General features: G+C 48.0%; 1 protein-coding gene across 1 annotated transcript; it reads right to left on the bottom strand.

Annotated features, from left to right (window-relative positions):
• Positions 1-15,649: 15,649 nt before the first annotated feature.
• Glct (ceramide glucosyltransferase) lies at positions 15,650-104,713 on the bottom strand. Its single transcript, XM_077692739.1, has 8 exons — positions 103,901-104,713; positions 43,101-43,245; positions 34,809-34,911; positions 31,223-31,324; positions 30,334-30,446; positions 26,875-27,053; positions 24,359-24,635; positions 15,650-20,730 (listed from the first exon to the last, which is right to left on the bottom strand). The coding sequence occupies exons 1-8, from the start codon at positions 104,434-104,436 to the stop codon at positions 20,557-20,559; spliced, it is 1,629 nt and encodes a 542-aa protein (XP_077548865.1). The 5' UTR covers positions 104,437-104,713; the 3' UTR covers positions 15,650-20,556.
• Positions 104,714-133,320: the final 28,607 nt, after the last annotated feature.

Here is a 133,320-nt window from a genome sequence, read left to right on the forward strand (position 1 = left end):
AAGTGTGAGCCCCATACGTTGTACGAATAATTTGCAAACAATTTTCGAAGATAGCCTTTCTCAGCCGATGAGCGTGACGCCGAAGCGAGCCGATCGCTGCTGACGCAACGGCGAGCCGCCCCCTAATTCGCCCAATCGCCGGCAACGTCACTGCCATTGGCTTCCGGCAGCTCTTCCTCCTTCCTGCGCGATCCCGAGGCCAAGGCGGGTCCGCAGTGATTGACGCGTGCCTAGGCGCAGGAATGTCGCTAGCGCAGAACGGAAGTCGAGCGTCGGGATGTCACATCCCAGCTGCTTTGAAAGAAGCAGAGAGGGAGGAGGAATCGATCGGCAAGGGGGGAGAGGTGCAGTTAATTGCTTCTGGCGCAGCTAATACTGAATGTAGATCAATAATTCCAACGGCATTGCATCGCTATATTGGTGCTACGCGACAATACAGGCCTTTTGTAACTTTGACAAAAGGCTTTTCTGGGTCCCTTTAAGATTTCTGCAACATTACGATTACGTTGACAATTGTGAACGCCCGGCATCACACACTGTGCGCATCGCCGTCCATGGCTTCCGTAGGTGAGCACAGAAATGTTCAGTTTACATAATCGATGCTGCTGAACAGTGTATATACAGTCGAGTCCACTTGTAACGAGACCGTTTATAACAATATATCGGATATAACGATGAACAGCTAAGGCACCGTCAACTTTTTTATTCTTTCTAACAATGCTGCAGTGCCACGATATCGGATATAACGATTGAATCCGGTTATATTGTGCACCAAAAGTGCAGCAGTGATCACTCTAATGACGCTGTTGCTCAGCCTATTCATGTAGTGTCTTCGTAGGAGGCCCAATGCGAGACACAGCCCTTCGGGCACTTTGTTTCCGCCAAGGGCACTTACCTCAGCTAGGTTAAGCACCTACAGATGCTCTTGGAAAGATTTGCGCTAGCTTCACACGCGGCAAACAAAGGTAACCGACTGTGGTTTCTTTTCCGCAAATTAGTAGTAGCACGACCTTGCTGGCATGCGAATAAAATGTTTTGAGCTCTGTTCCGTCCTTTTATTTGGCAACCCGCTTATAACAATTATCGGTTATAACGATAGGATTTCCTTGGCACTTGGATATTGTTATAAGTGGACTAGACTGCAGTACATTGTGACCCATTATATCGTGCATAGGCGATAACCACTGCTACATGTCCCGGTTTCGTTTTCGTTTGTAGCTAATCGAAATTTACTCCAGTGTGCTCAATGTAAGCAACAGTATGGTCTGCCTGAGAGAAAGCCGTCCCGATTTTTCGCTGTATCCTCGGAAATGTATTCAACGAATTGTGCGTGCGGGTGTGCTTGCAAGATGGAACAATAATGCCGTTCATTTCGCTATTTGTAACGGAATTCTCGTGTGTCCTGAAGTTTACCAACAACATAATTGCGAACATTCAGGCGCTTGCAGACATTTGTCACGAACCACGAGAACCACGAACCAAAACAATACCGCTATTCATATCGCAAATCTTTTAAATAAAAAAATGCCCGCGTATCCGAGTATGCGCCCTGCCAAGTAAATGCGTCCATTCTTTACCGCTCAGCCCTCATGCTGCCTTTCTTGTCTGGCTCCTCCCAAGATAACACGCTACGTGTTATCTTGGGAGGAGCGGCAAATATCTGAACCATCGCGGCAAATATCTGAACGCCGCTTTTAAATTCAGCGCTGATAACAACCCCTAGCACAAATTTCCAACACATTAACATCCACTTTCTCGCATGTGGAACTTCTTTTTCGCGATCAGATTGATTAGAAGAGTGGCGACAAGCTGTTGTCTGCGCCGGTTCGAGTAGCAGTGATAATAAAAACCGACGACGGCGAAGACATCGTCGGCCTAATCGCCTGGCCAAATAAAGTTGTTCTGTCTGTCGGGTGGCAGCGACTCATCCGAGTCTGACGATTCATATCCGAGTCTGACGATTCATTCTGACGACTGCGCGGGCGAGGGCGGACCATGTGCAATCGTAGCAGACGATGCGGCGAACGTCCCTGACGTCACGGGTAAGACCGTGACGTAAAACTGGCCCGCTTGCAGGCTGGCCTTCGAACGGCCATTTTCCCGCGCGGCGACCAAATTTGAAATTGGTTGCAATAAACGTGCAATAATTAATTCTGTATTGGCGGCTGACGGCTTTCGGTTCGATTTTCGTAATTACTGGGCCAATACGTATTCTTAACAGCATAAAAACTGAAAGCGAGAAATTTCGTGTCAGTACTCCTTTAAACCCGGTCCTTGATGTCGCTAAGCTGACACCGAAGAGAGATCACACACAGGACGAAGAACCTCTCACTACCCACGATTTTCATGGCAAAAACATGAGATACCTTATCAAACGCGAGGGGTCAACATTAACGGTACCAAGAGAGACGCCGCTGTATTCAGAGAAGATAAAATATTCGCCGTGTCTCGAGTTCCGTCCGACGGTATTATAAGCACTCCACTATATCGACGTCCACCGGCGTTTTGTAACAAAATTGCCGCGTCTGGCACTACATCCCTCTAGACAACGTGAAGCTAGGCAACCTAACCTAAACATAACATAACAACACGGCCTAACGCACACGAAGAAATCGTTTAAAACGCCAAAACTAACCTGAGCCATAAAAATTATAGCTCAATTTAGAGATGAAAAAATGGCAGCATCTACACTCCGTGGATGATGGCGAGGGTGCGGAGTACGGGGACTCGAAATGATATCCACGTTGCGCCTCGAGTGACATCCGATTTGCTCCCCGATCGTCATTCGACTTGAGCCGTGATTTGTACCTTAATTATTCCCTAAAGGAAACTGCAACTCACGGCTCAAATCGAATTTCGCTTGATGGTGGTGTGCGCACGGATGGACGCGGACGTACATTGGGAGGTCCTAAGGTACTCCGCACCGTTACAGCGAGGGAGTAAGCCAAATGGGTAAGACGACCGACACTAACTCTGTCTAGTCTACCAGACACAGGCTCAAATCCTGCCGGTGCCTGTGTGATTTTTTGCGCCTGTAAATGCTATTCGCACGGACGCGGACGGACATTGTGCGGTCCTAAGGTGCTCCGCACCTAAAAAACGAGTGGAGAGCTGGTCTCGAACCACTTTCCTTGGGATCAAGGCGGATCCTCTACACTACAACGACAGACGCTTCGACCGGTGCTAGCCTTAAATATTCGAATGTCGTCGGATGCGGCGCAGGCGCCAAGTTTGTTACCACAGCGCCAACCTGCACCCCGCCTGAGGGGAAGCGAGACTTAACCCTATAGCCCTTAAGTAAGCTATCAGAATACTACTACTTGGCTACGCAAGTCAGCAACGGCGCAAATTTGGGTGCTTATCAGTGTTGGAAAATTGCCGCTTCTGCGGACTCGCAGCTAACTTTGACCGGGTCGTTAAAAACACTGCCGAAGACGCAGCAAAACGACATGTTCGCACACACTTCCTCTGCTGAAATTCGGCTACACTCGTTATCTTTGATTAGCGTTCGGAATGACGTCAACGAAACAACGAAATGACGGCCCCCATGAACCGGCGCGCAGCGTAAACGATTGTCACGTGATGCGAACTGACCAATGATCATGGCGGTGCACGCACGGAACAATATAGAAGAAAAGAGTGCCGATACTCCGAAATCTTACCCTTGTATGTTCCACGTGACAGGTGAGCGTGACGGCACACGAGTAGAACAGGTGCAAGTGAAGGAGAGCTCTCACTGCGGACAGCTGGCGCGGGAATTGCGGATGTCGGTCGCAGTGAGTCGCGCCAAAATACGAAGAAACGAAAGCGCAGAAATTCACGCTAACGCGTTATAGCAGCAAAGAAGTCAACAGCTCTAGGCCTTCGCCTTCAAAGCACGCAAGCAGGTATGAGTCGAGGAATTTTAGATGCGACGCATCTCTTGCTCTCGGGCTTGTCCCTCCTGCGTCGTCTTCGCGGCGTCCGTCCCCATCCCTCCTCCGTTCTTCTGTCCCACAGCTGTGTGCAACACTCTCACTCCGGCTCATTAGCATACCACAGCTGGCGCGCTTGTTTGGCGCGCGCTTCGCTGCGTTAACTTCTGCTCCCGTGTGCGCAAGTGCGCGCGTGCGCTACTAATCGCTGTGAATATAAAGCGGGTATTGCGCCGCGGCGGTTCAGCCAAGCGCTCGCTCTTGCACTGACGTGACCTCGCTTTGACTACTTCGTTGAACCCCCCGATGCGTCGCATCACACCAGGGTTCCCTCGCGTGAAGATGGGCGTAATTTTTTATATTAACGACAGAGCAGGTGTAAACTCTCTTAAAACGAGCATTCGGTGCGATATGTCAGGGGCTCTAGCCCTGTAGGGGGCATCAGCCCAGGTCGTGGGCGGCCGCCTGGGGCGAAAGAGCTTATCATTGAAAAACACGTCTGAACGGTAAGCATTTGGCTAAGCAATATTCTTCGTTAAGAAATATTCTTCGTTGCTTATACAAAACCCACGTGCTATTTAACGGCGTCACCTCAGTCGTTGACAATGCAACTGATGCAAAGCTCTGCTTTAGCAAAGACTTTTAGCAAATACTTTAGCAAATCTCTGCTGAGCACCCGCATCTTGCGCCTAGGCACTGAATGAATCTGCTTGAAATCTGCTTGCACAGGTTGCTGCGCTGTTTAAGCCTTTCTTTCAGACGACGTCGTGATTGGCCTGTGTAGGCTCTCCCACATGTCAGAGATGTACTTCTGCGCATGCTTGATGGGGCACCCATGTGGCCCATCATTTCCTATTTTTTTTTCCTTCACAGCAAGGCAGGTCAACTTTTTAGGTTCCGTCATTGGTATTCTATTTCGTCGTCGTATCTCTCACCTTTTTTTACGAGTGTCAACTTCCACCAACTTACCCATTCGTCCCTTGTTACTCAGAACTATTCAGGTCGTCAACGATAATCACTGATATGCCATCTTGTTCGATTCATGCAAAAGTGCCTTTGCATAAAGTTCTAAATGTCTGCTTTGAGGTGCTTCCATCGCGCTAACCTAACCTGCAGATGGCTTAATTCTGCATTGTCTCTGCCGTGCATTCCATACAAGAACCTGCCTATATATGTTGACGCGTCTTTCCCGGGTTTTCGATCACCTTTGTTTTATTAGAATTTTTTTTTTCGTTTTTTTGCGTCTTAACTGATTGCGCTCAAGCATGTCGTGTCCCCCTTGTTTATATTAAAGAACTTGCCGCTATAGCAGCAACCCTAACCCCATGCGCAATTAGACGTGTATCGGTGTATTTAAGTTGGTGTTGCCAAATATATCCCTTGCGCCATGGTTCATCATTACGTGTGCCAAAGTCTTGTCCTCCCCTAATTTTTCTGGCCACGTGGTTTGCACGCGACTCCTACTCGGACCATGTGGTCACATGTTTGCATCTGGAGAGATATTGTGCCAAGGACTATGTAAAACTAGTGCTATATGAATGGAACAGGGGGTGGATCCGACAGTGAAAGTAAGGCCCTAACAGAGGTGGTGGGGTCTAGAACTCGTCACAAGGGAACCCTTCACAGCAAACTCCTCATAGGTGAACACGTCAATTGAGTAGAAGTCGTCATAGGTCATCTCGCACTAGGGAAACTCGTAACCCAGGACAACTGGACAGTTGTCCATGCCGTAACAATTTACGTTTTTCGTTAATCATGCTCAAATAAAATATACAGGATTTCGTATAATTCTCTACTTATGTGTCAACAATCTTACGCCCCACCTTCGATTCAACGACCCCACGTTTCCTTGGTGGTCTTGGAGGAACACGCCAGACCAGGCAGTGCACTTTGTTGGTTTTTGTGTGCTTTGTTCAGCTAATTGAACATATGGTGTTTTGTTTGCTCGTTCTCAATTTTTTTTCAATTTATATGCTATTTTTATTTCCAGGTAATTGGGTTACGGCGCTGTATTGAGTAGACCTTCACGATTTCTCTATTTTTTGGTGTTTACTATTTTGATCTTACAGTTTTGTTGTGCCTTATGATAAAAAGGTAAAAGAGTATGGGCTAAAAAACTCAGGCATGCTGGGATGCAACTAGAAGGGGGAGAGATGAAAACGAACCAACCTGTAGTATGGTAACTAATCTTGTAAGTAATTCTAAGCAAGGCATCGAGAGCAGTAGGACAAGGCTTGGTAACCTCTTCGCAACCGAATTCAGTGCACATTAAGAATTACGAAGGCAGGAATCGGGAGAGACTTTTGCTAGCGTTCCAGTTAGGTTTTTGACATTGGACCCACAAGCGCCAAGAAGTGCCTTACTGATGCAGAACATAGGCGGAGAAATATTTAGATTGCGTCGACACAAAATCGGTTTATACAAAAAAGTACGATGCATATGGAGGCATTATAGTCTATAGGCCACAATGCCGTGATACATATGCTTCGGACCAGAGGGGGGACTGGAGACATACGGAGATTCGTTATGGCAATACCACCTGCACGATGAACAGAACAAAAAAGAAATTGTGGAGGCAAATTTCGCGCATCACACACACAAAAAAAGCTCCAGGAAATAAAATACAACTAGTACAAAAACTGGAAATTCTGTTAGGTAGCTCGCTGTGGAGACAAGATTTGCAAATTACATAGCGAGGAGAGAACTAAAAAACGTACTGCAAGTTTTGTTGCAAGAAAAAAACGGGAAAAACACTTTCGATAAAACGGCTTCGGTAAAGCGTCCATCGATAAAGCGGCGTTCGATAAAACGGCGTTCGATAAAACGGCTTCGATAAGACGGCGTTCGATAAAACGGCGTTCGATAAACTGTGCGGACCCCAGAACAAACACGTGCTGGCACACAACACATAACGCACGCACGCTACCGAAAAAAAAACTGATCAGTTATTTGCGCGTGTCAAAACAATTGGGGATGTTTCGCAACAAACAGACTCCAAATTTCCTGGAGCTCTCATTATTTTGTGCATATGCAGTGCGATAGACGGCCCCGTTTTTTTTTTTTTTTTTTGCTCCGGATACAACTAACGTTCTTCCCCCAGAAGTTTTCTCTTCCCACTCAGCGAGATCCGGCCTTGGTTCCAGGAAAGCGGACCTGTTGCGAGAGACCGCGAGTTAGAGATTGGTGACAGGCAGTGTTTCCAGACATTCGGACGCCTGATCTACCCCTCCCTCCTGTTTTAATGTTTGCTTTTTATGAGCTCACCTGCTGCCCTTAGTACGAGTTCACGCTCCCGCAACACTACGGCGAAATGAACAAAGCGTGTTCGCCACCAGTCTTCTAAACCTTGCAGCAAAAGAAGACGCGTGATAATAGCTAACCATTGTCTGTTTTCGGCGAAAAGCAACAATTTTTAAGCTGCAAGGTGCAAAAAACACGAGGTCCAAAATCTCGAGTAGTGCTAATCAACATCAAACGATATCAAACTGCACCGGAAAAAGAAACTTGAGACAAAATAGTGTTCACGTAGGCGCCAATATTGAAATAGGCATTACAAATAGGCATTCATGGCCATTTACAGCGCGCAACCTCCACCGGGGACGAAGCGAAAAAAAAAAAAAAAGACTAACCCGGTCCACAGCCCCTGCCGCGGTGCTTTGCCGTTACGGGACCCAATACGTTTGTAGTACCTCCCCTGGGGACGAAGAGAAAAAAAAATTCCCCGCATTTCCCCGAGGGAAAGAATGTGAAAGTGCGAATGCACGAGTTGAATTTGCGCGGTTCGGTAATGTTCGCGAAAGAGAGATCACACACACACACACAACTACAAAGAAAGAAAGATGCATTTATTCACAGACACCTATTTGTGTTGTCGTTGTACTTGATTGCTAGAGCGGATCTCAGCTTTGAAATTTCGTGTCAGTACTCCTTTAAGCGGGTGCATTAGCCCTTCTCACGCCCGATTCTTGGCCAATCCCCCGCGTGGGTATGTGCCATGTCAGCGGCCAGGCAGCGCGCGCCCATCTCCCCCCGTTGCCAAGGAAGACGAGGAGATTCCTGGCCAATCCCCCACGTGGGTATGTGCCATGTCAGCGGCCAGGCAGCGCGCGCCCATCTCCTCCCGTTGCTAGGGAAGACGAGGAAGACGAGGAGCGCGCGCACCCGCAGCTGTTGCTATGCGGACGGCGGCGGACGATTCAGGCTCGCTTAAGAAGTGCATTCGCACTTAGAAAACTAACCCGGACCCGAGCCCGAGCTCGATGCACAATAAACACAGCCAATGCCGCGCGCGCGCAGTCCTCAAACGCCCGCGCGTCCCTCGCGGCGAGTCGGGCGGAGGGGAATCGGCAGCGACGGGACGACAGAAAGAAAGGGAGAGGGAGGGAGGGATGGAAGAAGAAAGGAGGAAGCGAACGAAGAGAAGAAAAAAAAAGAAAAAAAAAAGCCCTTATACATTAAGCGAAGGTGTCACCTAAACTGGCGACCAGAGTTACTGGTGACCACGTGCCGCCGCTTTTTTGGCGGGGAGAACATTCCTGGTCTGGCAACCATGGCAGCCCCACGAAAAATGGCGGAAAAATTTGCGGGTACGTCAGCCGATCGAATGCTGCGCGATGTCCCCCCTTTTGTTGGGGAGATGAGTGGCCGTGGCCAGATCGCCTTTCACTCCTCTTTCCACCTAAGGGGAAGAACTAGCTGTAACCGGGGGCAAACTCTGGGCATATTTTTTGTCGCCCCTACTCCACGTGTCCAACGGCGGCATTGTTGAGTTGGCACGGTTAGGGTGTAGCACGGTGGCGTTTCAGTCTCGTAAGCGTGCTCAATTAATTAGCTCCAACCCTCGGTGGTTCCTCGCAGCGTGCATGAATGCATGCCTTGTGCAATGCATGGGTTGTGCATATTGTGAGGTCGAGACCTCAAATTTTACAGGAGGCGCATGCGAAGCTTTTAAGAACAAAATTGTTCAGCGATTTCACTTCAGCTTCCGGCGTGAAAGTTTTGTATACAGGGTGTCCCAGCTATCATGCACCAAGATTTAAAAAAAGAGAAGTCGCGTAACTCGAAGAAAACCTAGTGCATAATGTTTGCAGTACTGTGAAGAAGCGGAGAGTAATTTTTTCGTTAATGAGACCTAATTAATTAATTGTAATTAAATATATAACTCGAAAAATACTGTCCTAATCACTAAAGTGTCAATGAGGCACTTGTAGGTAACCATGAGGGGCATCTAACAGCGCTATTTTCAGCGACGAACTAATTGCGTACTCATTTATTCTGACTGATAAAGGAAACCCGCGAAATATGAAAAATACCACGTGACGACGCTTACGCGCGCATTGTGAAGCAGCGTCCCCAAACAAAGCTGATTGAAAGCAACTGCTTTGCGTGTTACCCGCCCGAAGAGACAGCGCATCACCTTGATAATAGCATGCATGGAAGGAGCAGCAGCAGCAAGATTCGCGGGACGCGTGTGCAGATAAGGAACAAACTCGGTCGCGATTTCTTCTTTCTTTCTTTTGTCTATTTCATTCTGGCTAACTCAGAGGCAGCCTGTTTGAGGGCGTTGCTTTACGGTGCGCGCGGAGGCGCTGTCACGTGGTATTTTTCATATTTCGCGGGTTTTCTTTATCAGTCAGAATAAATGTGTACGCAATTAGTTCATCGCTGAAAATACCGCAGTTCGATGGCCCTCGTGGTTACCTACAAGTGCCTCATTGACACTTTAGTGATTAGGACAGTATTTCTCGAGTTAGATAATTAATTACAATTAGTTAATTAAGTCTCGTTAACGAAAAAATTACTCTCCGCTTCTTCACAGTACTGCGAACATTATGCACTAGGTTTTCTTCGAGTTACGCCTTTACTCTTTTTTTAAATCTTGGTGCATGATAGCTGGGACACCCTGTATATTAAGCTATAGAAACCAAGAAAATGAGGGGCACCTGTTACTTCTTGCATCCCCTACAAACTTTATTTAGCCTTACTAGTCAGACTTCCTCCAGAGTTAAGTTTGGTGCACGGTGCAAGTGATTTGTTGCAACACCACCTCCTTACCAAAGCTCTCGTGTCGGCCAACCAGGTTCATGCTTGAACAGTGGTCACCTAAAGGGGCCATGAAGACAAAATGGAAGCTTGATTCATTCAAAAGATTGTCTCGCTAGAATCATAGTGACACCACTTTTAACGTAAACTTGGCTCAAATAAGCTATATAATTAGGAAAAAAGGGAATGGCCATGCGACCCAGTAGCTCATTTCCCGCAACAGAACCTATGATGTCATACCAGCGAGCTCTGCAATTGGTGGAGGGCGGCAAAAGCAAACTCAAATTAGGCAAAGATTGCCGAACGAGCCATTTGCGCTTACATTCAGGGCACATTCTTTTTATATCAGTAAGAAAGGTGGGACGAACAGTGGAAGTTACGAAAGCAGACGTAAACATAGAAGTAGCGATGCGTACTGCTGTTGGTACTGCGCGCACTATGGTTCGTTTAGATGCGCAGCACAGCGGAGCTTTGGGGTTGTCTCAGACGACACTGGCCGATTAACGCAAGCGACAGTGTCTTGCGCGACCGTATTTGTCGAGCGAGCACCATGTTTCACGAAACGATTATTTTCTCCATGAACAAAAGCAAGCCAGGTTTAAATACGGCCACAAACAAACCAAAGGCAGAAAATGGCTTGCCGCGGTGTGGTGGCGCCATGTAGGTTGACTAACAGTAAGCAAGTCTCCACTCCATATCAAGTTCAGCTGAAAGACCTGTTCTTATGATGTCACTGCAAACATAATTCAAACACGTTTTGGCGCAAGAATCAAAATTTTAGCTTAAATTGATTAATTTCGCAAGTGAATACAGCATCATTTGCTTCCTGACAAGTAAGTGCTGGGGGCACTATAGAACACGAAATCTTTCGAACAAAACAAACTTGCATTTTGTCTTCATGGCCCCTTTAAAGGAACACTAAATAAAAATGCCTGTTGAGCACGTACTTATCCATTTGGCATCTGCAGTTTGCCATAGGCAGTTAACAAAGTAATGCTACTGCTGTAGCAAGTTTTGGTTGAATCTCGCTTCAGGCATGTGATCATATTTGCATGCTTTTTGGGTGTGTACTTGTAAAGTTGTTCTGTCAGTGCAGTTTCAAGACAAAACAGCAAAACCTAATTAATGCTAAAGCATAGCAACGGATCTTCACGTCTCATAACTTCAGGGGTAATTATGCCTTAAACACTCTGATCTGGCACTGTATAAAGTGTATACTTTATAGTCCTGGCATGCTTTATTCTCGAAAGTTTTAAAGTTCGTTCAAGAGAACTTGTAGGCTTTCTTGTGTTCTAACACCTGGTCGCTACTGCATTTCACTGCCAAAGCTTATGGGAATTAATCATCGCCGACAGGAGTGCTATTGTGCAATGCGTCAACTCCATACCTCTGATGTTTTTGAACCCTTTTGGCTCATTTGCTATTGCAGTATAGAATAGCGCTCAGTCAGTGCAACTTTGACACTATGGTCTGAAGCTTGCAAGCTGTGAGGCTGGGATACGTTTGAGCATGCGAAATTGAGCGCCACGTAAGACTGTAGAATGCTGAGAGTTGTCAGTACCCTCTTCTTGTTTGTTACTGTGCATTTGATAAACACCCTAGAGTTTAGGCATGAAAGGAGAGAAAGATCATGTGACTATGACTATTTTTGTGGTCAATAAGTGGCTAAAATGTGGATTAACTGACAGGCCCCTCATGCTCTGTTGTTGAAAGGTGGTGTTTCTGTAATAAGACTAAGGTGTTTTGTCTTTCGCAAGACTGAGCCCTACATGATGCAGGCTCGTCAAAAATACTGTACAACTGACGCATGCTCTGTTAATAGTACCTGTAAATAAATTGTAAATGTTGGAGTAGACCACAATTTATGTGCCGTCGGTCAATAAGCCACTCATCGAGTCCATCAATCAGTCCAATCGGCACATCTCAGCTACACCTTTGCAGATATGCATAGCTCAAGCATTCGCCAATATACCTTCACAGGCATGGGCTAAGCACTGCATAGCATGGGAAGTTTAAGAGCTGTTTTACAGCTACAGACACTAGACGCCAGCACACCCGGTTAATGGGCCCTGCAATGCTATTGCATTATTACAGACCCGTTTTTGCAGTTCTCAGCGTCTCCGGTGATGCTTGATCGCATCACTGACAAAAAGAAAGCAGTGTTCTGTTTGAAGATAGGCACAAGCCAGGCACTTCCCGTGCGCCGCAGAACGTTACACGTAGTGATATGCTGCGCCCCACTCCTAACCGACCTAAAAGATACCAAACCAACCTTAGTTACGCGAAGAATGCGAAGAATTGAGCCAAAAGAGCATTTGACAGTAAAAAATATTGTCACTGTTCTTGCAAAAATTTTTGAACTGCCGGGGCTCAAACCCAGGTCATTCAGTGCAGGGAGCAGTGCAGGGAGATATGGGCTGGGCATTGTTTGAAGTTCGAGAAGCGCAGCGTAAAATACGTTTTGAGAGGAGGTTGAGAGCAGTGGACCAATGTAGGTGAACAGCTAAGGTTTTTAGGTACCTATACATGAAAAGTGTGGATACGCAGTGGCTGAGGAAGACTAGAAGGCTAGCGATGAAATACGGAAAGAACAGTGGAGAATCCCAGACAGCCAAGGTAACCAAAAAAGAGGCAAGGCAGATTGTAACGAATAAATGGAGGGAAAAAATGGAAGCTTAAACTTTCTTAGAGATGTACAGGGCTGAGAAATTGGACATTAGACAGCAAAATTTCTACGATAATTCGAAAGGCAGTGCTTTGCTTTTTGAGGGTATAGCAGGTTGCTTACGAACTAAGAGCTTTGTGGGGAAGTATACACAAACTGATGGGGTATGCATGGTCTCCGGAAAAGAAACAAACTATGCGGCACATAGTGTTTGAATGCGAGGGTATCCATCCAAATCTACACGAGGGAAATATTCGGCTTCCAGAAGCCCTACGATTTAAGGGTAGCACTGAGGGAGTTAACTTCACGGCTGTCGAGGCGATGAAGAGAAGATTAGAATGCTGGTGGACGAAAAGCAGAGAGGGGAGTGTTGCCTAGGACAGCTACCACCTGTAACAGAAAAAGTATTTTGTGCCTAATAAGTTTTTTGTGCCTGCCCTAAGAGCAGCTTTAGTACTAAACGAACAGAATAAAACATAGGTATACAGTCGAACACGGATATATCGAACTCCAAGGGGATCGCGAAATAGTTCGATATATGAAAAATTAGATATAAAAAATATGGGCTCTGAGACCTCACCTAAGGCGGACGATCACTTACTGATTGTCGCATTCAAGAATGACAACTATTTCCGCACTCACGACGCAACAGGACACTTTATTTCCGTGAAAAAAAAAATCGCTTATCTTGGCCTGCTTATTCGTCCTGGATATGAAATTAAAGACGCTGGTCTCGATCTTCTCGAGGCTGCACAACTAGAAAATTCCAGCAGCACGCTGCGCCTTCGCATACCATGCACAACACGCACGCAAAAGAGAACAGCGTGCACGTACCACAAGAACTTTGAAGGTAACAATTCCAAGACTCTCTGAACGGACTCCAACAAAGCGCTCGCGATGGTCATCTCCGAGAGAAACAGTGATCTCCGAAAGGTGCGCGACAACTCGCCAAACAGCAGCAACAGCAGCAAAATGCAAAAGAAGGAGGATGCCGTCAGCGCCTTCATTCCCTCTTCCTTTTCCCGAGACGACATCGGGGGAAGAAAGACCCAGAGAGAGAGAAAAAAAAAACTTTTTCGGCAAGCCGGGGAACGTACGCAGCCGAACAAAAAAAAAGGACGTGCGCAGTCGGCGCATCCGTACCTCGCACTGTCACATTTTCCGAGCGTTCGGGCTTGTGTGCCTAGAGAGATTTAGCATACCGGGCTCTGTCCGCTAACGCTAGGGCGGCCGGTAGCGGGGCCCGACTGGGCAAGCGCAAATTCGTTCCGGTAGGGGGGATTAGTTCCGCGAGCCAGTCTTCGCCATGCCCTCAATCGGGGGTGCAGCGACCGCCGAAGAGCACCTTCCAGCTCGCGCGGCGTTCGATATACCCAATGTCGGGAAAAATACGGTTCGATATAAACGTACGAATTCCTATACTTTTACACAGAATTTTCAAGGGGATAATTTATGAGTTCGATATAGACAATAATTCGATATACCCGTGTTCGATATATCCGTGTTCGACTGTATTAGTTTTTTTTGCACGATAACGAGTCATTACCCCGCTACAAAGGGGATACCACTATCGATCATCATCATCATCCACACCAAAACCAGTTGTTCTAAACCAATTAGGCTACCGAGGCCAAACAGTGAACTCCGTTAGCAGTTGCCTCGGTTTTTGGTGTTGGAAGTGAACCAATAGGCGGCACTGGGTACGCACAGGAATGGGCCGGCTTGTATCCACAAGAAAGCGGAACCTAGCAAGAGTAATACCCATGCCACACGTACATGAAAAAATTTCCCCGCATTTCCCCGACGGGAAGAATGTGAAAGTGCGAATGCACGAGTTGAATTTGCGCGGTTCGGTAATGTGCGCGAAAGAGAGATCACACACACACACACAACTACAAAGAAAGAAAGATGCATTTATCCACAGACACCTATTTGTGTTGTCGTTGTACTTGATTGCTAGAGCGGATCTCAGCTTTGAAATTTCGTGTCAGTACTCCTTTAAGCGGGTGCATTAGCCCTTCTCACGCCCGATTCCTGGCCAATCCCCCACGTGGGTATGTGCCATGCACAGATACCTATTTGTGTTGTCGTTGTACTTGATTGCTAGAGCGGATCTCAGCTTTGAAATTTCGTGTCAGTACTCCTTTAAGCGGGTGCATTAGCCCTTCTCACGCCCGATTCCTGGCCAATCCCCCACGTGGGTATGTGCCATGTCAGCGGCCAGGCAGCGCGCGCCCATCTCCCCTTGTTGCCAAGGAAGACGAGGAGCGCGCGCACCCGCAGCTGTTGCTATGTGGACAGACGCCGGTCACCGGAATTCAGGGTCGCTTATAAAGTGCATTCGCACTTAAAAATGACACAAGTGTTTAAGGCCCTAAGATACCGAATGACATTTGGGCAGGCTGTACTACACGCGAAAACACAAAGGCATTAAATGTGTTGGGCATGATGGTGATCATGACGAAGAGAAATTCACTCATATTTTACAAGTTTTTAACATAGATAAAACATCTTACAAGGGTTAAAATGCTTTTTTTGTGCGTGAAATAAGACGAGAAATGAGAAATATTTTTTTCTAAAAAATATTGCTAGCCATTTTTAAAAGTGGCTTCAGCCGCTGCCATCACCTGCCAGTGGTAGCTAAATCCGAAAAATCCAAAACAGCGATTAACACAATGTTTTTGCCTTTTCCCGCTGTTTTAGAGCACTTTGCCACCAAGAGGGCACAAAAAATCGTCTTATTTCGAAGTTCAGCTATGTTTCCACGTCAGCACTCTGGTGCTCTAGTGCTAAATCTGCCTACATTTGGGGCTGATCGCATTTGAGAGTACGCAGATTTAAGGCGTTCGTGAAGGCGCATGAGTCGTGCAGAACTCCTGACACCCAAAATCACGGAGCGATTGGCATTAGATTTTTGTGTGTAGCAGCGAATTAATGGCATTAAATCTCAAGGCATTAGGCACTTCATGTCATTTTTCGTGTACTGTGGCACGGGTATAAGAAAGCAACAACCACTCGAGTCACGGGGTCATCATTTTCATACTTTGTTTTATTTGTCACCTTCGTTCGCTGGCCGCAATAACAAAAAGCGCTTTGGGCTTAGTCTTGTAAAAAGAAAACTGCTTCAAACCGAGAACAATTACGCAACGTAGGTAGTAGTGGTAGTGGTGGTCAGTCAGAAAACGCACCCCCTCCCCCCCTCCCAAGCTTTTATCCCATTTTCATTGTCTTTCTTGCTGAAGCAGCAACAGCTGCCACATTAAGAAAAAAGCTAAAGTCTGCAACAACGTAGGAGAAAATGAAGCTAGACACAACACTGACTAAGGAAAGGAGATCACGGACACAAACTACACTGCACATGAAACAGACAAAAGCTTTCGAGAACAGGATGGCTCTGGGAGCAACAAAAGAACAGTACATGGGCTAGAATTCCGGAACTCTGACTGTTTGCTATAAGGAAGGAGCAGGCTGTAAGCTCCCTTCCACACCCAATGAGCAACAGCATCTGTCGGTTCTTTCTTGCTTAGAGTTTAAGAACTTAGAGAGTTTAAGAACCCAGAGAGGGGGGAAAAATGGCAACTAACAAAAGTTGATCAGTGTAGACTCGCTTGATTGAGCTATACCCCTTAATAACAGTGCCTGTACGCTGTGATTAAACAATACAGTTTCCTCACCAACCAATTTCAGGCTGGAAGTAGTTATGTTTGAAATGAAATGTCACGAAAGCTAGTTTCCATCACAGCGGGTGTGTAACCTTCGGCAATGCAAATTGGTGCAAGCATTTCGTTGTACTAGCAAGTTTCAAAGAGTGCTGTGAGCGCAATCAATATCAATAGCACTATCAATAGCCAACCTCCAAGCACACAGACACAACCCATATGAGAAAGCAGACCATGAAGTTGTCAGTAAAAACTGCAATTCACAGCAAGGGTGACATGATTGGTCAAACGAAAAATGATAAAAATACGTGGCATCATTTCAGACAATGGGCACGTAACTCAAAACACTCCGCCGAATTTTAGTGCAGATTCCGCAGGAGTGTAAACCCAATGTTAAAACACGCTTTGCATATTAAGCTGCTTGCTGCAGTAAACAGAAGGCTTTTTGTACTACCGACGCCTCGTACATATTTGCTCTGAGATTCCTGCAAGTAACACCTTTTTTTTTAGTTATTTTTCCACACAATTTTAGTTTTGTAGTCCCGTTCATTCTCACAAGTTTTACACCACAGTAAAAAAACAAAAGGACTATTTGGATAACATGAATGCTCAATGTGTTTTAACAAGCAAAACCACAGGGTACCCTGTGTAAGGAAACATTAACAAACCCTTAAGGCATAATCCAGTTTTCAAACACAATCGTGGGGGGCAAACATTGCGAACTTACGACAAAACTCCTGTCGTGCGACACGATTCCTGTCGTAAACAACGGGACTCACTGCCGTAAATTCGCAAACTTTGCCATTCCTTTCCTGCCTGAACAGCAATTCACCCTAGCATCACAGTTCTGAATTGTACTAGAACTGCAGTTCCGGAAATACACTAGAATTGCGGGAACTAGAATTCTAGTGCCATTCTAATGCAACAAACTTCCATCACTCTTTTTTTGCCCAAAGTTCTATTCTCCCAAGAATCGCAGCTCTGAATTGTACTAGAATTGCAGTTCTAGAATTGCACTAGAATCGCAGTTCCCACATTTCCAATTACAGCACAAAATAGATAAACACAGTGAAGCCCAGGCAGCTGCACACCGACAAGACAACAGCAATGCTTCGACGCCAGACAGGCCGGCACATCCGATAGGCCGCAGCAATGTGGCAGTCACGATTGCAACAGAAAAACGAGGCGCTAGACGCGAGTGTTCTGGTACTGGTATACTAGGCAGTGACAAGAGGTGCTTTCTAGGGGTCACGTGACCCAAATCGCGTGCCCATCGGTGAGACAGCCTGCCTGGAGTTTTCTGCACACTTTTTACAATGGTTGGCATTCCGCACAGGCAAGCAAAGATATCTCATCAATTAAAAAAGAAAGATCCCCCTCTCTTTCAAAGCAAACAGGTTGCGAAGAGAGCTTTGTCGACAAAAATCAGACACTTAGGACAAGAGAGGTTATGACGTTTTCGTCGGCTGTTTACGCACGATTGGAAAGACTGGAGTGTAGTCCTGGCACGGCAGTTGTTGCGGCAAACTTCTCTTCCCAGTTACGGCCTGCATTTTAATGACCTGGGAAAGACTATTTGCAAACTTGTTGATTAAGAGAGAACCAATTGCCAGCTTGCACACCTTTTTGAGCAAGTGCAAGTGATGCTGGATATGTTGTGGCCAGGCCTAATTTCGAAGGAAAAAAAAAAAAGCGCTCCTTGAGGTGGAATCGATTTCCAAACGGACAAAGTTAGGGCTCGTCCTTTTCCAAGCTTTGCACGAGGCAAGCTGCTTGAAGCTAAACGTTTGAACAAACCTTGACGAGTAAGTCGGCAGTATTATACGAAGCAGTGAAAACTGCCCTTGAGCCTAGCTGCAACACAGGTAAAGAAAAGGCTTCAGGCCTTACTGAACGGTGGCTTGTCAAAAACACGCTCAATGCCGAGCGTTTGGCAAGAAATACTTTACGGTCGTGGAACACAAAACATGAACAGAAAAGGGACGGGGCAATGGAAACGTGCTGCGCAGTTGTCTTTGGCATTTGAAGCTATCACGCAAACTTTGAAATTTTCAACTTTGTGCTCAAAACAAATTGAGCTTTCACCTGGTAAGCAAATCACACCCGCAGTTTTTAAAAGAACGTATGAAGCGACGTACGTGTGAACTGACGTATGCGACAATTTTTAGCAAATACACGACACCTTTACGGAGTGGCCCAAATGTTTGCGTATCTTTGGTCACAGTGACCCGTATTGAAGCCGATACTATCGCAGTTACATTTAGGGTTGTTCAAATGGCCACCCACAATTGCATCGGTAGATTCCGATTCATACTTCAGCAGCTGGTTTTTTCTCAGACGAAACCTTTCTCGCAACAACGAAGCCTTACTTCCTGCTAACACAGCAGCCACATAAGGACCAATCCGAAAGACAAGAGCGCAACAATAACCACCCCCACAAGGAATGTGTGCATCATCAGAGAAGACGTCTGACAACGTTTGTTTCTTCACATCTCAACCTGCCTTCCCAGCACAGGCATTCTACGGCCAGCCGACTGGCGGCATCGCGAATGCATCGTAGCGTTCATTTATCGCAAGCCCAGCGTCTGCTCTCGTATGAACTCCTGACTAGAGCGGCTACCACTTTGATCCGTACTTGAAGACACCACCAACCTGACCAGACCTCTCGCACTTCCCTTCTATCATTGCAGACTAGGGCTGCTGCTGCCAAAGAGGGAGACATAAGGTTCACCACGCCGGCAGCGACGGCGCGTCAACTCGGGTTTTTTTGGGCAACAAGGGTTTTTTGGGCAACAAGGGTTTTTTACCCCACTCAAAAAGCGTTAAAAAAAATAAAACAAACCCGGCTCATTTTCCTTTTTGTTCGTGCAGCCTATCGACGATCCCTGCTACAACACTTGGGCCCCACGCAGCGTACAAAGTCGCCAGTTTGGCGGAAATAAATAACAAGACGTTTGCGAGTCGCGACACACCAACTATAAGACGGCCGCTCTAGAAAGTTGTTCCGGTGCAAAAAACAACCGCCACGCTCAAAGGCGGACACAAAAAAGAGCTCCTTGGTCGCTTTGTTTTTACTTTGTATGTACAGCAACACACACACACACGATAGACATTTGCAGTTTTCAGCCATTCTCCGATTCGCGCACCAAAGGTGGCACTGCCCAAATTGTTTAGCTGTACAAAAAATTACGATGGCTTTAGCCTTCCTACCTTTCATACGAGGAAAGTCATGGTAGTCTATCAGCCTTCTGCAGGTTTGCGGGCAATCCTGTGCTCTGTTCAACAACGCTTCGAGGAAGGGGGAGAAAGGCATAGCCGAACCTTTTTCCTTTACTCGGAACAGGCAAACCTACCCGACAGGAACAACCAACGGCACCAGACAAGCAAAAAAAGAAAGAAAGAAAGAAACAAAGATGATGCAAACTATACACATCTGGATACACATCAATGAAGAATCAGAAACAGAACAGGGCATGACTTGAAACAATCGAAAACGGGGGTTGACAACGTACGCTCGCTAGGAAGAGCAACTCTGTCGGAGAAACGACTGCACACCGTTCCGAGCGCGACGATCGTGTTGGACCGGACGGCCGTAGCAGCAGTCTTGCGAGGCAGCCGAGAAAGATGACACACCGATGAAGCGAGGGGATGTCACTGAATCAGTACTTGGAGAGGAAAAACAATGATAAAAAAAAAAAAAAGTGACTGACAAGAACCGAGAGGAAAAAAAAAAAAACTGCTAACAATAAAACTGTCACGGGTTTCCTTTTGCACTATGTACACACACACCGCACCACAGGGGTCTTAACACACGCACACACACTCGGTGATGATGTATCTCGCTGCTCAGAAGCGCAACCAGCGCGCACTCGCAGCACTTGGAAAACAGTGTAAGGACACAGGGTGGTAGCGGCACTTGCCGAGTCGCAAAGCCAGCATTGTTATTGCCGCCGCTCGGCGAGGAGACGGGTGGCCAAGCAGCGGAAATTTTGCGCGCGCCCGTGCACACAGTAGACGCACCACCGCCGCACGTCGGGGCGCAAACGGGGGAGAGCGGCATACGCACGCACCGAAGAAGTTCCCCGCAAGATCCCCCGCTGCTGGAAGAATCGAGGCGGGCTCCGCAGCTCCGCAGCCGCCCGGACGTGGAAAGCACCTCCTCAGCTTCGGCTGGCACTGGATTCGATCGTCCCTCCTCTCGGCTCGCGCAAACCTCATGGCCGGGTCCACCAGGCACTGTCTGTGGTGCCGCGCACTTCGCAGACGGTGGCGGTCACTAGGAATCCGGCTTGACCACCTCGACGGCACCGCCCCAGCGTAACCGGTACAGGCCCGCGCGCCACCGAATAGTCGGGTTCCACAGCGCATGCAGGAAGAGGTAGAAGGCGCCGCACTCTCGGAACGTCCACGCCACCACAAACTCCCACTTGTTGAACGGCAGGAGGCCGTTCTGTGCCGAGAGCCAGACAAGGTGCAGACAAGGAGGGAAAAAAGATAAATTAGGTGGTCGTTCTTTGCAGTGAACCGACCCAGCGTACTTTCATTTACCGTACTTACCGAAAGTACTTTCGGTACTTTCAGCGTACCGACCCAGTCCCAGCGTACTTTCATTTACCGTACTTACCGAAAGTACTTTCGGTACTTTCAGCGTACCGACCCAGTCCCAGCGTACTTTCATTTCTGCGATCACTGTTCACACACACAAAAATTAAAGCGAAGCTTTTTTTAGACAAAAATTAAAGCGAAGCTTTTTTTAGTCTCACTGATGGTGGTGTCGTTACCTAAAATTCACTGCAGGAAAGCCAAATTTACACAAAGGGAAGGCACATGATGATGAAGAAACAAGAAAAACCGCTTCCCGTGGTCGGAATCTAATTTGGGTCCCTCGTGTTGTGAAGCCAACATCCATCCGACTGCACCATTCAGACATGGTTGCAGCGGTTTGGATTTTAAAGTGAATAAGAACGCTTCACTTTCTTCTGAGGGAGTCGTTTGCTGCCGTCTGAGTCTGGCCTTTGGCCCGCAAGCAGTATGCACTTTGCTCGCAACAGGAGGGCAATCAGGGCCATTTGGTTTGACTCCATTTCTATCAGCGCAAAATACGGGACGAGACGAAAGAACGGAAGCAGCACTGGTCCTGCGTGTTCTTTCATCTCGTCCTGTATTTTTGCGCTGTTAGAAATGACTTCACTTCGATCGTTGATGCTCGGACTTTTGGCTGCAGCGGCTTTGACTTTGGATTTCACCATTTGAGTTTTGCGCGCAAGAAAGCTTCACGTTTAAACCATCATTACCATCGGGTGGAGGGCGTTTTCTTACTGTTTGTCTAAAGCCTTCGCTTATTGTTTAGCCCGCTTCGGTACAGTGTGCAATTACGAACGTTCATTCCACCTCAATAGCCAGGCCGCTAGTGTTTGTTCTTGGCACAGTTTCATTTTTTATTACCAAGCTTTAAACACCTGTGACATGAGCCTTCAATGGTAGGACACGTACGCTCACGGGTAAAATCTAAAGTTGTTTCCCTAAGGTGACCTAGAGAAGCAGCAGTCAATTTGGCGGAGTGCTGCTCGCGTGAACTTCAAACGCTCCTGCCTGAAGCGCTGCCACTCACCGACTACGTGATCCTGGGTTTCGTCCAGAAACGCGTTTTCTCACTCACACGACACGATTTCTTTCTACAAACTTGACTGAGAGGCTTCACACTCCAACAGAATGATGTTGGCAGCCAATGCTTTTCCTTAGCCTTCATCACAGAGCTTCATACACCCGTGACATCTTTTCAAGGTGATAGCGTATAATACACTTATGCGTAAAGGACGCTCGGTTGCGCAAAATGAAGAACGATGTACAAAAATTGAAAGCACAGAAGGCTAGAGCTTATTTAGTTTGCTGTGTTTGGCACTGATTCGAGTGTTAACTTTGTTTTAGAAGGAAGGTCAGTGCTAATGATCAGTAGACCTACGGGTGGTCCCCGTATGACAGTATGACTGCAACAGTGTGGCTCATCTCTCTCTACCTGGAAAAAAAAAAAAAAAAAAAAAACCCTACGTTTAACAAAGCATGTGTTGGCGCAGAATGGCAACGACAGATTAATTACCTGTACCACGTTCAGGGGTGATCCAGCCATTCGAACTATTGGAGCAATTTTTGGAGCTGAAAAAATGTTATTTTGGAGCACTATTGTATCAGAGCTTGATTTTGGAGCAGCTTGGGAGCAGCACAAAACTTATGTTGCAGCTTCATTTATCTGGAGATAAAGAAGGCTGGCAACCATTCAGGCAACGCTAATTACTTCCCCACAGTTGTACTCTGAAGCTGGTAACTAAAGCACCAAAATTGTGTGCCCCCACAGCCTTTAGGCACCGCTGCAAGTGAAGCAGATGACAAGCGTTTCTTTAACTTAAAAAACAAACACCAAGTAATCATTACAAAAACTTACTGATACCAAAAGCGGGCCCATTTTATTTACAATAAAATTATTTCACTATCTCAAACATATTGCACTGATTTGTTGCTTCTTGCCGTTTCGTTCAGTTCATCCAGCTCGGAGGGTCCGGCTCGACAATATTTAGACAGAAAATATTGCACTTCACACACATCACACCATACTATTGCTTCTTGCTTGCCTTCTTAAGTTCATTCAGCTCGGAGAGGGTGTGGCTAAAGGCAGAGTTGCCTTCTGGTAATAAAGCCTGCCTTGATGAAATAATGTTTTCAGCCCTTTTCAGCAACGCACGGCATGAGATCCCCTTTTCTTCTAAATTCCACCTGAGCTGCTTTTCATTGCCGACATCAGCACCACATTCCCAGCCACTCAGGCGGTGGATAAGAGCAATATGAAGGGGCTTTATTTTCAATACCGTCACGCGGAATGAAAAAAAAAAAAAAGAAGAGAAAACCGCTGCGAAAATCCCAAACGGCAAGTTGTTTAATTACGCTGATGCAGGTTTGGCTAGCGCTACTCCACTGCAGTAGCCCTAAATATAAGGCCGCACAGTAATAAAACGATTCGCCGCGAGCGCAGAAAAGAATAGACTCTCGTTTGTGCATCTTGTCACGAGTGGCCGAACGTCAATCGCTAGTTTTCTACAAGCGATACACATGAAGTAATGCCATTATGCTTGTTTGCAGCAGTGCGGGAAACCACTCCGTTGCGGTCCACGCCACCGGAGTGTATGCATGCTGACTTGACGAATTACCATCTCTGCTCCGAAGCGGCACCGTGGCTGCACTATTGCTGCACTGTGGCTGCACCATGAGCAGAGCTCGGCTGGGGCAACCGAATAATTGAGCGCACCACTTCCTCCAAGTTGCCAACCTAGGAACCATCGTGCTGATTAGCGGTAGAATGATCGTCTCTCGCTTCAGCTGGTTTGAGGGGACAACTCTCGGCCGAAAGACCGGGTTCAAGTGGTTCGGAGCATTTGGCGCAAGTAAAACACCACTGGGCGCAGCAGGGCGCAGGAGAGTACAATTGTAGCAAAATGGCGCAAATGGCACAGCTGGATCACCCCTGCACGTTCTAAGTCTATCTTTGTTTTTGTTGCAATATCTTACATGCTTATAGAGGTTTTCCATAGAGGTTTTCCAGGGAGCAAGCACTGCACATGCTTCTTTCTTGTCCTTGTGTGTTTTTTCTTCGCTGTAGTCCAAGTCATACTAAGCCAACTCACCCAAACTTCAACCTTACCAAGGTTGACGACGTGTTTATCATCCTTTGATACAGTACTCCTTACAGGTCAGGTACAATGCCACCCGAACAGCATATATGGATACATCATACCACCCGTATAACGAACACGGGTAATCACACAGGGTAACCATACAAAGCAGTTCATCACTTTTCACAGGCCCTGTATGATTCCACCCGTACGACATATAGAGATTCATCATACCGCCTGTATCATGGATACGGGTACCCATACGACGCATCGCCCTCTACACGGGTCCTGTACGATGCCACTTGTATGACGTATACATCGTATTGCCTGCATAACAGATACGGGTACCCGTACAATGCAGTTCGTCACCCCCTTAACGGGTACCCATATGGTGGTGCACCCCCCGCACCGCCGCACCTGTATGATGGAGAGCAGCATCCAGTCGAGCAGGAACCAGAGCAGCAGGTGCAGCAGGTAGACGGCGAAGGCGTCCCACTGGAAGAGGAAGCTGGTGGCCCAGGCCACCAGGGCGCCCAGCAGCATGCACTCGGACAGGGGCTCCAGCAGGATCAGGTGTGGCAGCATGGCGAAGCGCAGCTTGGCCCAGCGCGCCACCCGCGTCTGGAACAGCCCCACCTCGCACAGCCCAGAGTTCTGCCACGCGGGCTGCGAGCTGATGCGGATCTTCCAGCCCCTGCACATTCACCGTGGGAAATGGGGGAGGTGTTACGAACAGATCGTGGGGTTTGTGTGTGTGGACGCGCCGCGCACAGAGGCTTCGACAGCGCACAATGCGACTTGCCGTCGGCGTTTCCTGCAGAGCTTCAAAGCTCCGCTGCGAAGCCCCCTGACAGAACAGAACTGTGCAAGTCGGTACATGCCGTGGCGCTCACGCGACTTCAAGATTGCGGCGCGGTCAGAACCCTCTTGCGCATGCATGGGCTCGCCACGACAACTGTTGACGGTGCCTAACTCATTGCATCTCAGACTTTGCGAGAGTGCTTTTGCTTGAGTGTGCTTCACTCTGCTCCGAACGTGTTCGCGCTTGTAATGACCGTTGCATTGGAGACCATAAAAAGGCTCGCTTTTTTGACGAGCTGGCCAGTGACGGTTTGGGCTCCTCCGGAAAATGTGTCTCTGCCCGTTCGAGTTGTCATGTTTGAAGCACACCAGCGTGCTGCTTCCTCTACCATCGCGTTTCTCTACTCGCCATGCTTTAAACAAGTTTGGCCATTGGCTCTTTGTCGTCTGGCAAGCCCCTCGCCAACTACGCTACCTCAACGGGACGGGTCGTAGTTGTACACCCTCATCCTTGCAACAGTGGGGCCTCGGTGAGGCACGCACGGGCCATCGCAGAGCTACCACAACCGCTTCCCGTTTTCCCCAAATGGCCCATCCGTCTACACTGGAAATTCCCTGGGTTTACGTCAGCAATGGTCTCATCAGTCAACCCAATCATTTTTCTAATCCAATGAAAACCATTAAACGTTTCACCAACCTGAAAAGGGGGAGGCTTATCTGCGACTGGAATGAAGATAAAATGTGACTGGCAATGCTTGCACACTTATTGCGCCTCCAGAGGCCACTGACGGTGCAAGCAGACTGGGCATGCCACTGCAACAACACCTCGCTCATGCGCAAGTGTGCTATTTGTGAGGTGTTTAAGCGCTTGACGCATCACAACTGTCACAGCTGAGAAGCTGTTTTTGCAGAGCCTCTGGCTTTTCACGTTTAACCGGCTAGGTACTATTTTTAACCACACAGCAGAAGACTCTCTCGCTACAATTATTATAACACTTCGGACCTAGAGTTGCCGGTTTCACTATGAAAGCACTGTGTTCATAAAAATGAAGCATGACAGTAAAATTTATAATTTAGTTCGTTATCTGCAATAATTTGCGACATCAGTGTTCATTATGACGAGGTTTAAGTGCCCTTCACTAGAGACGCGAGTGTTTTTAGGACACTAGAAAGAAACGTGAGTGAAGAGCCAGTGTTTGAAAAGCAGTACAATCTGGAAGAAGTCCAGAAATAATTCTCACTGACGAGTACAGTAGCAACCAAACAAAGCAATGCTCTTTGAGCTACAAACTCATGGTTCCTGTGAATCGTAAATGTTTCCGCCCCAGGGCCAATCAATTTTTGTCTGCATATCCATTCTTGTTACTGGTGCACAAACCTCCCCTCTCCCCTCTATACCCTCACACCCTTTCCCTCCCCTCCTACGAGACGACGGCAATCAAGATTTGCCCAATTCAATTTAACTTTCCCACGTTTGCGTTGCTCGCGTGACATCTGCTGAGAGACCTCTTGTTTCTGTTGGTTTCGAATTCCCAACTTCTTAACATGTAGTTTTAATTTCTATCATAAAAGCAATCAAACACGCATTCCTAATTAAGCAAATGACGTACTCTCGCTTACGTATACTTATTTCCTGCCACAAATGTGCCCGAGGTTTCCTTTTCACCGATAAATGTGAACACGCACAAGCCACGGCAGGAGTTTTACTAACTGGTTGAACAATCGTGCCTGTATATACTGAATTTAATCAATTATAAGGCGGTCACAATTATAAGGCGAGGGTGCAGTTTGGAGAGTAAAAAAAAATCACCATATATATATGCTGAGCTCCAAATATAAGGCAGGGTATGACTTTGAGGCTAGAAATTTTTGAAAAAAACCTCCCCTTATATTCGAATGAATACGGTACTTTAGGTTGAAGCATTCTTTCAAATGTTTTCTAGCCAGACGGTTTAACGGATTCACAGACAGACCGAAACAGTCTACAAAACCTGCCAAAAACATGTCTATGCTCCCCCCTTCCATCTCTACAAAAAATCTACACATACAAGAGGGCCTGTGGCCTAACAAGTTGCCTCAAGAAAGAGTGGGATCCTTGGTTCAATCAAAGGAGAACGAAATACGGGACTGACCTGTCCTCGAATGATTTGGCGAAGAAGAAGTCTTCGGCCAAGTAGTGGCCGAACGCCCGGATGCCGCCTACTTCGTCGAGCAGCTTCTTCCGCATCAACGCCGACATGCCCGTGGCGCAGTTGATGTGGAGAAAATCAGCCGCCAGGTAGATGCGTGCGTGCGCCGTTCCAAAATAGACCTGCACAAACACGTGGGCAGAAAACGGGATGTGAGGGATGAAACATGCGGCCAGCTCTTCCGGCTTGGCTTGGCTTCTCAATGGGACCACAAAGACAAACTTTGTCTCCGTTTGAAAGGTTGCCAAGGCAGAATGACAAATATCTCAAGCTCAACGCAAACTGCGCTTGGTTAGGAGGCAGCCAGGCATGATCGTGTGGCTAACACATCTGGCTTGGCTTCGCTCTTTAACAGGACCACAAAAACAGCATACAATTTCCCCTCCATTTGATAGATTGCCATGGCAGAACGACAATTAAGTTCAGCACCAACTGCTCTCAATTAACAAAACCTCAGGGATAAAATGTGTGGCCAGCCCCCTCAGGCTTGGCTTGGCTTCGCAACGGGACCACAAAGACAATGCTAGGGTGGCTAGAATGGGAAGGTGTGATGACCGGCCAGGAAAAGCTGGCCCCCGTTCGCGTGAATGCCGCGCGGCGGTGCTTTCGTCAGGGGCGCCGTCAGCTCGCGCGGCCGTTCTGGCCGTTCTCCGTGCTACCCGTCTCTGCCACGACCCGGCAGGGACGTGTTACTGAGTTCTGGAAATTGTAGCTAATACCGCAGCTCCTTAGACAAGGCAAGGCTTGTGTTGCGCTACCGCTAACATGAGGTTTGCGACACGGCTAAATAGATCCGAGTTTTAAATTAAGCTGCCAGAAAGCAAGCAGGCGTTTGAGAAATGCCACATTAAAGCGCTAGACACATGGACGACTGGTGCTGCACGCGATTCGCGTGCGACTGATCGTTACGACTAATTGTTAGGACCGATTTTGGCGGATCAGTCGCATGCGAATCGCGTGCACCAGTCGTCCATGTGTCTAGCGCTTAAAGCCGCTGAGCGGGAGCTTATGTGGGGTACAGGGCTTTTTGCAGGGTTTATGTGAAATATTGTTTTTTTTTCTTCGAGGTGAGCGCTATATTAATTGCTAGGATCACGCGGCATGTTTATTCTTGCCACTCATTTTTTCGTTGGTGGTGGTGGTGGGCGTAATTACGTACGAAAGTAGATAACTTCATTTACACCAGCCAAATCAGCATGAAATTGTGGCATACGTTCTAATGCAACGTCTTGGAGTCATTTCATTCCCAATGTAGTTCGAAAACCAAACAAAAAGATGCAACATGTTCCTAGTCGAGCAAACTTCATTGCGTGGAGCAGAATGCAGTTCAGTTCTGCTGCTTCTTTCCCGTTACGGCAAGCCTTTATTGCCTTTGCTCTCGTTTGTTTTGTAATCAAAATGCAAATAAAAATGAACAATGTTTAGCACACAATCAGCGCTGCTGCTTCAGCTGTGGAGGAGCATTGTTTGTAGTTGTACCACGTACTAGATTTAGTCGCGGTAAAATAGTACATTCAAAACTCGACCTAACGAACAAATTCTGATTAATGCTCAAACTAACGAAATAGATTCCCCGCCACCTCCAAATTTAACGAAGAATTTCGAGCAACAGGCATAGATCTAATAATGAGAAATTTCAAATGTGTTCGGACAGAACACCACGAAGATGATTGCGCCACGTCAGAAAAAAAGAGGCATTAGTTTTCACGGAACTTTACGTGATAAATTACTCAACAATCCCGTGGTGCATGGCTTCCTGGCCAGCACGCTTCCCACAATCTTGAAGGGAAATGACGCCATCATCCATGCCAATTCTTCTGGAACTGCGTCGAAGAAAAATAACCTCAAGGACACGTATATCCTGCAAGAGAAACTGGACGAAGCCCTGTTTACGTGGATCATCAAGGATATGAGAGCCAAGAATGGTCCGCTCGGCGGGAGGTGGTACAATAGAAAGCGCTGTGTTTCGCGTGGCTGCTGGGGTGCGATGACTTCAAGGCAAGCCCTAGCTGGCTCATTATTTTCACCGTGCACATTTAGTGGATCGCTTAATTATCGTCATGCGAGCGCCGTAGCCGCCACAATTACAATCTCATGGTAGCTGCTGGGATGCAACTCCCTTTAGACATGGAATTAATGAAATCAACTGCTTGTGAAATGACAGTCCCGATTTTAAGAAGTTCCCGATTTAACAAACTACGCGGTTTTCAGTGGCTGCGTTAGATCGGGTTTTAACTGTACGACATGCTAGAACTATTCATGTCGCGTCAAAGCGCCTTGCGCAAACAGCCCAATTGTCCTGAAGCATCTTGTCGGCCCTCGGAATAGCACGCGACCACTTCAAAATCAGGTCTTGACACGCGGGTGCACGAAAGAGGGGCACTTTTTCGGAACAAGGTTTGTATCCGAAATTGCACCCTACCACGAAGCACCATCTCCGAGTTTTTTCTTTGAAGTAGAAGGCATATTTGCCACCGCACAGCAGTGCAGTCACACACGAAATATGCAATACTCCGAAGCAAAACACAGAGCGACTATTCCTACCGGCCGCGGTGGCTCAGTGGCTAAGGCGTTGCGCTGCTGAGCACAAGGTCGCAAGTTCGATTCCTGGCCGCCGTGGCCGCTTTTCTGATGGAAGCGAAAAGCAAAAACGCCCGTGTGTACGAGATTTCGGCGCACATTAAAGATCCCCAGGCGGTCAACATTAATACGGAGCCCTCCACTACGGCGCGCCTCATCGCCTGCGTTGCGTCGGCGCGTTAAACCCTACAATCAATCAGTGACCAGTCCGCGCCCAGACTGGCCGCTGGACTGGCTTTCCCCCCCGGAAACGCTGACGGCGCCCCTGACAACAGCGCTCTGTTTTGCCCTAGCGGCAGGCACGCGCCGGGGGAACACCCGCTCTGCGGGAAAGGCGCCGCGGTCATCACACCTTCCCATTCTAGCCACCCTAACAACGCACAACTTTGCCTCCATTTCAATAATTGCCACGGAAGAACGACCTATCGCAAGTTCAACACAAACGATGCTCAATAAACAGGAGCTCAGGGTAAAACGTGTGGTTAGCACTCCTGGCTTGGCTTGGATTCTCAAAAGGGATTCAGAAGACAGCACACAACTTCGCTCTATTCAAAAGATTGCCCCGGTAGAAAAACATGTACATCAAGCTTAACAAAAACTGAGTTTAGTTAGGCTACATAATTAGGAATGATGAATGGTGGTACTGCAGTTCTCTCACACTACTACAGCGGAGTCACCAACCAAAAACTGTAACTGGCCCAAAAAGCTTCGAAGGGAAGCTGTGCACGTGCGTGCACAGCTTCCGTGCGTGCGTGCGTGCATGAGAGAGAGAGAGAGAGAGAGAGAGAGAGAGAGAGAGAGAGAGAGAGAGAATGCTCTCACCTTTTCTAAAATGGCTGGGAATCCCTTCCTATCACAGGCAAAAGGCATCTGGTGAACCAGGGCAACGTCGTCAGTCATGGTCATCGCCATGTCCACGAGCGTGTCTTCCTTCACTGCACACAGCCACATGCGCCGTCAGTTCCGTGATTAGTGCATGGCGACACGACAACCTCCCACATCGCTTGGCAGCAAACGTTCAACGCTCCATTTGGACACAACAACTGTGCTCAAGTCCAAACAAGTACAATTTCGACCATGAACCATCAGAAATTTCGCTCGCTTCATTGCCCTACAGCCAGCATATTGTGCAACCTTTTTTTCTCTTTGAAACCAACCTTCCTGAAAATTCCCCGGTCTAACTATCAATAACGTTTGTTAATGTTAGCGCCAGTCTACATCTGTTTTGATTTAGTTCAAGATGCAGACATGTGGTGTGGCTTTAAGAAATGAGACCTGCAATGCAACACAGTCAGAAGTTCCATCGAGCACATTTAAATGCAACTGCAGCGCCCCCGTTATAACCACAACATGAAAGACACGACACATAAGGTGAACTTGTGAGCAACTCCACTATCCCCCTTTCAACTCAAGCATCAATTCGCATGTTAGTCCGATTCAATATCTGTATGTTGAGCAGCCTCTGCAGTTTGGTGGCTCCCACATCCGACAAACAGAACATCAGCCGCAGAAAAGTGGCTTGGCTCTTTTAGGACGCAGGCTTCGCTTTCACCTAATCTTTTTTGAGCAATCACTTAGACCAGTTCTTTTCACGCAAAACTGAACCCAATCTGCATGCCTCGATTCGGGCCGATATCCAGTAATCTTAGCTCTTCCGCTCAATTTTCACTTCCCCCCGAGAGAGAGAGGAGAGCGCGCATGGAACACTCACTCCGGATCCCGCTGTCCGAGATGAGGATGAGTTCGTACTTGGCAGCTTCATAGCCTGGTTGCATATTGTTGATCTTGGGGTTCACCCCAACGGGGCAGCCCCCTACAAGGAAAGAAGAAGCGACAAAAACATTAGGCATCACTCACACAGCCGTTTTTCACCCCGTGACGTCACCGTCTTCCGTCATGGGCGACGGTTTCTCGGGCGATTTCTCGCCGAAAACGGTGCGGCGGTGATCGGAAGCCGGCCTCTACATTTCTGTTCCGTCAACGCGACGGGACCATGCGCTGCGGTAAACCAGCCAATCAGAAAACAAATTTTTGCGACTAAATCTAGCGAAAAGTGAGCACACGTAAAAATCAGCCATTTTCTTTACTTTTCCCATTAAGCACGCTCAATTCTAGGCTAAACTGATCACTAGGCAGACGACCCTGTACTCTGACGGAGAGCTCCAGTGGGAACACTACTCCGTCACGAAGAAGGTGACAGCTGTGAGAACGAGGGCTTAGTTGTCACACGGACGGCGGTTTTCTCCTCTTTCCTTCTTCCTACTATCTGCAGTGATACGACTTCAGGAACATCCGACTCAAGACAAGCTTCTCTCCAACTACTGATTGCCATCTCCTTCCCCTGGCCTGGATTGAATCTGGCATTGGTTTTCTTTTTTTAACGCTTATTCATCCTCATCAGCCTATCTTACCTCCACTGCAGAAAGAGGGCCTTTCCCACCGACTGCCAACGGCTCCTATTCTGTGCTGTTCGGATACACTTTTTACCAAATTCCCTTATCTCATCCTTCCACCAATTTGCTAGTCTTCTTCCCATATCTCTAGTCCAGTCTCTCGGTAGACACTTTAACCCTAGTTGCCTACTAGTTGTGGGCTAGAGCACTGCTTGGGCTAGAGTTGGGCTAGAGCACTGCTAGCCTACTAGGCTAGCAGTGCTCTAGGTGTAACTTTCAAGCAGTAATGGTGGTTTACAAAAAAGGCCAGCCATGCAAGACAGACACGGCACATTCGTTGTTGAAGGGTCTTGATCAGACATCCCATGGACTACAGAATGGCTGCCCTAACAGTGCGAACTCCGCAACATTGCTATTGTATTGCTGTTGTGTTGTGTTGTGTTGCGCGCGCGCACACACACAAAAAGTAGAATTTCAAAGATGCAGCCGTGTTTTCATGGGTGCACCGCGATGTGGGAGCGCAGATTAAATTTAGAACCACCTGGACTTCTTTCAAGGCTGACGGCGCGTACACGAGCCGTTTTCATATTGTTGCTTCCTCATAGATGCAGTTGCCACGGCCGGAAACCAAATCCGTGCCATCGTGCTGGCAAAAAAAAAAAAAAGGGGGGGAGGGGGAACTTGCATTTGTCGCTTTCTGCATAACAGGAAGGAAGAAGATAAAAAAGGGGCAGCTGAAAAAAGCTTGTCGCCAAAACCTATGCCTGAGCATGATAATGCAGTGAATTTCCCCAGAGAGATCCCCCACCAGCAAAGAGCAAAGGCTTGGGCGGTGTATATACGGGGAATTGCACAAACAGGTTGAAAGACCAATTACAATTAATAAAACCACAAAGAGATTACAAGAGTTTTGTGAATGACGACCCGTTCATGTAGGCACACCAATTGTCAAGTCATGTGCACTACCTTTACTGATGGTGTCCCTTGCGGCACCTTTTGGCGAGAGCGGTGCACAGGGCACAAACTAGGTGGCACAAGCCCACCACGCTATCATACTCGTATTTACATTGCACTGTTTTGGGGCAGGCACGAGTCACTGCTGGTGAATCGATGAACATCAGCTGCCCGTTTCCAAAAATTTTCACACGAAGAAAGATATAGAAGCAAGACTGGCACTATAAAGACCCAGCCCCCATTCTTTTGTGCTTGTCTATCTTTCCTTTCGGTCAATGCTTTAGGCACATACTTTGAATAACAAACCCTCCATTATTTCACAGTGCAAGACTGTGGCAGTCCACCAGCCAAGAAATCAAAACAAAAAGCTGACGAGGAAATGCAACACTGCGTACACGAAAGCTTAAACCATTTCTGCCGTACACCTCAATGACAAGGAGTCAATGACAAGTACCGAAACAGGAACGCATCAAGGAAGAGCAGGGCACTATGGTCAATGGCCTTCCTAATTAAGCTTCCGAGGAAGGGAATCTACGAAGTAATTATGGTACTTTCAAGTGCATGACGACGGCACATGCCTGCTGAGATCTCCTCTAGCATATAATAGTTCAAATCGAGTAGTTCAAATCGAGTTGTTCATGGGAGTTGCAAAACTCTCCATAGGTTCTCTGGATCAAAAAGCTGGTTTTGGCTGACCCCCTGCCTTGGGGTTGCAAACAGGTGCAAACAGATTATCCTGCCATCTGTAGACAGAAACGTGAAGCAGTAATCAAAGTAATCAACTGCTTGCAGCTGCTGCTGCTAGCCACAGAGGAAATGCCATGGAAACATTAGGAATACTTCCTAATTCCTCATTTCATCATTTGAAAATCAAGTTTTTTTGAAAAAATTATGTTATTAAACATCAAGTGTTCAGAAAAGTGGAGTTTTCCCCCGCAAGATGCCACACCAGCGCACTTGCCTTTCAGCTACAACAAAGCAGGGGTGATCACTCACACAACCCGAACTTTTAAGTGGACTTTTTCAACTGGCCGACATTAAAGAACTCCTGAGTTCGAAGTCTGCCGACCTCAAAACTGACAAGAGTGCAAGAGGGCACACAGATGGCTCACAGCCTGTTACTGTGCCACAATTTTATCGCTTCCGTAACAACCAAACTGGGACGACAGCAAATGAGGGCATGAAATAGGAACACACATGACTGATACAGAGTTTTCGATGCCGGATGAACTCACGGCAGGTTAAGTTTCATGGAAACGTTACTGGTTTCTCCAAGATTTATGGCGTGTGTACGAACCAAAATGTCCCATTCCCTGTGCGGACGTGTTGTTGTGAAACTGCAATACTACTTTTCGTGCCAGCATTCACACCCGGGCAAGAAGGTACTTTCAAAACAGTGCCATAGACGAGTATCGCTAGTCGTCTTATTTGGAATTTGCAATCGGAGATGGCGAGACTTTTTCTCACGGATGAATATTGGCCACTTTTGCAGGCAAAACTACGTTTTGCGGGCTCATTACACATTGCACTACGCACAGTAAATTAGGATTCTTGCCACAAACATGGTGACAAAAGCGAAAGTGTGAGTTTTGAGTGTGGCAGCTCCCAATAAAGAAAGGCCATGGTGTTTGTGAGCACCGTCATGTCAGCCTACTGCACTACTTCAAAAATGCTTTTGAACATACAAAAAATATGATTGATTTCTGGTACAACCAGGAGTAACAAGTGGTGCAAATAATGCAGCGCTTAAAAAAAATTTGTAAGAAATCAGTTCAACACTTTTTCGTACAACTGACATGAAATAAACATTCTGTAAGCAAAATATTTCCACTAAACGTATACAAAAACTGCAAATGCAAAGAAGGTCTTTAGGGCTTCCTAAAAAAAAAAAAAACAGTTTCATAAAAAAAAAAAAAAAGAGCAGTCTGAAATCCAAATAAGAGCACTTGCCTACAAAGACCCTGGCGTCAACCAGCGGATGCTTCTCCATGAGTCTCCGCACCAGCATTATGGAAGGGTCCCCCTCGTCTTGGATGCAGAACAAAAGCTCAAACTGCAAACAAGGGCAGGACGCATCATTAGAAACCAGAAGCCACTTCTCTCTTTCTTAAACACTACACATCAGAGCTGGGGTAGCCGATTAAACATTTTTGCAAAAAAAGAGCACACAAGTAGGAATTAAAAAAGGTAGTTGCCCTTTCAGCTAATGACAAAGTAAAACTTGGAGCTGCAATAGGGTGTCACTGTACAGGGAGCGGAAGAGAACGCTGGTGTACTGCAGGGGCCACCCCTGTCCCCTATGCTTTTATAGTTTTTTTTTTTTGCCAACACCACCTGAAGAAACCCAAAACTTAAGAAAAATGCACTGAAACACTCCTCATTTAATGTGACAACTTTCACCGAGCTTTCTAACCCTTGTCAGAAAACAAAGCACCTCCACTTCACTTGCACTCCCTTCATGACTCAGATCGACCAAACCATGCCAGTTTGCATCTTTAAAACTATACAAGAGTGTGCAAAATTTCAGAACTGATTTTTTTTTTTGCACAACACACAAACACCGTGCGCAAGCCACGGTGTTTCAGCATTAGCAGCGTCGACAGAAAACCAGGAGTGGCCGACACGTAGAAATTTTTCTTTTATCCCCCCCAAGCTGCCACAGCAAAAACGGACATCCCTCAATGCAAAATGCTGCTCTGGCTAGGCCTCTTAAACCTCGCTTGGCAAAGGCCCTGCCCAGGCCCTCAAGAAAGTGCCTCCTCCAAACTGGCATGCTAAACAACCTCGCAAGCACCGCCCTTGAGATGCACTTGTCTGCTTAACGACACGTTAGCACACAGGAAACAGCTAGCTCCCTTCCCTAAAGTAGGAAACGCATGTCACACACACGCTCACACACACCCACCCACTTGACCTCTGGCATAAGAGACTGGCCGCCTAACGCCAAACGCCTTGCGTCGGCGGCATCTCCTAGTCGATGCAACGGCACTCGACAAGCGCGACGGGTGCTACCGGGCCATCGCAAATGCTTCTTGGCTGGCAACGCTCTCCCTAGCCGAGGTGTGATAAGCCCACCCAAGCGAAGGCTCGCCGTCGTCCGCTTACTTTATCGTCACGATGGGTAACTGTCACCCAAGTGCCAAAAGCAAACACGCTCACACGGGGCTCTTTCCACGACTGGTGAGAGACGGACCTACGTGTGGGGGCAACAAATTTGCCTGCTTCTAGAGGCAACCTACTGTGACCTACTGGAGGGCTGGTTGGCCAATGATTAAGAAAAAAAAAAAAAAAAAGAGAAACCGCAACCAGTGTTTTCTCAATCTCTTTTACATTTACCTCTCCTACTCTAGTTCTTCCGCATGGTTATGTCCTCGCCAAATCTACCGAAAAAGATACAGCGTACAAAGACGCAGTATTTTGCTTCATTCGGAAAGTGAACAGGAAATCCAAGTCCAGCATCGACTCTGTGCATTCAACACCACCTTTCTGGCTATCAGAAGATGTGTACTGCTCTTTCCTCAATGAAAAAAATACCAATAACCCCGTGCACAAATTTAAAACGAAGCAAAAAAAAATTGCGACACAATGTTTCCAGTATAATAATATCCCTGCATCCCTGCTGTTTTTCATGATACAAATTCTTACCAAAGAAAAATGACAAAATAACAGAAAGGCAACGTTACAAGAGGCAGGGAAGGTGGCTAGAGGGAACTGGCAATTTGAATGCCCTTTTCTTTCCTTACAAAAAAAAAAAAGGCACATGAATAGGCCAAAACAACACAACAATAGGCTATGCATTACAGACTATTCTGGAAAGGCAATCAGACAACGTTTACAACTCCCTTCAGTGCCCGTTCACAAGTTGTTCTAATGTGACGACATTCAATACAAAAAAAAAAAAATTGCTATTTGCTGCAGAAGCACTGCAAATGCGATTCACCTGAAAGGTCCACCTAAATTTAGGGGGGGGAATTACGATATGAAAAAGACAAAAACGAGCACAAGGGTATTGTACCAAAAAAAAAAAAATACAATCTGCATAAAATAATTTTCTTTATGCTAATCCACTTTCCCAAGCTACGTATTACACTCCAGTTTACTACAAAAACTACAGCTGAACTCGTCCGATCAAATGCATTTTCCTCGGATCGCACCAATTGACTGACCGCTTTCAAACGCAAGCCCACTACGTGCCAAGAAGTCCGCCAACAAATGCCACACCCGTCGCATTGTGGCCCCCTGCTTGGAACACTGCCTGTCTTGTCGTCCAGGAGTGCCTCTTGATGCCCGACAAGGTCACTGTCAATCGTTTGATTTTGTGCATCGCAGTCTCAATAAGAACAATGCGCGTCGCAGCTTCTACACTCCAACGCAGCCGTCCCCTCCTGCCACGACGTGAGAAGTGTCTCGGCCATAAACAGCTGCTCGCAATCTCTTGCGTAGTAGCGCCTATGTACGTACACGGGGAAAGAATGGCCCCACCAGATAACAGCTTTGCTACAGCGGATGACAAACAGGGGCATTAGCGCGTACAGGTGTCTTCATGTTCGTGGAAGTTTCTTACGCTTTCACCTGCTGCCCCCCTTCCTTCCCCCCCCACAATGGTGGCTTAGTGGTTAGGACGCTTCCACGACGGGCATTTCTTCGCCCCACGATGGAACCAAGAAACGAAATCATCACTGTGTATGAGGTTTGGCCCGTGTTCAGGAAGCCAAGTTGAGCCAAGTCAATCCAAAGCCCTCTGCTAATGGAGAGACCAGGCTATGCAGTGTGCGAAACACAAACTCGATTTAATTTAAGTACAGCAAACTCCCGTTAAGATGAACGTGAAAAAACCATGATAATTTATTCGTCTTATAAGAAGTCCGTCTTATCAGAAGCCCTCCCAAACAAAGAATCGGCAACATGCCCAGGTGCATGCAAATATCTTGCTTCAAGACAGTGAATGAAGTGGACTTACAATGGAGGAAGAAGACAAAAAATTTGTTTATCTGAGTGCGCAACTTGATAGAAGACTGTCTTCAAGCGCTCTTGCCTGGTTTTGTTCAGTCCAAGCTGCGACACAGGGCGTACACCCACTACCTCAAGCGACAACTCAGCAGAGACAGAGAGGAAACTCGTCACTTTCTCGCGGTGATGCGGTGAGATTCGTGACACGAACCGAAGGGAACATGCATGCTCCCGCTGAGAAACGGCATGGGTCAGGAGAGATGCTACATTTGCGAACAGGAAGTCTCCGTCGCCGCTTTCTTACCCTCGCTCTTTTTTAACTTTGCTTTGTTGCTGGCTCCGTGGATTGATGGGTGGGAGAAGTGGTAGCTTTATCCACGTGTATTTTTTTTTCTCACTCCCTCCCTTCTGTGGCAGGAATTTGCTTTGGGCTGTGGTTTTCGTTTACTTTTCTTTCCCTCTGGTTGCATGAATGCGCTGCTACATCCCGCTAGTGCTGCCATGTTCGCTACCCAGAATTGCCCGCCGTCATGGTCACCCCGAAAGTTGTTCACCTTAACCAAAAAGTACGTGTAAGGCTGTTCGTTTTAATTAGACCTTTTTTTGCATCGCGTCTATGGAAAACCAAACTAACATGCTCACGTTGTTCGGCATAAGTGAGAATTCGTTTCAACCGAATTCGTATTGACGGGAGTTCACTGTATTTCACTCGCACGTTTAAACCCTGAGTGACGCGTGGAATTCCCATCGACCAGTAGTTATGTACAGAAATGCAGTCGACTCGATTTTATACCTTCATTTGATAAAGTTTAGGGGCCCCATAAAGGCATAAGCTACCTTTTGTTGACTTCAGCTAAATGGAGCGGAAAATTAGATGAACTGAATTCTAGCATACCCACGAGCATTCAACTAATAAAAGTTGAAAGTATGACAAGTTGAACACGATTCACTTAATTATGATACGAAAGACTTGGCAATAAACATGCCCAACTTCACGGTGCACTTCATGTCGACCAGTTTTTGTTCGATTTTAGGTGCTCCCTTCAAAACAACAGAGAGTGTTAAAAACACGCTTGCATACACGTCCTAAAAACAATTACCTTAAAAACAGCACCAAGAGTAATTGATAGCTCTATCAAATAAACTCCAAGGTAAATTGCGCTTGCAACCTGAACCATAAGGTCTTTACTGTTACAAGCTAATCTATACGTAAGCCTTCAAATGCAGAAAGAACCATCCAGACCGAGACAGTCCATAACAAATATAACGGATAAAAGTGGTCACATTAAAATAACAATGTAAGTTTTGCAATTCAATGAATAAATGTAGCCTTAAGCAAATAAAAAGAAAACGAAGAAGAGAAAGAAAGAAAGAAAGAAACAGTGTTCCAAGAAAGGGTAATTGTTAAGAAAGCATAATAAGCAATAATGGAGCTAAAAGCATGTTCTGGAAAGTGGCAGCTCATAAAATATGAGAAGTTCAACGGATGTTTTTTTACACTGGCTAGAACTTCCAAGATCGCACAAACATGCAAGTCTGAGTAAACCTAATCTATTTGCGCCTTCTTTACTCCACACATAAATGGACTTTGTTGCAAGAAGTCTGAACCGGGAACAAAAGGATTAGTAGAACAAAAGGACACTCAAATAAAACAAATATATCCACTTTGTTTTGACATCCCATTACGGTAGCTACGCATTGTTCAAGTGTGTTTTCTTCGACTGTCGTTGCTATCACGTGTCTATCGAAAGGCACGGAAAGCACCCTGTCGAACGGCATCCGCACGAGCGAAAACTGCAGAGCTGTGAGCAAGATAGCACAAAGGCTCAGCCCAGGAAGACAGGATAAACAACGCGGCTTTCCGGCAGAGCTACAGCTGACCAATGAGCTGCTTCATAAAAAAAAGCATCTCATTCTTTCAGTGAACTTTTGGTTGCCTCAAGGGAGCTGCAGAATTGTTTCGGATATTACATGGCTACCCAATCTAAAAAAATAAAAAAGGGACACCGTCCCAACCTGCGAAAGTAGATGTCCAGCGAAGACGGGGAGGGTATGAAATGTTCCTCATTGTCTCAGCGGGCTTTTCACTTGTGCTTGGCTTCTCTGGCGGGAAGTACTGGATGCATACCTAGCCTGATGCATGCTTTTTGCCCTCCAATGACATCAACACCCCTCCCCTTTCAAGAGCAGCTGCAAACCTAATCTTTACCAGGAACACATGGGGGGGTGGGGAGGGCCCCCATCGTTCATTGGCGCCTTGTCATCCATCGTGTAGTTTCGATGCTTGCTTTGTGGTTTTTTCTTTACGCGAATACTGAGCTCTATGCTGCATGCCTGATTAGCCTGACACGCGTGCTCGGTGTCTTGGGCGAGAACTACTGGGTCCTGCATGCGTTTTTTGTTTGTGACACGAAATGTGCCGACCAACGAGAGGCTAATAGCTTCGCTCTAAAACTGGACTTCTCTAAAAAATTTCAGCGTCATTTCAAGCTAAAAAAATCTTGGAGGTTCAACGAGCCAAAGCTACACTTGGGCTATTATAAGGCTTGGTTTTTGAAATGGGCGCTCAAAATGGTCCCTTGCCACTGGTGCCACCAAAGTTTAACGAGCTGTAAAAATAGTTTCAAGTGATGCGTAAAAAAACTGCTTTGATTCTTCGCTCACCAGAGTTCAGTAGTAGAAAATATAAAGATTACAGTTTTATGACGAACATTGTTTTGTCTATTGTTTGACCAAAATGGCTAATTATCTCATTATCTCAGGAACTAATTGAACAACTGAAAAAATAATGGCATAATTGAAATCAATGGGAAAAAAGCAGCAAGACTGACAAGTTTCACAAAGTTTGCTTGAAAATTAAAAGTTGTTTTAAGGCCAGTGTCCCCCCTTAAAAGAGTACTGACACCAATTTTCGACGTGAATATTATTTCACAGTTCACTTCCTTTACTGAACCGAATACCCTGGCTGAAATATGAGTGGCCTGCGATGCGAAGAACATACTTCAATTGGATCTCATTTATCGCACCGACGGAGCAGCGTGCAAAGCGGCAATCAGCAAATGGACATCAGCGTGTCATCAGCCCGCGATAGCCAAAAAAAGTGACGCGACAGCGCTCGTCAAAAACTCGTGACGTCACTTCAAGCACGCAACCCCGCGAGTTGCGAGCGGGCGCCGGCGCATTCACAAACAGGTGCACATAGCCAGAGCTACAGGCATAACTGCTGCCCAGAAAGGTACTGTTGGCAAAAGCAAAGTTCCACACACAGGAAAGGAAGCGATAATATAGCCTGAAATCGCAATAGAAGTCGCCATCGGGACTTTTATTAAAAGCGGTCATCGAATTACCGCTGCAATGGTAAGCCTAGCACCTTCAGGCAGCTCAGCCGTTCAGCTCCGGCGGCGGCGCGGTCGAAACAGCGCCCCCACCGGCCTCCCCAGTGTTTTGATGTCCGCACAAAGCGGTGAGGTCACGCCGGGATTCTGTCATATGCGCCTTTCGGGATGAAAGCGCAGGAATTTGAAACAAACGATTTTCAGGCCGTTCAATGTAAGTAATTATCGCACGCTGAAGTATTTAAAGTACTGTTTCGGGATCACCAGACCATTAAGCATCAATAAAAGCAATAAAAGTGGATCATAAAGTTTTCGTGTCAGTACTCCTTCAAGATGCGCCGAGATCTTGACACACTACTGTTTTCGCTTTCCACCTCCATCTGAAAAGCATCCACCGCAACCAAGATCGAACCTCCGCAACCAAGATCGAACCTCCACCCTTGGGCTACAAGTGAATCCCAATGCGTAGGAGTATGTTGACCGAAACGTACATATATGCGCTCATTTGAAACAGTAGGCAGTGACGCTTCCCTCGTCCAGGCAAAACCAGCTCGTGCTTGCTTTACCGACGTTCTCGCGCATATCGCTGCAGTCCGATGTCCCCGGAGAAACAACCCGGCCTCCTTGCAAAACAAGCAAGCGCCAACCTCTTGACCGCGCGATCTAGAAGTTGTGCCTGCTTGCGCAAAAACACGAGGAGAAAGGGAGAGATAACAAAGGGCCAAGGGACACCAAAGCTCGAAAGAAGATGCATAGCGCGCAACAAACAGCCGTGCCCATCTCTTTCCAGTTTGGGCTCTGGCTTATCTCCCTATCACCCCCCTTGTGGTGCACTGCGAAGAGTTTGAGAAGAAACACGCAGCTACACGACAGCGTCTCTCCTCTGACAATACTACACCCCCCAAGATTACAGCCTTGTCTGAATGTGCGCCTATGTTGGGCTGTTGGACTGACGAAACGGGTGCCAAGGACAAAGCCTGAGCCGGCAGTAAAATAAAGATATTTAGAAGCGGTTGAAGATCGCTACACACACACACAAAAAAAAAACAGCCAAGATAATTTGCTTAGCCTTAATGATTACGGGCAAGCTACAAGAGACTGAGGCACAAATAACAAATAGCTCAACAGCAACGTGAACAGACCTGAATGCTCCCCTTCAAATGGTGATTCGTGAATTGTCACTTTCTCACCAAACTGTTACCAAGGGCACTTGTAGTGCAACCGATGTTTTTCATAACTTCATCCCTGAGCACTGCTCCAAATATCCCTTTCCTTTTTTCGAAGGTTGTACTGCGGGGGAAAAGGCAGTACATAGGAACATGTACTGCCTACATGTTCAGTGTCCAATTTCAGTGGCCTTATAATGCGGCCCCCTTTATTGCACCGATACTTTCTAACCAACAAGTCAGGAAACTCGTGCTTTCGGCAATAGCTTGTGCAAACAGGTCATGTGATCTCGGACTAAAAGTTGCAATAAGGAATTACATTTCTGGTCTTTCTGCACTGAGGAAAATCCTCACCAACAAGCTGTGGTTGTGATAGAAGCCAAATGGGGCAGTTAATATAGGCTAGTTGGGCTTCTTTGTTGTATGCTTAATTGTTGCGCGAACGGGCATCCAAAATTCGAATTTTGGGGGTTCAACTCGCTGAAGCTACCTCCGGGCTATGAGGTGCACCGTAAATTTAGATTAATTTTTACCACCTAAGTGTTCCCACTAAAGAAAAACAAAATCAGAATTTCGAACATGTGGCCTCAAAGAAAATCAGTTTAATTTGCATCCCAGCCACTGCGGACTGATACTCGACTCACTCAGACTTGCAGTGACACTCGGCTGAGACACTCAAGACCTACACTGACACTCGACTCAGACACTCAGACTTGCACTGACACTCGGCTCAGACACTCAGACTTGCACTGACACTCGGCTCAGGCAGTCAGACTTGCACTGACACTCACCTGCGGATAATTCATGGTGAAGAACGACTCAAGGTTGCTAAAGAGGTTGGGGTCCACCCCGGTCAGGGGCTTGATGATGGACACACCAGGCAGCGGCACTTCCAGCGGCGGCGACAGTGTCTTCTTCTTGTGCAGCTTCATTTTCCTGTTCAACAAGGAAAGAAGAAAGGAAGAAGATTGAGACAGGCGCTAATAATCAGCAATTGTCACAGAAACAAATAGAGGGCAATCCAGGGAAGGATATACAACGTATCCTGGAACGCCGGTTGTTTTCAATCGCAATTATTCCCCCTCTTTTCCCTGCTATATTCCCCACCAGACAGCTACTACAAACATGCCAAAACATCACTTTTACGTGCAACATGCTCACCAAGATGAGCTGTAGATGAATTTTTATCAGCAGAGGCTGTAACACCATAGGAAACAGTACATAGCTTAAACTAAGAGCTCCCTTTGCACGGTGTCCATAGAAACTGCACTTGATGACCTATTGAGTTTGGGCTCATATTGGAAATATTTGTGGTTGAAATGTGCTGAAGTCACCCCCAGAAATCACAAGAATGAGCTGCTTGAGAGCCAATTCACCCTGGAAACTTTTGAGTAGCGTGCCCCAAAGCAAAAAAAAAAAAAAAAGAGGGCCAACCTGACACGAACACCCGAGCACTTTTTCTGTTCCAATGTTGCAATACCAGTTGCAATGCGGCCGAAAAGCCAAATTTCATTATCCTACCCTACTGATACAAAGTGCATACAATGCACAAGTATGAAAAATACTGACACCGCCACTTTCTAGCAAGATTGCTAGCACTAGACGCAGATTACTATGTGCTACTACAAGTTTTTTTTTTCTTTATCTTTCAGTGTCCGATTGACAGTACCCTATCTCCCAAGTCCAACAGATAGCTTACTTGAAGTATCACCAGACTGAAGGCACTGACACACAGCAGAGTTCAAAGTTCATGTTATAGCTAAATATGACTGCCAAAAAAGTAGTAGTGAGGGTACATTGCCATCCCAGTTTGATGACAGCTGAAAATGTAATTTCACAGCTAAATGTCACTTGAAGGTGATAATTTGAAGGCACTTCACACAACCAGCGCCAGCAACTTAAATTCAGTAACTTCACTTGAAATGAAACTCCTTCATCCGAAATGACCTGACTGGCACCGCGCTACAAGCGCATAAAAAAATGCAGGTCAGGGGCGGTATTCTCGAGTTTTGTCCCTTTTGCGTCCCTTTCAAAAGTGTCCCTTTTGGCGAGCCCTGATTGGCTAAAAGCAAACAACCGGAAGTAACGTAACGCAAGCGCAACAAACCTACTGCCAACGGCCACTGTTAACTGGAAGTACGTCACGATGAAAGGGACTCAAAAGGGACGTTTTGAAAAGGGACAGTTACGAGAATACCGCCCCTGAAGAGACTGTCGAAACTTCCAACATTGGAATGTGGTGCGCTGTCTGTAACGCCACGTGCCACCGCTACCCTCCTTTGTCTGCCCCTCGACTGCCAACACGAGATAAGCGTCAAGAATCCTCTGAGTGGCGCTACTCTACAGTCGGGAATAGGAAGAAGCCGATAGCAAACAATGTGCAGCTTCGTGATGGGAATTCCTCACTGACAAACCGAAGGCAGCAGACTCAAGTGGGAGGGGGGCCCCACACGACAATAGCTGCTACCCCTGAACAAGAAAGCAACACGAGGACATGAAACATGCAAGGCTTGGTTCAACAACCTCCATCCTATGCGTTAATCCCAACCCTCTCATTCGAAAACACACCATATAATTGACGTTGTGATGTGAAAAGCTGGCCACCCACAGTGCACGACGGATGAATATCTTTCAGGTAATCACCTTACCCAGAACATGCATATTGTAACGAAGGTGGGTGAAAGTACCAGCAGATTGGCACAGTGCTGCCATGAAGGTGTTTAAGAGTGGAAGCGGGCATCGCCTGCATCAGCACAAATATCAGTGACAGCCCCCACTAGGAAGACAATTGATTGATTGATTGATTGATTGATTGATTGATTGTAGGGTTTAACGCGCCGACGCAACACATGCGATGAGGCGCGCCGTAGTGGACCACGTGGGGATCTTTAACATGCGTTGAAATCTCGTGCGCACGGGCATTTTTGCTTTCCACCTTTATCAGAGAAGCGGCCGCCCAGTCGGGAATGGAACCCGCGTCCTCGTGCTTGACACCTACAGGACGAGGGACGCATGTTCAGACAAGGCATCGTATTGCTATGGACTTGCACGAGACAATGATCACCGAGCTCAGCCCAATCTCGATTCCCGATTCGTCGTGCCTCTTACCCACTATTTGTACTTGGGATGTAGATCTCCCTTAGAACATAAAAATGAATGTTGCCTCTCGTTTAGACGAACTCGAAGGGACTGTGACGATTTGTTCGCATTATCAGAAATTCACCTCCACCGGAGGTTTTGTTGCGTTGTGGACATTACAAGAGGGCAAAAGTGTTGTTCGATTTATCCATGGAGCCCATCTTAACCGGAGTCTACTGTTTTTCAGTATCCATATTCTTGAATCTGTACTCTTGAATAGTTTTGAGTATATGTACAAGAGTATCACCAATATATTCTGCTACGTCAGAGTGAAACGCATTGCAGTATATTTTACAGCCGAAGTGCACCTATCCCGTTTTTTTTTTCCGGAATACATTTTTTCGTTGTCTCTGCTAAGCCTTGCTTCACGGCAACTCCATCTAACAAAACACCTGACCCTCCCTCCATTCAGCAGGAGCCGATGTTTATCAGCCGCATGGCTGAAAATGTGCTAGAATTGTTATCGTACACGGTCAGACAATGGCTTTTGTGCTATATATTATTACACGAAGAACACGCGGCGTCGGGCGACCCGATCGTCACAGATAAAAGGGGAAAGCTAACGGCAAAACTGCACACTACTTTGAGGTCAGTCCACCTCCCTGTATTCGATGTGCTTCCAAGATCACATACATACATATCTATGCATATTGTTAGGGATGAGGGGCTCGGAAGAAATACAGAAAGGAAAGCAAGAAGTCCACAAGTAACAAGAAGACGTAGGGGAATAAGTTTTTTTTTTATGTTATGATTAGTGAAGTTACCATTTCAATCTTCGCAGGAAGGGAAGTGGCATAGTCACAGTATACACACATTCAATATACAGTAGACTCCAGTTAAGTTGAACTTGGTTAAGATGAGCAACACTTTTGCTCTCTTGTAGCGTCCACAATGAAGAAAAACCTTTGCTTAAAACCAATTTTTGATAAGACGAACTCGAAATGACCGTGAAATATTGTTCATATTACCAAACATCTACACATACAGAGAGAGAGGGTTAAATATTTGCCCTTTCCTCAAGTTTCCCACATAACGCAGCAAAGCAATTCAATAATTCAGTGAATTCATTCCACTTAAATTTTCCTCGATGCTCTTCGTAGGCAACCTTCTAAACGTGATAAAGCAAACCCCAGCCTTGCATGCAAGATTTAGTAGCAAATAGTAGTCAAGCAGCTAAGACATGGTATGTAACAAGAAAACAACTGCTTGCTTTCAGGAACAACTGAACTGGGTAGCCAATGAGTCAGATTGACTTGTCCGTCCATTCGGAGTCAAGGAAAAGGAAGGAAAATGGCAAAGAAAGGGAAATAAAGATGGCAAAACGAGGCAAGCCAGTGTACCATAACATGGTGAGGTCAACTTGGGCAAACAGGAAGAGAATGAATGCAGAGTCAGTGTCTCAAGACAGTTGAAAGTCAACGGTTGCGGTGTAAATAGCGGCAAGATACATGCTCGTGCAAGCGGCAAGTCCCACACAGGAAGTGCGCTAACACAGAGCGTTGGATGTAATTGGTAACAGACTCGCAGGCGTTTTAATAAATAGCTGCACAGTATAGTTCTGTTTCGCTCCTCCATTCTTGTTTGCCAGGCTTAGTAGACAACAGAGTTCCTTCATACGAGTAACAGTTCGAGCATACAAACTATGCCCAGTCACTTTGCCATGCTAGGTTCGTATTACGATAAACAACGCAGCAACGGTTTCTCTTATGTTTTTTTCTAGGGCAGTGAACGACATCATGAAAGGTGGCAAATCGTAGCTTCGTCCTGTCTGCCCAAGCCCAAAGTGGCTGTGTCGACAAAGTATCAGATCCAGCATCAACATTCACGCCAAGGTGACATCCTGCACGCAACTGAACCGGTGACGTCCGACATATGATACACCCGATCAGCATGACTGAACTTCCCGTTTGCAACATCGGCCGCTAGAGCAGTACTGCCTTCTGCAAGCAGGCAATGCTGCAGAGACAGGAGCAACCCCGCTGAATGTAACAGGGGTTGCTGCAATTTGCTTTCCCTGCTTTATGCCAGTCTAACTTGCTGCAACACTAGCCACGATTAGCACATATCGAAGCCTACTAAAGTCTGTTTTACACCCTGTAGAGTAGTGACACGGACTGCTTGGCCTGACAAGATCAGTGGCCTGTAGCTTAGAAAAAATTGGCGCAGCTTGATGCAAGGCTGGAGAAACAGCAGAGCTGGTGGCCCCTCTCCCTTCGTCGGAGATTCGACTATTGCACGTCACGTGGATTTCCGAACTTGCCGCTGAAAGTTCGCCTCGAGTGGCAGGCTCCGATCGTTTCGTCTGCAGGCTTTCACACCCCTCCCAATGTGGACCGCACTGGCAAGGGCTAGAGCCCGCGGCCAAGTCAAAAGGCCAATGCCCGTGCTGCGAACCCTAAGGAGATGCTGTGTGCCCAGAGTGCGACGATAGCTCAATTGAATAAGCGCTGGTTTCATAACGCGGGGGAGCCAGCTTCGATTTTGACCACGGGAAGCTTTTTCTTTTCATTCCAACTGGCTGCACATGATACTGTACCCCACTGCTGCTAACCCCGTACCCTCGGCCTTTAGGGCGGGCCCAGTGGTTATATAGGCTGACAGTTTCACAGCGTAAAGGTACCGGGTTCGATTCCCAAGACCTCCCTAACCACATTTTTTTTTTCTTAAGGCTTAGAGGTTTTTTGGTGCGATCGATAGACAAAGCTCGGCCTAAACAGCACTGCTGTTAATATGATTTAGTGCGTGAGCACTTTCATCAACGCAAGTTCAGTGAATCCGAAATCAAAATGAACCTGTCTTGCTTGCCGCGCATAAAAACAGAGTGAGAGATCCAGCAATGTTGCAGGCATCCTATCCAGGCACAGTTACATTGCTTTCCTGAGCTAAGTTATGTTGTTAGCACTAATTCCAGTTGGAATATATGCTTACCAATGGGTCATTGTAGGAACGTTCGTTAATCCCACCGGAAAAAGCTCTGGGAGCATTACATAAAGAAGCCAAAGCGGCGAACTAAAAGTAGGCACGAGGTTTTTGGAAACACAGTTGCGATTGCACATGTTCCTCGCAATTGTGGTTACTAAGTTCACTGCCTGTCATGCATGGCATCTTGGCAGCATCAGGTTAAAATTGCAACTGAAGCAAATTTTTTTCTTCACTTTTGCTGCTTTGTTGCATTCTATTAGGGAACGGGGTATGCAGAAGAGAACTAGAGAATAGACCTAGGGAACATTTTCTGCAAAAAGCCTATAAGCCTGAGTTACACTGTTCACCAATAGAGCAAAGCAAATGCGCCACCAGTTATAGTTAGAAAGTTGTTTGTAGCAGTTTACAACGTATAGTACCTCATTTTCATTTGTCGAATTTGTCACCTGATTATAGAATGAACTCAAAGCATGTATAACTTTCGAATATTCTTAACCCGACACCGCGCTGTTGGCCGACAGTGTTGCAAGGTTGCTAGAACGCGTCCAAAAACGTGCACTTAAAATGCGTCTGCGTCTGGTGAAATGTAAGTCATATACTGCTACAATATTTCATAGCTGGGATCCCTAAGGGCTGTCCAAGCAGAGGAAATAGGCAAATTCATTTTCCTTTCACAACCCCTTTAAAGGAGAGTTGCAACAACATCCATCTTCAGAGGAATCCAAAAAGAGATCCCCTTTACACTCTAATTTAGATTCCACATGCTGGGAGCATAAAAGTTTGAGCATTTTGAGCCAACCTTGCATAGCTAATCCATCACTTTGAAAAGGGACGACATCTGGTGGGAAAGGGTGAAACAGAAGCCACATACAGTAACAAGTAAAACAAAACATTTGCAAGCATTTCCACCTCAACAAAAACGCCACCTTCCATCTCCATTCTAGCCAGCGTGCTTTTTTTGTTTGTTTGAACGTTGTCTGACGTCGCTCTGAATCTATGTTCAAGAGAAAGTGCGTGCGTGTGCAAAGTGTGCGTCTGTCTGTCTGTGTGTGTGCGTATGTGCGCGGACGCACTGATGTGACATCAGGTTTCCTAACTGCCTGGCAGTGGGAAAGCAGTTTTCTGCAGCAAAGCATACCTGTATACCCCCCAACGGGTTCATCTCCATGGGCAAAAACGCCAAGGCGCCAAGAATACACCTACACACTGCATGCTTCACCCCTACCCAGGTTTCCCATTCATGGAGATGGCCCGGTTTTATTCCAGTTTCCTTAACACGTTGCCGATAAAAAAAAAGCAAGACGCTGCTGGTCGAGTTAGAAATCAGCACAGCGTTTCGAGACAAGCGCTACACTGTAAAATACTCTACACCTTTAAGGTAATTTTGTCCATAACTAACACCTTAACACATCCTGTAAGAAATGCAAAACACCATTTTAAAGGGCGTTATAAATGACAACACCCTTGAAACGTGTTCTTGAGTTCTCGTCAGGGTGTAAGTTTTACTTACACTGTTAAACTGAGCGTTAAAACGGCGTGTTCTTGCCATGGTTTAAGGGTGTTAGAAGGGTGTTTTTTTTGTTTTTGCTGTGGTGTAAGGGTGTTAGCTATACAATTCCTAGAGAATATGTAGCTGGTCCCTGCTGGTTTGTGGCCAAATTCCCAGCTGGGCGCTGCTGGTCCCTGCTGGGACCAGCTGGGACCAGCAGCGCCCAGCTGGGAATTTGGCAACAAACCAGCTGGGACCAGCTACCATATTCTCTGAAGATGTGAAAATTCCCCTTAACACTGTGAAACATTTTACAGTGATATAGGTAAGCTAATGCACCCTCCAGCAAGGCGAACGTACGTCACGTCGCAATTAAACAATACCCACGAGCGGCGGTTGCCGGGTTACGTACTACACTTGGCTACACGCTCGTCCTTCGTCGACGGCACCGCACGGCGGAATGCGATGAAAACAACGGCGACCGACAGTCCGGAAACGCGCGTTCAGGCGCTTCAGTGTGGCCCGGGGAAATGAGGAAACGGGGCCGAGAACCACGCGTGCACGCGGGGCCAGGGTAAATAGAAAACGCGGAGGGAAAAAAAGACAAAACCAGAAAAGGAAAGAAACAAACCGAAAGAGCAGGCGAAAAGAAAGAAAAGGGAAAACACGACCACAGAGGGAAAGCAGCAGCAGCAGCGGCAGCGACGAAACCAAAACACGCGCCGCTCGGTGTGTTCTGCTCGACTTCTGGCGCCACAAAAAAACGCGGCACGGCGCGAAGGACAGGGAGACGAATCGTGCGCCAGAGAGAGAGAGAGAGAAGTGCAAGTGCAGTACACACGGGCGTCCGAGAGCGTTGGTGCGCTGCTTTTGCTTTCAAACACCCCGAACAGACGCTACTGCCGTTCACCGCGCACCTCCGACAAAATCGTTTGCAACTTTCACTTGTCCTGAAAGCACTGAATCTCCTTGGAACACCTGTTTCATTCAGTGCGGCCGTATTCGTGAAAGCGATCGCTGTCCTTCGCGTTGTCATCATCTTCGGCGTCCATTTCTGTGAGCGACGCGAAAAGCGCAACTCAGAGGGCGCAGTGAAGTGTGGGAGACCATCGTGCGCTGCCACCGACACCCTCCGTCGTCGTCACCCGCGAACAGACTGCCTGCGGCCAGCTATAGCTAAACCTGAACAGTCGTCGTCTTCGTGGGTTAAAGTGTTTGGACAACTGAACTGGTCACACCTGTCCAGCCGACGACCCCGAAAGTGTCGACGGGACGTTATTGAACGCGTGTCGAAGGGGCGTGGCGGTCCACGCGTACTGAAGTCGTGTCCAGGGACGACAAGGCTGTCGTCCATCCGATTGTCTGTACAATTTGACACGCCAAAAGACTAAAACGCCAACGTGCAAGTTCATACCCCTCTGCTTTCGCTGCACAGCGAATTGACGGTTTCAAATTCTATTGCGACTGAAGCGCTCAAAGGTATCAGGGCTACCAAGCAGTCACATTACGGCTGTGGCATGGAAATCTGTTGTGTTTAGTTTCGTTCAGCGCCGTTACCAACGTAACGCTGTCCTTGCGCCTAAACTACGTAATCTGTAAGAGGCAGTAACAAAGAAAATGCACGGCCAAGAAGTAGCGGTTATTAGTGCCAGCTATCGCCGCGTTTACCGACAAAAATCTAGACGCGACCTAAACCAGCCGGCAACTTCGGTGGGGTAGTGATGAATGGGGGTTAAATTGCGCCCCGAGGCCACGGGGTTAAATTTCCCGAAGCGGCGGCTGACACCTTAGGGGAGGCAAACACATGCTGAAGCTGGCTAAAAGTGAGATTTCCACGGGCGTTAAATAAACTCAAGTGGCCTGAATTACCCGCGCCAGCTTCGGCAGCCCTTACAGCCGAAGAACAGCTTCTCCACGACTTGAATGGTTGACAGCGTTTACGGGAGAGTATACACGCTTTAGGGCAAAAACACGTCTTTTGACGGGTGTTAATTATACTATACACCCTTTAAAAGGACGCTTCGTGCTTCTAAACACATTGAAAAATTATTTACACCTTTAAAGGGCCATGCAGACAAAACACAAGATTGGTTCATTCGAAAGATTGCCTCGTTAGAGTCATACTGACACCACTTTTAATATAAACTTTGCTCAAATAAGCTATATAATTAGGAAAAAAGGGAGTGACCATGCGACCCACTCGCTTATTTCCCGCAACAGAACCTATGATGTCATATGCCCAGCTGTGCGATTGGCTGAGGCCGGCAAACGCTATTAGGCAGGGCTTATAAGCTTGCCAAACGAGCTATTTGCGCTTAAATTCGGGGCACATTCTTTTTATAGCAGTAAGAATGGTGGAGTAAACAGTGGAAGTCACGAAAGCACACGTAAACGTAGAAGTACTGATGCGCACTGCTGTTGGTACTGCGCGCACTATACTTTTTTTACCTTCACAGCAGTGTGGCGCTTTGGGGTTGTCTCAGACGACACTGGTCGATTAGTGTAATCGACATTGTCGTACATCACCCTGTGTGACGAACGTACATGTTTCACAAAACCATTACTACCTACTGCAACAACAAACCAGGTGCTAATACGGTCACAAACAACGCAACGGCAGAAAACGGGCCCGGTGCAGTATGGTGGCGCCATCTAGAAGGACTGATGGTAAGCAAGGCTCCGCAGTCGGCTGCAGAGCCTAATGGCGCACTAGGTTTCGCTTAAAGACCTGTTCTTGTGACGTCATTGCAGACGTCCCGAAAACACGATTTGGCGGGAGACTCAAAATTTTAATTTAAAGGGATTACTTTTTCAGTGATAAAGCATCGCTTGCTTCCGGAAAAGCGCTGGGGGCAATATAAAACCCCAAATATTTCGAATAAAACAAACTTGTATTTTGCCTGCATGGTCCTAGAGTCACTAGATAAGGTTACCAGTATTGGTACTATTTTCTCCTATTGTTCCGTGCCGCCGGCGTTATCACTGGTCAGTTCGCATCGCGTGACATTTGTTTACACCGCGACCGTTCATGGGCAGCGCCATTTTGTTGTTTATGCGTTTTCTGTCGGTCAACTGTGGTAGTCTCAGCTTGTCCTCCCTGCCCTGCGACTGCGCGCGACTGGCGTCGTTCCGAACCACGGTGTAAGAGTATTCTTACACCGTGTTCCGAACGCGGATAAAAGATAACGCGCTTCCGTAGCATTTCAGCAGCAACAGTGTGTCCGAAGATGCCGTGTTGCTGCGTCTTCGGCAGGGTTGTTTACAAATGACCTCGTCAAAGTTAGCAGTGAGGCCGCAGAAGCGGTAATCTGGAAACACTGATAAACACCAAAATGGCCACTGTTGCTCACTTGCGTGCCTCAGTGACGATACTCTATCTTATCTAGTGACACTAATGGCCCATTTAACTCTTTCGTTACCGCGGGAAATTGACCAATTTTGAAGGGTCTAACAAAACATTTTTTCGTGCTATACATATTGGTTAGGCACACATTGCAGTGACATACAATGCAGATTATTCCACGCGCTTTCCAACGACACCAGTTTTATTAATGTTTTCCTCAATAATGATTCCGAAAAAAATTATCGAATTCGAAATTTTTGTCCGCGCGTCGAAGAAAAAAGAAAAAAGTAAGTTGTGTATAATAAACCACGTGTAGTAGAAAAAATTTAGAATATACATTTTGTAGGTAGACATTTCGAAAACCCGTCCTAGAAAAAAAAAATTGAGTTGCGCAGTACAATTTGTCAGATATAAAAGAAAATGTTAGCCCACGTGGTGCCCATGCCATGTGGTGAAGCCCAACCTCTATTTCAGGTTTTGCTATTTTGGATAGTTCTCTAGAAGAAATCTGGTGGTTTGACATTATTAAAGGCCCAAATTAGCCTCCACGTGATGTAAAAACACCTTGTCAATGATTATGACCGGCACAATATTGAAGGCAAGCAAGCGATGTGAAAAAAATCCGCTTGGAGTTGAGAACCAAACTCTTTGGTGGATGCTTGTTGACGTTCTGATGATCGCTCATCAGTCAGAACTTTCATTTGCGTTTTATTATCATGTTCTGACTCACTATGGTAGCCCTGCTTGCAGGAATAAGGTACGATGCGCTAGAATCATGCCCAGCAAGCTTTCACCAAGCCGCCGTCGGGCTGTGAGGCGAGTTCAGCACTACGAGCCTACTACATTGCAGCGCCACCTAACAATTTCGAAAAGAAACAAATACAAGGCTGTTGGAGACTTTGTCAGAATAAACAGTACTACTAAGAAGCGACACCAGACTTCCGGAAATACCCTCGTATGAAACCGAAACTGGCCGGTGAAAAGCTGGCGGTGTTCAAGGCCAATTGGAAGCGTTCTCCTCGTCTGAACTGATACCCGACGACTTGGTGTTATCGTTTGACTTTCAGCGGAAGCTCTTATCGCAACAGTACTACTAAGAAGCGACACCAGACTTCCGGAAATACCCTCGTATGAAACCGAAACTGGCCGGTGAAAAGCTGGCGGTGTTCAAGGCCAATTGGAAGCGTTCTCCTCGTCTGAACTGATACCCGACGACTTGGTGTTATCGTTTGACTTTCAGCGGAAGCTCTTATCGCAGAAGCAAGGCGTAGATAAAGTGGAAGCGCGAGCGGCATGCTTGTTTTGAGGAGCAGTAGCGGGCGACGGAGGCGCCATGGCAAATGAGCTTGTAGTTGGGTAACTGCGTAGCAGCGCCAAATATGAATTTCGCAATGCGAAAACGAAACCGAAACTGCTGGAAATTGGTTGAAAATGTCAGGCACACTTGCTACACATGCGGGGGACCATCAGAAATAAGCTTTGGGAGAATAAAGCTGCCCTTTGTCCGAACCAAAGATCATTAGTGAATAGCTGGGGCCATTTTCAAGTAATTATCACCTCTCAATGCTGTCGGATAACAAAGCTGACCCCATTATTTGGTATTTGACTTGCCAGGAGCCTTTTGACAAAAAAAATATTATGGTAATGCAGCCTAACCACGACCTGCATCCTTTTTTCTCAAGTGCAGCAGCCACGCCCCCTTCGTCAAAAACACGCACACCTCAGCTCGCAAAAAACGCCGCCAAAAATCTCAGTGTCGCCGGAGCGGGAAAATTTAAACTGATTCTAAAAGGGCAATGCCTAGACTAATCACTGGCTGCATTAGGTGTACGAGAAACGACTACAACATGTCGAAATAGGCAATATAAATCATCGATCACCGGTGATCGATTTGAATAGGCGCGGTAACGAAAGAGTTAAGGGGAATTTTCACCGCCTACAACACCCGTACACCCTAGCAAGAAAACTCCTTTCAAAGGGTGTAAGTCACTTGCACCCCCAAGGGTGTAAGCCATTTTACAGCGTATGGAGACACCTTTCGTACCGCCTACAACACCCGTACACCCTAGCAAGAAAACTCCTTTTAGAGGGTGTAAGTCACTTGCACCCCCAAGGGTGTAAGCCATTTTACAGCGTACGGAGACCCCTTTCGTACCGCCTACAACACCCGCACAACCTAGCAAGAAAACTCCTTTTAAAGGGTGTAAGTCACTTGCACCCCCAAGGGTGTAAGCCATTTTACAGCGTATGGAGACACCTTTCGTACCGCCTACAACACCCGTACACCCTAGCAAGAAAACTCCTTTCAAAGGGTGTAAGTCACTTGCACCCCCAAGGGTGTAAGCCATTTTACAGCGTATGGAGACACCTTTCGTACCGCCTACAACACCCGTACACCCTAGCAAGAAAACTCCTTTTAAAGGGTGTAAGTCACTTGCACCCCCAAGGGTGTAAGCCATTTTACAGCGTATGGAGACCCCTTTCGTACCGCCTACAACACCCGCACAACCTAGCAAGAAAACTCCTTTTAAAGGGTGTAAGTCACTTGCACCCCCAAGGGTGTAAGCCATTTTACAGCGTATGGAGACCCCTTTCGTACCGCCTACAACACCCGCACAACCTAGCAAGAAAACTCCTTTTAAAGGGTGTAAGTCACTTGCACCCCCAAGGGTGTAAGCCATTTTACAGCGTATGGAGACCCCTTTCGTACCGCCGACAACACCCGCACAACCTAGCAAGAAAACTCCTTTCAAAGGGTGTAAGTCACTTGCACCTCCAAGGGTGTAAGCCATTTTACAGCGTATGGAGACCCCTTTCGTACCGCCTACAACACCCGCACAACCTAGCAAGAAAACTCCTTTCAAAGGGTGTAAGTCACTTGCACCCCCAAGGGTGTAAGCCATTTTACAGCGTATGGAGACACCTTTCGTACCGCCTACAACACCCGTACACCCTAGCAAGAAAACTCCTTTTAAAGGGTGTAAGTCACTTGCACCCCCAAGGGTGTAAGCCATTTTACAGCGTATGGAGACACCTTTCGTACCGCCTACAACACCCGTACACCCTAGCAAGAAAACTCCTTTTAAAGGGTGTAAGTCACTTGCACCCCCAAGGGTGTAAGCCATTTTACAGCGTATGGAGACCCCTTTCGTACCGCCTACAACACCCGCACAACCTAGCAAGAAAACTCCTTTCAAAGGGTGTAAGTCACTTGCACCCCCAAGGGTGTAAGCCATTTTACAGCGTATGGAGACACCTTTCGTACCGCCTACAACACCCGTACACCCTAGCAAGAAAACTCCTTTCAAAGGGTGTAAGTCACTTGCACCCCCAAGGGTGTAAGCCATTTTACAGCGTATGGAGACACCTTTCGTACCGCCTACAACACCCGTACACCCTAGCAAGAAAACTCCTTTTAAAGGGTGTAAGTCACTTGCACCCCCAAGGGTGTAAGCCATTTTACAGCGTATGGAGACCCCTTTCGTACCGCCTACAACACCCGCACAACCTAGCAAGAAAACTCCTTTTAAAGGGTGTAAGTCACTTGCACCCCCAAGGGTGTAAGCCATTTTACAGCGTATGGAGACCCCTTTCGTACCGCCTACAACACCCGCACAACCTAGCAAGAAAACTCCTTTTAAAGGGTGTAAGTCACTTGCACCCCCAAGGGTGTAAGCCATTTTACAGCGTATGGAGACCCCTTTCGTACCGCCGACAACACCCGCACAACCTAGCAAGAAAACTCCTTTCAAAGGGTGTAAGTCACTTGCACCTCCAAGGGTGTAAGCCATTTTACAGCGTATGGAGACACCTTTCGTCGCCATTTTGCAACGTCGCAACAAAAGCGCGGCTTTCCCGGCAGACTTTGACCTCTCGACTGACTGAGTGACGGCATTGTGACGACCGAGCGACCTCGGTTCGCGCGCAGATATATACGTTTCGGCGAAACCCGAAACGCCTGATGCAACCAGCCGCGGCCAGGCACGCTTCCGCTCTTCCTGTTGCTCGTCGTATCTTGCGGCGCAGCGCTGACGTTGCCGCCCGTCAGAAAACAACGTTGCCCTTTTTGCGAAGGCCTCCTCGTTTGTTGGGCGGCGGCATGTTTTGCCGAGATCGCAGGTTCACCGTTCGGAAGGTGAAGTAACGCAATGCGCCCGGGGGACCGTCTACGGAAAGATCGCTAGAGCGACTATAAAGCCACAGACTGCACACTGATGTGCACCCCAAAGGGGAATTGTCACTGTATATAATTAACACTCTTGCATCCTGCCAGAAAATACAAGAACACCCTCTCAACAAGGCGTGTAGTATACCCAACACCCTTACACCCTAGCAAAAACCCAAGAAAACACTTTTTAAACGGTGTTTTGTCGTTTAAACACCCTTTGAAAGGATGTTTTCTTGTGTGTTTTGATGGAGCGCAAGTGTGTTATAGACAAATACAGTGTATATAGATCATTTTACAGTGCGCGATGGCTTCCACTGTTTGTTTACTATGACCTTCTTTTCACCGAATATTTCCGTAAGGTAGCGGAGTGAGAATGACCACAACATATTACACAGCACTGGCTCTGGGATAGCTACAAAGCACTCGTTGATTGACCCTTATCTGTTGGCCACCCACAGGAGGACACAATGATAAGAACATGCAAGTGAGCGGTGGCGAATATAAAATGGGTAGACAAGATTGCAATCCTGATCGTCAACAGCCCGTCAAGTGTCCGCAAAGCTATAGGACGAAGGCACGTCCAAATACGACTTCCAACCGCTTTATCTTTTCTTATCTCCTCCACCGCGTAGTTCGCCCTACCGTGTCCTCACGTAGACCTTCTGCATTTGTACAATTACGTTGCTCGCGTAATCTACCTCCTTCTCTTAATCTCCCGCAGGAGTATGTTCCTTATCACACAATGCTCCCACCGTACCCCTAAACTGTTTGAAGTACCAGGCTTCCTTGCGTGATTGATTTGATTTATTGCGCGGTTTAACGCGCCGACGCAACGCAGGCGATGAGGCGCGCCGTAGTGGATGGCTCCGGATTAATTTTGACCACCTGGGGATCTTTAACGTGCGCCGAAATCTCGCAGGCTGGAAGCAATTTCGTAGGCTGGAAGAATGGGCTGGAAGCAATTTCGGAGAGACGCGTTTCCTTCTGGGCGCCCTTCCTCGGGGGAAATTCCACACTACCCGCAGCTGTGGCTCAGTGGCTAAGGCGTTGCGCTGCTGAGCACGAGGTCGCGAGTCCGATTCCCGGACGCGGCGACCGCTTTTCTGATGGAGGCGGAAAGCAAAAACGCGCGTGTGTACGAGATTCGGCGCACGTTAGATCCCCAGGTGATCAAGATTAATCCGGAGCCCTTCACTACGCCGCGCCTCATCGCCTGCGTTGCGTCGGCGCGTTAAACCCCACAATCAATCAATCAATCAATCAATCAATCAATCAATCAATCAATCAATCAAATGTCACACTCTTACGAAGGATTATAAGGCTCGGGTTCTGGTGTTTTACGCGCCGAATCTACGCCTGAGCTACAAGGCTCGTGGTGTACAGGGCTACGGATTAATATTGACACCCGAGTAAAATCGTTAATTCCCGCCGAAATCTCGACACCCTCTTCGCTTTGACCAGAAAAGCAGCCACCGCGCGGCCGAGATCAAACCCGCGTCCACTGAGCTACAGAGGCGGTTTTATGAAGGGTTATCCGTGCCCGTACTTGCGCTGCACACGAGATGAGATAAGGAAATTGGAGGATTATTTATAGAATGGATTCCCCTTCCGACCAATCCTGCGTCAGCCTTAATTCTCTCTGCCGCGGAAGCCAAATCCACACGTCACCCCTGAAATTCGTGACGTCCCCACTCAGGTGTGCAATGTTGGGTGGTCTAGCTTCCCTACACCCTTAAGGGGAATTGTCACCGTCTGTAGCTAACACCCAAGCAGAAAAAACGAAGGAAAACACCCTCAACACCCTTACACACTACCAAGAACACAATACACCGTTTTAAATGGTGTTTTTCTTTTTTGATATGGGGTAAGCGTGTTAGTTACAACGACAAAAAACTGTTTTATTCTTCTGTCATTAACTGGCAAGACACTAAAGTGAAATGTGCAGCGAAATCTGCAGCTGAGCATGATTTGCGGGTCGGCGGCTGTCTTGCGGGTGTGCTTGGCGAGCGACGTCCTGCTGGCGGGTCGCTTCGGCAAAGGTATACAAGCGTCATATCCGTGACGGATATGACGTCAGTGAATTCTTGGTGTATACCGGCCATAAAACACTTTCGTGTTAAATTATAAGATCCGAAAACGAACAGCCCTACGTATAACGTGCTCTATAGTACTAAAGGTTGCATCCCCGCAAGAAGACCCAGTGTGCAGAGGTGCACCCTTTACAGGCCGCTTGCTTCGTTGTACTGGCGCCATTTCCGTGACGGATATGACGTCGCTGAAATCTTCGTGTATCCCCGAATAAACCCCTTTCGTGTTAAAAAGGGTGCAAATCATCTTGCACTGCATAGCTCGGCTGAACAGAACGATTTATAACCGAATGATGGGCATGTTTTGCGTGGGGTGCAGGATAGCTCATGCAGTGTGTGTCATATCAATCCGTCGAAGCGATGGACCCGGATTTTAACGCGCACGCGCGCGTTTTAAATGGATACTGCTTAATGCGTGTAGTTTGGCGTCGCTGCAGTGGTTTATAAGCAGATTAATCCCGAAAATATCACAAAAACTACTCGTGGCACGTTCAAAATGTCGCGCGGACGAACAGCAGGCTGCGGTGATGAGGCGCACGGGAAACTTTCGTCGTCGTTCTTAAGTTGTAGCGCTCCCTACACGCGCATTTCGGCATCTAAAAAATATGAAGGCCATGTTACTATAATTTTACCCCCCTCCCCCGACCTCTAGTTCCCCACATTTCCGGCGCGCAGTGTCGCATTCGACCGAGTACACCGCTTATCTACGGACACTTCCGCCCTCAGCGCGATCACATGCGACGACGGCCCGCGCTATATCAGATTCCACCGCAAAACTGAAACGCCACTAGAGCAAGAGAGAGGCAGTTATGAAGTCTATTGGACCCGCCAATCGGGCCTCGAGGCGATTCGAAGAGTGTAAACGACGACCGCGCGCCAATGAGCCCCGCGCGACACGCGATATCCTCCCGGCGCGGGAAGTTCTCGAGCGAACTTCGGGGCTTCCTGTCATCGACCCGACACGAACGGCCCGAAACTCGGCCACGAGCGAGCTGCATGCTTTCCAGGGAAGCCTTGCCAGACCGCAGTGCACGCACGCACCACAACAGGCACGCGCAGAGAAATCGTCGACGACCCATTGTGCCCGCTTCAGGTCGATACATCCGCGGCGGGCGGGCGGCCGGGCGGAGCCCCCAAGCTCGTCGGCACGCCAACTTGACCGATCATTGGAAAATAACTGACACGGCCGCATAAAGAATGGATAAAGACGCGCGCGCGGGCCACGACGGCGACGACCGCGCTCTCCAATCGATACCGGCAATCGGGACCGGCGCCACGTGGTTCGCCCGTCGCGAGTCCGCTCCCGAAGGCGTACGGCCTCGACTTTGCCGCGATCAGTCCGAAACAGGCAGCCGACGGCGGGGATAGAGAAATAAAGAGAGAACTTGGGTGCAGTTAAACGGGGAGTTCAACCACAGTTGTAGACACGGGGCAAAAGTGGGCACAGGACAACAGAAGGGATGAAGACGGGCGCTAACTTCCACCCTTCGATGTTAGAGCTCGTCTTCGCCCCTTATCTTGTGCTGTGCCTATAGCACTGACTTACTCCCTTAAGGGAGTAAGCAAATGTTTAATGGAGGGAGCAAATTTTCTTACTCCTTCAATGGTAAGTTTCGTCTACAACTACCACCCTTGCAGCCTAGAAAAGAAAGCCAAGAAAAACATTTTTAAGGGGTATGATAACAACAAAAGTACCTGTAAAAGGGTGCTTTTATATGTTCTTTCGCGGGTGAAAAATGTTACACTGTAAAATGATTTACACCCTAAAGGAGTATTTTCACTGTCTAACTACCACCCTTACACCCTATACAAAAAAAAACACACACACACAAAGGAACGCCTTTTTACGGGGTGTTTTGTCGCTTGAGTTTCTTCAAAGGGTGTTTTTCTTGTGCTTTTGCTAGGTTGAAAGGGTGTTAGACGAAAATCCATTTCCAGGGTGCAAATACTTCTACAGTGCACACTTCTGCGCGACGTGTACAAGTATATGCATCAGCAACAAGCCCACCTTTACTCTTGACAATTCTAAAATTTTGCGACACCAAACCCCCCCTTTTTAAGGCTTCCTATTTGATTTCAGCAACCATCTTTCGACCTTTGCGGCGGAGCAAGCAGATACGCGGACAATCTACACCCTTTTCGTCTATAACTAACACCCTTACACCTCCTCAAAAACAAAGAAAAATACCCTTTGGGAGGGCGCAATGATAAAACACTCTTTGGAAGGGTGTATTGTGTTTTTGCTATAGTATAAGGGTTTTAAAGCGTCAAAACACCCTTAATGGTGTTCTCTATTTTTAGGGGGTAAGGGTATTAAGGCTCGTTCACACTTGCGAAAAAGCAACGCGATTGCTGTAGCGGCGACAAAAATTGGTCGAGACCAAATGACAAAAGCGATCGCCGGGCGACTATATACACAATAGAGAGCGACAGAAATTGCGTCGCTTCTATCGCTCCATTCGGCAGTGTGAACGGGCCTTTAGTTATAGACAGTGATTTACACCCTTAACGGTGTAAATCATTTAACAGTGTGGTCATATCACCCAATATTATTTACTGCCATATTCATTCTATATTCCTACTGTAAATGATCCCCTTGCGACAAGCAACCTGATAAAAAAAGTGTGATAAAAACTCGCATAACCGACTGTCTTCCAAACTTGAAAATTAAACTTGTCCAGCCTCAATCTCACGCAGATGAAATAAATGTTTATAAACCCGGAATACTTTGCACACACAAGTAATCAGGATCCTCCCGGGCTTCTGTAACCTAATTTATCTGGCATACTTCAAGGCCCAGTACTTGGGCCTCTTCTTTTTTGTATACACATAAACGATCTACCCGATCAAAGTCCCCTGAACTTTGGCCACTTTGCGACAGCGCCCGTTCACGGCCTGTCTTGTACACTGCCGATAGCCGAACCACTTGAAACGATCCACGTTAAAAACCCGCAGAATTGTTTTGCAATTTGTTACTGGTTCTTAACATGAGCAATATACTCGCTCCCATTTTTTTTCTACGGCGAAAGAACCCGCAAGATTACTGAACTGATCACCAATTTCTATGGCACAATTCATCCTGGTTAGTGAACATTACTAGAACGGCCAACGATGCCAATCGAGCGCTCGTCTGAGCCTGAAGCCAACGTTGCACAGGTGAATTATCGGCCCATAAAACACTTCTTCGGAAGAAATTAGATTACACTAGCGCTATCTGAAGGGACCTTTTGCAACTTTAATCAGGTAAAACCGCCCCCCAACCCCTGTTCAAAATCGCTACGCAAGCTTCATTTGCTCAGACTACGCTTACGAAACCAGGGTTACGCAACTAAAATCCGAAGCTAACTTGTCTAGTTGTAGCCTTGAGGCACAAAGTATAAAGTTTGAGCACTTCGGCTATTTCGTAAACTCTACCACGCTTGCCCTCAAACGTTCCATTACACTCGCCGCGCTCATGGCATTTAGAATTGTATAAGCCCCTTTCAACCCACTAAAGGCCCCCGATCCCCTTTCTACCTGCGCGCCCAAACCACCACTCTTCATTTCTCGTCCGATCTACAAGAGAACCCTCTCCCTTACCAACCGTTCTGTTGAAAGCGGCTCCTATATACCATCTAAACACCGTATAGCGCAGTAGGCAAGACACAGGACGAAGGGGACACGGACGAGCGCTAACTTACAACTGAATTTTATTAACAACACGAAAACATATAAATAGGAAAGATTATCACGCTCATGTGATCACGAAAGGTTGCGAAGCCACCTCGTCATGCAGGCATAATCAGCAGCGTCCATCCAAGAAAGCCAGCTCCTTCGAGGTCAAAGATATGGACGTCGTGCTTACGCAGTCACCAATCTTCTGCATTTCCGCTGCTTCGATAATCTCCCGCGTGCGCTGATCAGAGTCTCGAAATAGCACAGTGCATGCATCGAACAAGGGTTCACACTCGCCGCATTCGTGGCAATGAATTGCCAGATTGCCCTCCTTTCCTTTCTGCACTTTGTTGTGGTGCTCCCGCAGGCGCGTGTTGAGGCATCGACCCGTTTGGCCAATGTACGCTCTTTTACAGGAGATGGGTAACTTGAAGACAACACGTTCCGCGCAATGCACGTGCTGGTTTTTGTGGTTGACGGAGCATTTTGTCTTTCCCTTCCTCACGGGGCACGTTCTGCTGCAGAGACTGGACAGCTTGTCAGGGGCGGACATGACAACTTTCACGCCGGCCTTACCACCAATCCTTTTCAGGTTGTGTGATAAGCCGTGCATGTACGGGATGACCGCTACCTGTTGGTTCTTTTCAGCCACCTGATCACCGTCCTGTCTCAGATCAGTCTGCGCTCGTTTTTCTTTCCTACGGATGGAGTCAGCCACTGCCACGATCAGATTCTCAGGGTAACCTGCTGAGGTGAGGCGACATACTTGCGCGTGAAAACTGCTGTCCGAGAGGTGATGGCATGATTTCTTAAGCGCATTTGTCAGACATGTACTGGCAATGCCTCTCTTTACGAGCTTCGTATGCGCAGACGTAAACGGTAATATGGGTTTTTTGCTTCGGGGTTCGTAACGCCAACACACATGGGAGGGTGAGAATTTCAGGCATAAATCCAAAAACTTCAGGAGGTCCTGTTGAGGCATCTCGTGAGTAACCTCAAGTGGCCTGAGGCATTCTTTAAAAATCCCCAGAGTGCTTGCCACGTCCCGATGAAAGGCTCCCACGTTACTATTCATTACCACCAAAAAATCGTCGACATAGCGAAACACTTTTATCACACATGTGCCTTTCAACTTGTCTGCAACAATCCTGTCCAAATGGGCCATGACGAGGTTACTTGGTGCCGGAGCAACGCAGGACCCAATACACACCCCTTTCTTCTGTATGTAAGTACCCCCATTCCATTGCACATACGTTGACTTCAGGTACAAATTCAACAGCTCCAGAAACCCCTGAACAGAGACACCACATTCATTAGAAAACCGTACTGGGCCAAACCCGTGGATCGCCTCTTCAACACTCGATAGCATCAGGTCATGGGGGAGAGAGTAATAGAGGTCTTTAACGTCTACTGAAAAAGCTTTGAAGCCCTCTCCTGAATTCTTCATAAGAAAATCTATTACTTGCTCAGAGTTTTTTGTGTCAAAAGGGTCATCCATTTTCAACACCCCCAGGTTGCGCTGGAGGAACCTCGCCATGCATCTTTGCCAAGTGTGTCTTTCAGACACTATGACCCGAAAAGGCGTACCAATCTTATGGGTTTTGGCGCTAAAAAACATGTCGAAATGCAGAAGATTGGCGCTAAAAAACATGACGAAATGCAGAAGATTGGTGACTGCGTAAGCAAGACGTCCATATCTTTGACCTCGAAGGAGCTGGCTTTCTTGGATGGACGCTGCTGATTATGCCTGCATGACGAGGTGGCTTCGCAACCTTTCGTGATCACATGAGCGTGATAATCTTTCCTATTTATATGTTTTCGTGTTGTTAATAAAATTCAGTTGTAAGTTAGCGCTCGTCCGTGTCCCCTTCGTCCTGTGTCTTGCCTACTGCGCTATACGGTGTTTAGATGGAGTACCAACTAGCTCGTACCCATACGTTGTTAAAATATCCTATATACCATTTAACTTCATTTATTTTTACCTTTAATGTAAAAATAAATGAAGTTGACGAAAGTTAAATGAAATAAAAGTTGACGAAAAATTAGAGTTCGACTAAAACAACGACAGACAATTGAAGACGACGGGACAAGCGCTCGTCGCGCTGTTTGTCGTTGTCCTAGTAGCACTGCAATATTTCACCTGGCACGCACCAACTTGGCCAACAGTGTGAAGGACAAAATACAAGTCTGCTTTGTCCTGATAACAACGGTACCAGCTTTATCGCAGACTTTCAAACAAACGAATAATCGACGCATTAAAGAGAATTTCCCCAGCCGCTTTCTCGCCGAATCTCTCTATGACGTCATAAAGCCTCGTTTAATCGTACTATTTGCAGCCACCGACCAAAGCCACGCCAAGAAACATGAGTGATATCTGATAGCATGACCGACAGCATTGATAACAACGCTTTCAATTGCTGGTCAATATTCGTCCCTCCTGTATATAATACTACGTCACGGTAGCGCGAAATTTGAAAGTGTTCATTTTTTTTTGTTGCGTTTTTCTTAGTAAAAACACGTCTTTCGCGGCTGCATAGAAGCTGAGTGAGTTACCAAAGGCTAGGCTGTCTTTATGGTCCGTCTAAAGACCCGAAGTAGTCCGCGTCTGTAACACGCTACAAAGAAAGGGGGGGGATACAAGATTACAGGGGCAACATAACTCATGGGAACAAACGCGGTGAAATATCGACCGAAACGGGATGGCAGATTGCCCAAATGCCGTTGGCTAACTTTATTCGAGCGCCCACTTTTTCGCGGAATGTATCATTATTACGCGAAGCTATAGTGCCATCCGGCAGTGTGTTCCGCACTGTCATTGAGAGAGTAAAAAGGTAGCGTTTATGGACGACGTATACACTAGGCCGACTGGACGATTGCTGTTCATGGAGGACAGGCTGTTCACAAGAGGGCCGTATCCCCCGCGCATCGCAAGAAAGGCGGCGGAAGTTGAGTTGTCGTTTCCGTCGAGCGCAGCGCCCCCAAGGATGTCCGTGGAGCATCAGTGTTGCTTCCTCGCTATCTAATTTCTGCCAGATTTCGCGGTGTCCGCGTGCACGGTCACCAGCTATTTGACCGGAGATAGCAGCGTAGAAGGCGCAGTGCAGCTGAGGTATAGTGTACTAGAAGGTACGGTGTGTCGTTCGGGGGAAAAACCAATGGAGAGCGGGGGTCCCTTTTGCGATGAAAACATTGTATGGAGCGCAGGCGTTCCCCAGAGAACTCCTGTTGCATCGAGCGCCATCTATAAGTTTTACATCAAAATAAACAGTTTTTGACGGTTTTTTAAGGCTTTATATTATGAAATAACGAAATAAGACTATTGAGGGCCGTAAACAAGGATTAATTTAGGAAACAGAACCAACTGGTAAGCAGCGGCCATCACAAGCAGAAATTTCCATCCCAAAGACCCCCCCACCTCGCCCCAATCGGCCCCGCACGGCACACCTCTCTCTTCTAGTACACTATAGCTGAGGGAAATCGGGGCTTCATGGACAGCCCAAGATGGCGTAGCGCGGCTTCACAAAACGTGACGTCACACCCTCTCCTGAGCATTGTTTCCTCCATGTTGCGGTCCAAGTCATGCCTGGTAAAGGCTTTAATTGGAGCGTGTCTTGCCTCCGCGAAGGGGAAAAAAAAGGAGGGAAGGGTTACTACTGCAAGTAAACGGAGTTTCGGAATGCTTGCGGATTGCTCGGCCGATGAGACACTAATTTCATGCGAGTACTGAGATGTACTATGTCCGTGCTATTTCGACGCCAAATTAATCGCATTAACATCACATTTAGACCAACATTAAAAATTCTCAACGAAAGGTTTGTGGGGTGGTTAATGAATAAAAATAAGATAAAATTGAAATAAAAATACGTGAATGGAGGAAATCGTCTTCGGACGACACCAGGCTGGTCGTTGGGAGTTGGAGGGTTAGGATTCGCGAATCGATTCCAAGTATCGCCACTCGCACGGCGACCACCTACTTAATAAAAACACTACTAGACGGCAAGAAAATACTTGCTCCAGAGTACAGATACACCGTGCCTCATTAAGATAAACGCCGCAGTAGCCGACTGAAACAGCTTAGTTAACACAACCGGACACGTTTCTCATTAGTTAAGTGAGGATGAAGTGAAATCAGCCGAGACCTTTAACTGTGGCGTAGTTTTAACCCGTGAAATAGTTAGCGGCAGTCTATGCACTAAGTCTACCGCTATAGTGTACTTATGACTGCACTGTTTCGAACAGACGAGGACCCCATGCGCCGCAGTGACGTCACGACGGTTTCCAATCTGGTTTCATGCTATCGCCCTCAAAAAGTTACCTTTGTTTTATTTTTCTCGGCTCACGAACACGTCTCTCTCTCTCTCTCTCTCTCTCTCTCTCTCTCTCTCTCTCTCTCTCTCTCTCTCTCTCTCTCACACACACACACACACACACACACACACACACACACACACGCACGCACGCACGCACGCACGCACGCACGCACGCACGCACGCCACTCACTCATTCCCCGTAAACACAGAGACCTCTTGTCCGTTATAAAGTTAAACGTTTGCACAACACGATAAAACATCGCCTCCGCGCGTACTCCAAGTGAGTCGTCACGACAACCAACTCCGCAGGGGAATTATCGAGGGAAACTGCGATCCGCCGGCAGCGACACTTTTCTTCCTCGAGAAAAAAGTAAGTTCAAATCACCCGAAGAAAAAACTCGGAACATTGCCAACGCATTCCAGACCACAATGAGGCAGGGTAATTAGCCAGTGTCTATACAGCTCCCTTCAGTGTTCCTTTCAAGTTAATGTGAGGAACATCGCTTTTTTGCAAACATTTACCGGGCCGGCCATTACAGCGGGAACAGAACCGACGCGGCTTACTGCAGCAGGTGTTGCGTAACCGCCGCCATTGTCATCTAGTTCTCAATAGAAACTTTCATTTGTTTTCAACTACCACGAGCTTTCCTACAAGGGTTGCTCAAGAGTTTTGCCAAGCCCATACTGTCCCAACCGCGCAACGTACACTCGTCGCGAGCGATTGTCTCGTTTTAAATACCGCATGGCTTGCGTGGCAGTACAGACTACTAGACTACACGTTTAATTAACCAGCGCCTGTCTTCCTGGCATTACTGACTCTGTACGAGCGGGCGTCGACAAAGGAACATTGACGTTTACTACTGCGAAAGGTTCAAACGCGAAACGGAAGCCGTTTTCAAGTTACGGTGCTACTAATGTACCCGGCTATGTCTCTTTTAATCCCGTTATAAATCATTCCCAGCAACTAAACGTGACGCATTTTCAAGCGCTATGCATTTACAATCAGTCGCAGGCGTACACAAAAGCAAGTGCACACGCCCTCATTAAAAAAATGGCGCAATAAGGCATATCGAAATGATAACTTATACCGACGCTACAGCGAACACGGACGAGGTTTGAAGAGTTAATTGACCTGCTCTAAAGCTGCTTCTGACTTCTGAAACCAACTGGTTTCTGACTTCTGAAACGAACAAAACTTCTGAAACCAACTGGTAAACAGCGGCCGCCAGGGGCGCTGCTTACAACAGGAGTTCCTCAGTAGAAAGTTTCATGGCAAAAGGGGACCCCCCTAATCGGCCCCGAACACCACACCGCTCCCTTGTGCTTTACTGGTCACGAAACTCCCCCGTAACTCAATGGGAGAGCTTCATATGCTGCGTTTGGCCGCCGCGCCCTGGCGCCACCCTCTCACTGAGGGCACTCCTCGGGCGGCGTTGCGCTGGCTCGAACGGCGGAGCCGCGACGAGTTGTGTTTGTTTTGTGCGGGGAAAAAAAGTATCATGCATATCGCGCTCTTGCGATGCGCCTTAAGTAGTGCAACGACGATGCCGAACATGTGTTGCGTCCCGGGATGTCGTTCCTTGTACAACGATACCACAGAAAATGTTTCCTTGTTCTGTTGACCGAGCGACGGGCAGCTGTGTGATAAATGGAGGGGCGCCATTCCAAGGCAAGCAACGGGAGATTTCAGCTTCTATTATAAGTGTGCCGCAGTGTGGAAATGCACTGTGTGTGAGAATGGAAAAAGCAATGTACCCTTTTGAGAGCATCGTGGACCTAGAATTGTACAAGGCTATCTTAAATCCGGATTTTTGCCATATCAGTCAGTTTGTAGCGGTGCTTCATTACCTGTTTGCCAACTTGTATTACCTTGCGCTCAGGCTCGCGTGTAAAAAAAGCTTTGGGACGTCCTTGTGCTTTTAATTTTCATATTTCCGCGAATTATCCCTTAGGGTTCGTTTTGTTTGTTTTGCAATCGCGCGTGGCCGATTCCGGTTTCTTATCTGGCGTTCAACCGGAGCGCCCGTTTTCTCTTTTTGTCGTACGTCCCGTCGGGCAATACAGTCAACCCCGGCTATAACGAACCCGGATAGAGCGAATTATGCTATATATCGAACAAAAATAATTCAGTTACGGAAATACATGGGAAACATATTCCTTATAACGAAGTTCACATCCGATATATCGAACTCTGGGCGCCTAGAATGGCCGCCAAAATGCATGATCTCGGAGCGGCGATTGAGATTTGGATTGGCCGCGACTGAGACATTGCGCCTCGCACGGAGCGACGTGACGCCCAATACTTTCCGGAACTGTTTCCGATGCGCGGGACTCGCGACGGAACTCGCCCAGTCAGTGAGTGCGGACCAAAACAGCAGCATCGGTGAACTGTGGGAAGAGCTCGCCAACGTTCCCGATGATGTCGCCAGTGAAATCCGTCCGACGCTCATAATGAAGCGCTTTCGGCAGTCGATGTGCTCCGCCAATGCTTCTTAGATTTTTGAGGAGACGGACTCGAACTGGTGCAAACAATGTTTCGCGTAGAGAATGCTATACTAGTTGAAGCCGCTAAAACGAAAGTGAAAACAAAAATCGCCGTGTTTTTTTTTTTTTTTGCAACGTGGACAGTTAACGCGGAAAGTAGCTTTGATAATAAATGGGTTATTTTGGTCTGGTAATGGCTACTCTACTGTGTTCGTTTCTGCATACGCGGATGGCGGAGTTGGGGAGGGGGCGGTGGGCTCCCGCGAATTGCGAACTCGTAACGATAAGCTCGTTATAGGCGGGTTCGGCTATATCGAACTATTGGATATATAGAACTAATCGCGGTGCATATTGCAGTTCGCTATAAACGGGTTTGACTGTATTGTTTGATATAGAAAGGGTGCCACCTTGTCGGTAACTTGATTTTTTGTTTCTTCGACACTGTTCTAGATCCTGTTTCCATGGATCTGAAATTATTTTTCTTATCTGGCGTTTCAACCGGAGCGCCCGTTTTCTCTTTTTGTCGTACGTCCCGTCGGGCAATATTGTTTGATATGGAAAGGGTGCCACCTTGTCGCTAACTTGATTTTTGGTTTCTTCGACAATGTTCTCGACCCTATTTCCATGGATCTGAAATTAATAACGTTCCGAGAGTAATGCGTGCATAACAAACGCCGCGCAACTTACTTTATCGACGTTCAACTGTTCAAGTCACACTGCGGACTTCTGCTTCGACGTTTGTGTTTCCTTCTAGTCTTTTGTAGTGCAGGAGATCCCTAGGTCACTGCGTTCAGAAAAGCTTTGCGTCGTTCTTGGCTACGTGGCAACATTCTGTTTCCTCCGTGTGCTGCACATCGCAGCGAGAAAAAACAAATTTTTGTGCGCTGGACCACGCTCTTTTGTCACCCTTCGTAACATTGAAATTTTTTCTTGCGTGTGATAAAATCAGTTTCATTGTTCTTTTTTCGCTTCCTGTTTTTGCAAGGATTGCAAAGCGTGGAAGCAGAAAGACACATGGTGCAACATATCTCTTCGTGTTTTGATTCTTCGCGTTTCTGCAGCGTTTTTAGATATTCTCAAGTATGTACCCACTCATCGAAACGACAGCACTATTGGGCTATCTCTTTTAGCGTTCTGTGCATTCCAGAGCAATCAACGGATTCATTAAGCGTAGTCTGAACGACGCGTACTTGGTTTCTTTCAGATTTTTTATTGTATTATCGATAGGCCCGCAGCAGTCCGTGACTACACAGCTACCGTGTGTGTAGTATTTACAACTTTGCTTTAAGAAAAGAAGCAATATAGATTTAAAAATCCGTAAACACGACGGCGCAGCGCTTGTGCCAGAACACACAGAAGCCGTTGCCGTTCGCGGCCGAAGTCTACGGTAACTTTCTTCGAAAAATAAAACCCCATTGAAGGCAGGTGATAAACACAATAACTGGACTATTCATCGTTAACTACTACGAAAAAAAAACACTTAATCAGCGCGAAGACACCAAAAGCAGCGAGCGTTTGCACGCCAAGAGCTCGCCAATACGCCGCACGCGCGGCGGCTGGATGACCTTCGTGCGGCGGTGGCGCCTCTAGTGGCGCGCGCGGTCCCTATATGAAGCGAGCGCCGAAGTTTCGTGACCAGTAAAGCATTGAAGGACTCTGCTTGTAGCAAGTACAGTGTACCCCAATCGCGTTCCCTGGCGGTGGCCGGTCAACGGCCACTATCTGTGACGTCATAGATTCTGTGACGTCATTGACAAATCACCGCCAAACAAGTGGATGGGGAATCACCCCTGCTTCATGTTTTCTTCGATATATCAATTATCTGTATTGTTATCGGGAAAAAGCAGTATACTTTTAATGAACCAAACCAAATGATATTTTAATGGACTTTCAATGAACCAAAAATTTTTTTCCTTCACGGCCTCTGACAGACCGCGCAGAGGGGCAGTGCACTTTGGGTAGGCAGCATCGGTGAAAGACAACGGGCGACGACGACAATGCCGGGATCTGTCAAAGGGATCGGCGGCGCCTGTCAAAACAATGTCATTAAAGGAGCCATGAAGACAAAATACAAGTTGGGCTTATTATAAAGACTGCTTAGTCCCGATAACAATGATACCAATATCACCGCAATCTTCGAACAAATAACGGAGATATTAAATAAAGCGTGGGAAGCAGTCGCGACCCCCTAGCCAATTTCCCGCAACTTTTCTATGACGTCACGGAACCTTGTTTGTGCGATTGGCCGCCGCCTAACTGACCTGTCGCGACGACACATGACTGGACGTCTGTAATTGGGCCTCTAGTTCCATTTGACCGCATCACTTGAATGCTAACGTGCAGTTAACGCACTGAAAATTATGTTTTATTGTTGGCCCGTGTGACGTCATTCTTGCTCATAACACGTCACTGTGGCGCAAAATTTGAAAGTTTTTAAATACTTCTTGCTTTTTTCCCTTCAAAAAACATCTTTTGGGGGTGTAATGGAGCTGAGTGAGATACTGAATCCTAATTCTTTCAAATTAAACAAAGTTGTATTTTCTCTTCATGGCTCCTTTAAGGCCGCACCGAGAATCCGTCCGCAAAGAGCTCGCGGCTAGCCGGCAGCATCGCTTCAAGAGCGAAAAGAATTGCACAAGCCGTATCTCGCAGCAGAAGCGTCGGCTGCGTTTGAAACTATACTCAGGAACAAGTTAAGAACGGCAATAGCTTATGCACAGTATCACTCCGCCTAACCGACCGGCGCGGATGTTCAACGGGTGCGCGCGTTTTGAAAGGAGATTGTTATGAATGAGTGATATCGCCTGCCTTTTCTCACCTAGTTTATTTGTCATCGCTGCAGTGGTTTACAAGCATATTAAGACCGAAAAATCACGAAACGGTTCATGCCATGTTCAAAATATTCCCAGTAAAGCACTACTTGCGCCGCGCGGAGTACCATCCGGCGGCGGTAATGAGGCACATCGGCAACTTCCGGCAACTTCAGAGCAAAATATGCTTTGAGATGAGGTTGAGGGCAATGGATCAACGAAGGTGGCCAACTAAGGTTTTTAGGTACCTATACTTGAAAAGCGTGGACACGCAGTGGTTAAGAAAGACTAGAAGGCTAACGATGAAATACGGAAAGAACAGTGGGGAATCCAAAACAGCCAAGGTAACCAAAAAAGAGGCAAGGCAGATTGAAACGAATAAATGGAGGGAAAAAATGGAAGCTAAAACGTCCTTAGAGATGTACAGGGCTGAGAAGATGAACATCAGAAAGGAAAATTTCTACGATAATTCCCACGGCAGTGCTTTGCTTTTTGAGGCTAGAGCAGGTTGCCTGCGAACTAAGAGTTTTGTGGGGAAGTATTCACAAAATGATGGGGTATGCGTGGTCTGCGGAAAAGAAACAGAAACTATGCGGCACATCGTGTTAGAATGTGAGGGTATACATATATCCATCCAAATCTACATGAAGGGAATATTGGGCTTTCAGAAGCCCTAGGATTTAAGGGTATCACAGAGGAAGTTAACTTCAAGGCTGTCGAGGGGACGAAAAGAAGATTAGAATGCTGGTGGACGAAAAGCAGAGAGGGGAATATTGCCTAGGGCAGTTACCACCTGTAACAGAAAAAAAAAAGTATTTTGTGCCTAATAAGCTTTTTGTGCCTGCCCTAAAGCAGCGCTAGTATTGAACCAAAAGTGTAAAACATAGGTATATTAGTCCTTTTTGGTAAGATGACATGTCATCACCGCGATACAAAGGGGAAACCAATATAAATCATCATCATCATCATCGTTGCCGTTCCTAAGTTGTAACCGAGTATAGACGGCTACATTTTGTCCCGCAGTAATACCACGGTAAGGGAAAAGCGCCGCCCTCCGGTTTCGTAACATACGCAGCGGTTGGGAATTAAAATTTTAAAAACATGAACGAAATTCATTACTTTACCTCTTTCACCTGATTTTTTTTTTGTTTCAATGAAAACCATGTTTTCTGTGCATATATCCTCTTAAATTTTAGGGCCTTACTAGCCACAAAGAAAAAATAGAGCGGTAGTACATGTAATAACTGATTTATCAATTAGGCAATAGATTAGTACCTTTGGCAATTAAAAATATAATGTTGAGCAGAAACATCTCAGAGCTCCATAGTGCACAATTTTATAATTTACCAGCTCGGGAATAAATCTATGACCTCCGTTTTTTTGTTTTTTTCTGAGCCTCAACGTCGCAATTTTGTCTTCATTGGAGCTTCTTTTTTGTAGCATCGAGCTCCGCTAAGACATAAAAACGGTGATATCTATCGCAATAGCCATCACTGACGAACAATTCCCCAGAAAACTAGCAGTTTTGGTTTCGTTTTCTATGCACTAGATGAACTTTTATGTTACGGCGTCAATTTACACCGCCACGGCCGAAAGGGTTAAACCGCAGGCGAGAGCACATATTACCTGCCCTTCCATACTGCTCTAGTCCTCCGCGGCCGGGGGCGCCATGAAAGGGGCTTTAAAGCCACTGGAGGCCACGCTTCGTCCAAAAGCTATCACGAGGCAACTAATTCGCCCGTCAAGTTATATAACGCGGTGAGTATTTTGCACTCACCAACAAGTCAGTTTTTACAGCACAGTAAAACCCCGAGCTCTACATACCTACCCCGAATTTTTTATAAAAGTTCGTCGTTCGATTACGAGCTTTTTTTTTTTCGCCCCGACTCGATCACCTCCATCTACACACGAAACAGCAGCAGCAGACGACAACCAGAAGACCGCTTGCGAGGCGCAGCAGACGACACAAAAAGGCATAGAAAGAGAGCAGACGACAGTCCCCGCTGCTTCTTACACAACACGGCAGCGCGGTGCCTGCAATCTCCGTGGATCTGCTTCCGACATCGACGGCAGGATTAATGGCTCGCCTTGTGTCAGCACTCCGTTTTCTTTCTTGCACTCTTCAAACGGCGCTAGAGAGTTGTGTCCCCTTTGTGGCGGCTACGCCGTCTAGCGCGGCCGGTCGAAGCCGCCATGTTTGCGGTGGGGAGGAGCGCGAAGGGGTGTGGATGGAACCGAGTTTATCGAACAGCCGACCCCCTCTACCCTTCCACCCGCTCTTCAAACCGCATAAACCAACCACGCGTTGCGTGTTTCTCCGCGCAACAAACTTTCATTTGTTTTAAAGACGCGACCGAATCAATAGCGCAAACCGCGACGGGTTCGCGGACGGGAGGAATGCCTCCCGTCGCTTCGCTTTCCCAATCCTGCTTGCTTTATTGCAGAGTGATTGACAGGTTTAATCTTAATCTCGCGACACTTTTTTCCACCCTAAGCGATTGAACAGTCAAATAAATACACGTTCATGCAGTGAAATAAAAGAAAGGCTCGCGGCGTAATAAACGGCGGGAGAGGAGGCGCCCGCGTTTCGCATTTTAAATCGGAGCTGCTGAAGCTTCCGTTCTAGCCGTGGCGGGCGTCACTCGAAAATAGGCTCAGCAAAGTGCAGAGGAGGAAAATTACAGGCCAATAAGTGTGAGGGGTAGTGGGGAGAAGGCGAGGAGCCGACGGGCAGGTGTGGGGAGTGCGCGTCGCGGCGCAAATGCTCGGGTGGGGAGGCGCGCGTCGGGGATTGGCTGCGCCTAGTGATGACGTAAGCTCTGACGTCTAGGTGTCCTCGTGGTTGAGAGAGACAGCGTCTGCTGGGCGGCATCCGTGCCCGACCAGCCGATAGAACGGGCAGACCTAAGAAGGTGCTCTCTCCCGAGGAAGAAGCGGAACGTCGACGAAGGAAGGCAGGAAGCCGATCGCCAGCGTGTCAAGCGGCGTCTAAAAGATCCGGAGGAATTCCATGGCGGGGACTGCTGAAGCTAAGTCAAAGGAGGGCTGAAGGTCCCGACTTCCGCGCCAGAAAATTCGCTGCCGATCACAAATATATATCTGTTTCTTCTAGTAAGGGCTGCTGCTATTGCTGGCAGTGAACGCAAACACCTCCGCTGTTCTTGCGAATTTTTCGAAGAGTAGGGAGGCGCCACCAGGTGACTAGTAATATTAATAGTTTATTTTTCATAAACTGTACAAGGTTATGGGGAAAGAAAGGGAAGCATTTACAGCATGCAAGACGCAAGTTACAGCATGCGTTACTACGCATGCTGTAACAGCGAGGAACAACCAGAAAAGCGCTGTATTTCGTAACGCATTTTCACGCTGTCTTTCTGTACAGCAGGAGCTTCCTAAACCGGTTCGTGAGCTCAAATTTTTCTTTTCAAATGAAGAACAGAACCGAAACGAAAAATTTCCAGCGTTAACATGAACACAAACCGGACCATTTCTTTCTTTCTTTCTTTTGTTGTCTTTGCTGTTGCGACAGCGCTATCTGCCGATCGTCCAAGCAAAAAAGAGGGGTCCGGCGTCTCGGCTCGACAGGGCTGTATACGCATGTATACAGTTTCTCTCGATAAAGTGTACCGCTCCCGTATTACGCGCGCTCCCAACGAAGATAAGGCGTCCGAATCAAGTAACAGTACAGCCTACACCCCTCGCAACCGAGGTCTACACTTTTTGAGCGGTGTACGCTGCGGAGACCAGAGCGCGATACGGTAGGAATCCATGCACTTACTAACCTCGTGACGCACTGGCTGCCAGCGATGGCCTGAAAGAATCCCAGTGGAGTACCCGACAACCTGAGCTCGACAGAAACTGGGTAACCACATACGAGCTCCGTACACCGAACCCTAGCCGGAGGCGCGGAAATCAATTGCACAACAGACACGACGTTACTGGGACGCCTGCAATAATACGGAGGACAACACGCCCCAAAATAGAGCAAGAGAGGTCACTTGAGATCTCACGAGACGACAGTCTTTTCTTTTTTTTTTTTTTCACTAGCGTATATAGCGGCTAAACGACGCTGCCGCCCCCGCAATTGAACCCATGATTTTTTTTTGTTGTTGTCACCGACACTGTCGACTTCACAGTGTCGCTTGTTGTAACGAAGTATACTCGATACAGGAAACTACCTTTGTTATAAGCGATATTTTGTTAAAAGCGGGTAGGATTTGCTCTACACACACAATGCAGCCACGACACACTTCGATTAAGCCGACATTTCGAATAAAGCGATTTCGTTATAATGACAGCATGTTTGTGTTCGCCACATTTTTCCCCAAGCCTCAGCTGTGTGGCTCAAGGCTGTGTGAGCTAGGTGCAAGCTACCTAGAGCGAACATTCTGCTACTTTTCATGGTCTTTCACAGCGGAGCATACTCCCGCACTGACCGCCCGACAACCCATACCGTCCTTTAAATAAAAAAAAAAAGTGGCGCAAACAAGACATGCACGTAGAAGACGGGTTGTTGTATATTTATGAAGAAGAGGATGATTCTCAGGGAAAGCTATGAGCCGACAGAAGAGAAGAAGAAGATGACGTCTGATCGTGCAGCGTTCGGTGAAAAGAGAAGGAAGAAGACGACGATCGGAAACGGTGTACGTTCATAGCGGTCTCGTGTAAATATAGTTATTCTTTCCTTCTACGGCGGCTTCGGACTCCTTTCTTCCACACGGGTAATGCAGATACAGGCGCTAAATGGTCACAATAACAATTATATCGTAAACTGCGAACAAACGTTGCATATGTTAAAGAAAACCTGTGTTCTGGTAAAGATTAGGTTTGCCCCTGCTCTCGAAAGGGGAGGGGTGTTGACGTCATTCGAGGGCTATAGCGCATGCGTCAGGCTAGCTGCAGGTCTCAGCAGTTATCGCGCAAGACGCCGAGCACATGCGTCAGGACCCAGAATTTGCCGCCAGCCAGAGAAGCCGAGTGCAAGCGAACCGAGACAACGAGGATCATTGCACACCCTCCCCCATCAGCACGAGTAGTGGTTCACATCAGCTGCGCTGGAATCCGCTTTGGCAGGGCGGGATGGCGTCCATTTTTTAAATGCAGAGCATTTCAGTAACTCACGATGTCACCCGCGTTGACGTCCGTAGTCGTAGTCCGCACCCCTCCCCCTACACTACATAAAAAAAAAATACTATCCGGCGCCTGGTTTCGATCCCTCGACCCTGCGGGCGGAACGCAATGTACATGGTGCTCTACCCACTGCGCCACAAAGCCGACACAGAATGGGAGGCTACGAACGCGCCTTATATCCTTGACTCATTCAAACTACGTCAAGAAGCTGCTGATACAACGCATTCAGTACCACCAACTCCCCAAACTAAACGTTAACGCAATACACCCACCCCCTATGCGACGCATTTACTCGAGTCCCCCTCGCGGGGAGATGGGCCCAATTTTTAAGTGTAAAAACTACGCGCCACGGCAGAACAGGCGAGACAGGATGGACGCAGAATAATAGAACAGAATAGAATAGAATAGAATAGATTGTGCGCCTGTCCTGTCTCCGTACCAGTTCGGTCTTTTACGCGCAGATTTCATACTCACAAGCTTAGCGCGAAGATGAGGCGACATTTCCTTCCCGGGATATCCGAATGCGGAGTTATCGCGCGAAGTTGCGGCGACATTTTCTCCCCAGGATATCCGGATGTGAAGGTATCCCGACAGCTGGTGGGGCGATAACGTTACTTCAGCGCACCGGCAAAAACCGCGGAGGAGGGTTCCGCATCGTTGTCCGACGACCACCACGAATGATTGCACCGTTCTTTCAGGGAAGAGTGCAACAGACGGCACGAAGGTGTTAATCGACGAGATTGAGGGGAAATCGCCAAGGTGGAGTAAGTTTCTGCGAAGGAAAATTTGACATCCACCTCAATGCAGCCATTGTAGCAGTATAGCTTTCATCTGTAGCCGTATGACTGCATTGATGTGGATGTCAATTTTTCCTTCGCAGAAACTACCTTGGCGATTTCCCCTAAATCTCGTCGATTAACACCTGTCCTTCACTTCGAGTTGTCGATCAATTCGCTCTCGCTCTACAAACGACTAGCCTCCTGGTTAGCTCAGTTGGTAGAGCGACTGCTCCCAAGAAGCGGTGGTCCCGGGTTCGAATCCTGGACCAGCACGGATTTTAGGGGCGAAGCACCTGAAGGCGGAGGCTTGTCCGGCGTCCGTGCTCACGGCACCGCACCGTGTAAATCGAAACATTGTGAACAAAAGGTGCACAAAAGGTTAACAAGAACAAAATAACAGCTTCGCAAAAGGATAGAGAGTGTGCTCCTGGAGAGCCATGCTGCGTAGGCGCGAGAAGCATTGGATTGGATTGGAAATCGTTTTAGCAGCAGTAAGCACTCTCACGGGTGATTTACGGTATCCCCAGTGCTTCGCCCACTCGTCATGATTCACTTCGTGGGGATGCGTGAATCTCTTCTTCAACTACGAAGTTCCTGAGAAAGCTGTATAGCTTTCCTTTGTAGCCGTACGGCTGCATTGAGGTGGATGTCAAATTTTCCTTCACGGCATTAAGGTATGGGAAGGTCTCGGAATCAGTTTACGAGGGGTTGTCGAGCAGTCAAGTTCGGTCAGCGGTATTGCTATCGCCTTTCAAAGCGGCCCCGACAGAGAGCCGCCGCAAACGAACGAAAAAAAGAGAAGAGAGAAAAAGGGCCCATCTCCCCGCGAGGGGGACTCGAGTAAATGCGTCGCATAGGGGGTGAGTGTATTGCGTTAACGTTTAGTGTTTGGGGAGTTGGTGGTAGTGAATACGTTGTATCAGCAGCTTCTTGGCGTAGTTTGAATGAGTCAAGGATATAAGGCGCGTTCGTAGCCTTTCATTCTGTGTCGGTTTTGTGGCGCAGTGGGAAGAGCACCATGTACCTCACGTTCCGCCCACAGGTAGTGAATGTGTTGATCAGCAGCTTCTTGACGTAGTTTGAATGAGTCCAGGATATAAGGCGCGTTCGTGGCCTTCCATTCTGTGTCGGCTTTGTGGCGCAGTGGGTAGAGCACCATGTACCTTGCGTTCCGCCCGCAGGGTCGTGGGATCGAAACCAGGCGCCGGTAAGTATTATTTTTTTATATAGTGTAGGGGGAGGGGTGCGGACCTGTTGTTGAGAGAGAGGAGGGTAGCGTGATGCGGGAGAGGAGGAGTGGGGGAGAGGGCGCTGAGCTGTTGCGGACGCACGGCGGACGCTACATGTGAGTTAAAGAAATGCTCTGCATTTAAAACAACCAGTCCGGGGCAGACAGCTATTGTGCAGACAATAGTCCTCAAAGGACAGCATTTCATGCAGTACGCCCTGAAGTTGTAGCTTTAAACAGAAAGTTGCAGGCGGCATTCACCTCGGATAAGTGTCTTGAAATTCGAAGCGTTCTTTGCCTTGGTAGAATCACTCACTATTACCCCAAAGGCGTCGGGGGGTAAGGAGCCGTGGTTCCTTGCCGGATTCCGTACAGTGAGGGCCCTACCAGCGCGAGCAATGAGTATATGCTCCCCATTCAGGCTAACGTCCACTTCACCGCAACAACCCTCCTTGCGCTGCTGTACGGCCCCCTTTACAGGCGAGTCGGTTATAGATGACTCCGCGAAAGGGGCGAGATAGTCTCACAGCCAAACAATGCTTCGAGTTAAAAAGAAAACAAGCCTCGTCACGTGACATGTGTCCGCATGTGGGATTGGCCTGGGACAGGTGACCGTGGAGATTACACAGTAAACCGTCGTTATAACGAAACCCATTTATGCGAGATCTCCCTCTGTAGGATGCGTTCCGCGGTTCCCACAGCAACGTACACAGGGCATATTATGCCCACTTTTTCCAAACCGGCGCTTACAACGACGCCAGTTTTCTGTTATAAGTGCTTCGTTATAAAAACGGTCTTTCGTTATCATCGCATTGACTTTACGCTTTTCTTTTTGCAAATCCCCCCAGGTTGTTCTGTCGCGTGCGCGTAGATCTGGAACAGCAACGGTACGTGCTTCTAGTGTTCCTACTTTCAGTATCGGGACAAAATACGTAGGCCGATCACAAGCTTTCTTCCGCTTCTTATGGGCCTCAAAACAGGTCCACAAAATTAGCATAGGAAACAAGCAATCGCGACTTTTTAACCGAACCCAGCCGCTGCTGGGACAGTGGTCCTACAACTTATCAGCGTCGACTTGTGGCCGAGTGGTATACGATTCCCGCCTCAGAAGCAGAGGACGTGGTCTTGGTTCGATCCCCTACTCCTTATGCGGCTATAGCCGTTCGTTTTCTAAATATCTGGTACTGGTAGCGCATGCGTCCAGCCCCGCTCACAGACACGCCGAGAAAAAGTACCCCCTATAAAAACTGGCCCCGAATCTTCTCACTTCGCGGCAAATGTCGTTGAAAGACGATAGTCTTCTGTCGCCCATGCCACGTAAATGCTTCTCCCCTTTCCCTCCCAACTCTCACGCTCTTCCGTCTCGCTCCTATTTCCACCTCGATAAAGGCGGAGAAAATTTGCTCCAATCAGTTCAATTTTGCCGCGTTCTCGCGCGCCACCCCCTGAAACCTTTTGTTACTGTTGTACTCCTTCGAATGCCATCCCAAGGTGGCGCCGGTAGCGCTTTGCGTAATTTTGGTTCAAAACATTTTTTCCCGGCGTATTTCCAAGTTATTTGCTATCGCAAAAATCCAACAGTCATGTACTGTCAAATACAACAACGCTGCCTAGTACCAGTTAAGCACTGGTGTTGTGCCTCAATTGTGCCTTTTTTTTTTTTGCCCAACAATGTCGACAAGTATGAAAAGTGCAACCAGATTTAGTTGTTTGGAAAGTTTCGCCTATAAAAACGTCTCGTCTATGTAAACGTATATGTAAACGTCTATATAAATATACATTCTTTTAACTTTTCAGCGGGCGGCTTCATGAAGGGACCGACCACCACACAGACAGACCGAAGTTGTGGCGTTCAGGTAGCCCAAGAAGGCCTATCGTCTTCAATAAAAATTCACAGATGTCACCGTAAATGAAAAGCGTAGGGCATTGGCGCAGCCCTGCGGTACGCCCGGTTGACAGAAAAACGACGCACGATCAGCAGGGCCTACAACAGTACATAAAAGAAAAACAGGGGCAAGCAAAACAATAAAGCCGCGCTACGGTAAAGCTGGCGGCGTGTATACAAGTCGCGGTTTCTCTTCCGTAACCTCTCCGCGCGCCCACGCGTGTTCTCGCGGTTCGCCGTCGAACAGCTGTGTATGCGTGTGTGTACCCGCATACCGTGAGCGCGCGGTTGGCCGCAGAGAGAGAGAGAGAGAGAGAGAGAGAGAGAGAGAGAGAGAGAGAGAGGGGGGAGGGAAAGAGAGGAGAGGTCTCACGGAGAGAAAGGAGGGGGAGGAGGAGGCTCAACGCGTTCTGCGGTTACCCGGTAGCGAGGGGGATCCATGGAAAGGGAAGGAGGGAGTCACGCGCTGCGCTACTGAGCTGCACACGACTCGGCGGGGACGACACGAGGCACACGCGGTGACAGGGAAGCAGTAACAACGGGGAAAAAAATGCAATAAAGAAAACACGGATCGTGATAACGGCCTTCCCTTTCCTTCTGGTTTTTTCACGACCCCAAAGATAGCGTTGGAGCGCCCCGCATTTAAGTAAGCATCTGAAATGCTCATACATGATATTCTCCGAGGTGGCTCAAATCTGCTTCAAACCTTCTACGTGTAACTAATCTTGACTCTGTCGCGTTTTGAATGAAAAGAAAAAAAAAGTTTTTACCGCAACAGCTAAGGCGTGTTTGTGCGCTAGCGAACCATTCAATTGTCGTTTTAAACAACGTTGTGAAAAGCCAACGCGAAGCATCAGCCAGACACAAATTTAAAAGTTACACCGACCACTAGTGTTTATAAAACGAAAAAAGACGTTTCGGCTTCTGCGTGGGAGCCTTGTTCACATTCTGGCTCCCGTACTGGAGCAGACCACAAGCGTTTATTAAAAAGAGAGAGAGAGAGAGAGAGAAACGTTTTAATCCCCGAACGGGAGCCTTGTTCACAATCTGGCTACCGTACGGGAGCCGAAATGTCTTTTTTCGTTTCATAAACACTCGCGGTCGGGTCAGTTTTTAATTTGTGTCATGCGTTTCCCCGACCAGACGGACTTCCGTCCAACACTTGATTTGAAACATCCGCCACCCCACACGAAGCGTCCCCGTACAAGCCGATCGACCGGATCGGCCGCCGCTGTTTTAAAGTACACCCTCGTAGCAACACCGACTTCGTTATAAACGGTATTTCGTTAGAAAGCGGGTTGAGCTGGCGTTCCGAAGTGCCGCATTTCCCTCGCACCAATTTCTCAGGCGATTGGCTGACGTCGGCCACGACGACACATGCACACTGGTTCGTCCGTCGGGTTATATTTAGCGGATTGTTGGAGTGTTCAACCTGCGTCGTCCTTGCATGAACAAATAAAACGGCGACACTGAACACAAAGATTGACGAAAAATAAACATTTTGCAGATGTTACGGTAGTTCGTGCGCCGGTACGCGAACTATCCTTCTGTCTCCCGTTACAAAATATATATATATATATATATATATATATATATATATGCACTTGAACTGGCGCAGAATAGCCGAATAATGGACCATATATCAGTTAAGTTCCGAACGTAGCCAAAGGTGAGACTTGTTTCGGTGTCCCTGATTAAACACGCGAAACCCGCGGGCCACAATGACAAACGGTATTTTGTTTTTTGTTGCACAAAACGTTTTTCTGCAAGCCGCAAAAACCGCACGACGAAAACAGCGTTGACGTTTCGCGACTGCTTTAAGAAACGTTTAACTGAGATCAAATTTCTACACCTGATTTCTTATCACGCATATTCACAACCCGGCCCAGTACACCAGCTATCTCCATTGCCTCTTGTTTCATTTCAGTTTTATTTTTGCTGAGGTATTTTAGTGTTTAAGTTTACCGTGCACTGTTATTCAATCAATTTTATTGGCGCTCTTTATCCTAGTTTGCCTTGCGCCATGGAATACCAACCATCATTATCATGCTTTCAAAAACGCGATGTTCACTGAATAAACTTATACGCCCCGCACAGTTATCCAAACACGGTAATCATAATCATCATCATGACCAGCCTATCTACGCCCACTGCAGGGCAAATGCCTCTCCCATAAATCTCCAATTACCTCGGTCCTGTGCCAACTGTGACCAATTTATCCCCGCAAACTTCTTGATCTCATCTGCCCACCTAAGTTTCTGCCGCCCCCTGCCACGCTTGCCTTCTCTACGGATCCACTCTGTCATCCTCAATGACCAACGGTTATCCTGCCTTCGCATTACATGCCCCGCCCACGCCCATTTCTTCTTCCTAATTTCTACTAATTATGCCCTTAACACGCGTTTGTCCCCTGACCCACTCCGCTCTCTTCTTGCCCCTTAATGTTACACGACGTATACCAAGCCCGATATATATATATCTGCAAAGCAAAGACAGACTTATCAGTGCGGACAAACGTGTTTCGTTTCCCTTCGATCACTTGCTCGCTGACGCTCAGACGGCCTGCACACAGCCTGCGGTATCAATTCGCCGGCGCCGCTGTTATCCTGCGAAATCTTCTCGGTTCGTTCGGCTAGCCCGCCATGCTAGAACCAAACAAGAATTTTCGAAGCTATGCACGGGTACAGCTTAAGAACGGCAACGTTGATGATGATTTCTATTGGTTTCCCCTTTGTATCGGGGTGATGACATGTCATCTGACCAAAAAGGACTAATATACCTATGTTTTACACTTTTGGTTCAATACTAGCGCTGCTTAGGGCAGGCACAAAAAACTTATTAGGCACAAAATACTTTTTTTTTCCTGTTACAGGTGGTAACTGTCCTAGGCAATATTCCCCTCTCTGCTTTTCGTCCACCAGCATTCCAATCTTCTTTTCGTCCCCTCGACAGCCTTGAAGTTAACTTCCTCTGTGATACCCTTAAATCCTAGGGCTTCTGAAAGCCCAATATTCCCTTCATGTAGATTTGGATGGATACCCTCACATTCCAACACGATGTGCCGCATAGTTTCTGTTTCTTTTCCGCAGACCACGCATACCCCATCATTTTGTGAATACTTCCCCACAAAACTCTTAGTTCGCAGGCAACCTGCTCTAGCCTCAAAAAGCAAAGCACTGCCCTGGGAATTATCGTAGAAATTTTCCTTTCTGATGTTCATCTTCTCAGCCCTGTACATCTCTAACGACGTTTTAGCTTCCATTTTTTCCCTCCATTTATTCGTTTCAATCTGCCTTGCCTCTTTTTTGGTTACCTTGGCTGTTTTGGATTCCCCACTATTCTTTCCGTATTTCATCGTTAGCCTTCTAGTCTTTCTTAACCACTGCGTGTCCACGCTTTTCAAGTATAGGTACCTAAATACCTTAGCTGCCCACCTTCGTTGATCCATTGCCCTCAACCTCATCTCAAAGCATATTTTACTCTGAGCTTCTCTAACTTCAAACGACGCCCAGCCCATATCCCCCTGAACTGCTTCGTTAGTTGTTTTTCCATGCGCGCCTAAGGCCAAACGTCCTACCGTTCTCTGGTTTACTTCAAGGCCTGATAGAACGTCTGATTTTAAGCAGAGTACAGCATTCGCAAACGTGAGACCCGGAACCATTACTCCTTTCCACATTCCTCTTACTACTTCATATTTGTTATACCCCCACAGAGCTCTATGCTTCATTATAGCTGCGTTTCGCTTTCCCTTAACCTTAAGTTGCTCCTCGTGAGTACTTAAGTAGTTATCCCCTTCGTTTATCCACACTCCCAAATATTTATATTCCTTCACTCTAGGTAATTCGCCTTGCTGGATAGACACTACGTCGGTGGTAGCGTCATTGAAAACCATTATTCCTGATTTTTCTGCACTGAAATTTAATCCGAGGTCAGTGGCTTCCTGGCCGCAAATATTTATTAGCCGCTGCATATCGGTTTGGTTATCAGCTAAAAGAACAATGTCGTCTGCGTATAACATTCCCGGAATATGCTGTTGTACCACTTCGCCTTGCAGCATATGGGTTAGGCTAAACCCTACTTGACTTTCTTCCAGTTTCTCTTCTAACCCTGCCATGTAAAGCATGAACAGTATTGGGCTCAAAGGGCATCCCTGTTTCAGTCCCCGATGGATGTTGACCTGCTGGGCGCATTTCTGTCCTTCCCAAGTAAGGTGGACTCTATTGTCTTTATAGATTGCTATAAGGAACTGTACTAACTCGTCATCTAATCCCTGGAGTTTCAGCATTCTCCACAGCCGTTCTCTGTTTACGTTGTCATATGCCCCTTTAATGTCCAAGAACGTAATCCATAGTGGTCTCTTCTGTGCTTTCGCAATTTCAATGCAACGGAAGTTGCCGCTGTGCCTCATCACCGCAGCCGGGTCGATGTTATACTCCGCGCTGCGCAAGTAGTGCGTTACTGGGAATATTTTGAAAACGGCACGAGCCGTTTTTGTCATTTTTTAGACTTAAGCTTATAAACTACTGCGGCAACTACAAACAAGCTACGCGAGAAAAGGCAGACGACATCACGCATTCATAGCAATCTCCTTTTAAAACGCGCGCGCCCGTTCACATTCGGGTCCGTCGCTTAGGCGGAATGGTACCGTACATGAGCTATTGCCGTTCTTAACTCGTTCCCATGTATAGTACGGACGCGAAAGGAACCAGCTAGCTACCCAAAGAGCCCAGATAAACAAAAAACAACACCCCCACTCTTCGGTAAATCGCGCCGCGCGACGTAGAGTAACGCTAGGTGTAACGAAGTCAGCGGAACGGGAAACACACTTCGTTATAAGCGATATTTCGTTAAAAGCAGTGATTTGCCGTACTGCAGTTGGGACAGCCCAAAAAAATTAGAACAAAGTGATGTTTCGATGAACGCGATCTCATTGTAACCAAGGTTCCCTTCCTTAAACAGTTTCTCGAATTGTACAGGCGCCGTTATAAGTAATTGGAACAAGGATTTGTGAATATCACAAAATACTTGTCTTACTGGCTTTATGACAGCCATTACCGGTGTACAGGAGGATTTTTTTTCTAATAGAGAGGAGTCCCTTAAACGCACACCAATACAGCCAGGCAGTTTCCGAAAGAGGAAATTCCTATAAATTTACGACACACTGTTCCAATTACTTTTGGACGGCACCTGTACTCCTGCAATCCCGTTAACTTGGGCAAGTTATAGTAGTAGACGGCTTGGCTGGTTAAAAAAATTGGAACGCTGATTTTCTTGGGTGTGGGTTCCACATAAAGTCGGCCGGGCCGTCTGGCTGAACTATAAGCAGGTTCCAGGTGTAGGCGAAAAGCGAAAACGCTCGTGGGCCGAAATTTCGGCGCACGCGTTATAAAGATCCCCCAGGTGGTCGAAATCAGTCCAGAGACCTGCAATATCGCGCGCCTCATAGACCAAATGCAGCTTCGGCGCGTTAAACCCCGATAATTAATTTAGCTGACTTAAGCAGGTACGTACGTTCGAATGCAATTCCACTGGCATTTGTAAAAGGGGCCCCGGGTTAGTTACGCAAGACAGATATTGCTCTCGGTCTCACCTGCGCCGTCGTCCTGCGGCAGAAATTGCGGCGACGTCTCCGAATCCGTCCTCAAGTCTACACGGTCCTTTTATTCTTTGGAAATGCAGCTTTTAACGCGGACATACTAGCACCTGTTCGACAACAGTAACGTACGCGTACCTTCAAGTTCGGCTTCAATGTAGCTTTCTAACTCACTTTTGTTTCTTTTTCGTGCGCGCTCAATAGAACTGCAATAAAACTGCAATAGAACTGCAATAGAACTGCAATAGAACTGCAATAGAACTGCAATAGAACTGCAATAGAACTGCAATAGAAGTGCAATAGAAGTGCAATAGAACTGCAATAAAGGCACACAACGCGCGCGTGTCTTCACCGCTTTGCGCTAACGCGAGAGTGTTTGCACTAAAACCTGATTTGAAGAAGCCGATGGTTTCAGTTAAGGCATGCAGAATTCTCGTCGGAAGGAAGGATGGTATCTCGGCTACGACAAATTTACGACTTCACGAAAAAAACCTCGTCCCTCTCGTAACCCACAAAAAAAAATTAAGAGAAAAAAAAACGCCTTAAACGAATTTCTGGTAATACGAACAGGTGTACCACGGCCCTCTCGGGCTCACTTTAAATCGGGCGTGCGTAATTTTTCCGTGGCCACTACGCAAAACAGCAGACTGGAACGCCGTCCGTCACACATCAAGCGCAATTTGTTGATTGTAGGGTTTAGCGCTCCGACGCAACGCAGGCGATGAGGCGCGCCGTAGTTTAGGGCTCCGGATTAATTTTGACCACCTGGGGATCTTTAACGTGCGCCGAAATCTCGTACACACGGGCGTTTCTGCTTTTCGCCTCCATCAGAAATGCGGCCGCCGCGGCCGGGAATCGAACGCGCGTCCTCGTGCTCAGCAGCACAACGCCTTAGCCACTGAGCATTGTTTGTTCGTATCGGGCATGAACTAGCTCTACGGCAAAATGCTTGCAATAACAGGACGTTGTCCTGTGTTTCGGTATTCTGCCCAGGCCTTTTTTTCTAATATTTTTCCTCGGGCGTTTTTCTAGTTCACTGTCATACTTTTTCCGTTGTTGTCGGTCTGCAATTCCTTGTCCCATACATCATTTTTTTTCTTTCAAATTAAACAATCCGACAGCATAAAAGCGCCGAGCGACACAATGCATAACTCATCCAAAACAACGGACAAAACAAGACGGAAACATGACTCCATTCGCTAGCACCGAAGAAAAACAATCTGGCTTCTGCCCTCTATTTAAAAACATATAAGGAAGATTCTAACAGTTCGTGCAGTTTAATTTCTTTTCCAGCTGAGTTCCACCGACGTTTCCATTACCTGCGAAGCTACAGACTGCACGAGTAGCGTTAATACCGAGCAACTGAAGACCAATCAACATATTCGGCATTCCGCGTGCATTCCGATGTGCATTCCGCGCGTTTTTTAAACCCGCGACAAGTTTCTAAATATTTTTTTGAACACGCCGTACTTACACGAATCCAGCACACTATATAGTGGCCACGAAATACTGCAAATACTACGGCTTCTCTGCCGTGCTTGTAGACAGAGATAACGTGTTAAAAAAGCAAGCACAGCTGCAGGGGGCACACAATACTAAAAAAACAAACAAAGAAGCGCTGAAACCAGGTTGGAAAGCGGTTGCCTGTCAACAGACTTATCGCAAGTCACAAACAAATGTTGCACCACTTTTCAAATTTCGCGGGTTTAACGCGCCGAAGCTACACCTGGCCTATGAGGCGCGCCGTAGTGGCGCCGCTGGGGATAAATTAAGACCACCTGGGCAACTGTAACGTGTGTCAAAATCTCGACGCGAGGACGTTTTCGCTTTCGGCTCCATCATGAAGGCGGCTGCCGCGGCCGGAATTGAACCCGCGTTTTTGGGCTTAGCAGTATTACGCCGTAGAGCTTGAGCCAACGCAGCAGGCGTTGCATCACTTTTACCGCACATAATACCTCCCCCCCCAAATCCTCAAACGGCAGTAAACGCTTTACAATCCTTCCTAAACGCGTCTAGGTTCCGAAAACCACTCAGAGAGCAACAACAAAATTAGCAGACGAAAAAAAAAAAAAAACGGGGGTCACTGAAGTGGCATGCCGCAGACGATCACTAAAAGTACGACGCAACCTGCGCTTCTCGATTACCGGGGTGCCCGGGAAAAAGTGTGCACCTTGCTTTCGGGGCTACAAATGGTGTTTTCGCTCTTTGTTGTCGTATAGCTGTCTGTTTTCGTTTTTCTTTTTGTTTTGTCCCACCGCGGTACGCGAACTGAAAGCGCAGACGATCGGACACGGTCCGTGCGCACGAGAGTCGACGGGAAAGCACGGGAACGCGCACGGCAGACGACAACGACGCTGTCGTCTGCTGCCAGAGGGAGAGAAAATCGAGCTCCTCGCTCGCTGCTACGGAGAGAGAAAAAAACAAGGCGGACGGGACGGCCTTCGCGCCGAACAATTTCCAGCCGAGCAGATGTTGCCGCGTCGTGCTGTGTCACACGTGCACGCTAAAGAAGACCACGGTGAGTCGATTTACCCAGCGAGAGAGAGCAGGAAGTCATGCAGACAGAAGCAATGGCGTGGGGGAACGCAATCCCCCCCCCCTTCCGAACGATAGTATAAAAAAAAAATGAAGAGCGTCCTATTTTTGAACAAAAGTCCGCCTTATTTAAATACTTTCATGGCGATGCGTTCTTTGAGAAAAGCTACACACTTCACTGTCAGTCGACAATTTCGTGAGCACGGAAGTGACGTCATTATAGGTAGACATTTCAGAAACCGATAGAAGGTACAAGGGGCGGATAGCGGTAAAGAAGCTGGCCAGGTGAGGCTTTCAACAACGGGACGCGACAGCATTGCTTGCACAAAAAACAAAAGTAAAACCCTTAAATATACACACAGAACACAAATAAGCCGGAATGGGAGTAAATGGCTTGTGTCATAACTCAGTACCAATTCGGAGTTTTCAAAACTCCTTCCAATGGGAGTTTCGCCTTACTCCCATTATTTCGGCAGTTTTTTCAGTAGCATATGGGAGTTTCATTTTACTGCCACTACAATGGGAGTTTCCAGGGGTACCATTGGGAGTGTATTGTTTCCTCCAACTGGGAGTTTTCAGGGGGCGCGTTGGGAGCAGTGTTGACCTGCATTCGAGGTTTTTTTTGTGTGTTTTTGTGCGCTTCATATATATGCGCTGCAGTGGAATTTATTACTGCATTTGGGAGTTCTTAATAAGGGCACAGGCCGCATTTTTATTTTTCGTTGGGATCACGTAATTTCTAGTCTTTTTCCGCTTCAAACGTTGAATGGCGGAACGTGAAAAGTTTGTTTTCTGCACAGTCAATTTATTGCATAAAAATTACATGAATACGATATACGTGTGAACACGTTAATAAGACAATAAAAACACTGAATCAACAAAACACCTACATCGAGAACACAAGGTCTCTTGGTAAGAACTTTATCTACTACAACACTCCTCAACAAAAAAAATTTAAGCCATTTGCAAACAATGAGGTCAGCATGTCGTCGGTGCGCTGTTTGCTTGCACGTGCCTCCCAAACGCTGACGTTGCCGCACCCCCTGGCACGTTCTTCTGGAAGCCACAGCAGCCCATTCATTAGAGGGATAGCAAAACGCTTTAAATCTGCGGTAACAAATACATAAGCATATTGGGCATCTGACCTGAAAAAATAAGAAAAGAAACGGCACTGTAAAGACGCTGAACTTGTCACTCTTGTGTCCAACTTTCCGTAATGTCTGAATGTTTGTTTAAAGCTACGCACAGTTGCACTTCTGTCCGAGACACCTGCGCTCACTAGTTCGTCAAAACGAAGTGTTCTGCTGTTCAAAAAGGTGCGCGACCCTTGTGGCGACCAACTTCTCAAAATGCTTCCTTTCCCTCTTTTCCTTGCGTGTAGTGTTCTGGGAACGAGCTTCAGGTTTTAACCCCCGCACTGCCCCTCGCTCCCCTCACCGAAAGTTACGGAAAAATTTCGGTCGGTGTGACGCCTGCGCGTGCCCCCTTCAAAAAAAAAAAAAAAAAAAAGCAGTCGTCTGTCGACTCTACAGAATGCTTCCTCGAATGGCGTTTGCTGGTTATAGTTACACGCGCCTAGCGTACGGAGAGCTCCCACAGGGCCCCGACCTTCTCCCTTTCCAGTGAAAGCAATTAATCGCCGGCGGCACGCGGCAGTCACCCTCCTCGTAGCAGGCGCGGCTGGCACCACACCTACTTCTCAAGAAAAGCGGCAGCCCTGCGACGTTTGACCGGCCACCTTCACCCTCGCTTGCCAGTAAGCCACAGACACAGCCTAACAAAAACACCTAACAGCCGTCCAGAGTTCGGACAGTTTTCATTCTGCTTGCGAGTGTGAATGAGTGAGTGTTCTGCTCGAGACCCGCGCAAATACGCATTGCTTGCACACAGTTCGGCCTCCCCAATGACGTTCCGGGCATGGTGCCGTCTTTCACGCACAACGCTCACCTCCAGTGGCGGAGAATCGCCCGTGCAGTGGCGCGGGAAACACGTTGAGTTTATTTGGCGCTAGAAGGGGCACAAGTCTCCCAAAATGTTGCGTACAATAAAAAACGTGAAAATCTTACCTTCAACCACCTCGCAGAGGCACAACCGCGTTGTTTTTAACGAGCCACTCTCAGCGATCACTGCATTTAGGCCTCGCGTCGGCTCGCTGGCGTATTCCGTCGGCTCGAAGGTCGTTGACAAGGAGGCGACGTTGCAGTCCGTCGCACGTCAGTCCAGGCTGGTTCCACAATGTTCGCAACGAGCTTCGGTTGTTGGTAAGCGCTTCACATCCGTTCGTCCGGCCGCAAGGTCACACTAGCAATAAATTTTCGGGGACGCTGGAGCTCACACGACACACGACACCAACTGGCAGCCATTTTGTAAGGACGCGTAGAGGAGGAAGGGGTGAAGGAGGAGGAGAAGGAAATGGAGGTGGCGTGGGAGTTTTTAATACTCCCATTAGGACAAACGCAGTAATCACAGCCAGATACTGCGTTTTGTGAAGAGGTACAACCGTGGTAAATGCGCTTATTTACGACGGCTTGTGGCCCCCGGTGTAAACTGGCAGTTTTTCCACCATCATACTACCACACGTGGGAGCAGGCCGTCTGTCGTGAGGAGTTTAAAAGACGTATTCCAGCCAAGAAACTCCCATTCAGGCTAACTTGTGTTTTGTGTGTATATTAGCCCCACTTTCTTGGGCGCACTGAACTTCCCGTACGCACACAGACCCGTTTCTTGCCTTTAGAAGAAGTCGCGTTGGCGGAAACTACAACGCGGAAAAGGAAACGAAAAATCTACAATTTTACTCCACCGCAAACTTTATCCAAAGGTAACACGGTGGCAATATTTAAATCTTATAAGGAGATGATGCCGAGTTACCAAAGCATGTGTTAGGGGGACAACGGGAAATAGATTTTACATGGCGTAACAACGTCTTGAACCGTTTCGAGACTACGCTAGAGCGTAACGAACCGCTTGAAGTGCATACGTACGTTTCACGTCTACCGAGCTTCCTTCTCAGTCTCCGCTAATAAGACAACTGCAAAAATTGTGCCAAACAACTCCGATCCCGACGTTTCTAAACAGATAAATGGCTGGCGGGCAGCGTTGCCTGAACAATCCCGTGCTCGAGCAACTGCGGCGCAGAAGAATTCCGATAAAATAAACACGTCTGCAACTTTCACCTTTCGGCAGCCAAGAAGGCAAATGTAGCCGTAAGAACTCCCAACAATCAAAAAAGGAGCTTCCGTCCGGCAAAATATGCTCCACTGACGCACACGTAAATCAAAATGCGTCACGCAGACAAGCTGCGTAGCGCAGGTGTCGTCTGCAATCAGCTGTTATTGAACGCGGACAAGACCGTCACCGCGCAAGGTTCGACCACGAGCCAGCGTGTATGCCAATGAATTGGGCTTTCGCAAACTGCCATGAAGTTGATGGAAGTTTCACAAGCTGGAAATTCGTTAAAAAAAAGCAAGGAAAATTCTGTGAATTACCCACTAACGCGTAAGCACTCTTACGCCGCTTCTCCGGTTCACCAACCTTACGTTTCCATGGTGGCATTGACAGAACACATCAACCCACACACCTTTTCCTGTTTTTTTTTCTTCAGTTGATAGCGTAAGGGCGCTGTATTAAAAAGACCCTGATCTCGTGTAAGTTCATTTCAGGTTTTTAGTTATTTTTCCTATTACAATAAATTGTTTTATTTTTAGTTTTCTGCGAAGGACGATGGCTGCCAGATTTGGCCATCAATAGCCGAATTGGGCCACTCTTCGTTTCCCTTACATTTTTTTTTCTTGCAGTGATTTGCAGTTACGCTATTGTAACTGCTAAATGGCTAAGCTTCGCCAATTACGCATACGCATTTTCGCGTAGATGCGAGCCGTTACACTGATTGCGTTCGGGTGCTCGGCAAAGAAAACTTGGGCATTAAAATAGTACACTCATGAATGAGCAGTCGAGGCCGACTTAAAGGGACCATGCAACACTTTCTTCAACTTTTTTTTGAAATATCAGATGCTTGCGGAACGTTGATCCCCAACACACCCAGTACTTAAGTTTAGGGGGTCGCAAAGTACCTCAGCCAGAAATGACTGCTCTGTGCCTATCAGATAACTTGGGAAAGTCGATCAAAAGATTTTTCTCTCTCTACCGGTCTTGACGTCCTTCGACGGCCCGAATTACGTCCCTGGGGCTATGTAGCGGCTGTTGGTCGGTTTGCCTTCAGTTGCAGCAATGAATGTTTTTCGATAGCAACTCTGAAAATAAAGCCACAAAAACAAAAGGGAAACGGAAGGCGTTTCTGGTGCGACGAACAAACCACGCAGTGCCGCTTCGGGCTGCCGATAACTATAGCTTTCGCAGTGCTTCCAGTCGCGAAGGAAACAGTGAAAGCGTTAATCGAAAGTGTCGCACGGTCCCTTTAAACGCAAAACGCACAAGCTTCCAAAGTTTCGCACGTTGTGGTTCAAAACTGCGTCATTTTGTGTATTCTAAATTAAGGCTGCAAGCTTACTTTTATACCCTCCTCCGTGCCCCCCTTCCCCTCGTACTACCATACCATGAGGGAGCAAAACCTCGAAATTTGTGCGGCCAGATCCATTGTTCTCGTTTGCACTTAAGATCGTGGATTACTCTGCTCGCAAAACGCAATGAAATTGCAAAGCATTGCTGAATACAATGGCAAAAAAAACAACGACCAAAAAACAAAAGTGATGGATCACAAAACGGTATGCAAACGAATGTGTGGGTGAAAACAGCTTCCTTCACGGAAGTTCAAGCTGCTGGGAGTTGAACAGTCCTTTATTTATAGTTCACAGTTTATTTATATATATATATATATATATATATATATATATATATATATATATATATATATATATATATATATATTTTAGTCTTAGTTCGTGCAAGATATCGCACACATTATCTTTGTATTTTCCGTTTCTCTAGATATGTATTTACGGCTAATTTCTTGTATAATGTTTTCTTGGACTGTGGTTCTTTGTAGTTCCTTTTTGAAAATCTTGTTAATGTCGCACATTTCATATGTACCCCCCTTACTCAATGCCCTGTCAGGGGCCTGTAAGGTACTTTAAATAAATAAATAAATAAATAAATAAATAAATATATATATATATATATATATATATATATATATATATATATATATATATATATATATATATATATATATATATATATATATATAACGACCAGTCACCGATGTTTTCAAACGTCGCTAGTCGCCGACGGTTCAAACGTCCGACGTTCTTCTCATCTTCCGACGTAGATTCAGAATTATCGGGCGAACAGCCACAAATTATTGCCCCATCCCCGTCTTGCTCCCAGGCAATGCATGCGCGAGAGCAATTTAGTGCGTAGCAGGTTAATTACCTTCTGACAAACGCTCGGAGTAACCGTAAAATGTGCCCGCTGAATTCTGTGCCAGCTGACCTAGGCTGCGACGGGTTAGCACATATCAGAGCTTCGTGGGGTTCGCGCGCGCCTGTGTCAGACATTCGGCTCAGTGCAGTAGTGGCGGTGTGAAATGCTCGTAACACTGCAAAACGCAATACCCAGCGCGACAGATTGACCCTTGTTTATATATATATATATATATATATATATATATATATATATATATATATATATATATATATATATATATATATATATATATATATATATATATATATATGAGAAGAAAAACTTCGAACAAGGTAAAAGCACGATTGTGGCCTACGTTTCAGCAAAGAGAACTTGCTTCTTTGCTGAAACGTAGGCCACAATCGTGCTTTTACCTTGTTCGAAGTTTTTCTTCTCTTGTGTTCTCTACCATCTTCAAAGTTCTACTACTCCCTATATATATATATATATATATATATATATATATATATATGTTATACGGCCACAAGTCTGCGCCTACAACACAAACACAACCATAACGGAAACACGACACAAACACGTTCAAGTAACACTAAAATTTAGACCGGAAAATGAAACCATTCTGGCTGTCAGAAATGCCTGTACCCCGCGTGTGCTGGTTTCAAGTGACTTACGGAAATGTGTATTTTTTTTTCGCTAGGTATTTTTTTTTTTGAAGTTTTTTTCAAACAAACGGCTGGTAGGCAACGCTTGCAAAGTTTCCTTTGTCGCGTCTGTGCGCTTAGAGTTGCAGTTGCGAATACGCGTCAACTAAACTATCCTTGAAGGAGTAACCAGCGCACGCGGACGAGGAAGAAACGACAGGACAAAGCGCTGATGAACTAAAAAAAAAAACGCGTTTTTAGGTATGTAGATGACTGCCTTAAAGTTTTAAATTGTGAAGCCTTGAACTTTGACGCGCCAGTGTCCCGTGTTTTGGCCACTTTTAGCGACTGCGTGAAGCCTTTAAAGTTGACGCACCTCAGTGGCTAAGGCGTAGCGCTGCTGAGCACGAGGTCGCGGGTTCGATTCCCGGCCGCGGCGGCCCCTTTTCTGATGGAGGCGAAAAGCAAAAACGCCTGTGTGTACGAGATTTCGGCGCACGTTAAAGATCCCCAGGTGGTCAAAATTAATCCGGAGCCCTCCACTACGGCGCGCCTCATCGCCTGCGTTGCGTCGGCGCGTTAAACCCTACAATCAATCAATCAATCAATCAATCAATCAATCAATCAATCAATCAATCAATCAATCAATCAATCAAGTTGACGCACGAAGTTCCAGTAGACTGGGGAACAGTAAAAATGGGGAATATTTTACTGGGGAATGTGTGTGTTAGACGTATACGAGCCACGAGCGTCGAAACCGCTGCTTCCTTATGCTTCCAACCACACCAAACTCGTAAAACGCGGCATCGTCACGTCTTGCCCTAAAAATTCATTTTTAAGATCCCGTGCCCACTCAGCAAACAAAAAGTTTCGGGGACCAAGATACCCGCCTGCTGACAGCTGCGTTCCCGCATCGTTTGCTGACGTCAGTGGGTCCTGCCTTGTTGAAGGAGTTCAAACGTGGCGACTGGGACTGCCCGGTGATGAGAGACCAAGGAAAGAAAAAACTGTTGCGGTACCACATGCACGGTCAAAACTGGATCTAACACAACACCCGATCTTACGAATTTCCCGATCTTACGAACAAATTCGGATTCCCCCGCAAGTGCCGGTACGGCTCAACGCTTTTATGAACTCGAACTAACGAAATAGATTCAGTGCCATTCCCGATTGAACGAAGTATTTCGAGGAACAGACATATCAAAAGGGAGCAATTATGAATTTGTTTTGTCAGAACGCCTCGAAGATTATCGCACACGCCAAAAAAAAAAAAAAAAAGAACGACGCATCCATTTCCGTTTTTACGGAGCTATAAGAGAAACTCAGCAGTGTCATGGCCTTGACCGCGGCATCCCGGTTAGCACGCTCGCCACAATCTTGAAGGGAAAGGGCGCCGCCATCATCCATGCCGCGTCGAAAGAAAAGAACCTCAAGACTACCCCGCACGAGTTGGAGGAGGCCCTGTTTACGTGGTTCAAGGATGTCAGAGCCAAGAACGTTTCGCTAAGCAGCGAAGTAGTACAACAAAACGCTTCGCTAAGCAGCGAAGTAGTACAACAAAACGCACTGTGTTTCACGCGTCTTCCGGGGTGCGACGACTTCAGGGGCAGCCCCGGCTGGCTTATTATTTTCACCGCGGAATTTTAGCGCATTCTTTAATTATCGACGGGAGAGCACCGCGGCCGCCGCAATCACGATGTCATCCTATAGCTGCTGGGATGAGCCTCCCTTCGGATATCCAATTTGTGGAATCAACTGCTCCTAATGTGGCAGACCCGATTTTACGAAGTTCTCAATTTAACGAAGCAATCCGCGGTTTCCGGCAGCTTCGTTAGATCTGGTTTTAAGTGTATGCACATCATAGCGCATAACCTCAAGAAAATTGACTGATTTGATTGATTGATTGTGGGGGTTTAACGCGCCGACGCAACGCAGGCGATGAGGCGCGCCGTAGTGGAGGGCGCCGGATTAACTTTGACCACCTGGGGATCTTTATCGTGCGCCGAAATCTCGTACACACGGGCGTTTTTGCTTTTCGCCCCCATCAGAAAAGCGAACCTCAAGAAAATTGGTATGCGCGCAGGCATTGATGTCATTTTGTCTGTCCATAACAAACTTTCCAAGCTGGGTTCGAGAGTAAACGGCGGAGGGCAGAGAAAAAGTGGGCTGCTTGAAGGACCGCAGGAAGCAGCTTGTTCAATGTAAGAAAGGCGTTGTTTACTCGCTCCCTCTGGACTGTGGCAAAGCATGTTGGCCAGACGGGAAGCTGCGGACCTCGTGGGAAAAAAGGCAGTTGTTTCGGCCCGCTCAGCTTCGCACTGTAAAAAATGCGCTTGTGTTCCGCTGTTCGGAGAGTGCACAGTAATTTCCATAGAGAAGGATACGTACGCACACACCCGCAGTTATCGAGTCGCTTAAAGGTGAACGTTTTAATGACAGCAGTGTAAGCATGCCTTCGGTTGCACTCCCGAAAAAAGAAATAGACTACCGTATTTATTCGGATATAAGGCGAGGTTCTTTTTCCATAACCCGTAGTTTCGAAGTCACACCCCACCACATATTCAAAGCTCAGTATTGCGATTTCTTTTTTACTCTCCAAACTGCACCCTCACCTTTTAATCGAATAAATACGGCACCTGGTGCAACGATTGTAGCAAGCTGAGGGCGAGAAGAGAAGTGCTGAGGTCAGGTTGTTCTAGCCTTCCCATTGGAGTGTCGGGGTTTATATTGTCTTACTTTTCCGAGTAAAGAATCCGTTGTAGTTAAAAAAAAAAAGCAGCGCTTTGTCCTCTCGTTTCTTTCTTTTGTGCCCTCGTACACGTGCGCTGGTACAACACATTTAGTATGCATCCCCAACTAGCCCACCAAGCCATCCTCGTAGACTAGTTTGTTTTTTGTAGAAACATGATTTTCGGAGTTCAAAAAACGTATTCAGGGTATTTCTAACTGTTTCTTTTTTTTTTTTTTTTTTCAGCATCTGAACCGCTTAAGAACACGCCCTCCAGTATTGAAATTTAGGTGGTCCTGAAATGCAAGAGCAACATACTATTGCTCTAGGCACACCAGGTAACTTACAAACTCGCTCTCTTTTTTTTCACTTTTTTCGAAGTCCGGGAATTCAGATCGTGCTTGTGTGAAGTCACAAACAACGTCGCTGCTACTGGCCGATTCCCTTTCAGTCGCACCGATAAAAAGCAGCCGATGATCGCTCTTAATAAAATAGTTATACAGCGAGGCAGCGAATAAAGAAAAAAAAATCAGCCTCGTTCAAAAGTCCCAAGTCAAAATATTTCGAAGCGGAAAGAAGCTTAACTATGGCAATCAAATGCTTCCTACCGCGAAGTTGGCGAGATAATTTCGATCCCGCGTCTTTAGTTCGAGATTTCGGAGCACAACTTATAGACCCCCAGGTGGTGTAAATTAATCCGGAGCCCTCAACTACGGCGCGCCTCATATCTCAGGGGTGGAAATTCTGCGTTTGGTCCTTTTCGAAAATGTCCATTCCGGGTCCGTTTGCAAGACCTCTAGCAAGACCTCTGACCAATGATATCACCTTGAATGTGCTACGTCACAATCCGGTCGTTCGCTTTCAGCCAATCAGGGACCGCTCGAAGTGGACGCTTCGAAACGGACAAAGCTCAGAATTCCGCCCCAGACGTAGCTTCGGCGCGTTAAACCCTACAATTTTAAGTCGGCGAAAGCGTCACTCACTGCAATGAGAGCGAAAACATCCCGACTGCACGCCAGAGTAAAACTCCCGCTACGATAATATGTCGCCGGGGATATTCCTGGCACGGCCCGAAGAACTTTGCCCGAGAGGGTGACACCGATACGCGGCGAACAAATCCCGGAGTGACGTTCTTCGCTGGCAATAATCGCCGCTGTCGCAGCAGCGCTCCCAGCCACGAAGGAAAGAGGGAAAGCGTTTATCGGCCTCGCCCGCGAAACAAGCGGCACGTACGACGCTTGTTACGCGGAGGCATGGTCTCTCCGACGAAAACACGCTCTTTCCTCGACTACGCAACGCGCATTCCCACTTCATTCATGGCATTTCACCGCGTTTGACGACTCTGTTTCGAAAAGCCGTGCAAGAACGCTGAGGAAGGAAAATATCCCCCACGTACAAAAGGTGCTTGACGGACTTTACATACAGCTGCGTCAGTAGCGAGTTTTAGCTCGCCGTTTTTCACGGTCCGCTCCGCTCCGATTGTAAGCGGGAGCGCCATTGCGCATGCGTGGCGCGCTTGTCCACGAGCGGGCCGCCGATACCGCAGCGGACCGTCGAAAACGGCCAGCTTAATGGTTTCAATGGCGACGAAGATTCACAGGTAAACGAGAAAGAAAAATCCTTTTGGCATGTTTGTTCGGCACCTGTATTACGCAGAGGTGTACTATTCGGTATATGCTGCGTGAACGCGGACTATATCGATGGTTTGGAACCTATTCAGGGCCCATTTCAGAGTTTTTCGTTGTGCTGATAAAACGCGACGTCTGCGAACGTTTGCTGCACCGTAACGCACGTTTGGTTAAGTTAAAAAGCGGGCCTCTCGTAAGATCGCGCTGAACAGTTACACCAAACGTGTCATCGTTTGATTAATACGGCCATTCATTGTTCTTTTGCGCTTCAAGGTAAACCTACAAAAATACTTGCTTCCGAGTGTGTTTCGGGCGTGCGCGGTTGGACAGAGTTGGCGTAAACTCAATTTGCAGGACTCTTAAAAAAATAGCTACAAAGGCACAGAAAGACGACGTGTAGTAAATGCGTGAGCCGGGAGTCATGTAACTTCGTCCCAAAAAGAGACAGATTTCCTTTGCAACACGTGCTGTACATCAGGTATGGACAACTTGGTGTCTCTGTAGATTGTTCCAAGTGCGTGAACGCGGGTTGATGTGGTGGTGCGAGATCAGCTTTACACGTCTGTTTTTTTTTTTCTTGTTCTTTTTTTTTTTACTGGTGTTAATGATGAAGAGTGCGTACATAAAAGGTGCAAGGTTTCTCTTACTAAACTCCGTTGGAAGTCAGCGCTCGTCCCGTCGTCTTAAAAGCGTTCTTGTTTCTATTCCCGACGTTGCTATTTTTTGAAAATGAATTACCAACTCGTTCAACACTACACTTAGTTTGAAATTACGAGCGCCCAAAACTTCGAACGCTAACAGACAGCAAGGTTGCCCGCTCTATCCAGCAAATGGAGTCAGGCACATTACTGTGCATTCTACAGCGCGATTTTTGTAGGTCAGCAGAGGGCGTAGCGGACTGACGTACTCGCAGTATAATAGACACGCAAAAATAAGCAACACCCAGGCCACAGAAATCGATTCGGGCTACTGCAATTACGGCGCGTCTCACAACCAAGAAGCACGAACCTTGGCGCGAAAAAAGGTCCACATTCAAATTCTCCGCCGCCACTTCGGAACGGCCGGCTCGGTTTTGTTTTTCGCGCCCCGACAAAACCTCGGTGCAAATCCTATGGGGTGCCGGGAAAGTTAATCGACTCCTCACGCAGTCTCCCGTGATTGGCTCTTCGCGCCGTTATCCGTGACGTTCTCGCGCGCGCAGCCAATCACGCGAGGCCGCGTGAGAAATCAACCTCGCCGGACGTTTGAAAGGGGCTGTGGTGACAAAATACGAGCTCGGTTAATTAAAAACACCGCTTTGTACTGATGATAATAACAATAATAACAATAATAATAATTACAATAATGATGTTACCGCAAAAAATATTAAACATAACAGATGAAGCAGTGGGGCTCCCCTAGTCACTTTCCGGCGATTTCGCTGTGACGTCACAATCTACGATTCGCGGCCAGCGCCCCAAGCCAACACCTTTTCTAGATGGTGTTGCCCAAGCCACCACCACGAAACATGATTGGCCCGTTGTAGTGTACCTCCAGTTCCGTCTGGTCGCATCACTTGAAGGTTAAGGTGCACTTAACGCACAGATAACTTTTTTTTCCCGCTTGATCATATTAAATCAGTCCTGCACAGATGACGTCACCGTGGCGCTAAATTTGAAAGTTTTTCAACACTTCGTTTAAAACAAACGCACACAAAAAACTTGTTTCGGGGCTGGAATGAACCTGAGTGAGCTTGTACCAAAAGCTGGTTCTTTCAATTTGAACAACGTTGTGCGTATTCCGTCTTCATGGCCCCTATAAGGCCCCAGAGTGCCGTCGTTCGATCAGGTATCGCCGTCCAGATCAAGGCTAGGAACGGGCGTAAGCCACCCAGACAGACGACACACGCTGTACGCAGACCGGTGTCGGCAGCGTCCTCACTGGCCTCGAATTTCGCTCGGAACGGACGTAAAACCGGGCCACGCGAAACGGCGACCGATTTTCTCGTCGCGAGATGGCTAATAGGATGATCTTCGGCCGCCTCTGCCGTAAGTATAATCCAGTTAACAGCCCAGCACGCGTGTTTGCACAACGTTGACAAGAGCCGTCGAGTTTGCATACAGCTGATATTCCGAGTTATGTCCGTTTCCACTGTGTGAGCTCTTATCGGAGGAAAACAAACGACTCAGCAAAGATTGTGTGTGGTGGTTTCTGTAGAAGTCAGAGGCCGAACGCCAGGCAGGACGTCAAAATCGCAACGACCGTGAAATGGACGTTTCCGAAACAAACGCAACTCGCAATTTCGCCTCTGGTGTGGGCTCAACTTGTTTAGTTTCGTTGCGAGAGCGTGAAAAATCGACGACGCGTACAACAACGCAATCGGAGAAGGCAAGTACGCGGCTTCCCGTCGTCCGCACGCGAGAGACGACTGACGGATCGTCTCAGACTCATCCCATTCTTATCTAAGTTACACGGCGGGAAACGGGCAGCGCTGACGTCACCCGACAGTTTCTGCTCGCGGCGGCAACATCATACGGGGGTCGCTCTGCTAGCATAGCTGGCGCGTTGACGCCCCCCCAAACACATTCCCGATCTATGACTCACGCGAGAGCACGGACAAATTCGCCAGTGGGGGAACCGAAGAGGGCATTCTTCCTCCTTTCGGCAGTCTGACACTCAGCCGCGCGCTTTCGGCACGAACAACCGCGGGCATAGAAACCACTGCCGTCGTCGTCGTCGACCATCGAGCGGGCGAAATCTCGACCCCCTTCTCCTTTCGAGACAGGCGGCGAAAGCGCGTGCCGTGAAAAACAAGCCGTACGGACGACCACCGGGCAGTTAGCGCGGCGGACGGAAGTTGGAAGGGCGCACCGCTTGGCTCGTAAGGCCCCGCCCGCTCCGCTCCGTCGATGTCGAGTCACCGCACTCACACCGTCGCGAGAAAACGCGACGCGACCGACCAGCCGGCGTTCGGATGCCGCGCGGGCTGCCGCTGTTGCAAGAAAAAAACCACGCCCATCACAGCGCCGGCCCGGCTGCTGCCAAATCTCGGCAGCAATCCAGCGAACTGTCGCTCGCGTCTCGGTGGCGTGATTGGATCGGGAGCGCCTCGCCGGGCCGGATCGGTACGCTCTTCGGCCGGCACTACTGGCGTTAGCGGAACTCGCGGAGACACGCTGGGTCGCCGGCTCTAGGCCTGGCCCCGAAAAACCCACTTTCGCCCCCGCCACGACCGAGCTTGCGTGGTCGGCGGCGGCGAGCCGCAAAAAATGTGCCAGGAATCCGAGAAGCGGGTCGGCGAACCGTTGGGAACGAAACAGTGGGCTCCTCACCCTACGAGTTTGTTTCTTTTGGCTGCGAGCGAACTTGATCGCCTCGGCACTGAAAGCAGCGCGACGTTCGCGGCTGCCGACTCTCTAGCGAAGACGACTTAGCGGAGCGGGCGGGACACACACGTCCTAGTGGAATCTGCGCGACCCTGGTAGCGACTAGCCGAGCCAAGGACGCGACGCGGCTCGCGTTCGCCGGACGCCCTGAGGAAAGTGACCACTTCTCGAGAAGGGCGGAGCGGGGCGGCCGATGTTGCTCCGCACGGTCGCCCGCACGGACAGCGTGTTCGACGGCCCATTTCGGCCGGCGGCCCGCTCCGGGAGCCGAGGCCGCGTTGGGGGGACTCACCCATTGAAGATGGCCATTAGGTGTAGCAGCCACACGAACCACCAACCGGCGAAGAAGATGATGGCAAACCCGTAAAGTGTGTAAAACAGGAGAGCCATCTTTGAGACGCTGCCCCAGGCAGCACGAGCGGGAGCGCGGCGGCGGCGGCGAGCGCTGGTGGCGTCACCACCAGTGCGTGACGTCGGCGGATGCGGAGACACCTGTTCCGCTAGAAGGACTCTGCGCGGTCTTGCGTCACGTCCGCCTGGAGTCGGTGAGTGCAGCAGCGCCGCGACGCTCTTCTGCCGCTCGCACGGCGCGCAGGCGGCCGCTTTTTCGCAGCTGGCGTAGCAGACGACGCGACCGGCGGCCGATGTTCTGGCGGCGGCATAGCGCTGACGCGCTACCCGCCGCGGCCTCCGTTTTATAGACAGCAGCGAGAGCGTTATCCGACAGGCCGAGATAAGGCGGCAGGCGACGTCCAATAGGCCGCAGCCGTCGAGCTGTCTAGGGACCAGCGGCCAGGGGCTTCCGACGGCGGCGAGCGCGCAGCGCATCCTGCCGATGCTGGCGTCGTGTCGTCGTCTCAGCGTGCTGTCCACGACAGCGGCGCATCGTCGGGCTGCATGAAAGCGACGCGGCGGCCTCCGTGGGGGCGTGCGCCAGCCGCCGTTCCACCGCGGATGACGACGCGATCGGGGTAGGCGTTGCGACCAGCGGTGGGCTGAGGTGCGGTGCGACGGAAGCGTGGGCTGATGGGTTTAGGCCTAGCGCGATGCTTCGATTCCGGCACTGCGGCAGTCCGACGGGAGATGTGCGCTGTTTCGTCGGCCTCCCATGCTTAGTTTGACGGAGAAAGGGACCGCGCTAGCGTTGGCGCTGCTGGCTGCGGTGTCCGCGTCGCCGGTCGAGGCATTGGGTAACACAGAAAACACGGAGGCTCCTCACGTGTTGCGTTGGTGAACGCCCCCTCTCGGTTCGCTTCGCGGGTTTTTTGAAGACGAAGACAACGCATTCAACGTCTACACTTATTTCTCAGTCTTGGATTCGCTGGGTCAGCGCCGGCATTACTTTCATTCAGAGCTTGTGCCAGATTAAGCCATTGGGGATTTTTGTTCTACCCTCCTGAGCTAATCGAGCAAAATAATAATCGATTATCATAATTACAATAGGCATTGTTGTCTCACACTTTGAATTTCTCAATTACTCTTTCCCTGTTTATGAATCAAAAATCCCTCCTAACCGTCTTAAGTTATCTCCGTGCAGTTGCCCGTAGTTAATTCAGAAAATTTCCCAACCATTGATGATTGGTCAATCACCTGATTGGGTATGCATCATACTCGGAAGGAATAACAACAACAACACTTACAAAAATATGGCGCCTTTCAATCTCAGTCACTGAACTAAACCGCGTAGACATCTGCAGCTATTTATAATGCGCGCAATTGTTTATTTCCTTCGAGAACATATCGTCACGGGGCGCGGCGGACAATCCCGATGGGGCCAAGGTCCACCATCAAGGAAGATGACAAGGAGTAAGGGACCGTTCACACTTGCGACATACAATAAAAAAAAACATTCTCTGTGCTGCATTTCGTTTTCTAAATTTTGGGATAGTATAAGATAATAAAGGTCACAACCTGATTAGGTACAAACTTTCTTGCCAATCCCCGCGTGAGTATGTGCCATGTTCTGAGGCAACCAACCGATAAAAGCGAGAAATCGCGTCGCTTCGTCTCAAGTGTGAATTCATTAGCTTCTTCAACAATGAAACCACAATCAAACTTGGCCAATCCCCCAGAGTGGGTACGTGCCACTCTTGTTATGGCTCCGACCAACCAACCAAGTGTGAAGGTGCGCAGCCAGCGCGGGTTCCGTCATGTCCGCCGAGTCAATACTGTAAATAGCTCGCCTCATCTTGCAAATACATCGCTTCGTCTTCAACCACGGCTCGTGTCGTCTGCTCTGCCACCCCACAACAATATTTTTAGTCGCCCAGAACCGTTGCGCAGCGATGAAGAGCAGATGTTCCGCTAAAATCGGCTCTTTATCCCCGAAGTATCGTTTTAAATTAAGAGCATTTCAGTAACTCACGATGTCACCCGCGTTGACGTCCGTAGTCGTAGTCCGCACCCCTCCCCCTACACTATATAAAAAAAATACTATCCGGCGCCTGGTTTCGATCCCTCGACCCTGCGGGCGGAATGCAATGTACATGGTGCTCTACCCACTGCGCCACAAAGCCGACACAGAATGGGAGGCTACGAACGCGCCTTATATCCTTGACTCATTCAAACTACGTCAAGAAGCTGCTGATACAACGCATTCACTACCACCAACTCCCCAAACACTAAACGTTAACGCAATACACCCACCCCCTATGCGACGCATTTACTCGAGTCCCCCTCGCGGAGAGATGGGCCCAATTTTTGAACAGCCTTGGCACATTTTGACGGAATAGTCGCTGGTGACTATCTTGTCGGATGCTTTTGAAGGCGTGCCATCTATTGTTAGTCTGCGTCGTCTCCTTCTTCGAGGTCAATCCCGTGAGCGCGGTTATACCTATACGCGCCGCCTGTTTGTCCGACGGACGACACTCAATAATTTTCGGTTAATTGGAAGGGATGTTCTGGTCCCGGCTATTTTACATGCAATCAATGGAAGAAATCGCTCGATAACTCGAAGCTAAAACCCATTATATCGATTATTTAGAAATTATTTCGAACGCGGTGTCTAGAGTGCCGTCCGATCTCTAGCCCAGCGCTGCAGGCATAGCTGCAGGCACGACATCCGAATATTTGGGACTTGGCTAGCACCACCGAAAGCCTCTGTCGGTGTGGTGTAGGGGTTCCCTCTTAGATCCTCGATGCCATGGTCGGTGGTTGCAAACCACCTCTTGCCTCTTTTTTTCTTCTTTTTTTAAAAATTGAACTGTAATTTTTATGGCTAGGTTAGTTTTTCGTGTTTCAAATGATCGCTGTCCATTCGATAGGCCATGTTAGTTTAGATTGTGTTAACTTGACTTACACTGTTAGATTGTGTTAACTTGACTTACGGAGAAAGCTGCTGGTAAAATGTTGCCGGACACATTTCCGTAATTTAGACAACGGAAAGAATTTTAAGAACGGACATTTCGTAGTACGGAGAGGCCGTAACAAAACCAACACTCCGTTTCAAAAAGTACGTTTCAAAAAGCAAAAAGATCGACACGACAATATATTTCTTGCAGTTATTAGTAAACTGATCTGTTTCTGTTCTGCATCATACAGAGGGAAAGCACGTATTTTGCAAAGCAGAAGAAGATTCCGTTTGACGTGTAACGGAGAGAGCATCCGTATACTGAGGGACGGAGCGCACCTCCGTTAAATTACGGGTGTTTTCTTTGTTCTGCATCAAACAGAACACGGCTCTGTTTTATTACGGCCATCTGGTCCGTAATTTGTCCGTAAAATTACGGATTGTTTTTACAGTGTACGTCAGCTAGAGCAATGTAGTGCCAGACGCGCAGGAGGAGGAATACACATTTATTCAACTGTATGAGTTCCGTTGTGAGAGTCCTCCTTAGTCCAGGAAGCCTTGGTCCTTGGCTGCCCGGCGGGCCCTGTCCACCAGTCTTTGCTGGCCTTGAGGGCGTGAGCTGGTCAGCTGGTCCTCCCACTGCTCCAGGGTTGGGTTTGGTAGGTGGGTTAATGATGGTGGTGGTCGGCACTCCCAGACCATATGGTAGAGAGTGTTGGGTGTGGGGCAGTATTGACAAGTCGAAGTGTATACGTTGTTGGGTAGATGGCATGGAGTACAGTGTTCCGTGAATGCAGGTGTTAGTTCGCAGCTGTCCCAGGGTAATGGCGTCCTTGGTCACGAAACTTCGGCGCTCGCTTCATATAGGGACCGCGCGTGCCACTACAGGCGCCACCGCCGCACGAAGGTCATCCAGCCGCCGCGCGTGCGGCGTATTTGCCAGCTCTTGGCGTGCAAACGCTCGCTGCTTTTGGTGTCTGCGCGCTGATTAAGTGTGTTGTTTTTCGTAGTAGTTAGCGATGAATAGTCCAGTAATTGTGTTTATCACCTGCCTTCAATGGGGTTTTATTTTTCGAAGTAAGTTACCGTAGACTTCGGCCGCGAACGGCAACGGCTTCTGTGTGCTCTGACACAAGCGCTGCGCCGTCGTGTTTAGGATTTTTAAATCTATATTGCTTCTTTTCTTAAAGCAAAGTTGTAAATACCACACATACGGTAGCTGTGTAGTGACGGACTGCTGCGGGCCTATCGATAATACAATAAAAAAGTGAAACAAACCAAGTACGCGTCGTTCAGACTACGCTTAATGAATCCGTTGATTGCTCTGTAATGCACAGAACGCTAAAAGAGATAGCCCAATAGTATTGTCGTTTCGATGAGTGGGTACATACTTCAGAACATAAAAACGCTGCGGAAACGCGAAGGATCAAAACATAAAGAGATATATGTTACTCCATGTGCCTTTCTGCTTCCACGCTTTGCAATCCTTGCAAAAATAGGAAGCGAAAAAAGAACAATGAAACTGATTTTATCACACGCAACAAAAAATTGCTATGTTACAAAGGGAGACAAAAGAGCGTGGTCCAGCTTACAAAAATTTATTTTTTCGCGCTGCGATGTGCAGCACACGGAGGAAACAGAATATTGCCACGTAGCCAAGAACGACGCAAAGCTTTTCTGAACGCAGCGAGCTAGCGATCTCCTGCACTACAAAAGACTAGAATGAAACACAAACGTCTAAGAAGCAGTCCGCAGTGTGACGTGAACAGATGAACGTCGATAAAGTGAGTTGCGCGGCGTTTGCTACGCATGCATTACTCTTGGAACGTTATTAATTTCAGATCCATGGAAATAGGATCGAGAACATTGTCGAAGAAACAAAAAATCAAGTTAGCGACAAGGTGGCACCCTTTCCATATCAAACAATATTGCCCGACGGGACGTACGGCCAAAAGAGCAACCGGGCGCTCCGGTTGAAACGCCAGTTAAGAAACCGGAAACGGCCACGCGCGGTTACAAGACAAACAAAACGAACCGTAAGGGATAATTCGCGGAAATATGAAAAGTAAAAGCACGCGGACGTCCCAAAGCTTTTTTACACGCGAGCCTGAGCGCAAGGTAATACAAGTTTGCAAACAGGTAATGAAGCACCGCTACAACCTGACTGATATGACAAAAATCCGGCTTTAAGTTAGCCTTGTACAATTCTACGTCAACGATGCTCTCAAAAGGGTACATTGCTTTTTCCATGCTCACACACAGTGCATTTCCACACACTGTCGCACACTTATAATCGAAGCTGAAATCTCCCGTTGCTTGCCTTGGAATGGCACCCCTCCATTTCTCACACAGCTGCCCGTCGCTGGGTCAACAGAACAAGGAAACATTTTCTGTGGTATCGTTGTACAAGGAACGACATCCCGGGACGCAACACATGTTCGGCATCGTCGTTGCACTACTTAAGTCGCATCACAAGAGCGCGATATGCAGGTTACATTTTTTTCCCGCACAAAACAAACACAACTCGCCGCGGCTCCGCCGTTCGAGCCAGCGCAACGCCGCCCGAGGAGTGACCTCAGTGAGAGGGTGGCACCACCGCGCGGCGGCCAAATGCAGCATATGAAGCTCTCCCATTGAGTTACGGAGCAGTTTCGTGACCAGTAAAGCATTGAAGGACTCTGGTAGAGTCCTCTGGTAGAGAGTCCTCCTTAGTCCAGGAAGCCTTGGTCCTTGGCTGCCCGGCGGGCCCTGTCCACCAGTCTTTGCTGGCCTTGAGGGCGTGAGCTGGTCAGCTGGTCCTCCCACTGCTCCAGGGTTGGGTTTGGTAGGTGGGTTAATGATGGTGGTGGTCGGCACTCCCAGACCATATGGTAGAGAGTGTTGGGTGTGGGGCAGTATTGACAAGTCGAAGTGTATACGTTGTTGGGTAGATGGCATGGAGTACAGTGTTCCGTGAATGCAGGTGTTAGTTCGCAGCTGTCCCAGGGTAATGGCGTCCTCTCTGGTCATGTTGGGGTATTGTGGGGCCACACGCGGCATTGTTTTCAAACACGAAAGTGTTTTATTCCCGTATATACGAATATTTCCCTTACGTCACATCTGTCATGGAAGTGACGCCAGTACAACGAAGCAAGCGGCCTGTAAAGGGTGCACCCTTGCACACATGGTGTTCTTGCGGAGAAGCAACCTTTAGTACTAAAGAGTACGTTATACTTAGACTTGTTCGTTTTCACGTTTTGTATTTTAACACGAAAGTGTTTTATGCCGGGATGCACCAAGATTTCACTAACGTCATATCCGTCACGGAAATGACACCAGTACACTTTGCCGAAGCGACCCGCCAGCAGGACGTCGTTCGCCAAGCACGCCCACAAGACAGCCGCCGACCCGCAAATCATGCTCAGCTGCAGATTTCGTTGCACATTTCACATTCGTGTTTTACCGATTCCTATCACAGAGGAATCACCCAGTTTTTTTTTTACAAAACCCCGATGGACGTCGATATAGTGGAGTGCTTATAGTACCGTCGGACGGCACTCTAGACACAGCCTATTTCGAATAAAAGCGTTGAGGTGACCGTCATTTCTCGATAAACGTCAATATTTTTAAGCGCCAAAACGCCGCAGTGCTCTGCGCAAGGTGGAGATCACCTCAACTGAGGCAGCACACAGTCGATAACGCGGCAGATCACTTTAGACTCGCGCCAGCGTACGCATCTCTCTTTTCAGGTCGTCAACCTTTGTTGTTGCACAGAGCAGTCTGCGATGTGGATGGCTCAGGCTTCGAATTTCGCAATAAATAGGAACTGTCATGGCAAACTGTGCCGTACACACGAATGGGCGACCAAAGCCGAGACTCTCAACTAAGTCAAGAAGGGAATAACGTTTCAGACTAATGGCAGTGCGCTAAGTTCGGTTAATTCGAAGTTTTCTGCAGACCCCGTGGCCTTCGCCTAAAAAAGGGCACTGGGGCGGTATTCTCGTGTTTCTCCGTTTTGAAAACGTCCGTTTTGCGTCCATTTTGTTGTGACGTACATCCAGTTGTAGGCGGGCTTTGTGTTTACTTTAGCGGAACTGTTCTTGTAAACACATTTTGAACGACTAAACCTATTTTAAACTATCTTTTATGTGTTTATTGTTCCGCCAGCGAACCAACAACAAGGTGACGAAAAATCGTTTGCTCCAAATCGCCTGCTCCGAGAAGCCGCGTGTGCTTGCATGACGTCACATCCGGGTGTCCGCTTCTAGCCAGTCAGGGCTTGCTCAAAACTGACACTTTTGAAACGGACACAAAACGGACAAAACATGAGAATACCGCCCCTGAAGCGATTTGCAAACATTGCGGGATTACTAGCGAAAATTGTAGTACGGAGTCTCTAGGCCATGTTTCGACCGTTCTTTCTACGCGACTTTATTCCGTAGAAAAATCAATTCAGAAATGCTGTCCTCCCCTCCGCATCCTCCTTGACGATTTCTTTGACGTTTCGCATGACGTCAGAAAAAGGTGCCTTGGCTTGACTGAGCTACTACCCGGCTCGCCGGCCCTCCGATAGAGTCAGTCGGCCCAGCGTTAAGTCCGCCGGCCGCCAGCGGGTCGTCGCAATTCGTTCGCTCAGTTGAAGCTATGCCACGACACGATTTCTGCCTGTAGGAATGTGCTTTTAGTTTGTTAGTTTGTAGACTGTATCAAGCTCTTAGTACAAGTAGCTCCACACAAGCGAACATGCCACGCATCGCCACGTCGACTGTATATGGCGAGGGTTCCAAGCACTTTTCCTGTGGGCAAGCAAAAATACCTTGCGGCAAAGCCAGCTTTATTGCAATGCTCAGCAGTGAACGGCTGTAACCCTCCTTGTTTTTTCAAAGCTTCTCAAGCAAAGTTAATCACATCTGGTTGTAAGATAACTCTATCGTTACCTCTAGTTTAATTCATTTCTCGTAATAAGGAAGAACGAGGACGCGCTCCGCGATCGCTCTGTCTTTTCTTGGTAATTGTGCCGGTTATTAAGCCTGGATCTTCATGGTACTGCATCGCCTGGATGTATAAGCCTGCGAGGTCCACGCGGATACCGAAACCGAGGTAGGGAGCTCATATTTTGGAAATAAGGACCGATTTTGTGTACCACGCGGCGCGCCTGCAACTAAGCCGAGCGCAGAGCCGGCCTTGGCCGGGGAAGCGGCAGGCGTAGCCAAGACTCCACCTAGCTCGGAAGTTAATTACTCCGGGCATTGACCCCGAGATGTCGACCGCCATGCGGATCGAAGTGGATGGGGAAGAAATTTTGCCAGAGCAAGTGTCCAGAGCGCAAGGCTGGAAAACGGCCGGCGAGAAATTGAATGTCAACGGCGGCAGGCAGCTACGCCTAACGCAAGGAAGCCATGGCGGCCAAGATTGCGCCAGAGCCGGAGCTGCACACAACACCTGTGGCCAGGACGGCGACCTCGGCGGCGCTTCTGAGACGATGCTGTGCCACAAGAAGGCGAAGCGAGTAAACAAGGGGAGACTTCTTAAGGGCGCGCGGATGCCAGACCTCCCGCGCGCCGACATGAAGATCATTCTGCGACCACGGGGCGGGCTTCGCGTCGGCGAAGTCTCGCGAGTGGAAATTAGCCGAGCGATCGCAGCGGCGGCCGAAGTTGCCGCAAGTGACTCAAGAGAGGATGTAATTTGCCTCAAAACCAACAAAACATAATTGTCGCAAGCACACCAAGCAGGGAGAACGCGGACAAGTACGTAGCTGTGGCCAGCATCGACATCAGAGGGACGGCCCATGAAGTCAGTGCGTACGAGTCCGCCCCCCATGGAACAGTCAAAGGTGTCATTCGGGGCATCCCGTTAGAGGACACTGCCCAAGAGATCCAGGACTACGTAGTGCACAAACACAACCCCACGGCGCTCCAGGCCAACCGGATCGGCAAGACGCGGTCCGTGGTCATCGCTTTTGCGGGGACCAAGGTGCCAAACTACGTACGCTATGGGAACCTGCTTGTGGAGTGTACCCTACACCGCAAGCAGATAGATGTGTGCTACACGTGCGGGCGGCTCGGCCACAGGATGGACGTCTGCCCTAACCCCCAGGACCGCATCTGCCGGGGCTGTGCCGCAGCCAATCCGGACCCTGAGCACTAGTGCGTGCCGCAATGCAGCCTGTGCGGCGGAAAGCACCTCACCGCCGACCGAACCTGCAAGGCGCGCTTCAAGACGCCGTATGTGGTGCGCCGCAGGCGGTGGGAACGCCGACGAGCCGAAGACGGCGACACAAGTCAAGAGAAAAGATGCCGTACAGGGCGACCCCGCCGTAGCACATCGTCGCGGAGCCGATCGAGAACGCCGGCCCGCAAGGGCGGCCATCAGAGCCGTCAACGTTCGAGATCCCTCTCCCGGGGCGGCCCCAAGGGGGCCGGCCGGACGCCATCGGCTAGCCCCAAAGGGAACCGCCGCTGGGAGACGGTCAAGAAGGGGAGCAGCGGCAAACGAGGCTCGAGCGGAAGATGCCAGAGGTCCCGGTCCCGAGCACCGAAGTCGAGGTCCCTGGTCCGTTCCAGTCAGCGGCAACGAGGGAAGAGCACCGACAAACAGGTGGGCTGGGCAAACGGGTCTCCCGTCGCTCTCGGGAACAACAGAGAGTTCCCTCCCCTTACCCCCTCCCAACCTCCCGGTCAGGGCGCTGTAGCCAAGTCAGGCGACAGCCAATGCATAGTGCTCAAAAGAATAATCGAATGGCAACAAGCCCAAATCAAGGAGCAGAATGAACAAATACGCGCTCTCATGAAAAAGATAGAGGCGCTGACGAGCGGTAGCTCCGGCAACCACGACGTGTCGGACGGCGCGAGCGAGAAGCGCAAAGTGCCGCGGCGAGATCCACCATCTGTCCGCCTAGAGCGGGTGGAGGCGGGTAACACCGAGCATGCGAGTAGCCAAGAAGCCATGGACGCGGAGAGCAACGCGGAGAGCGCAGCGGAGGCCAGCGCGTCGCAGCAACCACAGAAACAACAAGCCTCGCAGGGCAGCGAGACAAACGCTGTATTGGAGAACATACTGGAGGCAATTAAGCAAATTCAAGAGGGCTTTAGGCAAATGCAAGAACGAGTCCAGGCGCTGTCGGTCCGGCACGAACGCCTGGCGGCCAAGGTCTCCACTCTCTCCCAACCGACCACGAGCAAGACAGCCGCGCTCCGACAGGAGCGGGCCAATCGAGTCAAGGAATCCATCGCGAAGGGGCAAGGACACGTGCAATCGGCAAACGACGATGGCTCAGAATCCGAACAAGAGTAGAAACAGGGCTCCTCGAGTACAGGAGAGCACACTCATTTACCAATGGAACTGCCGGGGTATCAGGCAAAAAGACGCCGAACTGTTTATACACATCGAAGGGCTCGATCAGAAGCCGGACGTGGTGGCGCTGCAGGAGACGCACGGACGACCCCGACTGCCGGGATACGTTACACACACGGACCCGACGGAGAAGGGCACGGCGATCCTGGTACGCAACAACATCGCGGCCACGCAGCACATAACGCCACAGCACGGCTGCGAGCACACGCTGATCGAAATTCACACACGGACAATTGGCAACGGGAAGAATCTATTCGTCATGAGCGCGTACTGCAGACCGTCGCAGCGCCAGTACGACTTTGACAAAACGGTGGGGCAGGCGAAGAGGTTGGCGGGGAACAGGCCACTCCTGATCCTTGGCGACTTCAACGCTCCCCACACGCTATGGGGATACAAATACGAATCCAAACGAGGGAAAGCTCTGGTTAGAACCATGGAAAATGCAGAATTCGAGTTACTGAACGAGTGCGGGGTGTCCACGAGAAGAGGGAACAGCGTCAACCGTGACACGACGCCCGATTTCACGTGGCTGAAGGGTAACCTGAAGGCGACGTGGCGGGACGACGGCACGGACCTCGGATCCGACCACACCATAATCGGCATAGAAATCATAGGACCGCGGTTTCGGGCTACGCTCGGCAGAGCCCGAATCACGGACTGGGACAAGCTCCGCAAGTACACAGACGAGAAACCCCTCGACGAGGAAAACGAAGGGGAGCCCAAAGAAGATAAGCAGACGTACGCGGAATGGGCGCACGATCAGAAGATGGCACTCGCCAAATTTACACAAGAGGTCACAACGACGGTGCAGACGCCCTTCGTCGACGCGAGGCTGGCCCACATGTGGGAGGCTCGGCACTCGCTCACGAGGCGGTGGAACCGCCAGCGGAGAAACAAGAAGCTAGCTCGGCGTATTGCAGTCCTCAACAGAGAGATTGCAGAATACGCCACCAAGCTTAGCAGAGAGAACTGGTTGAGTATGTGCGACGGACTGCAGGGCAAGCTGTCTACGCGCAAGACCTGGGGCCTCCTGAGGCACCTGATCGACCCGCTGGGCAGCAAGACGGCAACGCATCGCAACCTGACTAAGGTTCTGAATACCTACGACGGAGACGGCCGCAAGCTCGTCGCAGACCTGACGGCGCGTTACCTCAAGACCGATAGGGGTAAGTTCCAGATCCCCGAGACGTACGACGGCCCGGCGAACGACAAACTCGACGAGCCGTTCACGCTGGCGGAACTCTGGAATGCCATCGATGATAGCAACAGAAGCAGTGCTCCTGGCGGAGACACGATCACTTACACGTTGCTCGCCAATATGAGCGACGGGGCGGCCAAGAGGCTCCTGGGCCACATCAACAGGACCTGGGAGACCTCGCTGCTGCCCATGGAATGGAAAGAGGCGCAAGTGCGGTTCATCCCCAAGCTGGGCAAAGCCCTCACAATCGAGAACATGCGACCCATCTCCCTCACGTCGTGCGTAGGGAAGGTAATGGAGCGCATGGTGCTCCGTAGACTCGAAACCTACCTAGAAGAGACCAACCAAATGCCCGAAACGATGTACGGCTTCCGGCAGCACCTCGGCACGCATGACGTCCTGGTGCAACTGCAGGAGCTCCTGATGAAGAAAGCCACTCGGAGTTCGCCGCGCGGAATACTGGCCCTCGACTTAAAGGGGGCATTTGACAACGTGTCCCACGCGAGCGTTCTCGGTAACCTCAAGAAGACGGGATGTGGCCACCGCACGTTCGGCTACGTTAAGGATTTCCCTAGCAAGCGCATGGCGGTCATACAGATTGGAGGAGAGAAGTCGGACCCGATAGAACTGGGAGACTGCGGCACCCCACAGGGTTCCGTCCTGTCGCCCCTGCTATTCAACCTGGCCCTCCTCCCGCTGCCAAGTCTACTCAAACAGATCGACGGCGTGGACCACGCGTTCTACGCCGACGACATTACGGTGTGGACGAGTCGCGCGGGATCCGAAGCCTGGACGGAGGAGGTCCTGCAGAGGGCGGCAACGACGGTCCACGAATACGCCAAGACCTGCGGGTTGTGCTGCGCACCCCAGAAGTCGGAGCTCCTCATCGTGCAGCCCAGAAGACGCAAGAACGATGCCGAGCCGAATGTGGTCGTTACCATCGACGGCGTAGACGTCAAGCCCACGCAGCAGCTGCGCATCCAAGGTCTCTTGCTACAACGAGACGGCAAGGCGACAGCGGCCATTGCTAAGATCAAGATGGCCTCCGAACAGGTCATCGGAATGATCCGACGCGTTGCGAACCGGAACAGAGGACTTAAAGAAGACGACGCCTTCCGCCTGGTCAGAGCGTTCATCGTGTCTCGCATCACATACTCGGCCCCGTATCTCCAGCTAACGAAGGCGAACAGGAAGACGCTAGACACGATAATAAGGAAATCCACCAAGACGGCTATGGGCCTGCCCCAGTACTCGTCTACGCAGAAGCTGCTGGACATGGGGGTACATAAATAGACGAGCTCATAGAGGCTCACCGTTCCAACCAGAGAGTGCGACTGAGCCAGACTGAGCACGGGCGAGCAGTCCTCCGGAAGGTTGGTTGGTCCATCGAACCACAAATACCCAAGCACCCTCTACCTCCGCCGTGGAGGGAAGTGCTGAAGACCAAGCCCCTGCCGCGCAATATGCAGGCCGGCAGGAACGACGAGAGGCGTGCCGCGCGGGCACAGGCACTCGCCCGACAGCTGGAAGCAGACCCCCGGGTCCTCTACGTAGACGCCTCACTTCCCCAGCACAGCAGCAAAGCAGTGGCCGCCGTCACGACCATCGACAAGCTGGTGACCAGCGCGTCGGTGAGGACGACGGACCCCAGCCAAGCAGAAGAGGTGGCCATCGCTCTCGCCCTCACGCACGGAGACGTGCATACGATCATCACAGATTCCAAGACGGCTTACGGCAACTACCGCAAGGGGATCGTCTCCCACGCGGCCCTAGCAATTCTCGCAAAGCGCAGCCCACCGGGACGAGACGTAGAGGTCGTGTGGGTTCCGGCACACTCGACAGTGGAAGGCAACGCCCTCGCCGACCACTACGCCCGCGAACTAGCAGACCGGGCCGAGGACGAGTCGGAGCTACCGCACCCAGTTACGAGCTACCGCGAGATTACCACGCTGTACAGGAGCACCAGGTGCAGGCTTCCCGTGCCGCACCAGCAACTCGACCGCAAGCAACAAACAATAGTGCGCCGCGCACAAGCGGGGTCACTGGCGCACCCAGCTTTATTGAACAAGATGTTCCCGGCAGAACACGACCCCATCTGCCCGTTCTGCAAAAAGACGGAAGGCACCCTGCCGCACATACTGGCGGAGTGTACTGAGCTCAAGAATCCTCTGCCTTTCCTCCCCCTTCCCCTTCCCCCCCTACCCGAGCGATGGGAGATCTTGATGTCCAGCCCCGACCTGTCGACGCAGCAAGAGCTCGCTTCCAGGGGCCAGGAGCTATTGGACTCATATGGGACTCGTGAATAGGGTTCCACCCCGTCTGACGCCTGCGAGCGTCACCTGAAATGGACTCAGCGAAAGTTGTTTCTCTCTCTCTCTCTCGTAATAAATTAGTTCACATTGAATTGGTAAATATTACAGAATTCCCGCAGCTGCTGACAATGCACGAACATATATATGGGAGCAGTATTGTTACAAAAAGCGGATACGACCCTTGTTTAATCGAAACTATCCCTCAACAAAGTATGTGACAATTGGCCGTTGAGAGTACTCTATTGTTACGCCGAGTTCAATTTACTTTTCATAACGACAGGTTTTCCCGCTCAATTTAATCCAATCGCCATACAATTTAATCCAAGCGCCAGCCAATTTAATCCAAGTGCCATCTAATTTAATCCAAACGCCATCTAATTTAATCCAGGTGCCAGCGAATTTAATCCAAGTGCCAACCAGTTTAATCCAGGTGTTGGAAGGATGTTCAGGGGTGTTTTGTGAGGCATTAGGCGAGCTTTGCGGGCTTTGATTCCCATGGTGTGATAAAAACGTGGTGTTCCTTGATGTCTTACGGGTGAAATATCATATGCGGGTAGCTTAATGGACATTTACTAACACCCGCACATCAGGCGAGCGGTCTCGTTTGATTCGTAGATGGCGTGGGGCGATCGTCTGCGAGATCGTCAGAAGTGTCGTCTGTTCGCGTATTGTTACCCCAGCAGATTTGCCAGCGTATTCTTACGCGAGCAGACGACACGTCTGTCGCCATCAGGCGATATATCTGACGATCTCGCAGATGATATTATAATTCGGAAATATTGCTTAACACTGCATAAAAGCATTGAATTATTGAAAATCAAAATGCAAAGGGCATTCATGTAATGTGTCTTTATGAAAGGAAGTTGTGAAGGCATTGTTACGCGAAGATCAGACGGTACTTCTGACGTGTGTTATCGACGGCACTGTTGCAGACGATCAGCTCACAGCAGCGGTCTGCGTGTGTTGGTAAATGTATATTGAGCTGTTCGCATAAGACATTTTGCCCATAATGGATGAAGAAACACCACGTATTCACGACACCACTCGCAACAAAGTCCGCAAAGCTGTACCCAATTTCGCCCAAAACTCTCCTGAGCATTCTTGTGGTACCTGGATTAATTTTGTTGGCGAAGGAATTAAAGTGGTTGGCGCTTGGATTAAACCTTCTATGGACATTTGGTTTAACCTGAGCCGCAAAACCTGTAGTTGCAGTCAGGCTTGAGAGTGGTAAATAATCACTTAGACATCTCATCACTTAAACACCCCTCCCCCCCCCCCCCCCCCCGATTGTGCCGTTACCCGGTATGGCCTAACGGATATGAAATAAGCCCCTTTGATTTACTCGTTTTCATGACACAGGAGCCGCTCGTCTTATAAAATTGCATGCGGTCATAACGGCTATATGACTCGACCATGTGAAATTATTTATTTAGTGGGTCTTTCACATTACAGCACACAAGGAACAAGTGAACAGTCTTACGACAACACCTCGCGATATCTCGAGGTGTAATATGTAGCGATCGTACTGAATGTGGTCACATATTCTCCATGTTAATGGCAGACCGAAGAAATGAAAAGTTGTGTCTGTCATGCGCTGCACATTCAACGTGACTGATGTTCTCAATGGCCTCTTTCGCGGCGTTCAAAATCATAGAGCACCGGTGTTGTTTTTTTGTCCCACCTGCTCGCGTATTCAGGGGCGCCTGTCGATGTTCCTCTAGGTAGGCCTTGACATTGAACTTGAACTTCGAAAACGCCTCTTCAGTTGGATTGAAGAAAGGGCTGTAGGGCGGCAGTCTTCGGATCGTGTGTTGGCTCACGGCCAAAGCCACCACTTCCGCCCGTCAAATGGGCTGGAGCATTGTCAAAAATAAAGACCGCCTCGTCGTCGGGGTCCTGTTCATGTGCTTGCTGCTACGCTTCTTCAAGGAATTCGTTGAACCCTGCCCAGTGTACTTTGTCGGCGATACTCCGGTGGACGATGCCGTTGGGCGACAGACAGAGCAGGATGTTTACATTTGTCCCTCTGGTGCCCGTCACAAGTTTTACGGCCGGAGCACCTGTCTTCGCTCTTGCAAAACTCCGCGCACACCACACATTAAAAGTGGTCTCATCAATGTAGTAGCCTTTTACCATCGTGCCATCGTTTTGCAGCCATTCTTCGTACTCCCGGCGCTGCGCCTTGACTTCCGGGCTGTTTCTCTCTACCGGTCTGAGCATGCACAACTTCAGGGAATAGCCGTGGCCATCTAACAACTGGTCGATGCTGGAGAAACTAATCTCAAGATCTGGTATGGTTTCGGCGAGGGCAGACCGCATCTGAGAAAGCCTGAAAGATGGGTTATTTTCAACAATCTCGGTCAGCGCGTGTACGACGGTCACCTCGAACTTCTTTGACGAACCGCCACGTTTTCTTGCGGTGCTGCGGTCCGTTGCTGCAATGGATCTAGCCGTCTTGACTTTTATGCCAAGCGTCTCAGCGAGAAGTTTTAAGACGCCAGCGCGCCGATAAACCTCAACTATTCGGGCTCTGTCGGCATTTGAAACGGAGTTGTACTTCTTCTTGCCTTCACAAGGCGCTTTCTTCGGTCTTCTTCGGGACATTTTCTAACACCCGCAAGCCAGGACAGGGGTCGTTTTACTCCGTCGGTGCCGTGTGGTGATCTTCTGCGAGTTTGTTAGAAGTATAGTCTGTTCCGGTATTACTACGCCACCCGACTTGCCAGCGTAGTGCTCGCGTCAGAATTATCGTCTGCTCCTCACGTAACAATGCCTTAAGACATTTCATTGGTAAAAACTCACTAATGATTTTCCGCAGTGTTTAGCAATATTTCCGAATTACAGTCGAACACGGATATATCGAACACGGGTATATCGAATTATTGTCTATATCGAACTCATAAATTATCCCCTTGAAAATTCTGTGTAAGAGTATAGGAATTCGTACGTTTATATCGAACCGTATTTTTCCCGACATTGGGTATATCGAACGCCGCGCGAGTTGGAAGGTGCTCTTCGGCGGTCGCTGCACTCCCGATTGAGGTTGAGGAGGGTATGGAGGAATGTGCGGGCATGGCGAAGACTGGCTCGCATAACTAATCCCCCTACCGGAACGAATTTGTGCTTGCCCAGTCGGGCCCCGCTACCGGCCGCCGTAGCGTTAGCGGACGGAGCCCGGTATGCTAAATCTCTCTAGGCATACAAGCCCGAACTCTCGGAAAATATGACAGTGCGAGGTAGGCATCTGCCCCGACTGCACACGTCCTTTTTTTCGGCTGCGTACGTTCCCCGGCTTGCCGAAAAATAATTTTTCTTTCTGTCTCTCTGGGTCTGTCTTCCCCCGATGTCGTCAAGGGAAAGGGATGAGGGAACGAAGGCGCTGGCGGCCTCTTCCTTCTTTTGCATTTTGCTGCTGTTGCTGCTGTTTGGCGAGTTGTCCCGCACCTTTCCGATATCACTGTTTCTCTCGGAGATGACCATCGCGAGTGCTTTGTTGGAGTCCGTTCAGAGAGCCTTGGAATTGTTACCTTCAAAGCTCTTGTGGTACGTGCGCGCTGTTCTTCTTTTGCGTACGTGTTGTGCATGGTGTGCGAAGGCGCAGCGTGCTGCTGGAATTTTCTAGTTGTGCAGCCTCGAGAAGATCGAGACCAGCGTCTTTAATTTCATTTCCAGGACGAAGAAGCAGGCCAAGATGAGCGATTTTTTTTCACGGAAATAAAGTGTCCTGTTGCGTCGTGAGGGCAGAATTAGTTGTCATTCTTGAATGCGACGATCGTCCGCCATAGGTGAGGTCTCAGAGCCCATATTTTTTATATCGAATTTTTCATATATCGAACTAATTCGCGATCCCCTTGGAGTTCGATATATCCGTGTTCAACGTATAATGTCGCCTTTGAGATCGTCAGATATGTCGCCTGATTGCGACAGAAGTGTCGTCTGCTCGCGTAAAAATACGATGGCAAATCTGCTGGGGTAACAATACGCGAGCAGACGACACTTCTGATGATCTCGCAGACGATCACCCCACGCCACCTACGGATCAAACGAGACCGCTCTCCTGATCTGCGGATGTTAGTAAATGTCCATTAAGCTAAGCGCATATGATATTTCGCACGTAAGACATCAAGGAACACCACACGCATCAAAGCCCGCAAAGCTCGCCTAATGCCGCACAAAACACCCCTGAACAACCTTCCAACAGCTGGATTGAATTGGTTGGCACTTGGATTAAATTCGCTGGCAGCTGGATTAAATTAAATGGCGTTTGGATTAAATTAGATGGCACTAGGATTAAATTGGCTGGCGCTTGGATTAAATTGTATGGCGATTGGATTAAATTGAGCGGGAAAACCTGTAGGTCTAGTTCGCAGTGCAGTTTAAAAGCGTGTGGAATTCTGGTCTGCTGTCAATACATGCTTTTCCACGGCAGGGAAACGGACGGTGCGATGATGACTGCCTACCGAGTTAAAGTTCTATAGTCCTTCCGAGTTTCATCTTGTAACTACAAAGCTACAACTGCTACCATTAGCGAATAATGAGAAATATACATAATATGCGCTGCCGTAGACAAATGAAATGCGAACGGGCAGATATGAACGAGAACACACAAATAGCGCGATTTCTTTCTGCGCGAGTCAACCTGCCGCATCACTGTATAACAGCAGCAAAGTTTCCAAACATGCCCTTCCAACTATACCACAACTGCGTCATTTTGGGATCCCCACGGACGAAATTCTTCGATTTTTGTTCGATTTTCATTTGTCCATGTCTGTATATATTCTGTAGCCAAGTGTGCGATGTGTGTTTTATGATGCTGCTTGCCTGGTCATCCAACTCCACACAGGGGAACGACTTCAGATTTTTTTCTTCTCTCGCTTGTTTACGGACACGCAGGCTTCAGAGCGCTGTTCACACAGAGACGCGGCGGATAGCAGCGCCGATTGGCGTATCGCCCCGTTACACGAACGGAGCACGGGATCAGTGGGGCGTCGGCTGACAGCAGGAAAGAAAAAAAAAAAAAGCGCTGATCGCGTGGAGAGATGCGCTTGCTTTCACGCTCAGCGGTTAGCAAGAGTGAAGGACTGAATGGTGCGGCGAACGAATGCGGAAAAGATATTCCGCGTTCAGTTCAAGCCGAATCCACTTCCAATAAACGAGGATATTTCCAAGCCCCACTGACGCCGTTCATTGTTACGTTAGAACGAGCTGCAGGAAAGCCAACTTGCACAATGAACGCCTCAAGAAGAAGAAAAAAAAAACGCTCCCCTTGGTGGGAATCGAACCTGGGTCTCTCGCGATATGAAGCAGACGTCTATCCGGTTGCGCCATTCCCTTTTTTTTTATTGCATGGGAAAATACGCTCAGACGTTGCAGTACGAGGAATACAAGCAAACAAAAGAATACCCTGAAGTTATGAGAAGCAAATATACATCAAAATTCAGGCGAACACACACAAGCGTTCAAAAGTGGGAACCGGTCAGGTGGTTGGTCAAGCGAACTATACTCACTATGTACAAATGCCACAGTTTCTCGGAAATAAGACTTAGTTGATCTTGGTGGCTCAGCATGCCTATCACATAAGCGGCATCGCCACAGACTGTACAAACCAATCAACACGAACATGTCATAAGGTGGCTCACCAGGATAGTCGAACGGCAAAAATCGGATAGAGAAAGGCGTAATATCCATGTCTTTTTTGAGCGTTCGCTGTAAAATGTCCCAGAAAAAGGCAGCATCTCTGCTATATACTAAGCAGTGATCAACTGTCTCTGGTCGAGTACAGAGCCGACAGTCTGTCGACCAAGCTATAAACAGACCCCGGTCTTTCATCCAAGTTTTAACAGGGAGCGTGCCAGTGTCTAATTTAAAGAAAAATGTTTTAACACCTGGCGGAACACACATTTTACACACTCTATTGAGTACATCCTGGTACGGACACTGTAGGTACAGAACACGATATAAAGGTGTGGGAAAAAACCCAGAAACCAGGCCATCAGAAATAGACTCACGCGAAGCAGTAAATATGTACTCAAGGCTAAACCGAGCCTGTAAGAAGCTAAACGTGTCAACCACTTCTTTGAGGAAACCTCGAGGGCTTCGGGCTGCGTCCACAGAAAGCGAAGACACCACAATATCAGGGAGAAAATGTGCAAGACGTATTTGCAGTACAGCTTTCAAAAAAGGATGTTGAACATCTCGAAAGTAGAATAAACGAGAAAGAAGCTGCCAAAGAAACAGATGAACAAGCCCAAGTCCCCCTCGCACAACCGGAAGAAAAAGGTTATCGCGACGCATTGGCTCACTACGCGAACACCAAATGAAGGTTGCGAAAATCCGGTGAAAAGCCTGTATCCTGAGTGGTGAGCAATGTAACACCTGTAGGACATAAAGAAGTCGGGTCACAAGGAACGTGTTACACGCCCGAGCACGAGAAAAGATGGACAGCTGCCGTCCCCGCCAGTCATTCACTTGGCGCTGTAGCTTCACCGCCTGCTCCGACCAATGCGAGTCAGTATTGCGAAACTGAGAGAGGGGTACTCCTAAATAAGTTAGGTCTCTATTCCAATTGATTCCGGCGAAACAATCGGGTGAGGTTCCCCATTCTCCCAACCAAAATCCGCAGCTTTTCTCGAAATTCAGGGCCGCACCTGAAACCTCGCAAAATTCTTGTGTAATGGCAAGAGCATTCTCCACGCCGGCCTTGTCAGTACAAAATAAAGCGACATCATCGGCATATGCTAAAATTTTCACTTCGAAGGACGATAGCGTGAACCCTCTAACATTAATGTCCTCTATTATGCGCATGCATAATGGTTCCAGATATAAGCAAAACAGGAGTGGTGATAATGGGCACCCTTGACGAACCGATGAAAGAAGGTGGATTGGTTGGGTTAGTCGATTGTTGACTATCACTCTTGTCGAGCCATTAGCATAACATATTTGAATGCCTTCGGTAAGCCAAGATCCTGCGTTCACATGCTGTAGAGCACGAAACAGAAATTGGTGACTGACGCGATCGAATGCCTTTGCCAAATCTAGTTGTACTAAGGCTACCTGGGCTGACGTACCCGAAACACACTCCAATATAGACCTTGCTATGTGTATGTTAGTTTGAATAGATCGCCCACGGATGCCACATGTCTGATGGTCACCAACTAGTAGATCAATGACATTTTGAAGACGGTTGGCCAAAATCTTAGCGAAGACTTTATAATCTACATTACATAAGGAAATGGGACGATATCCTTCTACTTTACGCAGTTTGTCAGGATCATTACTTTTGGGGATTAGAACAGTGTGGCCTTCGTACAGCGTAGGTGGAAGAAATCGAGTCTTGTAAGCCTCGCGGTAAACCTCAAGTAAAAATGGAGCCAGCAGAGAACAGAATGTGTGGTAAAATTCTGCAGTGAGACCATCAGGTCCCGGGGTTTTGCCTTTCGCCAATGATTCAATGCTAGACACCAATTCTTGAATGTCGATCTCCTGGGCAATGGATTCACACTCGTCCTGGTTTAATTTGGGAAGCAAACTAATGAATTTCTCAATGGAGTCCTCGCTCACTGCTCTTGTGGGAGTTTGGAATACAGTTCTATAGTAATCGACGAAGGCCATCATTATCACAGTAGTGTAATCAGTAATTTTCTCTTTATACTAAATTTCAAGTATTTGTTTAGACAGAGCATGACGGCGCTCATCACCTAGTGACCGGCGACACGGTTGCACTTCAGCAAAGCGCTGTGATCTCGCTCGCACTAGTGCTCCCCGGTATTTCTCAACATCAAACGCCTGTAGCTGCGCCTTGACATTCCGAATGTCATCCATATATTGACCTGGACATCGGCCTTCAAGTTCATAGTTCTCTCAACAATTTATTTAGGTGATTTATGTTGTTTTTCTTTTCAAACGCTATCACTGTAGCCTCTTCAATTGCCGTGACTTTCACTTCTTGCTTAAATAATTCCCACCGTGCGAGCATTGGCAGATCATAGCGATTTCTTGCATTTTGCATAATTTCTGGCACACGATTTAAAAAGGGCTGATGGGATAGTAAAGAATTATTAAATTTCCACAATTCCCAATTCAGGCGACGACTCCGACACTGTTGGCTACCATGCGCAGCAGATACAAGGCAATGGTCGATAAAAAATACCGGATGAACAGAGTAGCTATGGACATACGGTAGAGAATCTAAAGAAACATAAATACGGTCTAGCCTAGCGTGAGAGGCTCCCTGAAAATGTGTAAAACGATTTTGCGGTCGGTCATTTTCTCCTATGTCACAAAGATGAAAGTCATAAGCAATGTTTTCCAATGTTATAGCACTTAAGTCTGATCGTTGGTGCTCACATGACCTGTCACTCGGGTTACACACTCAGTTAAAATCCCCTAAGACCATTAAGTGGTGGTCAGTACGCAGGTGACTCTGTAATGACAGGAAATATTCTTCCCGTTCGCGAGGTTGCGACGGTGCATAAACGACAATAAATATCCATGACTGTCCCGCGATCATTAGGTCACATACGATAAGGCGTCCCTCCGAATCAGTGGATACAAATTCCACATACCGTAGCATTGGAGGCGCTTGTTCAGAAAGAGCATGCACCCAGCAGATAACCCTTTGGCGTGGCTAACGCGCACTTCGTACTCTGATTGAAAAGGATCTAGAGCTTCCGCAGTCCCTTCATCCGACTGAATTTTTGTTTCTTGAATGGCCAATTTTTTATCAAGCTTCCAACCCCGCATTAGGTGAAGAAGCTGGCCTTGACGCCTCTTGTTACGTAAGCCACGGACATTTAACGTTCCAAACTGAAAAGAAAGAGCTCCCACCATGACAACCTACAGCAGTACCGTAGCGTCTCTACCTCGCCTACCCACAGTTCCGTCAGGATCTGGAGGCCGGGCAGCAGGACGGCGACCAGTAGTTGCACTTTCCGCAGCCGGGGAGGCAGCCAAAGCTGCCCCTGATGATGATGCAGGGTCGGCAACTAAAGGAGCCTCTGAGCTTATGAGGCTTGTATCGCAGGAGGCTGTGGCACCCGGCGCCAAAGCCGTCGATAGCACCGCCGAAGCAGCAGGAGCAGGATCCGAAGCATCCCTGGCAAGGAACTTCTTCGCCTGCTTTATCTCCATGACCTCTGGTTTTCCACCCGAAGCCTCAGCTTCATCAAGGGGCGCAGGTCGCTTTTTGGTACCAATGTCAAGTTCCATTTCTTCATTCTCCGTCGTCGGTGGTCGATCCAGGTAAGGTGGCGATTCGGCCCATGTTACAGGCAAGACCGCAACATTAGCGCTCCCTCCTTGATCTTCAGGCGGTACCAAACGGGACGCATCCTCCGTGGGCACCGCAGGAGCGCTATCTTCTCGCCGGTGCTCCGCAACGGCTTCCCCTGAAGAATCCACGACCTCACTTGCATCCATGATGTGAGATGAAACAGTGTCATCTTCTGCTTCACGACCCGAACGAAGCTTGTCTGCGTAGGTTTGCACACACGCTGATGACAAGTGACCGTAACGGTGGCATTTCTTGCAACGCGGAGTCTTGCACTGCCTCCTTATGTGGCCTACCCTATTGCAGCGCAAGCAGAGTGGCGGACGCCCAGGAATCAAAATGAGAGACTGTTGACCGTAGATGTCCAGTAGGTGCGGCAGCGAGTTGACTGAGATTCCATCCTTCAGCGTGAATGACACGTCTCTGTTGGTCATCTGCCAAGCCTCCATGCCATCACACCACCACATTTCTCTTGTGATAGACTGAACCGTGTCATACGGTTCCAGCGCTTCTACAATTCGGCGTTGCTCTATGTGCGGGGAAAGCCAAAGAAGCTTCATTTTGATATTCCTGCTCTCAGGATCAATGACCAGGCACTTGAGGCCTTTGACCGCAAGTTCACCTCGCTCTACTAGCTTTTGTTTCGCTGCACCGTTGACGCATGTGACAAGCCACAAGTGACTCATCTGATATTGACCACAAGCAAGAATGTCCTTGGTGTCTAGAACGGCAAGCAAAGCATCGCGAAAGTCCGGGGCACGGTACGGTCGGCCAGACAGGTCAGCATGCAAGAACACGGTGTTTATAACGGTGTTACCAGAAGGCAGACGGGGAAGTACGACCTTGTAGGTTCCGGAATCGTCAGATGACGCAACTTGAGTACCTCGGCCCAAGGCCGATGCGCTGTTTCCAGCAGAATGCATTGCAAACGTGGCCGTAGCAGCCGTCGTCGTCTTCGAATGCCTTGCGCCATTCCTACTTTTTTCTTTAATGCATGGAAATTTTAGAAAACTTCAAAAGACAAGACACTTAACACCCAATATAAACAGTAACAGACAGCAAAGGGCAAGGAAATCAGTCGAACAAAGATCAAAACTCAGGCAAGCAAACGCACGCATCCAAAAGAGGCAGCCACTCTGGTGGATCACTCTGCGCAGCATAAACGCTCCGCATCAACGCCGCCTGTTCCCGAAAGATGCACTTGGTCGGCCTAGGGGGTTCCGCATGCCGATCACTCATTCGGCAATTCCACAAGCTAAACAATCCAAGGAGAACGAAAACGTCATATGGCACCCGATTAACTTCTTCAAATGGCAGGAAGCGAATGGTGTACGGGGTGATGTCAATGTCTTTTTTTAGTGTCCGCTGCAAAACGTACCAGAAGAACACAGCGTCGCGGCACAGCACGAAACAATGATCAATGGTGTCTGGTTGATTACAGAGGCGACAACTACCCGACCAAGGATTTTCGCGTAGGCATGTTTTAACTGGGAGTGTGGAAGAATGAAGCTTGAAGACAAATGTTTTTGCATTTGGCGGGATACACATGCTCATAACGCGTTTTAGAACATTGCTTTTCTGGTGGCCTAAGTAAGGCTGGCGATAAACAGGCACCGGGAATAGACTTTCAATAAGAGTGTTCGTCATAGTTTTCCTTGACATGCTGAACAGATATTCCAAGGAAAACCGCGCGGTAAGAAAGTTAAATGACTCCACGACCTCTTTGAGAAATCCCCATGGAGGCTTCTTATTGACTTCGCCCGTACATACAAGCAAGAAAGGCAAATGGAAACTTATGCGCTGCTGATGTACAGTTATTAAAAGTGGGTGATCAACCAATTTGTAGAAGACAAAACGAGACACGAGTTGGTGCACAAACAAATGCATGAGCCCAACACCCCCTGCCTTTAAAGGAAGAAACAAGTTGTCCCTGCGCATAGGTTCCCATTGAGAGCCCCACACAAATGTTGCAAAAACTCTTTGTGGGGCCTGAACTTTTGCTCGCGCACAATGAAGCACTTGAAGCACATAAAGGAGCTTTGTGGCAAGGAAGACGTTACACACTCTTGCACGTGCAAACACAGAGAGGTCTTGCCCATTCCATGCCTGCGATGCACGCTTAACTTGCGTGAGCGCTGATGACCAATGAGGCCCTGTGTTCCGTATTTGATGTAACGGCACGCCGAGGTACTGAAGTGGGGCGCTATCCCAAATAATACCAGCGAATCTGGATGGTTTTGTTCCCCATTGTCCGATCCAAAATCCCTTAGTATTTTCATATTAACATCCGCTCCAGACACATCGCAGAACTGCTTAGTCACTGTAAGGGCTTCCTGGACACTCCTTTTGTCAGCGCAAAAATACGCTATATCATCTGCATAAGCTAGCACCTTAACTTCGCACGATTGTAAGCAAAAACCTTTCACTCTTTGACTCTGCTGAATGCTAAGACAAAGAGGCTCGAGGTACAATGCAAACAGCAACGGTGACAGGGGCCTTGTCTGACAGACGACTTGATCGCAATCGGCTCAGACAGAATACGATTGACGATAAGCTGTGTATACTGCACCGATCATAGCACAGCTTGATGCCCCTATATAACACATCGCCTAAGTTGACTGCTGCCAGAAGTGCGAATAAGAAATCATGAGAAACCCGATCAAACGCTTTTGCAAGGTCAATTTGTATTAGGGCCACCGTATCTACCGAATCGGACACGCACTCCAAGACAGAACGAGCGATATGAATATTTGTGTGAATACTCCTGCCCCGAATACCGCAAGTTTGGTGGGACCCCACTAAACTAGTGATTACAAATTGAAGGCGCCTAGATAAAATTTTTGCAAAAATTTTGTAGTCAACGTTGCAGAGGGAGATTGGTCGGTAACCCTCTACATACCTTAGTTTTTCTGCATCCGCAGTTTTCCTACAGGGTATTCACGTGGAAGGCGTAGGAGGTGGTTTATACTGACTGCTGACAAGCTTCGTGCGCACACATCATCTCTTTAGGGGAAGGATTGGTTAGTTTTTTTTCATCATCACCATCATCCCTTCTTTTTTTTCTTAAGGGCTCCTTTAGGGTACAGTCGAGTCCACTTATAACGATACCGTTTATAACAATATACCTGATATAATGATGAACAGCTATGGCACCGTCAACTTTTGTATTCTTTCTATGGTAAAATAAACCGCTTATTACAATGCTCCAGTGCCACGATATCGGATATAACGATTGAATCTGGTTATATAGTGCACTAAAAGTGCAACAGTGACGACTCTAATGACGCGGTTGCGCAGCCTACTCAGGTAGTGTCTTCGTAGGAGGCCCAGTTGCGTGACACAGTCCCTCGGTGTCTTTGTTTCCGCCAAGGACGTTTGCCTCAGCTAGATGAAGAACCTGTAAATGCTCTTGGAAAAGATTTGCGTTAGCTTCACAAGCGGCAAACAAAGGTGACCGACTGTGGCTTCTTTTCCGCAAGTTAGTAGTAGGGCGACCTTGCTGGCATGCGAATAAAATGTTTTGAGCTCTGGTCCGTCTTTTTATTTCGCAACCCGCTTATAACAATTATCGGTAATAACGATGGAATTTCCTTGGTTCTTGGATATTGTTATAATTTGACTAGACTGTATTACATTCGGGGTCCTCACGAGGCATAGCGGCGAGAGTCCACTCCGGGAGTTGGCAACACAATAAAAAGAAAAAAAAGCTAGAGCGAGGCAGGCAAATAGGTAATTACATACGAATAAATGAGTGGTACACATTGAACAGAAATAGATGCAAGTGGGGTTGCGAAGGGGGGGGGGGCGGTGTATTGAACGTGTGCAGTTGATGTCTTTTTTAGGGATTTGCTTGCAGCCGACGGGGTGCAAGAAATTTCCTTCTAGCGGAACGGTCGTAGCTACACGTGTACATAAATGATCAATCGCTTGTAATCTGTCGCAATTTTTCTGCATTTTGTAACAAATCGCGACGTCCTTTTAGTTGAATAATTGCGATTTTGCTCCATATTTAGGCAATGGATAGTTATCACTGTATAAAGCTAGCCTCAATAAACGCTGGCCACCAATAGGAGTTTTATTTCGTTATATATAGTTCGTGAGGTGCAGGTTTAACGTGCACGTTTTTGTTTTTGTCGCTTTGTTTATATTTGCATTGTTGAGCAATGCTTTCCGTATCGGAGTGTAGATAAAAGTAATAATTCTCCCACAAAGATCGCAGGGTTGCTTATTAGCCCCCAAGCTGCAAAGATGTCTTGCAAAAAAAAAAAACAAAAAAAAAACGTGCGTACGTTCATAACCAAAGGTGTAGTGCGCCGTCATGTAGTGTTGATCAAGCGTTGTTAGGCCATAATCGAACAACACTTGCGGAAGAAAACGTTATATGCACTACGTTTCTGTTCGTTGCCGCACACTTTTCGTTTCAATAGGCACAAGAAAGTTACCCAGAGCCGCAAGCAAGTTGCTTTATCACTGGGACGTGTTTTCCGAACCCTTTCTTTACTTCAAGTTCGGCGACTGTCATAGAGTGAGAAAGACTTTAGGTGGACTTACGGTCTGATTTCCCGAAAACGAACCAACTCCATGCCGTCGGTGTTACGAACCGATTGGGTGTTAGTGCGTGTGCCTGTGTGAGTGCGTGCGTGCGGGTATGTGTGGGCGTGCGTGCAATGCCGTGCATGCGTGCGTGCGCGCTGCTGCGCCGCGCGGGCTTCGTCGGCGCACAGCGCGACGGCACGCCGTGGTACTTTCTCGCATAGCATCGGTGATGGAGAAGAAGACCACTTACGGTGCTTATGCAACTTCGAGGATACCGCTCCGAGCGACCGTTGACAGCGGTGGTTTCTGCTTTGCGAGAGTGCTTTTTCTTGCGTGTGTTTGATTCAAACGTGTCCTACGCAACACGCGGAACGCCTGTTGACCGCTGGGAATTTTGGTTATAGATAGACGCCTTCCGCGAGCAGTGCGCATCTGCTGAAAACGTTTCTCTGCCGTTTCGTAAGCACGCAAGTGTGCTGCTGCCGGTACAATCACTTTTCGCCACTGTCGAGGCATTAAACAAGTTAAGTTTGGCTCTTGGGTCTGCATCGTCCAAACGGAGGCATCGAGCCCGCAAGCCGCCCGTTCACCACGCCACTAGAAGATGACGGAGGTCAGTTCAATCAATCAATCAATCAATCAATCAATCAATCAATCAATCAATCAATCAATCAATCAATCAATCAATCAATCAATCAATCAATCAATCAATCAATCAATCAATCGTTTATTTCAAGCATAGGTACATAATATTTGCAAACAGTGCTTGGACCCTTAGCCAAAGGCTAGTTGTGGGTCCAAATTCGAAAATACATAGTTATAAGCAGTCTCATTGTTATCAATCAGTGTATAAACATACTGTCAGATTACAGTAACTACCAATACAACCAATACTAACATACAACCAATACCAATACAACCAATACCAATTAATACAACCAATACAATACAACCAATACCAATACAACCAATACCAACACAACCAATACCAACATAACACGTGATGACTATTTGAAAAAAAAAAGAAGAAGAAAGGCCGCGAACTTTGCGACTGTACGCAAGTGATCGTGCTACGATCAAAAAGGAAAAAAAAAAACAAGTACGTTTCTAGTGTTGGGGACACTCATGGGCATATAACAACAGAAAATGATTTTTCAGTTCTTTACAGAAGTTATGGTCATTCCTCAGGTCAACAGGGATCTTATTCCACACTTTCGCACCAACGTACTGTATAAGTTGATCACCATAAACATTATGAGTAAGGGGAAGATTGAAATTGTTAAGGCTGAAATTTCTTGTGTGCCGTAATGGACTATTAAATAAGGAGACAGGAAATGGATGATTGTTCCTGACTATGCTGTATGTGATTCGAGCCGTTTTATCCTCACGCATGTGATCGAAAGGTAATAGTCGAAGTTGAGTAAACAAAGGCTTACTGTGTTCATTGTATTTGGCGAAATTCATAATTCTAATCACACGTTTTTGCAATCGTCTGATGGGGTTAAGGTACGTAGTGAACGTCCAACCCCAGGACTCTAAACAATATGTCAGGTGACTGCTGATAAAGGCATGGTAAAGTATAAGCAGGATGTTTGCGTCAAAGCAATCACGAGCTTGTAAAAGGTCGTAGCATCCGGATGCTACCTTCGAACAAACATGCGTAATTTGGTTCTTCCAATTTAAATTGCTGTCAAAGATAATACCTAGATATTTGAAGGAACTGGTTTGTTGAAGTGCATTATTGGTAATAATCGGTTTAATTATGCTGTAATTT

Source organism: Haemaphysalis longicornis, unplaced genomic scaffold (assembly GCF_048455015.1).
Source record: "Haemaphysalis longicornis isolate Haplotype H1 unplaced genomic scaffold, Haemaphysalis longicornis Haplotype H1 scaffold_12, whole genome shotgun sequence".
NCBI lineage: Eukaryota > Metazoa > Arthropoda > Arachnida > Ixodida > Ixodidae > Haemaphysalis > Haemaphysalis longicornis.

Coding starts and splice junctions, on each gene's coding strand:
- Glct (XM_077692739.1), bottom strand. CDS start 104,436: ATGCGCTGCGCGCTCGCCGCCGTCGGAAGCCCCTGGCCGCTGGTCCCT. Junction 34,912..43,100: donor TCACCATGAATTATCCGCAG/GTGAGTGTCAGT, acceptor CCTTGTTTGCAG/TTTGAGCTTTTGTTCTGCAT. Junction 24,636..26,874: donor GCCAAATCATTCGAGGACAG/GTCAGTCCCGTA, acceptor GTGAATGTGCAG/GGGCTGGAAGATCCGCATCA.